Consider the following 142,950-nt stretch of genomic DNA (forward strand, 5'->3'; position numbering starts at 1 on the left):
GGAACCATCCTGCGTATCGTGTGTTCTAAGGAGCCAGCCGGCCACTCCCACCAACAGTCCCCCAAACACAAACAACGGCGCTTTTCCCTGGAAAACAAAACTCGCCTGACAACTTTTTGATGGCAGATTGCAGGAGCCACTTGGTACTATCAAACCAGCCCAACTTGGCACTGGTGCCACCATGGGTCTGGTAACCATCCTGCCTATCGTAGCTTTTCAGGAGCCAGGCGGTCACTCCCAGCCATAGGCCCCCAGACACAAACCTCGGCCCGTTTCCCTGGCAAACAAAAGTAAGCTGCCCCGCTTCTGCATGGCAGATTGCAGGTGCTATTTAGTACTATCAAACCAGCCCGACTTGGCACTGGTGCCACCTCTGGTCTGGGAACCATCCTGCCTATCGTGGATTTTCAGGCGCCAGACGGCCACTATCAGCCATATGCCCCCAAAAACAAACCACGGCCCTTTTCTCTGGTAAACAAAACTCAACTGCCCCTCTTCTGGATGGCAAATTTTAGGACGCACTTTGTACTACGAAAAACGCCCGACTTGGCACTGCTGCCACCTTGGGTCAGGGAACCATCCTGCCTATCGTAGCTTTTTAAGGAGCCAGCAGGCCACGCCCAGCCATATAGCCCCAAAAACAAACCACGGACCATTTCTCTTGGAAACAAAAATCCGCTGCCCCGCGTCAGGATGGCAGATTGCAGGAGCCACGTTGCACCATCAAACCACCCCGACTTGGCACTGGTGCCATCTTGGATCTGGGAACCATCCTGCCTATCGTAGCTTTTCAGGAGCCAGCCGGTTACTCCCAACCATAGGCCCCCAGACAGAAAGCTCTGCCCGTTTCCCTGGCAAACAAAAGTAAGCTACCCCGCTTCTGGATGGCAGATTGCAGGAGCCACTTGGTACTATCAAACCAGCCCAACTTGACACTGGTGCCACTTTGGGTCTGGGAACCATGCTGCGTAACGTAGATTCTAAGGCGCCAGGCGGCCACTCCCAGCCACAGGCCCCCAAATACAAACAACGGCGCTTTTCCCTGGAAAACAGAACTCGCCTGCCAGCTTTTTGATGGCAGATTGCAGGAGCCACTTGGCACTATCAAATCATCCCAACTAGGCACTGGTGCCACTATGGGTCTGGGGACCATCCTGCCAATTGTACCATTTCAGGAGCCAGCCGGTCACTCCCAGCCATAGGCCCCCATCACAAACCTCGGACCGTTTCCCTGGCAAACAAAATTAAGCTGCCCCGATTCTGGATGGCAGATTGCAGGAGCCACTTGGTAGTGTCAAAACAGCCCGACTTGGCACTGGTGCCACCTTGGGTCTGGGAACCATCCTGCGTATCGTGGATTCTAAGCAGCCACCCGGCCACTCCGTGCCACAGGCGCCCAAACACAAACAACGGCGCTTTTCCCTGGAAAACAAAACTCGCCTGCCAACATTTTGATGGCAGATTGCAGGAGCTACTTGGTACTATCAAACCAGCCCAACTTGGCACTAGTGCCACCATGGGTCTGGTCACCATCCTGCCTATCGTAGCTTTTCAGGAGCCAGCCGGTCCCTCCCAGCCATAAACCCTTAGACACAAACCTCGGCCCGATTCCCTGGAAAACAAAAGTAAGCACCCCCGATTCTGGATGGCAGATTGCAGGAGCCACTTGGTAGTATCAAATTAGCCCAACTTGGCACTGGTGCCACCTTGGCTCTGGGAACCATCCTGCGTAACGTAGATTCTAAGAGGACAGGCGGACACTCCCAGCCACAGGCCTCTAAACAAAAACAACGGCGCGTTACCCTGGAAAACAAAACTCGCCTGCCAACTTTTTGATGGCAGATTGCAGGAGCCACTTGGTACTATCAAACCAGCCCAACTTGGCGCTGGTGCCACCATGGGTCTGGTCACCATCCTGCCTATCGTAGCTTTTCAGGAGCCAGCCGGTCACTCCCAGCCATAGGCCCCCAGACAAATACCTCGGCCCGTTTCCCTGGCAAACAAAAGTAAGCTGCCCCGCTTCTGGATGGCAGATTGCAGGAGCCACATGGTACTATCAAACCAGGCCAACATGGCACTGGTGCCACCTTGGCTCTGGGAACCATCCTGCCTATCGTGGATTTTCAGGCGCCAGCCGGCCACTCTCAGCCATATGCCCCAAACACAAACCACGGCCCTTTTCTCTGGTAAACAAAACTCAACTGCCCCTCTTCTGGATGGCAAATTGCAGGAGCCACTTGGTACTACGAAAACAGCCCGACTTGGCAGTGATGCCACCTTGGGTCAGGGAACCATCCTGCGTATCGATGTTTTTAAGGAGTCAGCCGGCAACGTCCAGCCATATACCCCCAAAAAAAACCCACGGAACTTTTCTCCAGCAAGCAAAAATCCGCTGCCCCGCGTCTGGATGGCAGATTGCAGGAGCTATTTAGTATTATCAAACCAGCCCGACTTGGCACTGGTGCCACCATGGGTCTGGTCACCATCCTGCCTATCGTAGCTTTTCAGGAGCCAGCCGGTCACTCTCAGCCATAGGCCCCAAACACAAACCACGGCCCTTTTCTCTGGAAAACAAAATTCAACTGCCCCTCTTCTGGATGGCAGATTGCAGGAGCCACTGGGTACTATGAAACCAGCCCGACTTGGCACTGGTGCCACCTTGGGTCTGGGAACCATGCTGCGTATCATGGATTTTCAGGAGCCAGCCATCCACTGCCAGCCACAGGCCCCGAAACACAAACAACAGCCTTTTTCTCTGGCAAACAAAATTCAGCTGCCCCGCTTCTGGATGGCAGATTGCAGGAACCACTTGGTACTAACAAACCAGCCCGACTTGGCACTGGTGCCACCTTGGGTCTGGGAACCATCCTGCGTATCGTGGATTCTAAGGAGCCAGCTGGCCACTCCCACCCACAGGCCCCAAAACACACACAACGGCGCTTTTCCCTGGAAAACAAAACTCGCCTGCCAACATTTTGATGGCAGATTGCAGGAGCCACTTGGTACTATCAAACCAGCCCAACTTGGCACTGGTGCCACCATGGGTCTGGTCACCATCCTGCCTATCGTAGCTTTTCAGGAGCCAGCCGGTCACTCCCAGCCATAGGCCCCCAGACACAAAGCTCGGCCCGTTTCCCTGGCAAACAAAAGTAAGCTGCCCCGCTTCTGGATGGCAGATTGCAGGATCCACTTGTTATTATCAAACCAGCCCGACTTGGTACTGGTGCCACCTCTGGTCTGGGAACCATCCTGGGTATCGTAGATCCTAAGGAGCCAGCCGGCCACTCCCAGCCACAGGCCCCCAAACAAAAACAACGGCGATTTTCCCTGGAAAACAAAACTCGCCTGACAACTTTTTGATGGCAGATTGCAGGAACCACTTGGTACTATCAAACCAGCCCAACTTGGCACTGGTGCCACCTTGGGTCTGGGAACCATGCTGCGTATTGTGGATTCTAAGGAGCCAGCCGGCCACTCCAGCCACAGGCCCGCAGACACAAACAACGGCGCTTTTCCCTGGAAAACAAAACTCGCCTGCCGACTTTTTGATGGCAGATTGCAGGAGCCACTTGGTACTATGAAATCAGCCGAACATGGCACTGGTGCCACCATGGGTCTGGTCACCATCCTGCCTATCGTAGCTTTTCAGGAGCCAGCCGGTCACTCCCAGCCATAGGCCCCCAGACACAAAGCTCGGCCCGTTTCCCTGGCAAACAAAAGTAAGCTGCCCCGCTTCTGGATGGTAGATTGCAGGAACCATTTGCTACAATCAAACCAGCCCAACTTGGCACTGGTGCCACCTCAGGTCTGGGAACCATCCTGCGTATTTTGGATTCTAAGGAGCCAACCGGCCACTCCCAGCCACAGGCCCCCAAACAAAAACAACGGCGCTTTTCCCTGGAAAACAAGACTCGCCTGCCAACTTTTTGATGGCAGATTGCAGGAGCCACTTGGTACTATCAAACCAGCCCAACTTGGCACTGGTGCCACCATGGGTCTGGTCACCATCCTGCCTATCGTAGTTTTTCAGGAGCCAGCCGGTCACTCCCTGCCATAGGCCCCCAGACAAAACCTCGGCCCGTTTCCCTGGCAAACAAAAGTAAGCTGCCCCGCTTCTGGATGGCAGATTGCAGGACGCACTTGGTAGTATCAAACCAGCCCAACTTGGCACTGGTGCCACCTTGGCTCTGGGAACCATGCTGCGTATCGTGGATTCTAATTAGCCATCCGGCCACTCCCAGCCACAGGCCCCCAAACAAAAACAACGGCGCTTTTCCCTGGATAACAAACTCGCCTGCCAACTTTTGATGGCAGATTGCAGGAGCCACTTGGTACTATCAAACCAGCCCAACTTGGCACTGGTGCCACCATGGGTCTGGTCACCATCCTGCCTATCGTAGCCTTTCAGGAGCCAGCCGCTCACTCCCAGCCATAGGCCCCCAGACACAAACCTCGGCCCGTTTCCCTGGCAAACAAAAGTAAGCTGCCCCGCTTCTGGATGGCAGATTGCAGGAACCACTTGGTACTATCAAACCAGCCCAACTTGGGACTGGTGCCACCTTGGGTCTGGGAACCATCCTGCGTATCGTGGATTCTAAGGAGCCAGCCGGCCACTCCCAGCCACAGGCCCCCAAACACAAACAACGACGCTTTTCCCTGGAAAACAAAACTCGCCTGCCAACTTTTTGATGGCAGATTGCAGGAACCACTTGGTACTATCAAACCAGCCCGACTTGGCACTGGTGCCACCTTGGGTCTGGGAACCATGCTGCGTATCGTGGATTCTAAGGAGCCAGCCGGTCACTCCAGCCACAGGCCCGCAGACACAAACAACGGCGCTTTTCCCTGGAAAACAAAACTCGCCTGCCGACTTTTTGATGGCAGATTGCAGGAGCCACTTGGTACTATGAAATCAGCCGAACATGGCACTGGTGCCAGCATGGGTCTGGTCACCATCCTGCCTATCGTAGCTTTTCAGGAGCCAGCCGGTCACTCCCAGCCATAGGCCCCCTGACACAAAGCTCGGACCGTTTCCCTGGCAAACAAAAGTAAGCTGCCCCGCTTCTGGATGGCAGATTGCAGGAGCCACTTTGCACCATCATACTAGCCCGACTTGGCACTGGTGCCACCTTGGGTCTGGGAACCATCCTGCGTATCGTGGATTCTAAGGAGCCAGCCGGCCACTCCCAGCCACAGACCCCCAAACACAAACAACGGCGCTTTTCCCTGGAAATTAAAAACTCGCCTGCCAAATTTTGACGGCAGATTGCAGGAGCCACTTGGTACTATCAAATCAGCCCAACTTGGCACTGGTGCCACCATGGGTCTGGTCACCATCCTGCCTATCGTAGCTTTTCAGGAGCCAGCCGGTCACTCCCTGCCATAGGCCCCCAGACAAAAACCTCGGCCCGTTTCCCTGGCAAACAAAAGTAAGCTGCCCTGCTTCTGGATGGCAGATTGCAGGAACCACTTGGCACTATCAAACCAGCAAAACTTGGCACTGGTGCCACCTTGGGTCTGGATACCATGCTGCGTATCGTGGATTCTAAGGAGCCAGCCGGCCACTCCCAGCCACAGGCCCCCAAACACAAACAACGGCGCTTTTCCCTGGAAAACAAAACTCCCCTGCCAACTTTTTGATGGCAGATTGCAGGAGCCACTTGGTAGTATCAAATTAGCCCAACTTGGCACTGGTGCCATCATGGGTCTGGTAAACATCCTGCCTATCTTAGCTTTTCAGGAGCCGGCCGGTCACTCCCTGCCATAGGCCCCCAGAGAAATACCTCGGCCCGTTTCCCTGGCAAACAAAAGTAAGCTGCCCCTCTTCTGGATGGCAGATTGCAGGAACCACTTGCTACTATCAAACCAGCCCAACTTGGCACTGGTGCCACCTTGGCTCTGGGAACCATGCTGCGTAACGTAGATTCTAAGAGGACAGGCGGACACTCCCAGCCACAGGCCTCTAAACAAAAACAACGGCGCGTTACCCTGGAAAACAAAACTCGCCTGCCAACTTTTTGATGGCAGATTGCAGGAGCCACTTGGTACTATCAAACCAGCCCAACTTGGCGCTGGTGCCACCATGGGTCTGGTCACCATCCTGCCTATCGTAGCTTTTCAGGAGCCAGCCGGTCACTCCCAGCCATAGGCCCCCAGACACAAACCTCGGCCCGTTTCCCTGGCAAACAAAAGTAAGCTGCCCCGCTTCTGGATGGCAGATTGCAGGAGCCACATGGTACTATCAAACCAGGCCAACATGGCACTGGTGCCACCTTGGCTCTGGGAACCATCCTGCCTATCGTGGATTTTCAGGCGCCAGCCGGCCACTCTCGGCCATATGCCCCAAAACACAAACCACGGCCCTTTTCTCTGGTAAACAAAACTCAACTGCCCCTCTTCTGGATGGCAAATTGCAGGAGCCACTTGGTACTACGAAAACAGCCCGACTTGGCAGTGATGCCACCTTGGGTCAGGGAACCATCCTGCGTATCGATGTTTTTAAGGAGTCAGCCGGCAACGTCCAGCCATATACCCCCAAAAAAAACCCACGGAACTTTTCTCCAGCAAGCAAAAATCCGCTGCCCCGCGTCTGGATGGCAGATTGCAGGAGCTATTTAGTATTATCAAACCAGCCCGACTTGGCACTGGTGCCACCATCGGTCTGGTCACCATCCTGCCTATCGTAGCTTTTCAGGAGCCAGCCGGTCACTCTCAGCCATAGGCCCCAAACACAAACCACGGACCTTTTCTCTGGAAAACAAAATTCAACTGCCCCTCTTCTGGATGGCAGATTGCAGGAGCCACTGGGTACTATGAAACCAGCCCGACTTGGCACTGGTGCCACCTTGGGTCTGGGAACCATGCTGCGTATCATGGATTATCAGGAGCCAGCCATCCACTGCCAGCCACAGGCCCCGAAACACAAACAACAGCCTTTTTCTCTGGCAAACAAAATTCAGCTGCCCCGCTTCTGGATGGCAGATTGCAGGAACCACTTGGTACTAACAAACCAGCCCGACTTGGCACTGGTGCCACCTTGGGTCTGGGAACCATCCTGCGTATCGTGGATTCTAAGGAGCCAGCTGGCCACTCCCACCCACAGGCCCCAAAACACACACAACGGCGCTTTTCCCTGGAAAACAAAACTCGCCTGCCAACTTTTTGATGGCAGATTGCAGGAGCCACTTGGTACTATCAAACCAGCCCAACTTGGCACTGGTGCCACCATGGGTCTGGGAACCATCCTGCCTATCGTAGCTTTTCAGGAGCCAGCCGGTCACTCCCAGCCATAGGCCCCCAGACACAAAGCTCGGCCCGTTTCCCTGGCAAACAAAAGTAAGCTGCCCCGCTTCTGGATGGTAGATTGCAGGAACCATTTGCTACAATCAAACCAGCCCAACTTGGCACTGGTGCCACCTCAGGTCTGGGAAGCATCCTGCGTATTTTGGATTCTAAGGAGCCAGCCGGCCACTCCCAGCCACAGGCCCCCAAACAAAAACAACGGCGCTTTTCCCTGGATAACAAACTCGCCTGCCAACTTTTTGATGGCAGATTGCAGGAGCCACTTGGTACTATCAAACCAGCCCAATTAGGCACTGGTGCCACCATGGGTCTGGTCACCATCCTGCCTATCGTAGCTTTTCAGGAGCCAGCCGGTCACTCCCAGCCATAGGCCCCCAGACAAAAACCTCGGCCCTTTTCCCTGGCAAACAAAAGTAAGTTAACCCGCTTCTGGATGGCAGATTGCAGGAGCCACTTTTCACCATCAAACTAGCCCGACTTGGCACTGGTGTCACCTCTGGTCTGGGAACCATCCTGCCTGTCGTGGATTCTAATTAGCCAGCCGGCCACTCCCAGCCACAGGCCCCCAAACACAAACAACGGCGCTTTTCCCTGGGAAACAAAACTCGCCTGCCAAGTTTTTGATGGCAGATTGCAGGAGCCACTTGGTACTATCAAACCAGCCCAACTTGGCACTGGTGCCACCATGGGTCTGGTCACCATCCTGCCTATCGTAGCCTTTCAGGAGCCAGCCGGTCACTCCCAGCCATAGGCCCCCAGACTCAAACCTCGGCCCGTTTCCCTGGCAAACAAAAGTAAGCTGCCCCGCTTCTGGATGGCAGATTGCAGGAACCACTTGGTACTATCAAACCAGCCCAACTTGGCACTGGTGCCACCTTGGGTCTGGGAACCATCCTGCGTATCGTGGATTCTAAGGAGCCAGCCGGCCACTCCCAGCCACAGGCCCCCAAACACAAACAACGACGCTTTTCCCTGGAAAACAAAACTCGCCTGCCAACTTTTTGATGGCAGATTGCAGGAACCACTTGGTACTATCAAACCAGCCCGACTTGGCACTGGTGCCACCTTGGGTCTGGGAACCATGCTGCGTATCGTGGATTCTAAGGAGCCAGCCGGTCACTCCAGCCACAGGCCCGCAGACACAAACAACGGCGCTTTTCCCTGGAAAACAAAACTCGCCTGCCGACTTTTTGATGGCAGATTGCAGGAGCCACTTGGTACTATGAAATCAGCCGAACATGGCACTGGTGCCACCATGGGTCTGGTCACCATCCTGCCTATCGTAGCTTTTCAGGAGCCAGCCGGTCACTCCCAGCCATAGGCCCCCTGACACAAAGCTCGGCCCGTTTCCCTGGCAAACAAAAGTAAGCTGCCCCGCTTCTGGATGGCAGATTGCAGGACGCACTTGGTACTATAAAACCAGCCCGACTTGGCACTGGTGCCACCTCTGGTCTGGGAACCATCCTGCGTATCGTGGATTCTAAGGAGCCAGCCGGCCACTCCCAGCCACAGGCCCCCAAACACAAACAACGGCGCTTTTCCCTGGAAAACAAAACTCGCCTGCCGACATTTTGATGGCAGATTGCAGGAGCCACTTGGTACTATCAAACCATCCGAACATGGCACTGGTGCCACCATGGGTCTGGTCACCATCCTGCCTATCGTAGCTTTTCAGGAGCCAGCCGGTCACTCCCAGCCATAGGCCCCCAGACACAAAGCTCGGACCGTTTCCCTGGCAAACAAAAGTAAGCTGCCCCGCTTCTGGATGGCAGATTGCAGGAGCCACTTTGCACCATCATACTAGCCCGACTTGGCACTGGTGCCACCTTGGGTCTGGGAACCATCCTGCGTATCGTGGATTCTAAGGAGCCAGCCGGCCACTCCCAGCCACAGGCCCCCAAACACAAACAACGGCGCTTTTCCCTGGAAAACAAAACTCTCCTGCCAACTTTTTGATGGCAGATTGCAGGAGCCACTTGGTTTTATCAAATCAGCCCAACTTGGCACTGGTGCCACCATGGGTCTGGTCACCATCCTGCCTATCTTATCTTTTCAGGAGCCAGCCGGTCACTCCCCGCCATAGGCCCCCAGAGAAAAATCTCGGCCCGTTTCCCCGGCAAACAAAAGTAAGCTACCCCGCTTCTGGATGGCAGATTGCAGGAGCCACTTTGCACCATCAAACTAGCCCGTCTTGGCACTGGTGCCACCTCTGGTCTGGGAACCATCCTGCGTATCGTGGATTCTAATTAGCCAGCCGGCCACTCCCTACCACAGGCCCCCAAACACAAACAACGGCGCTTTTCCCTGGAAAACAAAACTCGCCTACCAACTATTTGATGGCAGATTACAGGAGCCACTTGGTACTATCAAACCAGCCCAACTTGGCACTGGTGCCACCATGGGTCTGGTCACCATCCTGCCTATCGTAACTTTTCAGGAGCCAGCCAGTCACTCCCAGCCATACGTCCCCAGTCACAAACCTCAGCCCGTTTCCCTGGCAAACAAAAGTAAGCTGCCCCGCTTCTGGATGGCAGATTGCAGGAGCCACTTGGTACTATCAAACCAGCCCGACTTGGCACTGGTGCCACCTCTGGTCTGGGACCCATCCTGCGTATCATGGATTCTAAGGAGCCAGTCGGCCACTCCCAGCCACAGGCCCCCAAACACAAACAACGGCCCGTTTCCGTGGCAAACAAAAGTAAGCTGCCCCGCTTCTGGATGGCAGATTGCAGGAACCACTTGGTAGTATCAAACCAGCACAACTTGGCACTGGTGGCACCTCTTGTCTGGTAACCATGCTGCGTATCGTGGTTTCTAAGGAGCCAGCCGGGCACTCCCAACCACAGGTCCCCAAACACAAACAATGGCGCTTTTCCCTGGAAAACAAAACTCGCCTGCCAAGTTTTTGATGGCAGATTGCAGGAGCCACTTGGTACTATCAAACCAGCCCAACTTGCCACTGGTGCCACCATGGGTCTGGTCACCATCCTGCCTATTGTAGCATTTCAGGAGCCAGCCGGTCACTCCCTGCCATAGGCCCCGAGACAGAAAGCCCGGCCCGTTTCCCTGGCAAACAAAAGTAAGCTGCCCCGCTTCTGGATGGCAGATTGCAGGAGCCACTTTGTACTATCAAACCAGCCCGACTTGGCACTGGTGCCAACTCTGGTCTGGGAACCATGCTGCGTATCGTGGATTTTAAGGAGCCAGTCGGCCACTCCCAGCCATACGCCTCCAAACACAAACAACGGTCCATTTCCCTGGCAAACAAAAGTAAGCTGCCCCGCTTCTGGATGTCAGATTGCAGGAACCACTTGTTGCCAAGTTGGGGTGGTTTGATAGTACCAAGTGGCTCCTGCAATCTGCCATCAAAAAGTTGGCAAGCGAGTTTTGTTTTCCAGGGAAAAGCGCCGTTGTTTGTGTTTGGGGGCCTGTGGCTGGGAGTGGCCAGCTGTCTCCTTAGAATCCACGATACGCAGGATGGGTCCCAGACCAGAGGTGGCACCAGTGCCAAGTCGGGCTGGTTTGATGGTGCAAAGTGACTCCTGCAATCTGCCATCCAGAAGCGGGGTAGCTTACTTTTGTTTGCCAGGGAAACGGGCCGAGGTTTGTGTCTGGGGACCTATGGCTGGGACTGACCGGCTGGCTCCTGAAAAGCTACGATAGGCAGGATGGTGACCAGACCCATGGTGGCACCAGTGCCAAGTTGGGCTGGTTTGATAGTACCAAGTGGCTCCTGCAATCTGCCATCAAAAAGTTGGCAGGTGAGTTTTGTTTTCCAGGGAAAAGCACCGTTGTTTGTGTTTGGGGGCCTGTGGCTGGGAGTGGCCAGCTGGCTCCTTAGAATCCACGATACGCAGGATGGTTCCCAGACCAGAGGAGGCACCAGTGCCATGTTGGCCTGGTTTGATAGTACCATGTGGCTCCTGCAATCTGCCATCCAGAAGCGGGGCTGCTTACTTTTGTTTGCCAGGGAAACCGGCCGAGCTTTGTGTCTGGGGGCCTATGGCTGGGAGTGAGCGGCTGGCTCCTGAAAAGCTACGATAGGCAGGATGGTGACCAGACCCATGGTGGCACCAGTGCCAAGTTGGGCTGGTTTGATAGTACCAAGTGGCTCCTGCATTCTGCCATCAAAAAGTTGTCAGGCGACTTTTGTTTTCCAGGGAAAAGCGCCGTTGTTCTTGTTTAGAGGCCTGTGGCTGGGAGTGGCCGGCTGCCTCCTTTGAACCCAGGATACGGAGGATGGTTCCCAGAGCCAAGGTGGCACCAGTGCCAAGTTGGGCTGGTTTGATAGTACCAAGTGGCTCCTGCAATCTGCCATCCAGAAGCGGGTCAGCTTACTTTTGTTTCCCAGGGAAACGGGCCGAGGTTTGTGTCTGGGGGCCTATGGCTGGGAGTGACCGGCTGGCTACTGAAAAGCTACGATAGGCAGGATGGTTACCAGACTCATGGTGGCACCAGTGCCAAGTCGGGCTTTTTTGATAATACTAAATAGCTCCTGAAATCTGCCATTCAGACGCGGGGCAGCGGATTTTTGTTTGCTGGAGAAAAGTTCCGTGGTTTTTTTTTGGGGGTATATGGCTGGACGTGGCCGGCTGGCTCCTTAAAAAGATCGATACGCAGGATTGTTCCCTGACCCAAGGTGGCATCACTGCCAAGTCGGGCTGTTTTCGTAGTACCAAGTGCGTCCTGCAATTTGCCATCCAGAAGAGGGGCAGTTGAGTTTTGTTTGCCAGAGCAAAGGGCCGTGGTATGTGTTTGGGGGCATATGGCTGAGAGTGGCCGGCTGGCCCCTGAAAATCCACGATAGGCAGGATGGTTCCCAGAGCCAAGGTGGCACCAGTGCCATGTTGGCCTGGTTTGATAGTACCATGTGGCTGCTGTAATCTGCCATCCAGAAGCGGGGCAGCTTACTTTTGTTTGCCAGGGAAACGGGCCGAGATATTTGTCTGGGGGCCTATGGCTGGGAGTGACCGGCTGGCTCCTGAAAAGCTACGATAGGCAGGATGGTTACCAGACCCATGGTGGCACCAGTACCAAGTTGGGCTGGTTTGATAGTACCAAGTGGCTCCTGCAATCTGCCATCAAAAAGTTGTCAGGCGAGTTTTGTTTTCCAGGGAAAAGCGCCGTTGTTTTTGTTTAGAGGCCTGTGGCTGGGAGTGGCCGCCTGTCCTCGTAGAATCTACGTTACGCAGCATGGTTCCCAGAGCCAAGGTGGCACGAGGGCCAAGTCGGGCAGGTTTGATAGTACCAAATGCATCCTGCAATCTGCCATCCAAAAGCGGGGCAGTTTACTTTTGTTTGCCAGAGAAACGGGCCGAGGTTTGTGTCTGGGGGCCTATGGCAGGGAGTAACCGGCTGGCTCCTGAAAAGCTACGATAGGCAGGATGTTTACCAGACCCATGGTGGCACCAGTGCCAAGTTGGGCTGATTTGATAGCACCAAGTGCCTCCTGCAATCTGCCATCCAGAATCGGGGCAGCTTATTTTTGTTTTCCAGGGAAACGGGCCGAGGTTTGTGTCTGGGGGTCTATGGCTGGGAGTGACCGGCTGGCTCCTGAAAAGCTACGATAGGCAGGATGGTGACCAGACCCATGGTGGCACCAGTGCCAAGTTGGGCTGGTTTGATAGTACCAAGTGGCTCCTGCAATCTGCCATCAAAATGTTGGCAGGCGAGTTTTGTTTTCCAGGGAAAAGCGCCGTTGTTTTTGTTTGGGCGCCTGTGGCTCAGAGTGGCCAGGTGGCTGCTTAGAATCCACGATACGCAGGATGGTTCCCAGACCCAAGGTGGCACCAGTGCCAAGTCGGGCTGGTTTGACACTACCAAGTGGCTCCTGCAATCTGCCATCCAGAATCGGGGCAGCCAAATTTTGTTTGCCAGGGAAACGGTCCGAGGTTTGTGTCTGGGGGACTATGGCTGGGAGTGACCGGCTGGCTCCTGAAATGCTACAATAGGCAGGATGGTTCCCAGACCCATAGTGGCACCAGTGCCAAGTTGGGATGATTTGATAGTACCAAGTGGCTCCTGCAATCTGCCATCAAAAAGCTGGCAGGCGAGTTTTGTTTTCCAGGGAAAAGCGCCGTTGTTTGTGTTTGGGGGCCTGTGGCTGGGAGTGGCCGGCTGGCTCCTTAGAATCCACGATATGCAGGATTGTTCCCAGACCCAAGGTGGCACCAGTGCCAAGTCGGGCTGGTTTGATGGTGCAAAGTGGCTCCTGCAATCTGCCATCCAGACGCGGGGCAGCGGATTTTTGTTTCCATGAGAAATGGTCCGTGGTTTGTTTTTGGGGGTATATGGCTGGGCGTGGCCGGCTGGCCCCTTAAAAAGCTCGATATGCAGGATGGTTCCCTGACACAAGGTGGCACCAGTGCCACGTTTGGCGGTTTTCGTAGTACAAAGTGCGTCCTAAAATTTGCCATCCAGAAGAGGGGCAGTTGAGTTTTGTTTGCCAGAGAAAAGGGCCGTGGTTTGTTTTTGGGGGCATATGGCTGAGAGTGGCCGGCTGGCCCCTGAAAATCCACGATAGGCAGGATGGTTCCCAGACCAGAGGTGTCACCAGTGCCAAGTCGGGCTGGTTTGATAGTACTAAATAGCTCCTGCAATCTGCCATGCAGAAGCGGGGCAGCTTACTTTTGTTTGCCAGGGAAACGGGCCGAGGTTTGTGTCTGGGGGCCTATGGCTGGGAGTGACCGACTGGCTCCTGAAAAGCTACGATAGGCAGGATGGTGACCAGACCCATGGTGGCACCAGTGCCAAGTTGGGCTGGTTTGATAGTACCAAGTGGCTCCTGCAATCTGCCATCAAATAGTTGGCAGGCGAGTTTTGTTTTCCAGGGAAAAGCGCTGTTGTTTGTGTTTGGGGGCCTGTGGCTGGGAGTGGCCAGCTGGCTCCTTAGAACCCACGATACGCAGGATGGTTCCCAGACCAGAGGTGGCACCAGTGCCAAGTTGGGCTGGTTTGATGGTGGAAAGTGGCTCCTGCAATCTGCCATCCAGAAGCGGGGTAGCTTACTTTTGTTTGCCAGGGAAACGGGCCGAAATATTTGTCTAGGGGCCTCTGGCTGGGGGTGGCTGGCTGGCACCTGAAAGGCTACGATAGGCAGGATGTTTACCAGACCCATGGTGGCACCAGTGCCAAGTTGGGCTGGTTTGATAGTACCAAGTGGCTCCTGCAATCTGCCATCAAATGTTTGGCAGGCGAGTTTTGTTTTCCAGGGAAAAGCACCGTTGTGTGTGTTTGGGGGCCTGTGGCTGGGAGTGGCCAGCTGGCTCCTTAGAATCCACGATACGCAGGATGGTTCCCAGACCCAAGGTGGCACCAGTGCCAAGTCGGGCTGGTTTGTTAGTACCAAGTGGTTCCTGCAATCTGCCATCCAGAAGCGGGGCAGCTGAATTTTGTTTGCCAGAGAAAAAGGCTGTTGTTTGTGTTTCGGGGCCTGTGGCTGGCAGTGGACGGCTGGCTCCTGAAAATCCATGATACGCAGCATGGTTCCCAGACCCAAGGTGGCACCAGTGCCAAGTCGGGCTGGTTTGATACTACCAAGTGCGTCCTGCAATCTGCCATCCAGAAGCGGGGCAGCTTAATTTTGTTTGCCAGGGAAACGGGCCGTGGGTTTTGTATGGGGGCCTATGGCTGAGAGTGGCCGGCTGGCTCCTGAAAATCCACGCTAGGCAGCATGGTTCCCAGATGCAAGGTGGCACCAGTGCCAAGTCGGGCTGGTTTGATGGTGCAAAGTGGCTCCTGCAATCTGCCATCCAGAAGCGGGGCAGCTGATTTTTGTTTGCCAGAGAAAAATTCCGTGGATTGTTTTTGGGGGCATATTGCTGGGAGTGGCCGGCTGGCTCCTTAAAATGCTCGATACGCATGATGGTTCCCAGGCCCAAGGTGTCACCACTACCAAGTCGGCCTGCGGTTTTAGTATCAAGTTCATCCTGCAATTTGCCATCCAGAAGAGGGGCAGTTGAGTTTTGTTTGCCAGAGAAACGGGCCGAGGTTTCTGTTTGGGGACATATGGCTGAGAGTGGCCGGCTGGCCCCTGAATATCCACGATACACAGCATGGTTCCCAGATCCAAGGTGGCACCAGTGCCAAGTTGGGCTGGTTTGATAGTCCCAAGTGTCTCCTGCAATCTGCCATCCAGAAGCGGGGCAGCTTACTTTTGTTTGCCAGGGAAACGGGCAGAGCTTTCTGTCTGGGGGCCTATGGTTGGGAGTAACCGGCTGGCTCCTTAGAATCCACGATACGCAGGATGTTTCCCAGACCCAAGGTGGCACCAGTGCCAAGTCGGGCTGGTTTGATAGTACCAAGTGGCTCCTGCAAACTCCATCAAAATGTTGGCAGACGTGTTTTGTTTTCCAGGGAACAGCGCCGTTGATTTTGTTTGGGGACCTGTGGCTGGGAGTGGCCGGCTGGCTCCTTAGAATCCACGATACGCAGGATGGTTCCCAGACCCAAGGTGGCACCAGTGCCAAGTCGGGCTGGTTTGATTACACCAAGTGGCTCCTGCAATCTGCCATCCAGAAGTGAGGCAGCTAAGTTTTGTTTGCCAGAAAAAAGGGCCGTGGTTTTTGTTGGGGCCTGTGGCTGGGAGTAGCCGGCTGGCTCCTTAAAATCCACGATAGGCTGGATGGTTCCCAGACCCAAGGTGGCACCAGTGCCAAGTCGGGCTGGTTTGATAGTACCAAGTGGCTCCTGCAATCTGCCATCCAGAAGCGGTGCAGTTGAGTTTTGTTTGCCAGAGAAAAGGGCCGTGGGTTGTGTTTGGGGGCATATGGCTGGGAGTGGCCGGCTGTCTCATTAAAAAGATCGATACGCAGGATGGTTCCCAGACCCAAGGTGGCACCAGTGCCAAGTCGGGCTGTTTTTATAGTACCAAGTGCGTCCTGCAATTTGCCATCCAGAAGAGGGGCAGTGGAGTTTTGTTTGCCAGAGAATAGCGCCGTTGTTTGTGTTTGGGGGCTTGTGGCTGGGAGTGGCCGACTGGCGCCTTAGAATCTGTGTTACGCAGCATGGTTCCCAGACCAGAGGTGGCACCAGTGCCAAGTTGGGCTGGTTTGATAGTACCAAGTGGCTCCTGCAATCTGCCATCCAGAAGCGGGGCAGCTTACTTTTGTTTGCCAGGGAAACGGGCCGAGGTATTTGTCTGGGGACCTATGGCTGGGAGTGACCGGCTGGCTCCTGAAAAGCTACGATAGGCAGGATGGTGACCAGACCCATGGTGGCACCAGTGCCAAGTTGGGCTGGTTTGATAGTACCAAGTGGCTCCTGCAATCTGCCATCCAGAAGCGGGGCAGCTTACTTTTGTTTGCCAGGGAAACGGGCCGAGGTATTTGTCTGGGGACCTATGGCTGGGAGTGACCGGCTGGCTCCTGAAAAGCTACGATAGGCAGGATGGTGACCAGACCCATGGTGGCACCAGTGCCAAGTTGGGCTGGTTTGATAGTACCAAGTGGCTCCTGCAATCTGCCATCAAAAAGTTGTCAGGCCAGTTTTGTTTTCCAGGGAAAAGCGCCGTTGTTTGTGTTTGGGGGACTGTTGGTGGGAGTGGCCGGCTGGCTCCTTAGAACACACGATACGCAGGATGGTTCCCAGACCCAAGGTGGCACCAGTGCCAAGTCGGGCTGGTTTGATGGTGCAAAGTGGCTCCTGCAATCTGCCATCCTGAAGCGGGGTAGCTTACATTTGTGTGCCAGGGAAACGGGCCGAGGTTTATGACTGGGGGCCTAGGGCTAGAAGTTACCGGCTGGCTCCTGAAAAGCAACAGTAGGCAGGATGGTTCCCAGACCCAAGGTGGCACCAGTGCCAAGTTGGGCTGGTTTGATGGTACCAACTGGCTCCTGCAATCTGCCATCTAAAAGTTGTCAGGCGAGTTTTGTTTTCCAGGGAAAAGCGCCGTTGATTTTGTTTGGAGGCCTGTGGCTGGCAGTGGCTGCCTGTCGTCTTAGAATCCGGGTTACGCAGCATGGTTCCCAGAGCCAAGGTGGCACCAGTGTCAAGTTGGGCTGGTTTGATAGTACCAAGTGGCTCCTGCAATCTGCCATCCAGAAGCGGGGCAGCTTACTTTTGTTTGCCAGGGAAACGGGCCGAGGTATTTGTCTGGGGACCTATGGCTGGGAGTGACCGGCTGGCTCCTGAAAAGCTACGATAGGCAGGATGGTTCCCTGACCCAAGGTGGCACCAGTGCCAAGTCGGGCGGTTTTCGTAGTACAAAGTGCGTCCTAAAATTTGCCATCCAGAAGAGGGGCAGTTGAGTTTTGTTTACCAGAGAAAAGCCCGTGGTTTGTTTTTGGGGGCATATGGCTGATAGTGGCCGTCTGGCCCCTGAAAATCCACGATAGGCAGGATGGTTCCCAGACCAGAGGTGGCACCAGTGCCAAGTCGGGCTGGTTTCATAGTACTAAATAGCACCTGCAATCTGCCATGCAGAAGCGGGGCAGCTTACTTTTGTTTGCCAGGGAAACGGGCCGAGGTTTGTGTCTGGGGGCCTATGGCTGGGAGTGACCGCCTGGCTCCTGAAAAGCTACGATAGGCAGGATGGTTACCAGACCCATGGTGGCACCAGTGCCAAGTTGGGCTGGTTTGATAGTACCAAGTGGCTCCTGCAATCTGCCATCAAAAAGTTGTCAGGCCAGTTTTGTTTTCCAGGGAAAAGCGCCGTTGTTTTTGTTTGGGGGACTGTGGCTGGGAGTGGCCGGCTGGCTCCTTAGAACACACGATACGCAGGATGGTTCCCAGACCCAAGGTGGCACCAGTGCCAAGTCGGGCTGGTTTGATGGTGAAAAGTGGCTCCTGCAATCTGCCATCCTGAAGCGGGGTAGCTTACATTTGTGTGCCAGGGAAACGGGCCGAGGTTTATGACTGGGGGCCTAGGGCTAGAAGTGACCGGCTGGCTCCTGAAAAGCAACAATAGGCAGGATGGTTCCCAGACCCAAGGTGGCACCAGTGCCAAGTTGGGCTGGTTTGATGGTACCAACTGGCTCCTGCAATCTGCCATCTAAAAGTTGTCAGGCGAGTTTTGTTTTCCAGGGAAAAGCGCCGTTGATTTTGTTTGGAGGCCTGTGGCTGGCAGTGGCTGCCTGTCGTCTTAGAATCCGGGTTACGCAGCATGGTTCCCAGAGCCAAGGTGGCACCAGTGTCAAGTTGGACTGGTTTGATTGTACCAAGTGGCTCCTGCAATCTGCCATCCAGAAGCGGGGCAGCTTACTTTTGTTTGCCAGGGAAACGGGCCGAGGTATTTGTCTGGGGGCCTATGGCTGGGAGTGACCGGCTGGCTCCTGAAAAGCTACGATAGGCAGGATGGTGACCAGACCCATGGTGGCACCAGTGCCAAGTTGGGCTGGTTTGATAGTACCAAGTGGCTCCTGCAATCTGCCATCAAAAAGTTGGCAGGTCAGTTTTGTTTTCCAGGGAAAAGCGCCGTTGTTTGTGTTTGGGGGACTGTGGCTGGGAGTGGCCGGCTGGCTCCTTAGAACACAGGATACGCAGGATGGTTCCCAGACCCAAGGTGGCACCAGTGCCAAGTCGGGCTGGTTTGATAGCACCAAGTGGCTCCTGCAATCTGCCATCCAGAAGCGGGGCAGCTTACTTTTGTTTGCCAGGGAAACGGACCGAGGTTTTTTTCTGGGGGCCTATGGCTGGGAGTGACCGGCTGGCTCCTGAAAAGCTACGATAGGCAGGATGGTGACCAGACCCATGGTGGCACCAGTGCCAAGTTGGGCTGGTTTGATAGTACCAAGTGGCTCCTGCAATCTGCCATCAAAAAGTTGGCAGGCGAGTTTTGTTTTCCAGGGAAAAGCGCCGTTGTGTGTATTTTGGGGCCTGTGGCTGGGAGTGGCCAGCTGGCTCCTTAGAATCCACGATACGCAGGATGGTTCCCAGACCCAAGGTGGCACCAGTGCCAAGTCGGGCTGGTTTGTTAGTACCAAGTGGTTCCTGCAATCTGCCATCCAGAAGCGGGGCAGCTGAATTTTGTTTGCCAGAGAAAAAGGCTGTTGTTTGTGTTTCGGGGCCTGTGGCTGGCAGTGGACGGCTGGCTCCTGAAAATCCATGATACGCAGCATGGTTCCCAGACCCAAGGTGGCACCAGTGCCAAGTAGGGCTAGTTTCATAGTACCCACTGGCTCCTGCAATCTGCCATCCAGAAGAGGGGCAGTTGAGTTTTGTTTTCCAGAGAAAAGGGCCGTGGTTTGTGTTTGGGGCCTATGGCTGAGAGTGACCGGCTGGCCCCTGAAAATCCACGATAGGCAGGATGGTTCCCAGATCCAAGGTGGCAGCAGTGCCATGTTGTGCTGGTGTGATAGTCCCAAGTGGCTCCTGCAATCTGCCATCCAGAAGTGGGGCAGCTGAATTTTGTTTGCCAGAGAAAAAGGCTATGGTTTTTGTTTGGGGGCCTATGGCTGGGAGTGGCCGGCTGGCTCCTGAAAATCCATGATACGCAGCATGGTTCCCAGACCCAAGGTGGCACCAGTGCCAAGTGGGGCTGGTTTCACAGTGTCAAGTGCCTCCTGCAATCTCCCATCCAGAAGCGGGGCAGCTGAGTTTTGTTTGCCTGTGAAACGGGCCGTTGTTTTTGATTGGGGTCTGTGGCCGAGAATGTTCAGCTGGCTCCTGACAATCCACAATACGCAGGATGGTTCCCAGACCCAAGGTGGCACCAGTGCCAAGTCTTGCTGGTTTGATAGTACCAAGTGGCTCCTGCAATCTGCCATCCAGAAGCGGTGCAGCTGAGTTTTGTTTGCCAGAGGAAAGGGCCGTGGGTTGTGTTTGGGGGCATATGGCTGGGAGTGGCCGGCTGTCTCATTAAAAAGATCGATACGCAGGATGGTTCCCAGACCCAAGGTGGCACCAGTGCCAAGTCGGGCTGTTTTTATAGTACCAAGTGCGTCCTGCAATTTGCCATCCAGAAGAGGGGCAGTTGAGTTTTGTTTGCCAGAGAAAAGCGCCGTTGTTTGTGTTTGGGGGCTTGTGGCTGGGAGTGGCCGACTGGCGCCTTAGAATCTGCGATACGCAGCATGGTTCCCAGACCCAAGGTGGCACCAGTTCCAAGTCGGGCTGGTTTGATAGTACCAAGTGGCTCCTGCAATCTGCCATCCAGAAGCGGGGCAGCTTACTTTTGTTTGCCAGGGAAACGGGCCGAGGTTTGTGTTTGGGGGCCTATGGCTGGGAGTGACCGGCTGGCTCCTGGAAAGCTACAATAGGCAGGATGGTGACCAGACCCATGGTGGCACCAGTGCCAAGTCTGGCTGGTTTGATAGTACCAAGTTGCTCCTGCAATCTGCCATCAAAATTTGGCAGGAGAGTTTTGTTTTCCAGGGAAAAGCGCCGTTGTTTGTGTTTGGGGGCCTGTGGCTGGGAGTGGCCGGCTGGCTCCTTAGAATCCACGATACGCAGGATGGTTCCCAGACCCAAGGTGGCACCAGTGCCAAGTCGGGCTGGTTTGATACTACCAAGTGGTTCCTGCAATCTGCCATCCAGAAGCAGGGCAGCTTACTTTTGTTTGCCAGGGAAACGGGCCGTGGGTTTTGTTTGGGGGCATATAGCTGAGAGTGGCCCGCTGGCCCCTGAAAATCCACGCTAGGCAGCATGGTTCCCAGATGCAAGGTGGCACCAGTGCCAAGTCGGGCTGGTTTGATGGTGCAAAGTGGCTCCTGCAATCTGCCATCCAGAAGCGGGGCAGCTGATTTTTGTTTGCCAGAGAAAAATTCCGTGGATTGTTTTTGGGGGCATATTGCTGGGAGTGGCCGGCTGGCTCCTTAAAATGCTCGATACGCATGATGGTTCCCAGGCCCAAGGTGTCACCACTACCAAGTCGGCCTGCGGTTTTAGTATCAAGTTCATCCTGCAATTTGCCATCCAGAAGAGGGGCAGTTGAGTTTTGTTTGCCAGAGAAACGGGCCGAGGTTTCTGTTTGGGGACATATGGCTGAGAGTGGCCGGCTGGCCCCTGAAAATCCACGATACACAACATGGTTCCCAGATCCAAGGTGGCACCAGTGCCAAGTTGGGCTGGTTTGATAGTCCCAAGTGTCTCCTGCAATCTGCCATCCAGAAGCGGGGCAGCTTACTTTTGTTTGACAGAGAAATAGGCCTAGGTTTTTGTTTGGGGGCCTGTGGCTAGGAGTGGCCTGCTGGCTCCTAAGAATCCACGATACGCAGGATGTTTACCAGACCCATGGTGGCACCAGTGCCAAGTTGGGCTGGTTTGATAGTACCAAGTGGCTCCTGCAATCTGCCGTCAAAATTTGGCAGGCGAGTTTTTATTTTCCAGGGAAAAGCGCCGTTGTTTGTGTTTGGGGGCCTGTGGCTGGGAGTGGCTGCCTGTCGTCTTAGAATCCGGGTTACGCAGCATGGTTCCCAGAGCCAAGGTGGCACCAGTGCCAAGTCGGGCTAGTTTGATGGTGCAAAGTGGCTCCTGCAATCTGCCATCCAGAAGCGGGGCAGCTTACTTTTGTTTGCCAGGGAAACGGTCCGGGCTTTCTGTCTCGGGGCCTATGGCTGGGAGTGACCGGCTGGCTCCTGAAAAGCTACGATAGGCAGGATGGTGACCAGACCCATGGTGGCACCAGTGCCAAGTTGGGCTGGTTTGATAGTACCAAGTGGCTCCTGCAATCTGCCATCAAAAAGTTGGCAGGCGAGTTTTGTTTTCCAGGGAAAAGCGCCATTGTTTGTGTTTGGGGACCTGTGGTTGGGAGTGCCCGGCTGGCTCCTTAGAAACCACGATACGCAGCATGGTTACCAGACAAGAGGTGCCACCAGTGCCAAGTTGTGCTGGTTTGATACTGCCAAGTGGTTCCTGCAATCTGCCATCCTGAAACGGGGCAGCTTACTTTTGTTTGCCACGGAAACGGGCCGTTGTTTGTGTTTGGGGGCCTGTGGCTGGGAGTGGCCGACTGGCTCCTTAGAATCCACGATACGCAGGATGGGTCCCAGACCAGAGGTGGCACCAGTGCCAAGTCGGGCTGGTTTGATAGTACCAAGTGGCTCCTGCAATCTGCCATCCAGAAGCGGGGCAGCTTACTTTTGTTTGCCAGGGAAACCGGCCGAGGTTTGTGACTGGGGACCTATGGCTGGGAGTGACCGGCTGGCTCCTGAAAAGTTACGATAGGCAGGATTGTGACCAGACCCATGGTGGCACAAGTGCCAAGTTGGGCTGGTTTGATAGTACCAAGTGGCTCCTGTAATCTGCCATCAAATAATTGGTAGGCGAGTTTTGTTTTCCAGGGAAAAGCGCCGTTGTTTGTGTTTGGGGGCCTGTGGTAGGGAGTGGCCGGCTGGCTAATTAGAATCCACGATACGCAGGATGGTTCCCAGACCAGAGGTGGCACCAGTGCCAAGACGGGCTAGTTTGATGGTGCAAAGTGGCTCCTGCAATCTGCCATCCAGAAGCGGGGTAGCTTACTTTTGTTTGCCAGGGAAACGGGCCGAGCTTTTTGTCTGGGGGCCTATGGCTGGGAGTGACCGGCTGGCTCCTGAAAAGCTAAGATAGGCAGGATGGTGACCAGACCCATGGTGGCACCAGTGCCAAGTTGGGCTGATTTGATAAAACCAAGTGGCTCCTGCAATCTGCCATCAAAAAGTTGGCAGGAGAGTTTTGTTTTCCAGGGAAAAGCGCCGTTGTTTGTGTTTGGGGGCCTGTGGCTGGGAGTGGCCGGCTGGCTCCTTAGAATCCACGATACGCAGCATGGTATCCAGACCCAAGGTGGCACCAGTGCCAAGTTTTGCTGGTTTGATAGTACCAAGTGGTTCCTGCAATCTGCCATCCAGAAGCAGGGCAGCTTACTTTTGTTTGCCAGGGAAACGGGCCGAGGTTTGTGTCTGGGGGCCTATGGCTGGGAGTGAGCGGCTGGCTCCTGAAAAGCTACGATAGGCAGGATGGTGACCAGACCCATGGTGGCACCAGTCCCAAGTTGGGCTGATTTGATAGTACCAAGTGGCTCCTGCAATCTGCCGTCAAAATTTGGCAGGCGAGTTTTTATTTTCCAGGGGAAAGCGCCGTTGTTTGTGTTTGGGGGCCTGTGGCTGGGAGTGGCCGGCTGGCTGCTTAGAATCCACGATACGCAGGATGGTTCCCAGACCCAAGGTGGCACCAATGCCAAGTCGGGCTAGTATGATGGTGCAAAGTGGCTCCTGCAATCTGCCATCCAGAAGCGGGGCAGCTTACTTTTGTTTGCCAGGGAAACGGGCCGAGCTTTGTGTCAGGGGGCCTATGGCTGGGAGTGACCGGCTGGCTCCTGAAAAGCTACGATAGGCAGGATGGTGACCAGACCCATGGTGGCACCAGTGCCATGTTCGGCTGATTTCATAGTACCAAGTGGCTCCTGCAATCTGCCATCAAAAAGTCGGCAGGCGAGTTTTGTTTTCCAGGGAAAAGCGCCGTTGTTTTTGTCTGCGGGCCTGTAGGTGGGAGTGGCCGGCTGGCTCCTTAGAATCCACGATACGCAGCATGGTTCCCAGACCCAAGGTGGCACCAGTGCCAAGTTGGGCTGGTTTGATAGTACCAAGTGGCTCCTGCAATCTGCCATCAAAAAGTTGGCAGGCGAGTTTTGTTTTCCAGGGAAAAGCGTCGTTTTTTGTGTTTGGGGGCCTGTGGCTGGGAGTGGCCGGCTGGCTCCTTAGAATCCACGATACGCAGGATGGTTCCCAGACCCAAGGTGGCACCAGTCCCAAGTTGGGCTGATTTGATAGTACCAAGTGGCTCCTGCAATCTGCCGTCAAAATTTGGCAGGCGAGTTTTTATTTTCCAGGGAAAAGCGCCGTTGTTTGTGTTTGGGGGCCTGTGGCTGGGAGTGGCCGGCTGGCTGCTTAGAATCCACGATACGCAGGATGGTTCCCAGACCCAAGGTGGCACCAATGCCAAGTCGGGCTAGTATGATGGTGCAAAGTGGCTCCTGCAATCTGCCATCAAAATGTCGGCAGGCGAGTTTTGTTTTCCAGGGAAAAGCGCCGTTGTTTGTGTTTGGGGGCCTGTGGCTGGGAGTGGCCGGCTGGCTCCTTAGAATCCCCGATACGCAGGATGGTTCCCAGACCTGAGGTGGCACCAGTGCCAAGTCGGGCTGGTTTTATAGTACCAAGTGCGTCCTGCAATCTGCCATCCAGAAGCGGGGCAGCTTACTTTTGTTTGCCAGGGAAACGGGCCGAGCTTTGTGTCAGGGGGCCTATGGCTGGGAGTGACCGGCTGGCTCCTGAAAAGCTACGATAGGCAGGATGGTGACCAGACCCATGGTGGCACCAGTGCCATGTTCGGCTGATTTCATAGTACCAAGTGGCTCCTGCAATCTGCCATCAAAAAGTCGGCAGGCGAGTTTTGTTTTCCAGGGAAAAGCGCCGTTGTTTTTGTCTGCGGGCCTGTGGCTGGAGTGGCCGGCTGGCTCCTTAGAATCCACGATACGCAGCATGGTTCCCAGACCCAAGGTGGCACCAGTGCCAAGTTGGGCTGGTTTGATAGTACCAAGTGGTTCCTGCAATCTGCCATCAAAAAGTTGGCAGGCGAGTTTTGTTTTCCAGGGAAAAGCGTCGTTGTTTGTGTTTGGGGGCCTGTGGCTGGGAGTGGCCGGCTGGCTCCTTAGAATCCACGATACGCAGGATGGTTCCCAGACCCAAGGTGGCACCAGTCCCAAGTTGGGCTGGTTTGGTAGTACCAAGTGTTTCCTGCAATCTGCCATCCAGAAGCGTGGCAGCTTACTTTTGTTTGCCAGGGAAACGGGCCGAGGTTTTTGTCTGGGGGCCTATGGCTGGGAGTGACCGGCTGGCTCCTGAAAGGCTACGATAGGCAGGATTGTGACCAGACCCATGGTGGCACCAGTGCCAAGTTGGGCTGGTTTGATAGTACCAAGTGGCTCCTGCAATCTGCCATCAAAAAGTTGGCAGGCGAGTTTTGTTTCCCAGGGAAAAGCGCCGTTGTTTGTGTTTGGGGGCCTGTGGCTGGGAGTGGCCGGCTGGCTAATTAGAATCCACGACAGGCAGGATGGTTCCCAGACCAGAGGTGACACCAGTGCCAAGTCGGGCTAGTTTGATGGTGAAAAGTGGCTCCTGCAATCTGCCATCCAGAAGCGGGTTAACTTACTTTTGTTTGCCAGGGAAAAGGGCCGAGGTTTTTGTCTGGGGGCCTATGGCTGGGAGTGACCGGCTGTCTCCTGAAAAGCTACGATAGGCAGGATGGTGACCAGACCCATGGTGGCACCAGTGCCATGTTCGGCTGATTTCATAGTACCAAGTGGCTCCTGCAATCTGCCATCAAAAAGTTGGCAGGCGAGTTTGTTATCCAGGGAAAAGCGCCGTTGTTTTTGTTTGGGGGCCTGTGGCTGGGAGTGGCCGGATGGCTAATTAGAATCCACGATACGCAGCATGGTTCCCAGACCTGAGGTGGCACCAGTGCCAAGTTGGGCTGGTTTGATACTACCAAGTGCGTCCTGCAATCTGCCATCCAGAAGCGGGGCAGCTTACTTTTGTTTGCCAGGGAAACGGGCCGAGGTTTTGTCTGGGGGCCTATGGCAGGGAGTGACCGGCTGGCTCCTGAGAAACTACGATAGGCAGGATGGTGACCAGACCCATGGTGGCACCAGTGCCAAGTTGGGCTGGTTTGATAGTACCAAGTGGCTCCTGCAATCTGCCATCAAAATGTTGGCAGGCGAGTTTTGTTTTCCAGGGAAAAGCGCCGTTGTTTGTGTTTGGGGGCCTGTGGCTGGGAGTGGCCGGCTGGCTCCTTAGAACACACGATACGCAGGATGGTACCCAGACCTGAGGTGGCACCAGTGCCAAGTTGGGCTGGTTTGATTGTAGCAAATGGTTCCTGCAATCTACCATCCAGAAGCGGGGCAGCTTACTTTTGTTTGCCAGGGAAACGGGCCGAGCTTTGTGTCTCGGGGCCTATGGCAGGGAGTGACCGGCTGGCTCCTGAAAAGCTACGATAGGCAGGATGGTGACCAGACCCATGGTGGCACCAGTGCCATGTTCGGCTGATTTCATAGTACCAAGTGGCTCCTGCAATCTGCCATCAAAAAGTTGGCAGGCGAGTTTTGTTTTCCAGGGAAAAGCGCCGTTGTTTGTGTCTGCGGGCCTGTGGCTGGAGTGGCCGGCTGGCTCCTTAGAATCCACAATACGCAGCATGGTTCCCAGACCCAAGGTGGCACCAGTGCCAAGTTGGGCTGGTTTGATAGTACCAAGTGGTTCCTGCAATCTGCCATCAAAAAGTTGTCAGGCGAGTTTTGTTTTCCAGGGAAAATCGCCGTTGTTTTTGTTTGGGGGCCTGTGGCTGGGAGTGGCCGGCTGGCTCCTTAGGATCCACGATACCCAGGATGGTACCCAGACCAGAGGTGGCACCAGTACCAAGTCGGGCTGGTTTGATAATAACAAGTGGATCCTGCAATCTGCCATCCAGAAGCGGGGCAGCTTACTTTTGTTTGCCAGGGAAACGGTCCGAGCTTTGTGTCTGGGGGCCTATGGCTGGGAGTGACCGGCTGGCTCCTGAAAAGCTACGATAGGCAGGATGGTGACCAGACCCATGGTGGCACCAGTGCCAAGTTGGGCTGGTTTGATAGTACCAAGTGGCTCCTGCAATCTGCCATCAAAAAGTTGGCAGGCGAGTTTTGTTTTCCAGTGAAAAGCGCCGTTGTGTGTGTTTTGGGGCCTGTGGCTGGGAGTGGCCAGCTGGCTCCTTAGAATCCACGATACGCAGGATGGTTCCCAGACCCAAGGTGGCACCAGTGCCAAGTCGGGCTGGTTTGTTAGTACCAAGTGCGTCCTGCAATCTGCCATCCAGAAGCGGGGCAGCTGAATTTTGTTTGCCAGAGAAAAAGGCTGTTGTTTGTGTTTCGGGGCCTGTGGCTGGCAGTGGACGGCTGGCTCCTGAAAATCCATGATACGCAGCATGGTTCCCAGACCCAAGGTGGCACCAGTGCCAAGTCGGGCTGGTTTCATAGTACCCAGTGGCTCCTGCAATCTGCCATCCAGAAGAGGGGCAGTTGAATTTTGTTTTCCAGAGAAAAGGGCCGTGGTTTGTGTTTGGGGCCTATGGCTGAGAGTGACCGGCTGGCTCCTGAAAAGCTACGATAGGCAGGATGGTGACCAGACCGATGGTGGCACCAGTGCCAAGTCGGGCTGGTTTGATAATACTAAATAGCTCCTGCAATCTGCCATCCAGACCCGGGGCAGCGGATTTTTGCTTGCTGGAGAAAAGTTCCGTGGGTTTTTTTTGGGGGTATATGGCTGGACGTTGCCGGCTGACTCCTTAAAAACATCGATACGCAGGATGGTTCCCTGACCCAAGGTGGCATCACTGCCAAGTCGGGCTGTTTTCGTAGTACCATGTGGCTCCTGCAATCTGCCATCCAGAAGCTGGGCAGCTTACATTTGTTTGCCAGGGAAACGGGCCGAGGTATTTGTCTGGGGGCCTATGGCTGGGAGTGACCGGCTGGCTCCTGAAAATCTACGATAGGCAGGATGGTGACCAGACCCATGGTGGCACCAGTGCCAAGTTGGGCTGGTTTGATAGTACCAAGTGGCTCCTGCAATCTGCCATCAAAAAGTTGGCAGGCGAGTTTTGTTTTCCAGGGTAATGCGCCGTTGTTTTTGTTTAGAGGCCTGTGGCTGGGAGTGTCTGCCTGTCCTCTTAGAATCTACGTTACGCAGCATGGTTCCCAGAGCCAAGGTGGCACCAGTGCCAAGTTGGGCTGGTTTGATAGTACCAACTGGCTCCTGCAATCTGCCATCCAGAAGAGGGGCAGCTTACTTTTGTTTGCCAGGGAAACAGGCCGAGGTATTTCTCTGGGGGCCTATGGCAGGGAGTGACCGGCCGGCTCCTGAAAAGCTAAGATAGGCAGGATGTTTACCAGACCCATGATGGCACCAGTGCCAAGTTGGGCTAATTTGATACTACCAAGTGGCTCCTGCAATCTGCCATCCAGAATCGGGGGTGCTTACTTTTGTTTTCCAGGGCAACGGGCCGAGGTTTGTGTCTGGGGGTTTATGGCTGGGAGTGACCGGCTGGCTCCTGAAAAGCTACGATAGGCAGGATGGTGACCAGACCCATGGTGGCACCAGTGCCAAGTTGGGCTGGTTTGATAGTACCAAGTGGCTCCTGCAATCTGCCATCAAAATGTTGGCAGGCGAGTTTTGTTTTCCAGGGAAAAGCGCCGTTGTTTGTGTTTGGGCGCCTGTGGCACGGAGTGGCCGGGTGGCTGCTTAGAATCCACGATACGCAGGATGGTTCCCAGACCCAAAGTGGCACCAGTGTCAAGTTGGGCTGGTTTGATAGTACCAAGTGGCTCCTGCAATCTGCCATCCAGAAGCGGGGTAGCTTACTTTTGTTTGCCAGGGAAATGGGCAGAGCTTTCTGTCTGGGGGCCTATGGCTGGGAGTAACCGGCTGGCTCCTGAAAAGCTACGATAGGCAGGATGGTTCCCAGATCCAAGATGGCACCAGTGCCAAGTCGGGGTGGTTTGATGGTGCAACGTGGCTCCTGCAATCTGCCATCCTGACGCGGGGCAGCGGATTTTTGTTTCCAACAGAAATGGTCCGTGGTTTGTTTTTGGGGCTATATGGCTGGGCGTGGCCTGCTGGCTCCTTAAAAAGCTACGATAGGCAGGATGGTTCCCTGACACAAGGTGGCACCAGTGCCAAGTCGGGCGGTTTTCGTAGTACAAAATGCGTCCTGCAATTTGCCATCCAGAAGAGGGGCAGTTGAGTTTTGTTTACCAGAGAAAAGGGCCGTGGTTTGTTTTTGGGGGCATATGGCTGATAGTGGCCGTCTGGCGCCTGAAAATCCACGATAGGCAGGATGGTTCCCAGACCAGAGGTGGCACCAGTGCCAAGTCGGGCTGGTTTGATAGTACTAAATAGCACCTGCAATCTGCCATGCAGAAGCGGGGCAGCTTACTTTTGTTTGCCAGGGAAACGGGCCGAGGTTTGTGTCTGGGGGCCTATGGCTGGGAGTGACCGCCTGGCTCCTGAAAAGCTACGATAGGCAGGATGGTGACCAGACCCATGGTGGCACCAGTGCCAAGTTGGGCTGGTTTGATAGTACCAAGTGGCTCCTGCAATCTGCCATCAAAAAGTTGTCAGGCGAGTTTTGTTTTCCAGGGAAAAGCGCCGTTGTTTGTGTTTGGGGGACTGTTGGTGGGAGTGGCCGGCTGGCTCCTTAGAACACACGATACGCAGGATGGTTCCCAGACCCAAGGTGGCACCAGTGCCACGTCGGGCTGGTTTGATGGTGAAAAGTGGCTCCTGCAATCTGCCATCCTGAAGCGGGGCAGCTTACTTTTGTGTGCCAGGGAAACGGGCCGAGGTTTATGACTGGGGGCCTAGGGCTAGGAGTGACCGGCTGGCTCCTGAAAAGCAACAATAGGCAGGATGGTTCCCAGACCCAAGGTGGCACCAGTGCCAAGTTGGGCTGGTTTGATAGTACCAACTGGCTCCTGCAATCTGCCATCTAAAAGTTGTCAGGCGAGTTTTGTTTTCCAGGGAAAAGCGCCGTTGATTTTGTTTGGAGGCCTGTGGCTGGCAGTGGCTGCCTGTCGTCTTAGAATCCGGGTTACGCAGCATGGTTCCCAGAGCCAAGGTGACACCAGTGCCAAGTTGGGCTGGTTTGATGGTGCAAAGTGGCTCCTGCAATCTGCCATCCAGAAGTGCGGTAGCTTACTTTTGTGTGCCAGGGAAACAGGCCGAGGTTTGTGTCTGGGGGCCTATGGCTGGGAGTGACCGGCTGGCTCCTGAAAAGCTACGATAGGCAGGATGGTGACCAGACCCATGGTGGCACCAGTGCCAAGTTGGGCTGGTTTGATAGTACCAAGTGGCTCCTGCAATCTGCCATCAAAAAGTTGGCAGGCGAGTTTTGTTTTCCAGGGAAAAGCGCCGTTGTGTGTGTTTTGGGGCCTGTGGCTGGGAGTGGCCAGCTGGCTCCTTAGAATCCACGATACGCAGGATGGTTCCCAGACCCAAGGTGGCACCAGTGCCAAGTCGGGCTGGATTGTTAGTACCAAGTGGTTCCTGCAATCTGCCATCCAGAAGAGGGGCAGCTGAATTTTGTTTGCCAGAGAAAAAGGCCGTGGTTTGTGTTTGGGGCCTATGGCTGAGAGTGACCGGCTGGCTCCTGAAAAGCTACGATAGGCAGGATGGTTCCCAGACCCAAGGTGGCACCAGTGCCAAGTTGGGCTGGTTTGATGGTACCAACTGGCTCCTGCAATCTGCCATCTAAAAGTTGTCAGGCGAGTTTTGTTTTCCAGGGAAAAGCGCCGTTGATTTTGTTTGGAGGCCTGTGGCTGGCAGTGGCTGCCTGTCGTCTTAGAATCCGGGTTACGCAGCATGGTTCCCAGAGCCAAGGTGGCACCAGTGTCAAGTTGGGCTGGTTTGATAGTACCAAGTGGCTCCTGCAATCTGCCATCCAGAAGCGGGGCAGCTTACTTTTGTTTGCCAGGGAAACGGGCCGAGGTATTTGTCTGGGGACCTATGGCTGGGAGTGACCGGCTGGCTCCTGAAAAGCTACGATAGGCAGGATGGTTCCCTGACCCAAGGTGGCACCAGTGCCAAGTCGGGCGGTTTTCGTAGTACAAAGTGCGTCCTAAAATTTGCCATCCAGAAGAGGGGCAGTTGAGTTTTGTTTACCAGAGAAAAGGGCCGTGGTTTGTTTTTGGGGGCATATGGCTGATAGTGGCCGTCTGGCCCCTGAAAATCCACGATAGGCAGGATGGTTCCCAGACCAGAGGTGGCACCAGTGCCAAGTCGGGCTGGTTTGATAGTACTAAATAGCACCTGCAATCTGCCATGCAGAAGCGGGGCAGCTTACTTTTGTTTGCCAGGGAAACGGGCCGAGGTTTGTGTCTGGGGGCCTATGGCTGGGAGTGACCGCCTGGCTCCTGAAAAGCTACGATAGGCAGGATGGTGACCAGACCCATGGTGGCACCAGTGCCAAGTTGGGCTGGTTTGATAGTACCAAGTGGCTCCTGCAATCTGCCATCAAAAAGTTGGCAGGCCAGTTTTGTTTTCCAGGGAAAAGCGCCGTTGTTTGTGTTTGGGGGACTGTGGCTGGGAGTGGCCGGCTGGCTCCTGAAAAGCTACGATAGGCAGGATGGTGACCAGACCCATGGTGGCACCAGTGCCAAGTTGGGCTTGTTTGATAGTACCAAGTGGCTCCTGCAATCTGCCATCAAAAAGTTGGCAGGCCAGTTTTGTTTTCCAGGGAAAAGCGCCGTTGTTTGTGTTTGGGGGACTGTGGCTGGGAGTGGCCGGCTGGCTCCTGAAAAGCTACGATAGGCAGGATGGTGACCAGACCCATGGTGGCACCAGTGCCATGTTCGGCTGATTTCATAGTACCAAGTGGCTCCTGCAATCTGCCATCAAAATGTTGGCAGGCGAGTTTTGTTTTCCAGGGAAAAGCGCCGTTGTTTGTGTCTGCGGGCCTGTGGCTGGAGTGGCCGGCTGGCTCCTTAGAATCCACAATACGCAGCATGGTTCCCAGACCCAAGGTGGCACCAGTGCCAAGTTGGGCTGGTTTGATAGTACCAAGTGGTTCCTGCAATCTGCCATCAAAAAGTTGTCAGGCGAGTTTTGTTTTCCAGGGAAAATCGCCGTTGTTTTTGTTTGGGGGCCTGTGGCTGGGAGTGGCCGGCTGGCTCCTTAGGATCCACGATACCCAGGATGGTACCCAGACCAGAGGTGGCACCAGTACCAAGTCGGGCTGGTTTGATAATAACAAGTGGATCCTGCAATCTGCCATCCAGAAGCGGGGCAGCTTACTTTTGTTTGCCAGGGAAACGGTCCGAGCTTTGTGTCTGGGGGCCTATGGCTGGGAGTGACCGGCTGGCTCCTGAAAAGCTACAATAGGCAGGATGGTGACCAGACCCATGGTGGCACCAGTGCCAAGTTGGGCTGGTTTGATAGTACCAAGTGGCTCCTGCAATCTGCCATCAAAAAGTTGGCAGGCGAGTTTTGTTTTCCAGTGAAAAGCGCCGTTGTGTGTGTTTTGGGGCCTGTGGCTGGGAGTGGCCAGCTGGCTCCTTAGAATCCACGATACGCAGGATGGTTCCCAGACCCAAGGTGGCACCAGTGCCAAGTCGGGCTGGTTTGTTAGTACCAAGTGGTTCCTGCAATCTGCCATCCAGAAGCGGGGCAGCTGAATTTTGTTTGCCAGAGAAAAAGGCTGTTGTTTGTGTTTCGGGGCCTGTGGCTGGCAGTGGACGGCTGGCTCCTGAAAATCCATGATACGCAGCATGGTTCCCAGACCCAAGGTGGCACCAGTGCCAAGTCGGGCTGGTTTCATAGTACCCAGTGGCTCCTGCAATCTGCCATCCAGAAGAGGGGCAGTTGAATTTTGTTTTCCAGAGAAAAGGGCCGTGGTTTGTGTTTGGGGCCTATGGCTGAGAGTGACCGGCTGGCTCCTGAAAAGCTACGATAGGCAGGATGGTGACCAGACCGATGGTGGCACCAGTGCCAAGTCGGGCTGGTTTGATAATACTAAATAGCTCCTGCAATCTGCCATCCAGACGCGGGGCAGCGGATTTTTGCTTGCTGGAGAAAAGTTCCGTGGGTTTTTTTTGGGGGTATATGGCTGGACGTTGCCGGCTGACTCCTTAAAAACATCGATACGCAGGATGGTTCCCTGACCCAAGGTGGCATCACTGCCAAGTCGGGCTGTTTTCGTAGTACCATGTGGCTCCTGCAATCTGCCATCCAGAAGCGGGGCAGCTTACATTTGTTTGCCAGGGAAAAGGGCCGAGGTATTTGTCTGGGGGCCTATGGCTGGGAGTGACCGGCTGGCTCCTGAAAAGCTACGATAGGCAGGATGGTGACCAGACCCATGGTGGCACCAGTGCCAAGTTGGGCTGGTTTGATAGTACCAAGTGGCTCCTGCAATCTGCCATCAAAAAGTTGGCAGGCGAGTTTTGTTTTCCAGGGTAACGCGCCGTTGTTTTTGTTTAGAGGCCTGTGGCTGGGAGTGTCCGCCTGTCCTCTTAGAATCTACGTTACGCAGCATGGTTCCCAGAGCCAAGGTGGCACCAGTCCCAAGTTGGGCTGGTTTGATAGTAGCAAGTGGTTCCTGCAATCTGCCATCCAGAAGAGGGGCAGCTTACTTTTGTTTGCCAGGGAAACGGGCCGAGGTATTTCTCTGGGGGCCTATGGCAGGGAGTGACCGGCCGGCTCCTGAAAAGCTAAGATAGGCAGGATGTTTACCAGACCCATGATGGCACCAGTGCCAAGTTGGGCTAATTTGATACTACCAAGTGGCTCCTGCAATCTGCCATCCAGAATCGGGGGTGCTTACTTTTGTTTTCCAGGGCAACGGGCCGAGGTTTGTGTCTGGGGGTTTATGGCTGGGAGTGACCGGCTGGCTCCTGAAAAGCTACGATAGGCAGGATGGTGACCAGACCCATGGTGGCACCAGTGCCAAGTTGGGCTGGTTTGATAGTACCAAGTGGCTCCTGCAATCTGCCATCAAAATGTTGGCAGGCGAGTTTTGTTTTCCAGGGAAAAGCGCCGTTGTTTGTGTTTGGGCGCCTGTGGCACGGAGTGGCCGGGTGGCTGCTTAGAATCCACGATACGCAGGATGGTTCCCAGACCCAAGGTGGCACCAGTGCCAAGTCGGGCTGTTTTGACACTACCAAGTGGCTCCTGCAATCTGCCATCCAGAATCGGGGCAGCTTAATTTTGTTTGCCAGGGAAACGGGCCGAGGTTTGTGATGGGGGCCTATGGCTGGGAGTGACCGGCTGGCTCCTGAAATGGTACAATTGGCAGGATGGTTCCCAGACCCATAGTGGCACCAGTGCCAAGTTGGGATGATTTGATAGTACCAAGTGGCTCCTGCAATCTGCCATCAAAAAGCTGGCAGGCGAGTTTTGTTTTCCAGGGAAAAGCGCCGTTGTTTGTATTTGGGGGCCTGTGGCTGGGAGTGGCCGCCTGGCGCCTTAGAATCTACGTTACGCAGCATGGTTCCCAGACCCAAAGTGGCACCAGTGTCAAGTTGGGCTGGTTTGATAGTACCAAGTGGCTCCTGCAATCTGCCATCCAGAAGCGGGGTAGCTTACTTTTGTTTGCCAGGGAAACGGGCAGAGCTTTCTGTCTGGGGGCCTATGGCTGGGAGTAACCGGCTGGCTCCTGAAAAGCTACGATAGGCAGGATGGTTCCCAGATCCAAGATGGCACCAGTGCCAAGTCGGGGTGGTTTGATGGTGCAACGTGGCTCCTGCAATCTGCCATCCTGACGCGGGGCAGCGGATTTTTGTTTCCAAGAGAAATGGTCCGTGGTTTGTTTTTGGGGCTATATGGCTGGGCGTGGCCTGCTGGCTCCTTAAAAAGCTACGATAGGCAGGATGGTTCCCTGACCCAAGGTGGCACCAGTGCCAAGTCGGGCGGTTTTCGTAGTACAAAGTGCGTCCTAAAATTTGCCATCCAGAAGAGGGGCAGTTGAGTTTTGTTTACCAGAGAAAAGGGCCGTGGTTTGTTTTTGGGGGCATATGGCTGATAGTGGCCGTCTGGCGCCTGAAAATCCACGATAGGCAGGATGGTTCCCAGACCAGAGGTGGCACCAGTGCCACGTCGGGCTGGTTTGATGGTGAAAAGTGGCTCCTGCAATCTGCCATCCTGAAGCGGGGCAGCTTACTTTTGTGTGCCAGGGAAACGGGCCGAGGTTTATGACTGGGGGCCTAGGGCTAGGAGTGACCGGCTGGCTCCTGAAAAGCAACAATAGGCAGGATGGTTCCCAGACCCAAGGTGGCACCAGTGCCAAGTTGGGCTGGTTTGATAGTACCAACTGGCTCCTGCAATCTGCCATCTAAAAGTTGTCAGGCGAGTTTTGTTTTCCAGGGAAAAGCGCCGTTGATTTTGTTTGGAGGCCTGTGGCTGGCAGTGGCTGCCTGTCGTCTTAGAATCCGGGTTACGCAGCATGGTTCCCAGAGCCAAGGTGACACCAGTGCCAAGTTGGGCTGGTTTGATGGTGCAAAGTGGCTCCTGCAATCTGCCATCCAGAAGTGCGGTAGCTTACTTTTGTGTGCCAGGGAAACAGGCCGAGGTTTGTGTCTGGGGGCCTATGGCTGGGAGTGACCGGCTGGCTCCTGAAAAGCTACGATAGGCAGGATGGTGACCAGACCCATGGTGGCACCAGTGCCAAGTTGGGCTGGTTTGATAGTACCAAGTGGCTCCTGCAATCTGCCATCAAAAAGTTGGCAGGCGAGTTTTGTTTTCCAGGGAAAAGCGCCGTTGTGTGTGTTTTGGGGCCTGTGGCTGGGAGTGGCCAGCTGGCTCCTTAGAATCCACGATACGCAGGATGGTTCCCAGACCCAAGGTGGCACCAGTGCCAAGTCGGGCTGGATTGTTAGTACCAAGTGGTTCCTGCAATCTGCCATCCAGAAGCGGGGCAGCTGAATTTTGTTTGCCAGAGAAAAAGGCCGTGGTTTGTGTTTGGGGCCTATGGCTGAGAGTGACCGGCTGGCTCCTGAAAAGCTACGATAGGCAGGATGGTTCCCAGACCCAAGGTGGCACCAGTGCCAAGTTGGGCTGGTTTGATGGTACCAACTGGCTCCTGCAATCTGCCATCTAAAAGTTGTCAGGCGAGTTTTGTTTTCCAGGGAAAAGCGCCGTTGATTTTGTTTGGAGGCCTGTGGCTGGCAGTGGCTGCCTGTCGTCTTAGAATCCGGGTTACGCAGCATGGTTCCCAGAGCCAAGGTGGCACCAGTGTCAAGTTGGGCTGGTTTGATAGTACCAAGTGGCTCCTGCAATCTGCCATCCAGAAGCGGGGCAGCTTACTTTTGTTTGCCAGGGAAACGGGCCGAGGTATTTGTCTGGGGACCTATGGCTGGGAGTGACCGGCTGGCTCCTGAAAAGCTACGATAGGCAGGATGGTTCCCTGACCCAAGGTGGCACCAGTGCCAAGTCGGGCGGTTTTCGTAGTACAAAGTGCGTCCTAAAATTTGCCATCCAGAAGAGGGGCAGTTGAGTTTTGTTTACCAGAGAAAAGGGCCGTGGTTTGTTTTTGGGGGCATATGGCTGATAGTGGCCGTCTGGCCCCTGAAAATCCACGATAGGCAGGATGGTTCCCAGACCAGAGGTGGCACCAGTGCCAAGTCGGGCTGGTTTGATAGTACTAAATAGCACCTGCAATCTGCCATGCAGAAGCGGGGCAGCTTACTTTTGTTTGCCAGGGAAACGGGCCGAGGTTTGTGTCTGGGGGCCTATGGCTGGGAGTGACCGCCTGGCTCCTGAAAAGCTACGATAGGCAGGATGGTGACCAGACCCATGGTGGCACCAGTGCCAAGTTGGGCTGGTTTGATAGTACCAAGTGGCTCCTGCAATCTGCCATCAAAAAGTTGGCAGGCCAGTTTTGTTTTCCAGGGAAAAGCGCCGTTGTTTGTGTTTGGGGGACTGTGGCTGGGAGTGGCCGGCTGGCTCCTGAAAAGCTACGATAGGCAGGATGGTGACCAGACCCATGGTGGCACCAGTGCCAAGTTGGGCTTGTTTGATAGTACCAAGTGGCTCCTGCAATCTGCCATCAAAAAGTTGGCAGGCCAGTTTTGTTTTCCAGGGAAAAGCGCCGTTGTTTGTGTTTGGGGGACTGTGGCTGGGAGTGGCCGGCTGGCTCCTGAAAAGCTACGATAGGCAGGATGGTGACCAGACCCATGGTGGCACCAGTGCCATGTTCGGCTGATTTCATAGTACCAAGTGGCTCCTGCAATCTGCCATCAAAATGTTGGCAGGCGAGTTTTGTTTTCCAGGGAAAAGCGCCGTTGTTTGTGTCTGCGGGCCTGTGGCTGGAGTGGCCGGCTGGCTCCTTAGAATCCACAATACGCAGCATGGTTCCCAGACCCAAGGTGGCACCAGTGCCAAGTTGGGCTGGTTTGATAGTACCAAGTGGTTCCTGCAATCTGCCATCAAAAAGTTGTCAGGCGAGTTTTGTTTTCCAGGGAAAATCGCCGTTGTTTTTGTTTGGGGGCCTGTGGCTGGGAGTGGCCGGCTGGCTCCTTAGGATCCACGATACCCAGGATGGTACCCAGACCAGAGGTGGCACCAGTACCAAGTCGGGCTGGTTTGATAATAACAAGTGGATCCTGCAATCTGCCATCCAGAAGCGGGGCAGCTTACTTTTGTTTGCCAGGGAAACGGTCCGAGCTTTGTGTCTGGGGGCCTATGGCTGGGAGTGACCGGCTGGCTCCTGAAAAGCTACGATAGGCAGGATGGTGACCAGACCCATGGTGGCACCAGTGCCAAGTTGGGCTGGTTTGATAGTACCAAGTGGCTCCTGCAATCTGCCATCAAAAAGTTGGCAGGCGAGTTTTGTTTTCCAGTGAAAAGCGCCGTTGTGTGTGTTTTGGGGCCTGTGGCTGGGAGTGGCCAGCTGGCTCCTTAGAATCCACGATACGCAGGATGGTTCCCAGACCCAAGGTGGCACCAGTGCCAAGTCGGGCTGGTTTGTTAGTACCAAGTGGTTCCTGCAATCTGCCATCCAGAAGCGGGGCAGCTGAATTTTGTTTGCCAGAGAAAAAGGCTGTTGTTTGTGTTTCGGGGCCTGTGGCTGGCAGTGGACGGCTGGCTCCTGAAAATCCATGATACGCAGCATGGTTCCCAGACCCAAGGTGGCACCAGTGCCAAGTCGGGCTGGTTTCATAGTACCCAGTGGCTCCTGCAATCTGCCATCCAGAAGAGGGGCAGTTGAATTTTGTTTTCCAGAGAAAAGGGCCGTGGTTTGTGTTTGGGGCCTATGGCTGAGAGTGACCGGCTGGCTCCTGAAAAGCTACGATAGGCAGGATGGTGACCAGACCGATGGTGGCACCAGTGCCAAGTCGGGCTGGTTTGATAATACTAAATAGCTCCTGCAATCTGCCATCCAGACGCGGGGCAGCGGATTTTTGCTTGCTGGAGAAAAGTTCCGTGGGTTTTTTTTGGGGGTATATGGCTGGACGTTGCCGGCTGACTCCTTAAAAACATCGATACGCAGGATGGTTCCCTGACCCAAGGTGGCATCACTGCCAAGTCGGGCTGTTTTCGTAGTACCATGTGGCTCCTGCAATCTGCCATCCAGAAGCGGGGCAGCTTACATTTGTTTGCCAGGGAAAAGGGCCGAGGTATTTGTCTGGGGGCCTATGGCTGGGAGTGACCGGCTGGCTCCTGAAAAGCTACGATAGGCAGGATGGTGACCAGACCCATGGTGGCACCAGTGCCAAGTTGGGCTGGTTTGATAGTACCAAGTGGCTCCTGCAATCTGCCATCAAAAAGTTGGCAGGCGAGTTTTGTTTTCCAGGGTAACGCGCCGTTGTTTTTGTTTAGAGGCCTGTGGCTGGGAGTGTCCGCCTGTCCTCTTAGAATCTACGTTACGCAGCATGGTTCCCAGAGCCAAGGTGGCACCAGTCCCAAGTTGGGCTGGTTTGATAGTAGCAAGTGGTTCCTGCAATCTGCCATCCAGAAGAGGGGCAGCTTACTTTTGTTTGCCAGGGAAACGGGCCGAGGTATTTCTCTGGGGGCCTATGGCAGGGAGTGACCGGCCGGCTCCTGAAAAGCTAAGATAGGCAGGATGTTTACCAGACCCATGATGGCACCAGTGCCAAGTTGGGCTAATTTGATACTACCAAGTGGCTCCTGCAATCTGCCATCCAGAATCGGGGGTGCTTACTTTTGTTTTCCAGGGCAACGGGCCGAGGTTTGTGTCTGGGGGTTTATGGCTGGGAGTGACCGGCTGGCTCCTGAAAAGCTACGATAGGCAGGATGGTGACCAGACCCATGGTGGCACCAGTGCCAAGTTGGGCTGGTTTGATAGTACCAAGTGGCTCCTGCAATCTGCCATCAAAATGTTGGCAGGCGAGTTTTGTTTTCCAGGGAAAAGCGCCGTTGTTTGTGTTTGGGCGCCTGTGGCACGGAGTGGCCGGGTGGCTGCTTAGAATCCACGATACGCAGGATGGTTCCCAGACCCAAGGTGGCACCAGTGCCAAGTCGGGCTGTTTTGACACTACCAAGTGGCTCCTGCAATCTGCCATCCAGAATCGGGGCAGCTTAATTTTGTTTGCCAGGGAAACCGGCCGAGGTTTGTGATGGGGGCCTATGGCTGGGAGTGACCGGCTGGCTCCTGAAATGGTACAATTGGCAGGATGGTTCCCAGACCCATAGTGGCACCAGTGCCAAGTTGGGATGATTTGATAGTACCAAGTGGCTCCTGCAATCTGCCATCAAAAAGCTGGCAGGCGAGTTTTGTTTTCCAGGGAAAAGCGCCGTTGTTTGTATTTGGGGGCCTGTGGCTGGGAGTGGCCGCCTGGCGCCTTAGAATCTACGTTACGCAGCATGGTTCCCAGACCCAAAGTGGCACCAGTGTCAAGTTGGGCTGGTTTGATAGTACCAAGTGGCTCCTGCAATCTGCCATCCAGAAGCGGGGTAGCTTACTTTTGTTTGCCAGGGAAACGGGCAGAGCTTTCTGTCTGGGGGCCTATGGCTGGGAGTAACCGGCTGGCTCCTGAAAAGCTACGATAGGCAGGATGGTTCCCAGATCCAAGATGGCACCAGTGCCAAGTCGGGGTGGTTTGATGGTGCAACGTGGCTCCTGCAATCTGCCATCCTGACGCGGGGCAGCGGATTTTTGTTTCCAAGAGAAATGGTCCGTGGTTTGTTTTTGGGGCTATATGGCTGGGCGTGGCCTGCTGGCTCCTTAAAAAGCTACGATAGGCAGGATGGTTCCCTGACCCAAGGTGGCACCAGTGCCAAGTCGGGCGGTTTTCGTAGTACAAAGTGCGTCCTAAAATTTGCCATCCAGAAGAGGGGCAGTTGAGTTTTGTTTACCAGAGAAAAGGGCCGTGGTTTGTTTTTGGGGGCATATGGCTGATAGTGGCCGTCTGGCGCCTGAAAATCCACGATAGGCAGGATGGTTCCCAGACCAGAGGTGGCACCAGTGCCACGTCGGGCTGGTTTGATGGTGAAAAGTGGCTCCTGCAATCTGCCATCCTGAAGCGGGGTAGCTTACATTTGTGTGCCAGGGAAACGGGCCGAGGTTTATGACTGGGGGCCTAGGGCTAGAAGTGACCGGCTGGCTCCTGAAAAGCAACAATAGGCAGGATGGTTCCCAGACCCAAGGTGGCACCAGTGCCAAGTTGGGCTGGTTTCATGGTACCAACTGGCTCCTGCAATCTGCCATCTAAAAGTTGTCAGGCGAGTTTTGTTTTCCAGGAAAAGCGCCGTTGATTTTGTTTGGAGGCCTGTGGCTGGCAGTGGCTGCCTGTCGTCTTAGAATCCGGGTTACGCAGCATGGTTCCCAGAGCCAAGGTGGCACCAGTGTCAAGTTGGGCTGGTTTGATTGTACCAAGTGGCTCCTGCAATCTGCCATCCAGAAGCGGGGCAGCTTACTTTTGTTTGCCAGGGAAACGGGCCGAGGTATTTGTCTGGGGACCTATGGCTGGGAGTGACCGGCTGGCTCCTGAAAAGCTACGATAGGCAGGATGGTGACCAGACCCATGGTGGCACCAGTGCCAAGTTGGGCTGGTTTGATAGTACCAAGTGGCTCCTGCAATCTGCCATCAAAAAGTTGGCAGGTCAGTTTTGTTTTCCAGGGAAAAGCGCCGTTGTTTCTGTTTGGGGGACTGTGGCTGGGAGTGGCCGGCTGGCTCCTTAGAACACAGGATACACAGGATGGTTCCCAGACCCAAGGTGGCACCAGTGCCAAGTCGGGCTGGTTTGATAGCACCAAGTGGCTCCTGCAATCTGCCATCCAGAAGCGGGGCAGCTTACTTTTGTTTGCCAGGGAAACGGACCGAGGTTTTTTTCTGGGGGCCTATGGCTGGGAGTGCCTGGCTGGCTCCTGAAAAGCTACGATAGGCAGGATGGTGACCAGGCCCATGGTGGCACCAGTGCCAAGTTGGGCTGGTTTGATAGTACCAAGTGGCTCCTGCAATCTGCCATCAAAAAGTTGGCAGGCGAGTTTTGTTTTCCAGGGAAAAGCGCCGTTGTGTGTATTTTGGGGCCTGTGGCTGGGAGTGGCCAGCTGGCTCCTTAGAATCCACGATACGCAGGATGGTTCCCAGACCCAAGGTGGCACCAGTGCCAAGTCGGGCTGGTTTGTTAGTACCAAGTGGTTCCTGCAATCTGCCATCCAGAAGCGGGGCAGCTGAATTTTGTTTGCCAGAGAAAAAGGCTGTTGTTTGTGTTTCGGGGCCTGTGGCTGGCAGTGGACGGCTGGCTCCTGAAAATCCACGTTAGGAAGGATGGTTCCCAGATCCAAGGTGGCAGCAGTGCCATGTTGTGCTGGTGTGATACTCCCAAGTGGCTCCTGCAATCTGCCATCCAGAAGTGGGGCAGCTGAATTTTGTTTGCCAGAGAAAAAGGCTGTGGTTTTTGTTTGGGGGCCTATGGCTGGGAGTGGCCGGCTGGCTCCTGAAAATCCATGATACGCAGCATGGTTCCCAGACCCAAGGTGGCACCAGTGCCAAGTGGGGCTGGTTTCACAGTGTCAAGTGCCTCCTGCAATCTCCCATCCAGAAGCGGGGCAGCTGAGTTTTGTTTGCCTGTGAAACGGGCCGTTGTTTTTGATTGGGGTCTGTGGCCGAGAATGTTCAGCTGGCTCCTGACAATCCACAATATGCAGGATGGTTCCCAGACCCAAGGTGGCACCAGTGCTAAGTCGGGCTGTTTTTATAGTACCAAGTGCGTCCTGCAATTTGCCATCCAGAAGAGGGGCAGTTGAGTTTTGTTTGCCAGAGAAAAGCGCCGTTGTTTGTGTTTGGGGGCTTGTGGCTGGGAGTGGCCGACTGGCGCCTTAGAATCTGCGATACGCAGCATGGTTCCCAGACCCAAGGTGGCACCAGTTCCAAGTTGGGCTGGTTTGATAGTACCAAGTGGCTCCTGCAATCTGCCATCCAGAAGCGGGGCAGCTTACTTTTGTTTGCCAGGGAAACGGGCCGAGGGTTGTGTTTGGGGGCCTATGGCTGGGAGTGACCGGCTGGTCCTGGAAAGCTACAATAGGCAGGATGGTGACCAGACCCATGGTGGCACCAGTGCCAAGTCGGGCTGGTTTGATAGTACCAAGTTGCTCCTGCAATCTGCCATCAAAAAGTTGGCAGGCGAGTTTTGTTTTCCAGGGAAAAGCGCCGTTGTTTGTGTTTGGGGGCCTGTGGCTGGGAGTGGCCGGCTGGCTCCTTAGAATCCACGATACGCAGGATGGTTCCCAGACCCAAGGTGGCACCAGTGCCAAGTCGGGCTGGTTTGATACTACCAAGTGGTTCCTGCAATCTGCCATCCAGAAGCAGGGCAGCTTACTTTTGTTTGCCAGGGAAACGGGCCGTGGGTTTTGTTTGGGGGCATATAGCTGAGAGTGGCCCGCTGGCCCCTGAAAATCCACGCTAGGCAGCATGGTTCCCAGATGCAAGGTGGCACCAGTGCCAAGTCGGGCTGGTTTGATGGTGCAAAGTGGCTCCTGCAATCTGCCATCCAGAAGCGGGGCAGCTGATTTTTGTTTGCCAGAGAAAAATTCCGTGGATTGTTTTTGGGGGCATATTGCTGGGAGTGGCCGGCTGGCTCCTTAAAATGCTCGATACGCATGATGGTTCCCAGGCCCAAGGTGTCACCACTACCAAGTCGGCCTGCGGTTTTAGTATCAAGTTCATCCTGCAATTTGCCATCCAGAAGAGGGGCAGTTGAGTTTTGTTTGCCAGAGAAACGGGCCGAGGTTTCTGTTTGGGGACATATGGCTGAGAGTGGCCGGCTGGCCTCTGAAAATCCACGATACACAACATGGTTCCCAGATCCAAGGTGGCACCAGTGCCAAGTTGGGCTGGTTTGATAGTCCCAAGTGTCTCCTGCAATCTGCCATCCAGAAGCGGGGCAGCTTACTTTTGTTTGCCAGAGAAATAGGCCTAGGTTTTTGTCTGGGGCCCTGTGGCTAGGAGTGGCCTGCTGGCTCCTAAGAATCCACGATACGCAGGATGTTTACCAGACCCATGGTGGCACCAGTGCCAAGTTGGGCTGGTTTGATAGTACCAAGTGGCTCCTGCAAACTCCATCAAAAAGTTGGCAGGCGTGTTTTGTTTTCCAGGGAACAGCGCCGTTGATTTTGTTTGGGGGCCTGTGGCTGGGAGTGGCCGGCTGGCTCCTTAGAATCCACGATACGCAGGATGGTTCCCAGACCCAAGGTGACACCAGTGCCAAGTCGGGCTGGTTTGATTACACCAAGTGGCTCCTGCAATCTGCCATCCATAAGTGAGGCAGCTAAGTTTTGTTTGCCAGAAAAAAGGGCCGTGGTTTTTGTTGGGGGCCTGTGGCGGGGAGTAGCCGGCTGGCTCCTTAAAATCCACGATAGGCAGGATGGTTCCCAGACCCAAGGTGGTACCAGTGCCAAGTCGGGCTGGTTTGATAGTACCAAGTGGCTCCTGCAATCTGCCATCCAGAAGCGGGGCAGCTTACTTTTGTTTGCCAGGGAAACGGGCCGAGCTTTGTGTCTCGGGGCCTATGGCAGGGAGTGACCGGCTGGCTCCTGAAAAGCTACGATAGGCAGGATGGTGACCAGACCCATGGTGGCACCAGTGGCAAGTTGGGCTGGTTTGATAGTACCAAGTGGCTCCTGCAATCTGCCATCAAAAAGTTGGCAGGCGAGTTTTGTTTTCCAGGGAAAAGCGCCGTTGTGTGTGTTTTGGGGCCTGTGGCTGGGAGTGGCCAGCTGGCTCCTTAGAATCCACGACACGCAGGATGGTTCCCAGACCCAAGGTGGCACCAGTGCCAAGTCGGGCTGGTTTGTTAGTACCAAGTGGTTCCTGCAATCTGCCATCCAGAAGCGGGGCAGCTGAATTTTGTTTGCCAGAGAAAAAGGCTGTTGTTTGTGTTTCGGGGCCTGTGGCTGGCAGTGGACGGCTGGCTCCTGAAAATCCATGATACGCAGCATGGTTCCCAGACCCAAGGTGGCACCAGTGCCAAGTAGGGCTGGTTTCATAGTACCCAGTGGCTCCTGCAATCTGCCATCCAGAAGAGGGGCAGTTGAGTTTTGTTTTCCAGAGAAAAGGGCCGTGGTTTGTGTTTGGGGCCTATGGCTGAGAGTGACCGGCTGGCCCCTGAAAATCCACGATAGGAAGGATGATTCCCAGATCCAAGGTGGCAGCAGTGCCATGTTGTGCTGGTGTGATAGTCCCAAGTGGCTCCTGCAATCTGCCATCCAGAAGCGGGGCAGCTGAATTTTGTTTGCCAGAGAAAAAGGCTGTGGTTTTTGTTTGGGGGCCTATGGCTGGGAGTGGCCGGCTGGCTCCTGAAAATCCATGATACGCAGCATGGTTCCCAGACCCAAGGTGGCACCAGTGCCAAGTGGGGCTGGTTTCACAGTGTCAAGTGCCTCCTGCAATCTCCCATCCAGAAGCGGGGCAGCTGAGTTTTGTTTGCCTGTGAAACGGGCCATTGTTTTTGATTGGGTTCTGTGGCCGAGAGTGTCCAGCTGGCTCCTGACAATCCACAATACGCAGGATGGTTCCCAGACCCAAGGTGGCACCAGTGCCAAGTCGTGCTGGTTTGATAGTACCAAGTGCGTCCTGCAATTTGCCATCCAGAAGAGGGGCAGTTGAGTTTTGTTTGCCAGAGAAAAGCGCCGTTGTTTGTGTTTGGGGTCTTGTGGCTGGGAGTGGCCGACTGGCGCCTTAGAATCTGCGATACGCAGCATGGTTCCCAGACCCAAGGTGGCACCAGTGCCAAGTCGGGCTGGTTTGATAGTACCAAGTGGCTCCTGCAATCTGCCATCCAGAAGCGGGGCAGCTTACTTTTGTTTGCCAGGGAAACGGGCCGAGGTTTGTGACTGGGGGCCTATGGCTGGGAGTGACCGGCTGGCTCCTGGAAAGCTACAATAGGCAGGATGGTTACCAGACCCATGGTGGCACCAGTGCCAAGTTGGGCTGGTTTGATAGTACCAAGTTGCTCCTGCAATCTGCCATCAAAAAGTCGGCAGGCGAGTTTTGTTTTCCAGGGAAAAGCGCCGTTGTTTGTATTTGGGTGCCTGTGGCTGGGAGTGGCCGGCTGGCTCCTTAGAATCCACGATACGCAGGATGGTTCCCAGACCCAAGGTGGCACCAGTGCCAAGTCGGGCTGGTTTGATACTACCAAGTGGTTCCTGCAATCTGCCATCCAGAAGCGGGGCAGCTTACTTTTGTTTGCCAGGGAAACGGGCCGTGGGTTTTGTTTGGGGGCATATAGCTGAGAGTGGCCGGCTGGCCCCTGAAAATCCACGCTAGGCAGCATGGTTCCAGGATGCAAGGTGGCACCAGTGCCAAGTCGGGCTGGTTTGATGGGTCAAAGTGGCTCCTGCAATCTGCCATCCAGAAGCGGGGCAGCTGATTTTTGTTTGCCAGAGAAAAATTCCGTGGATTGTTTTTGGGGGCATATTGCTGGGAGTGGCCGGCTGGCTCCTTAAAATGCTCGATACGCATGATGGTTCCCAGGCCCAAGGTGTCACCACTACCAAGTCGGCCTGCGGTTTTAGTATCAAGTTCATCTTGCAATTTGCCATCCAGAAGAGGGGCAGTTGAGTTTTGTTTGCCAGAGAAACGGGCCGAGGTTTCTGTTTGGGGGCATATGGCTGAGAGTGGCCGGCTGGCCCCTGAAAATCCACGATACACAGCATGGTTCCCAGATCCAAGGTGGCACCAGTGCCAAGTTGGGCTGGTTTGATAGTCCCAAGTGTCTCCTGCAATCTGCCATCCAGAAGCGGGGCAGCTTACTTTTGTTTGCCAGAGAAATAGGCCTAGGTTTTTGTTTGGGGGCCTGTGGCTAGGAGTGGCCGGCTGGCTCCTAAGAATCCACGATACGCAGGATGTTTACCAGACCCATGGTGGCACCAGTGCCAAGTTGGGCTGGTTTGATTACACCAAGTGGCTCCTGCAAACTCCATCAAAAAGTTGGCAGGCGTGTTTTGTTTTCCAGGGAACAGCGCCGTTGATTTTGTTTGGGGGCCTGTGGCTGGGAGTGGCTGGCTGGCTCCTTAGAATCCACGATACGCAGGATGGTTCCCAGACCCAAGGTGGCACCAGTGCCAAGTCGGGCTGGTTTGATTACACCAAGTGACTCCTGCAATCTGCCATCCAGAAGTGAGGCAGCTAAGTTTTGTTTGCGAGAAAAAAGGGCCGTGGTTTTTGTTGGGGGCCTGTGGCTGGGAGTAGCCGGCTGGCTCCTTAAAATCCACGATAGGCAGGATGGTTCCCAGACCCAAGGTGGCACCAGTGCCAAGTCGGGCTGGTTTGATAGTACCAAGTGGCTCCTGCAATCTGCCATCCAGAAGCGGGGCAGCTGAGTTTTTATTGCCACAGAAAAAGGCTGTGGTTTTTGTTTGGGGGCCTGTGGCTGGCAGTGGCCGGCTGGCTCCTGAAAATCCACGATACGCAGCATGGTTCCCAGACCCAAGGTGGCACCAGTACAAAGTGGGGCTCGTTTGACAGTGTCAAGTGCCTCCTGCAATCTCCCATCCAGAACCGGGACAGCTGAGTTTTTTTTGCCAGGGAAACGGACCTTTGTTTTTGATTGGGGTCTGTGGCCGAGAGTGGTCGGCTGTCTCCTGACAATCCACAATACGCAGGATGGTTCCCAGACCAAAGGTGGCACCAGTGCCAAGTCGGGCTGGTTTGATAGTACCAAGTGTCTCCTGCAATCTGCCATCCAGAAGCGGGGCAGCTGAGTTTTGTTTGCCAGAGAAAAGGGCCGTGGGTTGTGTTTGGGGGCATATGGCTGGGAGTGGCCACCTGGCTCCTTAAAATGCACGATACGCCGCATGGTAACCAGACGCAAGGTGGCACCAGTGCCAAGTCGGGCTGTTTTTGTAGTACCCAGTGGCTCCTGCAATTTGCCATCCAGAAGCGGGGCAGCTAAATTTTGTTTGCTAGAGAAAAGGGCTGTGGTTTGTGTTTGGGGGCCTATGGCCGAGAGTGGTAGGCTGGCCCCTGAAAATCAACGATAGGCAGGATGGTTCCCAGATACAAGGTGGCACCAGTGCCAAGTAAGGCTGGTTGTATGGTTCAAAGTGACTCCTGCAATCTGCCATCCAGAAGCGGGACAGCTGAGTTTTTTTTGCCAGAGAAAAGGTCCGTGGTTTCTTTTTGGGGCATACGGCTGGGAATTGCCGGCTGGCTCCTTAAAATGCTCGATACGCAGGATGGTTCCCAGAGCCAAGGTGGCACCACTGCCAAGTCGGGCTCTTTTTGTAGTACCAAGTGCGTCCTGCAATTTGCCATCCAGAAGAGGGGCAGTTGAGTTTTGTTTGCCAGAGAAAAGGGCCGAGGTTTGTGTTTGGGAGCATATGGCTGGGAATGACCGGCTGGCCCCTGAAAATCCACGATACGCCGGATGGTTCCCAGATCCAAGATGGTACCATTACCAAGTCGGGCTGCTTTGATAGTCCCAAGTGGCTCCTGCAAACTGCCACACCAGAAGCGGGGCAGCTGAGTTTTGTTTGCCAGGGAAATGGGCCGTTGTTTGTGTTTGGGGGCCTGTGGCTGGGAGTGTTCGGCTGGTTCCTGAATATGTACGATACGCAGGATTGTTCCCAGATCCAAGGTGGCAGCAGTGCCATGTTGTGCTGGTGTGATAGTCCCAAGTGGCTCCTGCAATCTGCCATCCAGAAGTGGGGCAGCTGATTTTTGTTTGCCAGAGAAAAGGTCCGTGGTTTGTGTTTGGGGGCATATGGCTGAGAGTGGCCGGCTGGCCCCTGAAAATCCACGATACACAGGATGGTTCCCAGATCCAAGGTGGCACCTGTGCCAAGTCGGGCTGATTTGATAGTACTAAGTAGCTCCTGCAATCTGCCATCCAGAAGCGGGGCAGCTTACTTTTGTTTGCCAGGGAAACGGGCCGAGGTTTCTGTTTGGGGGCCTATGGCTGGGAGTGACCGGCTGGCTCCTGAAAAGCTACAATAGGCAGGATGGTTCCCAGAGCCAAGGTGGCACCAGTGCCAAGTTGGGCTGGTTTGATAGTACCAAGTGGCTCCTGCAATCTGTCATCCAGAAGCGGGGCAGCTTACTTTTGTTTGCCAGAGAAATAGGCCTAGGTTTTTGTCTGGGGGCCTGTGGCTAGGAGTGGCCGGCTGGCTCCTAAGAATCCACGATACGCAGGATGTTTCCCAGACCCAAGGTGACACCAGTGCCAAGTCGGGCTGGTTTGATAGTACCAAGTGGCTCCTGCAAACTCCATCAAAAAGTTGGCAGGCGTGTTTTGTTTTCCAGGGAACAGCGCCGTTGATTTTGTTTGGGGGCCTGTGGCTGGGAGTGGCCGGCTGGCTCCTTAGAATCCACGATACGCAGGATGGTTCCCAGACCCAAGGTGGCACCAGTGCCAAGTCGGGCTGGTTTGATTACACCAAGTGGCTCCTGCAATCTGCCATCCAGAAGTGAGGCAGCTAAGTTTTGTTTGCCAGAAAAAAGGGCCGTGGTTTTTGTTGGGGGCCTGTGGCTGGGAGTGGCCGGCTGGCTCCTTAGAATCCACCATACGCAGGATGGTTCCCAGACCCAAGGTGGCACCAGTGCCAAGTCGGGCTGGTTTGATAGTCCCAAGTGGCTCCTGCAATCTGCCATCCAGAAGCGGGGCAGCTGAGTTTTGTTTGCCAGGGAAAAGCGCCGTTGTTTGTGTTTGGGGGCCTGTGGCTGGGAGTGTTCGGCTGGTTCCTGAATATGTACGATACGCAGGATTGTTCCCAGACCCAAGGTGGCACCAGTGCCAAGTCGGGCTGGTTTGATGGTGCAAAGTGGCTCCTGCAATCTGCCATCCAGACGCGGGGCAGCGGATTTTTGTTTCCATGAGAAATGGTCCGTGGTTTGTTTTTGGGGGTATATGGCTGGGCCTGGCCGGCTGGCTCCTTAAAAAGCTCGATATGCAGGATGGTTCCCTGACACAAGGTGGCACCAGTGCCACGTCGGGCGGTTTTCGTAGTACAAAGTGCGTCCTAAAATTTGCCATCCAGAAGAGGGGCAGTTGAGTTTTGTTTGCCAGAGAAAAGGTCCGTGGTTTGTTTTTGGGGGCATATGGCTGAGAGTGGCTGGCTGGCCCCTGAAAATCCACGATACACAGGATGGTTCCCAGATCAAAGGTGGCACCTGTGCCAAGTCGGGCTGATTTGATAGTACTAAGTAGCTCCTGCAATCTGCCATCCAGAAGCGGGGCAGCTTACTTTTGTTTGCCAGGGAAACGGGCCGAGGTTTGTGTTTGGGGGCCTATGGCTGAGAGTGACCGGCTGGCTCCTGAAAAGCTACAATAGGCAGGATGGTGACCAGACCCATGGTGGCACCAGTGCCAAGTTGGGCTGGTTTGATAGTACCAAGTGGCTCCTGCAATCTTCCATGATCACGTGGAGAAATACTTTCTGGTTTCAGCCTCATGCTCTTTCTTCTCTCCCTCAACTTCTCTATCACCTCTCATCTGGTTCACATGCGCTGTCTTCAAGGTCCACAGGCTACTTTTCACAGAATCTTCTGGCCTGATGAAGTAAGAATGATGAATAGAACAGAGCTGGGATCTATTTTCCAGTTTGGATAAAATGCATTCTGCACACAAATCCAAGGAGAACGGGCTGCCCCGATGCCCAGAAAATCTTTCACTCCTGCTAGTGTTCTACGTCAACCGCAACTTAGTCTGAAAGAAAAGCTTTTTCTCTGAGAGCATCTGAGAGGTTTGCATGAAGCACTGATATCTGACATATGCAATTTTGAATAGGAGAGGAAAAAGAAAATGGCAAGGAGTTTTTAATTTTAGTGGTTTCAATTTTAATTTCCGTGCACTTTTTCAAAACTTGTCAGCTCAAATGCCCATCAACATCTTTTAGTCATCTGTAAGTCAGTATTCATATAAAATGTGCTTCAAATCCAAAGAATTTCAAATTTGCACTCCAAGCTTCTATGCCTAGATTTATGATTTCCTACACATATTAGATGAAAGGAAGGCCTTTTTTACTGTGGGAGTGCTGGAACACTGGAACAGGTTGCCCAGAGAAGTTGTGGGTGTCCCATCCCTGAAAGTATTCAAGGTCACCTTGGACGGGGCTTGGAGCAGCAACAAAGGAGAAGCTTGATGGTAGAGAAACAAAGTTGGACTATAGAAGAAACTCGGATTGAAGTATAGGATCAAGTTTTCTCTCAGCTCTTGGGGTAAATTCAAAGTTGTACAAAATGACATTTATCTGTGCTATTCACTACTGTAACAGAAAGTTTCATGAAAACTGTACAGAAGATAGTAAATTTTAAAAGAGATAAGAATTACAGCATAAAATCCATGGGATAGGTTACAACATGAGACACTCTCTAAGAGAAAATCTCTTTGTTTCAGCACTTCATCGGGGTAAGATTTCATGAAGTGCCAAAGAAGGCGGCAAAATATCATTCGGGACATTATTTACTGGAATTCAGCCTGGCCATTAGTAGGAACTGCCTTTGAACATATCATGTAGATATACCACACACACTTTCCCTTCACTGAAAAATTACTGTTTACAACAAATAAGCAATTGACGATCAAAATTGATTGAAAGCATCTTAAACATGTCAAGTATTTCATTGTAGATGATCTGTGATCCAAATGCTTCTTCCACCTTCGAGAGGGACAGAAGAATTCTTCCATATCATGATGGTTTAAAATTGTATCAACCAATGTTTTCTGCTGAAAAGATATCATCTATTTTTTTCTATTTTTGGAAGAAAATATTCCTAGACATACAACAGGTGAGAACTAAGTAATTTTAAAGAAACAAATGAAATGAAAATATTCTGTAAATAGAATGAAATGAAAAGCTGTGTTTTAAATAGGAGCTAAATATTAAACAGAATTTTTGTACCAGGCATTTGAATTACTGCACCAGCTCTTTTGCCCATCAAGAGAGGCATTTAGCATTTCAGTCTTTTCCAAGGTGTTCATGATCTGCTATGCTGATCTCTGTGTGTGCCTAGGTGTGTGTGGAGGGGGGGGCATATGAAGGGGAGTGTGTATGTTTGCTTTACAATTGTTGTGGCAGATTCATGCCTCAGCTCCACATTTTGTTTTAAAAAGGTCACACCGAGTGGATATGAAGTTTACTATCAACAAGAGATCGATTCCCAAATCATCCATTTGACTCTCCCTTATAAATCATGTGCTTTGTTGCATATTTTATCAAATATACTTTCAAGCCAGATGGAGGAAGGAGGATGTGGGAATCCCTCCACCATCTTGCAACTTTTATGTAAGTAGGTTTTCAAGAAAATCATCATTTCTCTTTTAAATATGTCTGGAACAGGCATGATGGTAGTGTCAACCTGTTGGAGTTTTTGTTGCTGGAAGAAGTTGTACAAAAGGATTGGTTTTTACATTGACCAGTTACTGAATCAAGCGCAGGAATACATTGGAAATTTAGCTGGGGGTTCCTTTTCCCAGCAGACTACTTCTAGAACGAGCTTGTACACTGAAGCTGACTCTTTTGCTCTCTTTTTGTTTCTTTCCTATTTTCTTGGCTTCTTTGCCACTATCTAGACAATTTTGGAACTTTGTTCCCAACTAAAATGGTTTCAATAGTCTGATTGTGATCATACATTTTTACAAGGAATTTTTAAAATCTTTCCTCGAGTCCAGAAAGTCAAGGACTTAGATCTTTTTCTTCCCTTATCAATATTGCCATGAAATTGATAAATAAAGACCAACTCTTTATTTTTGTTTTTAACCCACGTAGATAATTCCCATCCATTAATCCATTTTGTGGACCAATAGCTGCCATTCTGATGGAAGCTGTCACTTCTTAACAATAGGCATTCTGTGACTATGTTGACTGCACTTTGGGTGAAGATCCTAACTGGTCTTAGATATACATAGGGAGAAATTTGCTCAGCCAGTGTCAGTCTTAAGCATGCGTATCAGAAGATCTTTCTAGAGCTGGGAATTTTCCCATGAAAGGGATTCAGTTAGGGAAGAGACACTTGTGCCAGAGTTTTACATTCTTCTTGAACACTGCTTAAGGAACTTAGATGCCATGTCCATTTGGATCTCTGTCTGCACAGAACTTTGTCATGCCAGCGCTTTGAAATGCATCTTGAAGAGAATTCACTAGCACAGAATGAAAGAGAGTGGAAGGGGTTGGTGGGGCTAACCAGGCCCAACCCCCCTGCCTAAACCAGGATACCTAGAGCCTCTTGCCCAGGATTCTATCTGGGTGTACTTTTAATGTCTTCAAAGATCCAGGCTCCACAATCTTTCTGGGCAGTCTGTGCCGTGGTTCAGTCACCCTGACAGTAAAGAAACATTTACTGATGTTCAAAGGCAATCTCCTGTATTTCAGTGTGTGCCCACTGCCTCTTGTCTTTTCCCTCAGCATCACTGAAAAGACACTGATTCCCTCCCCTTTGCACTATTGCTTCCATATGTATGTGTGATGCCATGTAGAGGTATGTCAAAAACCTCCCTGAAGCCCAGGCAGATAATATTCCCTTCATCTACCAGTCAAGTTGATTCATCAGAGGAGTTTAAAGTGATGTTCAGCATGAAATTCCCCTGAAAAATCATGCTAACTACATTATTTGGTCATCTGTCATGTGCCTGGCAAGGATTTCCAGGAAGAGCTGCTTCATCAACTTCCTGGGGATAAAAAAGAGGCTGGCTGGTTTGTACTATGGCGAGTCCTCTTAATTGCCTTTTTTGAAGATGGGTGTCATTTGCTAACATCCACTCTTTAGCCTCTGTTGTCGTCTACATCTTAGCAAAACGCTTTTCCACTATGTCTGGCTAGGAAAAACTGTGCCAGCACAGAAAACATCTCCCATCGTGTTCTAGAAGTTGCACGGATGTCTGCCAAGTGTTTGGCAGGAAGAAAAGAAAAGTTGTCCAAAACAGCTTCCAATCGAATGTTCCTGTGATTGGAAAAGTCAGGAGAGTGCAAAGGTACTGTTTTCTATCAGTTGGCAAGGTGCGCACACAATCCCAGTGTTGTACAGCTTGCTTCTTCACCTTCCCGAAGCTGCTAAGGAGAGCACTGTGAGCGGCACAATCGTCTTTGCGCGAAGAAGCCGCTTCTTCGGTTCCGGGAGCCGGCGAGAGCGGCAGCTTCGGGAAGGTGAAGAAGCAAGCTGTACAACACTGGGATTGTGTGCGCACCTTGCCAACTGATAGAAAACAGTACCTTTGCACTCTCCTGACTTTTCCAATCACAGGAACATTCGATTGGAAGCTGTTTTGGACAACTTTTCTTTTCTTCCTGCCAAACACTTGGCAGACATCCGTGCAACTTCTAGAACACGATGGGAGATGTTTTCTGTGCTGGCACAGTTTTTCCTAGCCAGACATAGTGGAAAAGCTTTTTGCCGAGGTGTAGATGAGAAGAGGAGCTAAAGAGTGGATGTTAGCAAATGACACCCATCTTCAAAAAAGGCAATTAAGAGGACTCGCCATAGTACAAACCAGCCAGCCTCTTTTTTATCCCCAGGAAGTTGATGAAGCAGCTCTTCCTGGAAATCCTTGCCAGGCACATGACAGATGACCAAATAATGTAGTTAGCATGATTTTTCAGGGGAATTTCATGCTGAACATCACTTTAAACTCCTCTGATGAATCAACTTGACTGGTAGATGAAGGGAATATTATCTGCCTGGGCTTCAGGGAGGTTTTTGACATACCTCTACATGGCATCACACATACATATGGAAGCAATAGTGCAAAGGGGAGGGAATCAGTGTCTTTTCAGTGATGCTGAGGGAAAAGACAAGAGGCAGTGGGCACACACTGAAATACAGGAGATTGCCTTTGAACATCAGTAAATGTTTCTTTACTGTCAGGGTGACTGAACCACGGCACAGACTGCCCAGAAAGATTGTGGAGCCTGGATCTTCGAAGACATTAAAAGTACACCCAGATAGAATCCTGGGCAAGAGGCTCTAGGTATCCTGGTTTAGGCAGGGGGGTTGGGCCTGGTTAGCCCCACCAACCCCTTCCACTCTCTTTCATTCTGTGCTAGTGAATTCTCTTCAAGATGCATTTCAAAGCGCTGGCATGACAAAGTTCTGTGCAGACAGATATTCAAATGGACATGGCATCTAAGTTCCTTAAGCAGTGTTCAAGAAGAATGTAAAACTCTGGCACAAGTGTCTCTTCCCTAACTGAATCCCTTTCATGGGAAAATTCCCAGCTCTAGAAAGATCTTCTGATACGCATGCTTAAGACTGACACTGGCTGAGCAAATTTCTCCCTATGTATATCTAAGACCAGTTAGGATCTTCACCCAAAGTGCAGTCAACATAGTCACAGAATGCCTATTGTTAAGAAGTGACAGCTTCCATCAGAATGGCAGCTATTGGTCCACAAAATGGATTAATGGATGGGAATTATCTACGTGGGTTAAAAACAAAAATAAAGAGTTGGTCTTTATTTATCAATTTCATGGCAATATTGATAAGGGAAGAAAAAGATCTAAGTCCTTGACTTTCTGGACTCGAGGAAAGATTTTAAAAATTCCTTGTAAAAATGTATGATCACAATCAGACTATTGAAACCATTTTAGTTGGGAACAAAGTTCCAAAATTGTCTAGATAGTGGCAAAGAAGCCAAGAAAATAGGAAAGAAACAAAAAGAGAGCAAAAGAGTCAGCTTCAGTGTACAAGCTCGTTCTAGAAGTAGTCTGCTGGGAAAAGGAACCCCCAGCTAAATTTCCAATGTATTCCTGCGCTTGATTCAGTAACTGGTCAATGTAAAAACCAATCCTTTTGTACAACTTCTTCCAGCAACAAAAACTCCAACAGGTTGACACTACCATCATGCCTGTTCCAGACATATTTAAAAGAGAAATGATGATTTTCTTGAAAACCTACTTACATAAAAGTTGCAAGATGGTGGAGGGATTCCCACATCCTCCTTCCTCCATCTGGCTTGAAAGTATATTTGATAAAATATGCAACAAAGCACATGATTTATAAGGGAGAGTCAAATGGATGATTTGGGAATCGATCTCTTGTTGATAGTAAACTTCATATCCACTCGGTGTGACCTTTTTAAAACAAAATGTGGAGCTGAGGCATGAATCTGCCACAACAATTGTAAAGCAAACATACACACTCCCCTTCATATGCCCCCCCCTCCACACACACCTAGGCACACACAGAGATCAGCATAGCAGATCATGAACACCTTGGAAAAGACTGAAATGCTAAATGCCTCTCTTGATGGGCAAAAGAGCTGGTGCAGTAATTCAAATGCCTGGTACAAAAATTCTGTTTAATATTTAGCTCCTATTTAAAACACAGCTTTTCATTTCATTCTATTTACAGAATATTTTCATTTCATTTGTTTCTTTAAAATTACTTAGTTCTCACCTGTTGTATGTCTAGGAATATTTTCTTCCAAAAATAGAAAAAAATAGATGATATCTTTTCAGCAGAAAACATTGGTTGATACAATTTTAAACCATCATGATATGGAAGAATTCTTCTGTCCCTCTCGAAGGTGGAAGAAGCATTTGGATCACAGATCATCTACAATGAAATACTTGACATGTTTAAGATGCTTTCAATCAATTTTGATCGTCAATTGCTTATTTGTTGTAAACAGTAATTTTTCAGTGAAGGGAAAGTGTGTGTGGTATATCTACATGATATGTTCAAAGGCAGTTCCTACTAATGGCCAGGCTGAATTCCAGTAAATAATGTCCCGAATGATATTTTGCCGCCTTCTTTGGCACTTCATGAAATCTTACCCCGATGAAGTGCTGAAACAAAGAGATTTTCTCTTAGAGAGTGTCTCATGTTGTAACCTATCCCATGGATTTTATGCTGTAATTCTTATCTCTTTTAAAATTTACTATCTTCTGTACAGTTTTCATGAAACTTTCTGTTACAGTAGTGAATAGCACAGATAAATGTCATTTTGTACAACTTTGAATTTACCCCAAGAGCTGAGAGAAAACTTGATCCTATACTTCAATCCGAGTTTCTTCTATAGTCCAACTTTGTTTCTCTACCATCAAGCTTCTCCTTTGTTGCTGCTCCAAGCCCCGTCCAAGGTGACCTTGAATACTTTCAGGGATGGGACACCCACAACTTCTCTGGGCAACCTGTTCCAGTGTTCCAGCACTCCCACAGTAAAAAAGGCCTTCCTTTCATCTAATATGTGTAGGAAATCATAAATCTAGGCATAGAAGCTTGGAGTGCAAATTTGAAATTCTTTGGATTTGAAGCACATTTTATATGAATACTGACTTACAGATGACTAAAAGATGTTGATGGGCATTTGAGCTGACAAGTTTTGAAAAAGTGCACGGAAATTAAAATTGAAACCACTAAAATTAAAAACTCCTTGCCATTTTCTTTTTCCTCTCCTATTCAAAATTGCATATGTCAGATATCAGTGCTTCATGCAAACCTCTCAGATGCTCTCAGAGAAAAAGCTTTTCTTTCAGACTAAGTTGCGGTTGACGTAGAACACTAGCAGGAGTGAAAGATTTTCTGGGCATCGGGGCAGCCCGTTCTCCTTGGATTTGTGTGCAGAATGCATTTTATCCAAACTGGAAAATAGATCCCAGCTCTGTTCTATTCATCATTCTTACTTCATCAGGCCAGAAGATTCTGTGAAAAGTAGCCTGTGGACCTTGAAGACAGCGCATGTGAACCAGATGAGAGGTGATAGAGAAGTTGAGGGAGAGAAGAAAGAGCATGAGGCTGAAACCAGAAAGTATTTCTCCACGTGATCATGGAAGATTGCAGGAGCCACTTGGTACTATCAAACCAGCCCAACTTGGCACTGGTGCCACCTTGGGTCTGGGAGCCATGTGGCATATCGTGCATTTTAAGGAGCCAGCTGGCCACACCCAGCCATATGCCCCCAAACACAAACCAAGGCCCTTTTCTCTGGCAAACAAAACTCAGCTGCCCTGCTTCTGGATGGCAGATTGCAGGAACCACTTGGTACTATCAAACCAGCCCAACTTGGCACTGGTGCCACCATGGGTCTGGTCACCATCCTGCCTATTGTAGCTTTTCAGGAGCCAGCCGGTCACTCTCAGCCATAGGCCCCCAAACACAAACCTCGGCCCGTTTCCCTGGCAAACAAAAGTAAGCTGCCCCGCTTCTGGATGGCAGATTGCAGGAGCTACTTAGTACTATCAAATCAGCCCGACTTGGCACAGGTGCCACCTTGGATCTGGGAACCATCCTGTGTATCGTGGATTTTCAGGGGCCACCCAGCCACTCTCAGCCATATGCCCCCAAAAACAAACCACGGACATTTTCTCTGGCAAACAAAACTCAACTGCCCCTCTTCTGGATGGCAAATTTTAGGACGCACTTTGTACTACGAAAACCGCCCGACGTGGCACTGGTGCCACCTTGTGTCAGGGAACCATCCTGCATATCGAGCTTTTTAAGGAGCCAGCCGGCCAGGCCCAGCCATATACCCCCAAAAACAAACCACGGACCATTTCTCATGGAAACAAAAATCCGCTGCCCCGCGTCTGGATGGCAGATTGCAGGAGCCACTTTGCACCATCAAACCAGCCCGACTTGGCACTGGTGCCACCTTGGGTCTGGGAACAATCCTGCGTATCGTACATATTCAGGAACCAGCCGAACACTCCCAGCCACAGGCCCCCAAACACAAACAACGGCCCATTTCCCTGGCAAACAAAACTCAGCTGCCCCGCTTCTGGATGGCAGTTTGCAGGAGCCACTTGGGACTATCAAACCAGCCCGACTTGGCACTGGTGCCACCTTGGGTCTGGGAACCATCCTGCGTATGGTGGATTCTAAGGAGCCAGCCGGCCACTCCCAGCCACAGGCCCCCAACAAAAACCACGCTCCTTTTTTCTGGCAAACAAAACTTAGCTGCCTCACTTATGGATGGCAGATTGCAGGAGCCACTTGGTGTAATCAAACCAGCCCGACTTGGCACTGGTGCCACCTTGGGTCTGGGAACCATCCTGCGTATCGTGGATTCTAAGGAGCCAGCCGGCCACTCCCAGCCACAGGCCCCCAAACAAAATCAACGGCGCTGTTCCCTGGAAAACAAAACACGCCTGCCAACTTTTTGATGGAGTTTGCAGGAGCCACTTGGTACTATCAAACCAGCCCGACTTGGCACTGGTGCCACCTTGGGTCTGGGAAACATCCTGCGTATCGTGGATTCTTAGGAGCCAGCCGGCCACTCCTAGCCACAGGCCCCCAGACAAAAACCTAGGCCTATTTCTCTGGCAAACAAAAGTAAGCTGCCCCGCTTCTGGATGGCAGATTGCAGGAGACACTTGGTACTATCAAACCAGCCCAACTTGGCACTGGTGCCACCTTGGATCTGGGAACCATGCTGTGTATCGTGGATATTCAGGGGCCAGCCGGCCACTCTCAGCCATATGTCCCCAAACAGAAACCTCGGCCCGTTTCTCTGGCAAACAAAACTCAACTGCCCCTCTTCTGGATGGCAAATTGCAGGATGAACTTGATACTAAAACCGCAGGCCGACTTGGTAGTGGTGACACCTTGGGCCTGGGAACCATCATGCGTATCGAGCATTTTAAGGAGCCAGCCGGCCACTCCCAGCAATATGCCCCCAAAAACATTCCACGGAATTTTTCTCTGGCAAACAAAAATCAGCTGCCCCGCTTCTGGATGGCAGATTGCAGGAGCCACTTTGCACCATCAAACCAGCCCGACTTGGCACTGGTGCCACCTTGCATCTGGGAACCATGCTGCCTAGCGTGGATTTTCAGGAGCCAGCCGGCCACTCTCAGCCATAGGCCCCCAAACAAAACCCACGGCCCGTTTCCCTGGCAAACAAAATTAAGCTGCCCCGCTTCTGGATGGCAGATTGCAGGACGAACTTGGTAGTATCAAACCAGCCCGACTTGGCACTGGTGCCACCTTGGGTCTGGGAACCATCCTGCGTATTGTGGGTTCAAAGGAGCCAGCCGTCCACTGCCAGCCACAGCCCCCAAATACAAACAACGGCGCTTTTCCCTGGAAAACAAAACTCGCCTGACAACTTTTTGATGGCAGATTGCAGGAGCCACTTGGTACTATGAAATCAGCCCAACTTGGCACTGGTGCCACCATGGGTCTGGTCACCATCCTGCCTATCGTAGCTTTTCAGGAGCCAGCCGGTCACTCTCAGCCATAGGCCCCCAAACACAAACCTCGGCCCGTTTCCCTGGCAAACAAAAGTAAGCTGCCCCGCTTCTGGATGGCAGATTGCAGGAGCTACTTAGTACTATCAAATCAGCCCGACTTGGCACAGGTGCCACCTTGGATCTGGGAACCATCCTGTGTATCGTGGATTTTCAGGGGTCACCCAGCCACTCTCAGCCATATGCCCCCAAAAACAAACCACGGCCCTTTTCTCTGGCAAACAAAACTCAACTGCCCCTCTTCTGGATGGCAAATTTTAGGACGCACTTTGTACTACGAAAACCGCCCGACGTGGCACTGGTGCCACCTTGTGTCAGGGAACCATCCTGCATATCGAGCTTTTTAAGGAGCCAGCCGGCCAGGCCCAGCCATATACCCCCAAAAACAAACCACGGACCATTTCTCATGGAAACAAAAATCCGCTGCCCCGCGTCTGGATGGCAGATTGCAGGAGCCACTTTGCACCATCAAACCAGCCCGACTTGGCACTGGTGCCACCTTGGGTCTGGGAACAATCCTGCGTATCGTACATATTCAGGAACCAGCCGAACACTCCCAGCCACAGGCCCCCAAACACAAACAACGGCCCATTTCCCTGGCAAACAAAACTCAGCTGCCCCGCTTCTGGATGGCAGTTTGCAGGAGCCACTTGGGACTATCAAACCAGCCCGACTTGGCACTGGTGCCACCTTGGGTCTGGGAACCATCCTGCGTATGGTGGATTCTAAGGAGCCAGCCGGCCACTCCCAGCCACAGGCCCCCAACAAAAACCACGGCCCTTTTTTCTGGCAAACAAAACTTAGCTGCCTCACTTCTGGATGGCAGATTGCAGGAGCCACTTGGTGTAATCAAACCAGCCCGACTTGGCACTGGTGCCACCTTGGGTCTGGGAACCATCCTGCGTATCGTGGATTCTAAGGAGCCAGCCGGCCACTCCCAGCCACAGGCCCCCAAACAAAATCAACGGCGCTGTTCCCTGGAAAACAAAACACGCCTGCCAACTTTTTGATGGAGTTTGCAGGAGCCACTTGGTACTATCAAACCAGCCCGACTTGGCACTGGTGCCACCTTGGGTCTGGGAAACATCCTGCGTATCGTGGATTCTTAGGAGCCAGCCGGCCACTCCTAGCCACAGGCCCCCAGACAAAAACCTAGGCCTATTTCTCTGGCAAACAAAAGTAAGCTGCCCCGCTTCTGGATGGCAGATTGCAGGAGACACTTGGTACTATCAAACCAGCCCAACTTGGCACTGGTGCCACCTTGGATCTGGGAACCATGCTGTGTATCGTGGATATTCAGGGGCCAGCCGGCCACTCTCAGCCATATGTCCCCAAACAGAAACCTCGGCCCGTTTCTCTGGCAAACAAAACTCAACTGCCCCTCTTCTGGATGGCAAATTGCAGGATGAACTTGATACTAAAACCGCAGGCCGACTTGGTAGTGGTGACACCTTGGGCCTGGGAACCATCATGCGTATCGAGCATTTTAAGGAGCCAGCCGGCCACTCCCAGCAATATGCCCCCAAAAACAATCCACGGAATTTTTCTCTGGCAAACAAAAGTAAGCTGCCCCGCTTCTGGATGGCAGATTGCAGGAGCCACTTTGCACCATCAAACCAGCCCGACTTGGCACTGGTGCCACCTTGCATCTGGGAACCATGCTGCCTAGCGTGGATTTTCAGGAGCCAGCCGGCCACTCTCAGCCATAGGCCCCCAAACAAAACCCACGGCCCGTTTCCCTGGCAAACAAAATTAAGCTGCCCCGCTTCTGGATGGCAGATTGCAGGACGCACTTGGTAGTATCAAACCAGCCCGACTTGGCACTGGTGCCACCTTGGGTCTGGGAACCATCCTGCGTATCGTGGATTCTAAGGAGCCAGCCGGCCACTCCCAGCCACAGGCCCCCAAATACAAACAACGGCGCTTTTCCCTGGAAAACAAAACTCGCCTGACAACTTTTTGATGGCAGATTGCAGGAGCCACTTGGTACTATCAAATCAGCCCAACTTGGCACTGGTGCCACCATGGGTCTGGTCACCATCCTGCCTATCGTAGCTTTTCAGGAGCCAGCCGGTCACTCCCAGCCATAGGTCCCCAGTCACAAACCTCGGCCCTTTTCCCTGGCAAACAAAAGTAAGCTGCCCCGCTTCTGGATGGCAGATTGCAGGAGCCACTTGGTACTATCAAACCAGCCCAACTTGGCACTGGTGCCACCTCTGGTCTGGGAACCATGCTGCGTAACACAGATTCTAAGGCGCCAGTCGGCCACTCCCAGCCACAAGCCCCCAAACACAAACAACGGCGCTATTCTCTGGCAAACAAAACTCCACTGCCCCTCTTCTGGATGGCAAATTGCAGGATGCACTTGGTACTATAAAAACAGCCCGACTTGGCACTGGTGCCACCTTGGGTCTGGGAACCATCCTGCGTATCGATCTTTTTAATGAGACAGCCGGCCACTCCCAGCCATATGCCCCCAAACACAACCCACGGCCCTTTTCTCTGGCAAACAAAACTCAACTGCACCGCTTCTGGATGGCAGATTGCAGGAGCCACTTGGTACTATCAAACCAGCCCGACTTGGCACTGGTGCCACCTTGGGTCTGGGAACCATCCTGCGTATCGTGTGTTCTAAGGAGCCAGCCGGCCACTCCCAGCCACAGGCCCCCAAACAAAATCAACGGCGCTGTTCCCTGGAAAACAAAACACGCCTGCCAACTTTTTGATGGAGTTTGCAGGAGCCACTTGGTACTATCAAACCAGCCCGACTTGGCACTGGTGCCACCTTGGGTCTGGGAAACATCCTGCGTATCGTGGATTCTTAGGAGCCAGCCGGCCACTCCTAGCCACAGGCCCCCAGACAAAAACCTAGGCCTATTTCTATGGCAAACAAAAGTAAGCTGCCCCGCTTCTGGATGGCAGATTGCAGGAGACACTTGGTACTATCAAACCAGCCCAACTTGGCACTGGTGCCACCATGGGTCTGGTCACCATCCTGCCTATCGTAGCTTTTCAGGAGCCAGCCGGTCACTCCCAGCCATAGGTCCCCAGTCACAAACCTCGGCCCGTTTCCCTGGCAAACAAAAGTAAGCTGCCCCGCTTCTGGATGGCAGATTGCAGGAGCCACTTGGTACTATCAAACCAGCCCAACTTGGCACTGGTGCCACCTCTGGTCTGGGAACCATGCTGCGTAACACAGATTCCAAGGCGCCAGTCGGCCACTCCCAGCCACAAGCCCCCAAACACAAACAACGGCGCTATTCTCTGGCAAACAAAACTCCACTGCCCCTCTTCTGGATGGCAAATTGCAGGACGCACTTGGTACTATAAAAACAGCCCGACTTGGCACTGGTGCCACCTTGGGTCTGGGAACCATCCAGCCTATCGTGGATTTTAAGGAGCCAGCCGGCTACTCCCAGCCACAGGCCCCCAACAAAAACCACGGCCCTTTTTTCTGGCAAACAAAACTTAGCTGCCTCACTTCTGGATGGCAGATTGCAGGAGCCACTTGGTGTAATCAAACCAGCCCGACTTGGCACTGGTGCCACCTTGGGTCTGGGAACCATCCTGCGTATCGTGGATTCTAAGGAGCCAGCCGGCCACTCCCAGCCACAGGTCCCCAAACAAAATCAACGGCGCTGTTCCCTGGAAAACAAAACACGTCTGCCAACATTTTGATGGAGTTTGCAGGAACCACTTGGTACTATCAAACCAGCCCGACTTGGCACTGGTGCCACCTTGGGTCTGGGAAACATCCTGCGTATCGTGGATTCTAAGGAGCCAGCCGGCCACTCCTAGCCACAGGCCCCCAGACAAAAACCTAGGCCTATTTCTCTGGCAAACAAAAGTAAGCTGCCCCGCTTCTGGATGGCAGATTGCAGGAGACACTTGGGACTATCAAACCAGCCCAACTTGGCACTGGTGCCACCTTGGATCTGGGAACCATGCTGTGTATCGTGGATATTCAGGGGCCAGCCGGCCACTCTCAGCCATATGTCCCCAAACAGAAACCTCGGCCCGTTTCTCTGGCAAACAAAACTCAACTGCCCCTCTTCTGGATGGCAAATTGCAGGATGAACTTGATACTAAAACCGCAGGCCGACTTGGTAGTGGTGACACCTTGGGCCTGGGAACCATCATGCGTATCGAGCATTTTAAGGAGCCAGCCGGCCACTCCCAGCAATATGCCCCCAAAAACAATCCACGGAATTTTTCTCTGGCAAACAAAAATCAGCTGCCCCGCTTCTGGATGGCAGATTGCAGGAGCCACTTTGCACCATCAAACCAGCCCGACTTGGCACTGGTGCCACCTTGCATCTGGGAACCATGCTGCCTAGCGTGGATTTTCAGGAGCCAGCCGGCCACTCTCAGACATAGGCCCCCATACAAAACCCACGGCCCGTTTCCCTGGCAAACAAAATTAAGCTGCCCCGCTTCTGGATGGCAGATTGCAGGACGCACTTGGTAGTATCAAACCAGCCCGACTTGGCACTGGTGCCACCTTGGGTCTGGGAACCATGCTGCGTATCATGGATTTTCAGGAGCCAGCCGTCCACTGCCAGCCACAGGCCCCGAAACACAAACAACAGCCTTTTTCTCTGGCAAACAAAATTCAGCTGCCCCGCTTCTGGATGGCAGATTGCAGGAACCACTTGGTACTAACAAACCAGCCCGACTTGGCACTGGTGCCACCTTGGGTCTGGGAACCATCCTGCGTATCGTGGATTCTAAGGAGCCAGCTGGCCACTCCCAGCCACAGGCCCCCAAACACACACAACGGTGCTTTTCCCTGGAAAACAAAACTCGCCTGCCAAACATTTGATGGCAGATTGCAGGAGCCACTTTGCACCATCAAACCAGCCCAACTTGGCACTGGTGCCACCTCTGGTCTGGGACCCATCCTGCGTATCGTGGATTCTAAGGAGACAGCTGGCCACTCCCAGCCACAGGCCGCCAAACACAAACAACGGCGCTTTTCCCTGGAAAACAAAACTCGCTTGCCAACTTTTTGATGGCAGATTGCAGGAGCCACTTGGTACTATCAAACCACCCCAACTTGGCAACAAGTGGTTCCTGCAATCTGACATCCAGAAGCGGGGTAGCTTACTTTTGTTTGCCAGGGAAATGGACCGTTGTTTGTGTTTGGAGGCGTATGGCTGGGAGTGGCCGACTGGCTCCTTAAAATCCACGATACGCAGCATGGTTCCCAGACCAGAGGTGGCACCAGTGCCAAGTCGGGCTGGTTTGATAGTACAAAGTGGCTCCTGCAATCTGCCATCCAGAAGCGGGGCAGCTTACTTTTGTTTGCCAGGGAAACGGGCCGAGGTTTGTGTCTGGGGGCCTATGGCTGGGAGTGACCGGCTGGCTCCTGAAAGGCTACGATAGGCAGGATGGTGACCAGACCCATGGTGGCACCAGTGCCAAGTTGGGCTGGTTTGATAGTACCAAGTGGCTCCTGCAATCTGCCATCAAAAAGTTAGCAGGCGAGTTTTGTTTTCCAGGGAAAAGCGCCGTTGTTTGTGTTTGGGGACCTGTGGTTGGGAGTGCCCGGCTGGCTCCTTAGAAACCACGATACGCAGCATGGTTACCAGACAAGAGGTGCCACCAGTGCCAAGTTGTGCTGGTTTGATACTACCAAGTGGTTCCTGCAATCTGCCATCCAGAAGCGGGGCAGCTTACTTTTGTTTGCCACGGAAACGGGCCGTTGTTTGTGTTTGGGGGCCTGTGGCTGGCAGTGGCCGACTGGCTCCTTAGAATCCATGATACGCAGGATGGGTCCCAGACCAGAGGTGGCACCAGTGCAAAGTCGGGCTGGTTTGATAGTACCAAGTGGCTCCTGCAATCTGCCATCCAGAAGCGGGGCAGCTTACTTTTGTTTGCGAGGGAAACGGGCCGAGGTTTGTGACTGGGGACCTATGGCTGGGAGTGACCGGCTGGCTCCTGAAAAGTTACGATAGGCAGGATGGTGACCAGACCCATGGTGGCACCAGTGCCAAGTTGGGCTGGTTTGATAGTACCAAGTGGCTCCTGTAATCTGCCATCAAATAGTTGGTAGGCGAGTTTTGTTTTCCAGGGAAAAGCGCCGTTGTTTGTGTTTGGGGGCCTGTGGTAGGGAGTGGCCGGCTGGCTAATTAGAATCCACGATACGCAGGATGGTTCCCAGACCAGAGGTGGCACCAGTGCCAAGACGGGCTAGTTTGATGGTGCAAAGTGGCTCCTGCAATCTGCCATCCAGAAGCGGGGTAGCTTACTTTTGTTTGCCAGGGAAACGGGCCGAGCTTTTTGTCTGGGGGCCTATGGCGGGGAGTGACCGGCTGGCTCCTGAAAAGATAAGATAGGCAGGATGGTGACCAGACCCATGGTGGCACCAGTGCCAAGTTGGGCTGATTTGATAAAACCAAGTGGCTCCTGCAATCTGCCATCAAAAAGTTGGAAGGAGAGTTTTGTTTCCCAGGGAAAAGCGCCGTTGTTTGTGTTTGGGGGCCTGTGGCTGGGAGTGGCCGGCTGGCTCCTTAGAATCCACGATACGCAGCATGGTATCCAGACCCAAGGTGGCACCAGTGCCAAGTTTTGCTGGTTTGATAGTACCAAGTGGTTCCTGCAATCTGCCATCCAGAAGCAGGGCAGCTTACTTTTGTTTGCCAGGGAAACGGGCCGAGGTTTTTGTCTGGGGGCCTATGGCTCGGAGTGACCGGCTAGCTCCTGAAAAGCTACGATAGGCAGGATGGTGACCAGACCCATGGTGGCACCAGTCCCAAGTTGGGCTGATTTGATAGTACCAAGTGGCTCCTGCAATCTGCCGTCAAAATTTGGCAGGCGAGTTTTTATTTTCCAGGGAAAAGCGCCGTTGTTTGTGTTTGGGGGCCTGTGGCTGGGAGTGGCCGGCTGGCTGCTTAGAATCCACGATACGCAGGATGGTTCCCAGACCAGAGGTGGCACCAGTGCCAAGTCGGGCTAGTATGATGGTGCAAAGTGGCTCCTGCAATCTGCCATCCAGAAGCGGGGCAGCTTACTTTTGTTTGCCAGGGAAACGGTCCGAGCTTTGTGTCTCGGGGCCTATGGCTGGGAGTGACCGGCTGGCTCCTGAAAAGCTACGATAGGCAGGATGGTGACCAGACCCATGGTGGCACCAGTGCCAAGTTGGGCTGGTTTGATAGTACCAAGTGGCTCCTGCAATCTGCCATCAAAATGTCGGCAGGCGAGTTTTGTTTTCCAGGGAAAAGCGCCGTTGTTTGTGTTTGGGGGCCTGTGGCTGGGAGTGGCCGGCTGGCTCCTTAGAATCCACGATACGCAGGATGGTTCCCAGACCTGAGGTGGCACCAGTGCCAAGTCGGGCTGGTTTGATAGTACCAAGTGCGTCCTGCAATCTGCCATCCAGAAGCGGGGCAGCTTACTTTTGTTTGCCAGGGAAACGGGCCGAGCTTTGTGTCAGGGGGCCTATGGCTGGGAGTGACCGGCTGGCTCCTGAAAAGCTACGATAGGCAGGATGGTGACCAGACCCATGGTGGCACCAGTGCCATGTTCGGCTGATTTCATAGTACCAAGTGGCTCCTGCAATCTGCCATCAAAAAGTCGGCAGGCGAGTTTTGTTTTCCAGGGAAAAGCGCCGTTGTTTGTGTCTTCGGGCCTGTGGCTGGAGTGACCGGCTGGCTCCTTAGAATCCACGATACGCAGCATGGTTCCCAGACCCAAGGTGGCACCAGTGCCAAGTCAGGCTGGTTTGATAGTACCAAGGGGTTCCTGCAATCTGCCATCAAAAAGTTGGCAGGCGAGTTTTGTTTTCCAGGGAAAAGCGTCGTTGTTTGTGTTTGGGGGCCTGTGGCTGGGAGTGGCCGGCTGGCTCCTTAGAATCCACGATACGCAGCATGGTTCCCAGACCCAAGCTGGCACCAGTCCCAAGTTGGGCTGGTTTGATAGTACCAAGTGGTTCCTGCAATCTGCCATCCAGAAGCGGGGCAGCTTACTTTTGTTTGCCAGGGAAACGGGCCGAGGTTTGTGTCTGGGGGCCTATGGCTGGGAGTGACCGGCTGGCTCCTGAAAGGCTACGATAGGCAGGATGGTGACCAGACCCATGGTGGCACCAGTGCCAAGTTGGGCTGGTTTGATACTACCAAGTGGCTCCTGCAATCTGCCATCAAAAACTTGGCAGGCGAGTTTTGTTTCCCAGGGAAAAGCGCCGTTGTTTGTGTTTGGGGGCCTGTGGCTGGGAGTGGCCGGCTGGCTAATTAGAATCCACGACAGGCAGGATGGTTCCCAGACCAGAGGTGACACCAGTGCCAAGTCGGGCTAGTTTGATGGTGAAAAGTGGCTCCTGCAATCTGCCATCCAGAAGCGGGTTAACTTACTTTTGTTTGCCAGGGAAAAGGGCCGAGGTTTTTGTCTGGGGGCCTATGGCTGGGAGTGACCGGCTGTCTCCTGAAAAGCTACGATAGGCAGGATGGTGACCAGACCCATGGTGGCACCAGTGCCAAGTTGGGCTGGTTTGATAGTACCAAGTGGCTCCTGCAATCTGCCATCAAAAAGTTGGCAGGCGAGTTTGTTATCCAGGGAAAAGCGCCGTTTTTTTTGTTTGGGGGCCTGTGGCTGGGAGTGGCCGGATGGCTAATTAGAATCCACGATACGCAGCATGGTTCCCAGACCTGAGGTGGCACCAGTGCCAAGTTGGGCTGGTTTGATACTACCAAGTGCGTCCTGCAATCTGCCATCCAGAAGCGGGGCAGCTTACTTTTGTTTGCCAGGGAAACGGGCCGAGGTTTTGTCTGGGGGCCTATGGCAGGGAGTGACCGGCTGGCTCCTGAAAAACTACGATAGGCAGGATGGTGACCAGACCCATGGTGGCACCAGTGCCAAGTTGGGCTGGTTTGATAGTACCAAGTGGCTCCTGCAATCTGCCATCAAAAAGTTGGCAGGCGAGTTTTGTTTTCCAGGGAAAAGCGCCGTTGTTTGTGTTTGGGGGCCTGTGGCTGGGAGTGGCCGGCTGGCTCCTTAGAATCCAAAATACGCAGGATGGTTCCCAGACCTGAGGTGGCACCAGTGCCAAGTTGGGCTGGTTTGATTGTAGCAAATGGTTCCTGCAATCTACCATCCAGAAGCGGGGCAGCTTACTTTTGTTTGCCAGGGAAACGGGCCGAGCTTTGTGTCTGGGGGCCTATGGCTGGGAGTGACCGGCTGGCTCCTGAAAAGCTACGATAGGCAGGATGGTGACCAGACCCATGGTGGCACCAGTGCCATGTTCGGCTGATTTCATAGTACCAAGTGGCTCCTGCAATCTGCCATCAAAATGTTGGCAGGCGAGTTTTGTTTTCCAGGGAAAAGCGCCATTGTTTGTGTCTGCGGACCTGTGGCTGGAGTGGCCGGCTGGCTCCTTAGAATCCACAATACGCAGCATGGTTCCCAGACCCAAGGTGGCACCAGTGCCAAGTTGGGCTGGTTTGATAGTACCAAGTGGTTCCTGCAATCTGCCATCAAAAAGTTGTCAGGCGAGTTTTGTTTTCCAGGGAAAATCGCCGTTGTTTTTGTTTGGGGGCCTGTGGCTGGGAGTGGCCGGCTGGCTCCTTAGGATCCACGATACCCAGGATGGTTCCCAGACCAGAGGTGGCACCAGTACCAAGTCGGGCTGGTTTGATAATAACAAGTGGATCCTGCAATCTGCCATCCAGAATCGGGGCAGCTTACTTTTGTTTGCCAGGGAAACGGGCCGAGGTATTTGTCTGGGGGCCTATGGCTGGGAGTGACCGGCTGGCTCCTGAAAAGCTACGATAGGCAGGATGGTGACCAGACCCATGGTGGCACCAGTGCCAAGTTGGGCTGGTTTGATAGTACCAAGTTGCTCCTGCAATCTGCCATCAAAAAGTTGGCAGGCGAGTTTTGTTTTCCAGGGTAACGCGCCGTTGTTTTTGTTTAGAGGCCTGTGGCTGGGAGTGTCCGCCTGTTCTCTTAGAATCTACGTTACGCAGCATGGTTCCCAGACCCAAGGTGGCACCAGTGCCAAGTTGGGCTGGTTTGATAGTACCAAGTGGTTCCTGCAATCTGCCATCCAGAAGAGGGGCAGCTTACTTTTGTTTGCCAGGGAAACGGGCCGAGGTATTTCTCTGGGGGCCTATGGCAGGGAGTGACCGGCCGGCTCCTGAAAAGCTAAGATAGGCAGGATGTTTACCAGACCCATGATGGCACCAGTGCCAAGTTGGGCTAATTTGATACTACCAATTGGCTCCTGCAATCTGCCATCCAGAATCGGGGGTGCTTACTTTTGTTTTCCAGGGAAACGGGCCGAGGTTTGTGTCTGGGGGTTTATGGCTGGGAGTGACCGGCTGGCTCCTGAAAAGCTACGATAGGCAGGATGGTGACCAGACCCATGGTGGCACCAGTGCCAAGTTGGGCTGGTTTGATAGTACCAAGTGGCTCCTGCAATCTGCTATCAAAATGTTGGCAGGCGAGTTTTGTTTTCCAGGGAAAAGCGCCGTTGTTTGTGTTTGGGCGCCTGTGGCACGGAGTGGCCGGGTGGCTGCTTAGAATCCACGATACGCAGGATGGTTCCCAGACCCATGGTGGCACCAGTGCCAAGTTGGGCTGGTTTGACACTACCAAGTGGCTCCTGCAATCTGCCATCCAGAATCGGGGCAGCTTACTTTTGTTTGCCAGGGAAACGGTCCGAGGTTTGTGATGGGGGCCTATGGCTGGGAGTGACCGGCTGGCTCCTGAAATGGTACAATTGGCAGGATGGTTCCCAGACCCATAGTGGCACCAGTGCCAAGTTGGGATGATTTGATAGTACCAAGTGGCTCCTGCAATCTGCCATCAAAAAGCTGGCAGGCGAGTTTTGTTTTCCAGGGAAAAGCGCCGTTGTTTTTATTTGGGGGCCTGTGGCTGGGAGTGGCCGCCTGGCGCCTTAGAATCTACGTTACGCAGCATGGTTCCCAGACCCAAAGTGGCACCAGTGTCAAGTTGGGCTGGTTTGATAGTACCAAGTGGCTCCTGCAATCTGCCATCCAGAAGCGGGGTAGCTTACTTTTGTTTGCCAGGGAAACGGGCAGAGCTTTCTGTCTGGGGGCCTATGGTTGGGAGTAACCGGCTGGCTCCTGAAAAGCTACGATAGGCAGGATGGTTCCCAGATCCAAGATGGCACCAGTGCCAAGTCGGGGTGGTTTGATGGTGCAACGTGGCTCCTGCAATCTGCCATCCTGACGCGGGGCAGCGGATTTTTGTTTCCAAGAGAAATGGTCCGTGGTTTGTTTTTGGGGCTATATGGCTGGGCGTGGCCTGCTGGCTCCTTAAAAAGCTACGATAGGCAGGATGGTTCCCTGACCCAAGGTGGCACCAGTGCCAAGTCGGGCGGTTTTCGTAGTACAAAGTGCGTCCTAAAATTTGCCACCCAGAAGAGGGGCAGTTGAGTTTTGTTTACCAGAGAAAAGGGCCGTGGTTTGTTTTTGGGGGCATATGGCTGATAGTGGCCGTCTGGCGCCTGAAAATCCACGATAGGCAGGATGGTTCCCAGACCAGAGGTGGCACCAGTGCCAAGTCGGGCTGGTTTGATAGTACTAAATAGCACCTGCAATCTGCCATGCAGAAGCGGGGCAGCTTACTTTTGTTTGCCAGGGAAACGGGCCGAGGTTTGTGTCTGGGGGCCTATGGCTGGGAGTGACCGCCTGGCTCCTGAAAAGCTACGATAGGCAGGATGGTTACCAGACCCATGGTGGCACCAGTGCCAAGTTGGGCTGGTTTGATAGTACCAAGTGGCTCCTGCAATCTGCCATCAAAAAGTTGGCAGGCCAGTTTTGTTTTCCAGGGAAAAGCGCCGTTGTTTGTGTTTGGGGGACTGTTGGTGGGAGTGGCCGGCTGGCTCCTTAGAACACACGATACGCAGGATGGTCCCAGACCCAAGGTGGCACCAGTGCCACGTCGGGCTGGTTTGATGGTGAAAAATGGCTCCTGCAATCTGCCATCCTGAAGCGGGGTAGCTTACTTTTGTGTGCCAGGGAAACGGGCCGAGGTTTATGACTGGGGGCCTAGGGCTAGGAGTGACCGGCTGGCTCCTGAAAAGCAACAATAGGCAGGATGGTTCCCAGACCCAAGGTGGCACCAGTGCCAAGTTGGGCTGGTTTGATGGTACCAACTGGCTCCTGCAATCTGCCATCTAAAAGTTGTCAGGCGAGTTTTGTTTTCCAGGGAAAAGCGCCGTTGATTTTGTTTGGAGGCCTGTGGCTGGCAGTGGCTGCCTGTCGTCTTAGAATCCGGGTTACGCAGCATGGTTCCCAGAGCCAAGGTGGCACCAGTGCCAAGTTGGGCTGGTTTGATGGTGCAAAGTGGCTCCTGCAATCTGCCATCCAGAAGTGCGGTAGCTTACTTTTGTGTGCCAGGGAAACAGGCCGAGCTTTGTGTCTGGGGGCCTATGGCTGGGAGTGACCGGCTGGCTCCTGAAAAGCTACGATAGGCAGGATGGTGACCAGACCCATGGTGGCACCAGTGCCAAGTTGGGCTGGTTTGATAGTACCAAGTGGCTCCTGCAATCTGCCATCAAAAAGTTGGCAGGCGAGTTTTGTTTTCCAGGGAAAAGCGCCGTTGTGTGTGTTTTGGGGCCTGTGGCTGGGAGTGGCCAGCTGGCTCCTTAGAATCCACGATACGCAGGATGGTTCCCAGACCCAAGGTGGCACCAGTGCCAAGTCGGGCTGGTTTGTTAGTACCAAGTGGTTCCTGCAATCTGCCATCCAGAAGCGGGGCAGCTGAATTTTGTTTGCCAGAGAAAAAGGCCGTTGTTTGTGTTTCGGGGCCTGTGGCTGGCAGTGGACGGCTGGCTCCTGAAAATCCATGATACGCAGCATGGTTCCCAGACCCAAGGTGGCACCAGTGCCAAGTAGGGCTGGTTTCATAGTACCCAGTGGCTCCTGCAATCAGCCATCCAGAAGAGGGGCAGTTGAGTTTTGTTTTCCAGAGAAAAGGGCCGTGGTTTGTGTTTGGGGCCTATGGCTGAGAGTGACCGGCTGGCTCCTGAAAAGCTACGATAGGCAGGATGGTGACCAGACCCATGGTGGCACCAGTGCCAAGTCGGGCTGGTTTGATAATACTAAATAGCTCCTGCAATCTGCCATCCAGACGCGGGGCAGCGGATTTTTGCTTGCTGGAGAAAAGTTCCGTGGGTTTTTTTTGGGGGTATATGGCTGGACGTTGCCGGCTGACTCCTTAAAAACATCGATACGCAGGATGGTTCCCTGACCCAAGGTGGCATCACTGCCAAGTCGGGCTGTTTTCGTAGTACCAAGTGCGTCCTGCAATTTGCCATCCAGAAGAGGGGCAGTTGAGTTTTGTTTACCAGAGAAAAGGGCCGTGGTTTGTGTTTGGGGGCATATGGCTGAGAGTGGCCGGCTGGCGCCTGAAAATCCACGATAGGCAGGATGGTTCCCAGAGCCAAGGTGGCACCAGTGCCATGTTGGCCTGGTTTGATAGTACCATGTGGCTCCTGCAATCTGCCATCCAGAAGCGGGGCAGCTTACATTTGTTTGCCAGGGAAACGGGCCGAGGTATTTGTCTGGGGGCCTATGGCTGGGAGTGACCGCCTGGCTCCTGAAAAGCTACGATAGGCAGGATGGTGACCAGACCCATGGTGGCACCAGTGCCAAGTTGGGCTGGTTTGATAGTACCAAGTGGCTCCTGCAATCTGCCATCCAGAAGCGGGGTAGCTTACTTTTGTTTGCCAGGGAAACGGGCAGAGCTTTCTGTCTGGGGGCCTATGGTTGGGAGTAACCGGCTGGCTCCTGAAAAGCTACGATAGGCAGGATGGTTCCCAGATCCAAGATGGCACCAGTGCCAAGTCGGGGTGGTTTGATGGTGCAAAGTGGCTCCTGCAATCTGCCATCCTGACGCGGGGCAGCTTACTTTTGTTTGCCAGGGAAACGGGCCGAGGTTTGTGTCTGGGGGCCTATGGCTGGGAGTGACCGGCTGGCTCCTGAAAAGCTACGATAGGCAGGATGGTTACCAGACCCATGGTGGCACCAGTGCCAAGTTGGGCTGGTTTGATAGTACCAAGTGGCTCCTGCAATCTGCCATCAAAAACTTGGCAGGCCAGTTTTGTTTTCCAGGGAAAAGCGCCGTTGTTTGTGTTTGGGGGACTGTGGGTGGGAGTGGCCGGCTGGCTCCTTAGAACACACGATACGCAGGATGGTTCCCAGACCCAAGGTGGCACCAGTGCCACGTCGGGCTGGTTTGATGGTGAAAAGTGGCTCCTGCAATCTGCCATCCTGAAGCGGGGTAGCTTACATTTGTGTGCCAGGGAAACGGGCCGAGGTTTATGACTGGGGGCCTAGGGCTAGAAGTGACCGGCTGGCTCCTGAAAAGCAACAATAGGCAGGATGGTTCCCAGACCCAAGGTGGCACCAGTGCCAAGTTGGGCTGGTTTGATGGTACCAACTGGCTCCTGCAATCTGCCATCTAAAAGTTGTCAGGCGAGTTTTGTTTTCCAGGGAAAAGCGCCGTTGATTTTGTTTGGAGGCCTGTGGCTGGCAGTGGCTGCCTGTCGTCTTAGAATCCGGGTTACGCAGCATGGTTCCCAGAGCCAAGGTGGCACCAGTGTCAAGTTGGGCTGGTTTGATAGTACCAAGTGGCTCCTGCAATCTGCCATCCAGAAGCGGGGCAGCTTACTTTTGTTTGCCAGGGAAACGGGCCGAGGTATTTGTCTGGGGACCTATGGCTGGGAGTGACCGGCTGGCTCCTGAAAAGCTACGATAGGCAGGATGGTTCCCTGACCCAAGGTGGCACCAGTGCCAAGTCGGGCGGTTTTCGTAGTACAAAGTGCGTCCTAAAATTTGCCATCCAGAAGAGGGGCAGTTGAGTTTTGTTTACCAGAGAAAAGCCCGTGGTTTGTTTTTGGGGGCATATGGCGGATAGTGGCCGTCTGGCCCCTGAAAATCCACGATAGGCAGGATGGTTCCCAGACCAGAGGCGGCACCAGTGCCAAGTCGGGCTGGTTTGATAGTACTAAATAGCACCTGCAATCTGCCATCAAAAAGTTGGCAGGTCAGTTTTGTTTTCCAGGGAAAAGCGCCGTTGTTTGTGTTTGGGGGACTGTGGCTGGGAGTGGCCGGCTGGCTCCTTAGAACACAGGATACGCAGGATGGTTCCCAGACCCAAGGTGGCACCAGTGCCAAGTCGGGCTGGTTTGATAGCACCAAGTGGCTCCTGCAATCTGCCATCCAGAAGCGGGGCAGCTTACTTTTGTTTTCTAGGGAAACGGACCGAGGTTTTTTTCTGGGGGCCTATGGCTGGGAGTGACCGGCTGGCTCCTGAAAAGCTACGATAGGCAGGATGGTGACCAGACCCATGGTGGCACCAGTGCCAAGTTGGGCTGGTTTGATAGTACCAAGTGGCTCCTGCAATCTGCCATCAAAAAGTTGGCAGGCGAGTTTTGTTTTCCAGGGAAAAGCGCCGTTGTGTGTGTTTTGGGGCCTGTGGCTGGGAGTGGCCAGCTGGCTCCTTAGAATCCACGATACGCAGGATGGTTCCCAGACCCAAGGTGGCACCAGTGCCAAGTCGGGCTGGTTTGTTAGTACCAAGTGGTTCCTGCAATCTGCCATCCAGAAGCGGGGCAGCTGAATTTTGTTTGCCAGAGAAAAAGGCTGTTGTTTGTGTTTCGGGGCCTGTGGCTGGCAGTGGACGGCTGGCTCCTGAAAATCCATGATACGCAGCATGGTTCCCAGACCCAAGGTGGCACCAGTGCCAAGTCGGGCTAGTTTCATAGTACCCAGTGGCTCCTGCAATCTGCCATCCAGAAGAGGGGCAGTTGAGTTTTGTTTTCCAGAGAAAAGGGCCGTGGTTTGTGTTTGGGGCCTATGGCCGAGAGTGACCGGCTGGCCCCTGAAAATCCACGATAGGAAGGATGGTTCCCAGATCCAAGGTGGCAGCAGTGCCATGTTGTGCTGGTGTGATAGTCCCAAGTGGCTCCTGCAATCTGCCATCAAAAAGTTGACAGGCGAGTTTTGTTTTCCAGGGAAAAGCGCCGTTGTTTGTATTTGGGGGCCTGTGGCTGGGAGTGGCCGGCTGGCTCCTTAGAATCCACGATACGCAGGATGGTTCCCAGACCCAAGGTGGCACCAGTGCCAAGTCGGGCTGGTTTGATACTACCAAGTGGTTCCTGCAATCTGCCATCCAGAAGCGGGGCAGCTTACTTTTGTTTGCCAGGGAAACGGGCCGTGGGTTTTGTTTGGGGGCATATAGCTGAGAGTGGCCGGCTGGCCCCTGAAAATCCACGCTAGGCAGCATGGTTCCAGGATGCAAGGTGGCACCAGTGCCAAGTCGGGCTGGTTTGATGGGTCAAAGTGGCTCCTGCAATCTGCCATCCAGAAGCGGGGCAGCTGATTTTTGTTTGCCAGAGAAAAATTCCGTGGATTGTTTTTGGGGGCATATTGCTGGGAGTGGCCGGCTGGCTCCTTAAAATGCTCGATACGCATGATGGTTCCCAGGCCCAAGGTGTCACCACTACCAAGTCGGCCTGCGGTTTTAGTATCAAGTTCATCTTGCAATTTGCCATCCAGAAGAGGGGCAGTTGAGTTTTGTTTGCCAGAGAAACGGGCCGAGGTTTCTGTTTGGGGGCATATGGCTGAGAGTGGCCGGCTGGCCCCTGAAAATCCACGATACACAGCATGGTTCCCAGATCCAAGGTGGCACCAGTGCCAAGTTGGGCTGGTTTGATAGTCCCAAGTGTCTCCTGCAATCTGCCATCCAGAAGCGGGGCAGCTTACTTTTGTTTGCCAGAGAAATAGGCCTAGGTTTTTGTTTGGGGGCCTGTGGCTAGGAGTGGCCGGCTGGCTCCTAAGAATCCACGATTCGCAGGATGTTTACCAGACCCATGGTGGCACCAGTGCCAAGTTGGGCTGGTTTGATAGTACCAAGTGGCTCCGGCAAACTCCATCAAAAAGTTGGCAGGCGTGTTTTGTTTTCCAGGGAACAGCGCCGTTGATTTTGTTTGGGGGCCTGTGGCTGGGAGTGGCCGGCTGGCTCCTTAGAATCCACGATACGCAGGATGGTTCCCAGACCCAAGGTGGCACCAGTGCCAAGTCGGGCTGGTTTGATTACACCAAGTGACTCCTGCAATCTGCCATCCAGAAGTGAGGCAGCTAAGTTTTGTTTGCGAGAAAAAAGGGCCGTGGTTTTTGTTGGGGGCCTGTGGCTGGGAGTAGCCGGCTGGCTCCTTAAAATCCACGATAGGCAGGATGGTTCCCAGACCCAAGGTGGCACCAGTGCCAAGTCGGGCTGGTTTGATAGTACCAAGTGGCTCCTGCAATCTCCCATCCAGAAGCAGGGCAGCTGAGTTTTGTTTGCCAGAGAAAAAGGCTGTGGTTTTTGTTTGGGGGCCTGTGGCTGGCAGTGGCCGGCTGGCTCCTGAAAATCCACGATACGCAGCATGGTTCCCAGACCCAAGGTGGCACCAGTACAAAGTGGGGCTCTTTTGACAGTGTCAAGTGCCTCCTGCAATCTCCCATCCAGAAGCGGGGCAGCTGAGTTTTTTTTGCCAGGGAAACGGACCTTTGTTTTTGATTGGGGTCTGTGGCCGAGAGTGGTCGGCTGTCTCCTGACAATCCACAATACGCAGGATGGTTCCCAGACCAAAGGTGGCACCAGTGCCAAGTCGGGCTGGTTTGATAGTACCAAGTGTCTCCTGCACTCTGCCATCCAGAAGCGGGGCAGCTGAGTTTTGTTTGCCAGAGAAAAGGGCCGTGGGTTGTGTTTGGGGGCATATGGCTGGGAGTGGCCACCTGGCTCCTTAAAATGCACGATACGCCGCATGGTAACCAGACGCAAGGTGGCACCAGTGCCAAGTCGGGCTGTTTTTGTAGTACCCAGTGGCTCCTGCAATTTGCCATCCAGAAGCGGGGCAGCTAAATTTTGTTTGCTAGAGAAAAGGGCTGTGGTTTGTGTTTGGGAGCATATGGCTGGGAATGACCGGCTGGCCCCTGAAAATCCACGATACGCCGGATGGTTCCCAGATCCAAGATGGTACCATTACCAAGTCGGGCTGCTTTGATAGTCCCAAGTGGCTCCTGCAAACTGCCATCCAGAAGCGGGGCAGCTGAGTTTTGTTTGCCAGGGAAATGGGCCGTTGTTTGTGTTTGGGGGCCTGTGGCTGGGAGTGTTCGGCTGGTTCCTGAATATGTACGATACGCAGGATTGTTCCCAGATCCAAGGTGGCAGCAGTGCCATGTTGTGCTGGTGTGATAGTCCCAAGTGGCTCCTGCAATCTGCCATCCAGAAGTGGGGCAGCTGATTTTTGTTTGCCAGAGAAAAGGTCCGTGGTTTGTGTTTGGGGGCATATGGCTGAGAGTGGCCGGCTGGCCCCTGAAAATCCACGATACACAGGATGGTTCCCAGATCCAAGGTGGCACCTGTGCCAAGTCGGGCTGATTTGATAGTACTAAGTAGCTCCTGCAATCTGCCATCCAGAAGCGGGGCAGCTTACTTTTGTTTGCCAGGGAAACGGGCCGAGGTTTCTGTTTGGGGGCCTATGGCTGGGAGTGACCGGCTGGCTCCTGAAAAGCTACAATAGGCAGGATGGTTCCCAGAGCCAAGGTGGCACCAGTGCCAAGTTGGGCTGGTTTGATAGTACCAAGTGGCTCCTGCAATCTGCCATCCAGAAGCAGGGCAGCTGAGTTTTGTTTGCCAGAGAAAAGGGCTTGGTTTGTGTTTGGGGGCATATGGCTGTGTGTGGCCAGCTGGCTCCTTAAAATGCACGATATGCAACATGGCTCCCAGACCCATAGTGGCACCAGTGCCAAGTCGGGCTGGTTTGATAGTACCAAGTGGCTCCTGCAATCTTCCATGATCACGTGGAGAAATACTTTCTGGTTTCAGCCTCATGCTCTTTCTTCTCTCCCTCAACTTCTCTATCACCTCTCATCTGGTTCACATGCGCTGTCTTCAAGGTCCACAGGCTACTTTTCACAGAATCTTCTGGCCTGATGAAGTAAGAATGATGAATAGAACAGAGCTGGGATCTATTTTCCAGTTTGGATAAAATGCATTCTGCACACAAATCCAAGGAGAACGTGCTGCCCCGATGCCCAGAAAATCTTTCACTCCTGCTAGTGTTCTACGTCAACCGCAACTTAGTCTGAAAGAAAAGCTTTTTCTCTGAGAGCATCTGAGAGGTTTGCATGAAGCACTGATATCTGACATATGCAATTTTGAATAGGAGAGGAAAAAGAAAATGGCAAGGAGTTTTTAATTTTAGTGGTTTCAATTTTAATTTCCGTGCACTTTTTCAAAACTTGTCAGCTCAAATGCCCATCAACATCTTTTAGTCATCTGTAAGTCAGTATTCATATAAAATGTGCTTCAAATCCAAAGAATTTCAAATTTGCACTCCAAGCTTCTATGCCTAGATTTATGATTTCCTACACATATTAGATGAAAGGAAGGCCTTTTTTACTGTGGGAGTGCTGGAACACTGGAACAGGTTGCCCAGAGAAGTTGTGGGTGTCCCATCCCTGAAAGTATTCAAGGTCACCTTGGACGGGGCTTGGAGCAGCAACAAAGGAGAAGCTTGATGGTAGAGAAACAAAGTTGGACTATAGAAGAAACTCGGATTGAAGTATAGGATCAAGTTTTCTCTCAGCTCTTGGGGTAAATTCAAAGTTGTACAAAATGACATTTATCTGTGCTATTCACTACTGTAACAGAAAGTTTCATGAAAACTGTACAGAAGATAGTAAATTTTAAAAGAGATAAGAATTACAGCATAAAATCCATGGGATAGGTTACAACATGAGACACTCTCTAAGAGAAAATCTCTTTGTTTCAGCACTTCATCGGGGTAAGATTTCATGAAGTGCCAAAGAAGGCGGCAAAATATCATTCGGGACATTATTTACTGGAATTCAGCCTGGCCATTAGTAGGAACTGCCTTTGAACATATCATGTAGATATACCACACACACTTTCCCTTCACTGAAAAATTACTGTTTACAACAAATAAGCAATTGACGATCAAAATTGATTGAAAGCATCTTAAACATGTCAAGTATTTCATTGTAGATGATCTGTGATCCAAATGCTTCTTCCACCTTCGAGAGGGACAGAAGAATTCTTCCATATCATGATGGTTTAAAATTGTATCAACCAATGTTTTCTGCTGAAAAGATATCATCTATTTTTTTCTATTTTTGGAAGAAAATATTCCTAGACATACAACAGGTGAGAACTAAGTAATTTTAAAGAAACAAATGAAATGAAAATATTCTGTAAATAGAATGAAATGAAAAGCTGTGTTTTAAATAGGAGCTAAATATTAAACAGAATTTTTGTACCAGGCATTTGAATTACTGCACCAGCTCTTTTGCCCATCAAGAGAGGCATTTAGCATTTCAGTCTTTTCCAAGGTGTTCATGATCTGCTATGCTGATCTCTGTGTGTGCCTAGGTGTGTGTGGAGGGGGGGGCATATGAAGGGGAGTGTGTATGTTTGCTTTACAATTGTTGTGGCAGATTCATGCCTCAGCTCCACATTTTGTTTTAAAAAGGTCACACCGAGTGGATATGAAGTTTACTATCAACAAGAGATCGATTCCCAAATCATCCATTTGACTCTCCCTTATAAATCATGTGCTTTGTTGCATATTTTATCAAATATACTTTCAAGCCAGATGGAGGAAGGAGGATGTGGGAATCCCTCCACCATCTTGCAACTTTTATGTAAGTAGGTTTTCAAGAAAATCATCATTTCTCTTTTAAATATGTCTGGAACAGGCATGATGGTAGTGTCAACCTGTTGGAGTTTTTGTTGCTGGAAGAAGTTGTACAAAAGGATTGGTTTTTACATTGACCAGTTACTGAATCAAGCGCAGGAATACATTGGAAATTTAGCTGGGGGTTCCTTTTCCCAGCAGACTACTTCTAGAACGAGCTTGTACACTGAAGCTGACTCTTTTGCTCTCTTTTTGTTTCTTTCCTATTTTCTTGGCTTCTTTGCCACTATCTAGACAATTTTGGAACTTTGTTCCCAACTAAAATGGTTTCAATAGTCTGATTGTGATCATACATTTTTACAAGGAATTTTTAAAATCTTTCCTCGAGTCCAGAAAGTCAAGGACTTAGATCTTTTTCTTCCCTTATCAATATTGCCATGAAATTGATAAATAAAGACCAACTCTTTATTTTTGTTTTTAACCCACGTAGATAATTCCCATCCATTAATCCATTTTGTGGACCAATAGCTGCCATTCTGATGGAAGCTGTCACTTCTTAACAATAGGCATTCTGTGACTATGTTGACTGCACTTTGGGTGAAGATCCTAACTGGTCTTAGATATACATAGGGAGAAATTTGCTCAGCCAGTGTCAGTCTTAAGCATGCGTATCAGAAGATCTTTCTAGAGCTGGGAATTTTCCCATGAAAGGGATTCAGTTAGGGAAGAGACACTTGTGCCAGAGTTTTACATTCTTCTTGAACACTGCTTAAGGAACTTAGATGCCATGTCCATTTGGATCTCTGCACAGAACTTTGTCATGCCAGCGCTTTGAAATGCATCTTGAAGAGAATTCACTAGCACAGAATGAAAGAGAGTGGAAGGGGTTGGTGGGGCTAACCAGGCCCAACCCCCCTGCCTAAACCAGGATACCTAGAGCCTCTTGCCCAGGATTCTATCTGGGTGTACTTTTAATGTCTTCGAAGATCCAGGCTCCACAATCTTTCTGGGCAGTCTGTGCCGTGGTTCAGTCACCCTGACAGTAAAGAAACATTTACTGATGTTCAAAGGCAATCTCCTGTATTTCAGTGTGTGCCCACTGCCTCTTGTCTTTTCCCTCAGCATCACTGAAAAGACACTGATTCCCTCCCCTTTGCACTATTGCTTCCATATGTATGTGTGATGCCATGTAGAGGTATGTCAAAAACCTCCCTGAAGCCCAGGCAGATAATATTCCCTTCATCTACCAGTCAAGTTGATTCATCAGAGGAGTTTAAAGTGATGTTCAGCATGAAATTCCCCTGAAAAATCATGCTAACTACATTATTTGGTCATCTGTCATGTGCCTGGCAAGGATTTCCAGGAAGAGCTGCTTCATCAACTTCCTGGGGATAAAAAAGAGGCTGGCTGGTTTGTACTATGGCGAGTCCTCTTAATTGCCTTTTTTGAAGATGGGTGTCATTTGCTAACATCCACTCTTTAGCTCCTCTTCTCATCTACACCTCGGCAAAAAGCTTTTCCACTATGTCTGGCTAGGAAAAACTGTGCCAGCACAGAAAACATCTCCCATCGTGTTCTAGAAGTTGCACGGATGTCTGCCAAGTGTTTGGCAGGAAGAAAAGAAAAGTTGTCCAAAACAGCTTCCAATCGAATGTTCCTGTGATTGGAAAAGTCAGGAGAGTGCAAAGGTACTGTTTTCTATCAGTTGGCAAGGTGCGCACACAATCCCAGTGTTGTACAGCTTGCTTCTTCACCTTCCCGAAGCTGCCGCTCTCGCCGGCTGCCGGAGCCCAAGAAGCGGCTTCTTCGCGCAAAGACGATTGTGCCGCTCACAGGGCTCTCCTTAGCGCGGCTTCTGCCGAAAGACGCCCGGCAGCGGCTCTTACCTCCGGAGAGCATCCTACCTTCGTCTTTAGCTCCTCTTCTCATCTACACCTCGGCAAAACGCTTTTCCACTATGTCTGGCTAGGAAAAACTGTGCCAGCACAGAAAACATCTCCCATCGTGTTCTAGAAGTTGCACGGATGTCTGCCAAGTGTTTGGCAGGAAGAAAAGAAAAGTTGTCCAAAACAGCTTCCAATCGAATGTTCCTGTGATTGGAAAAGTCAGGAGAGTGCAAAGGTACTGTTTTCTATCAGTTGGCAAGGTGCGCACACAATCCCAGTGTTGTACAGCTTGCTTCTTCACCTTCCCGAAGCTGCCGCTCTCGCCGGCTCCCGGAACCGAAGAAGCGGCTTCTTCGCGCAAAGACGATTGTGCCGCTCACAGTGCTCTCCTTAGCGCGGCTTCTGCCGAAAGACGCCCGGCAGCGGCTCTTACCTCCGGAGAGCATCCTACCTTCGTCTTTCGCGTCTTATGTAGTCTACACCTCGGCAAAACGGTTTTCCACTATGTCTGGCTAGGAAAAACTGTGCCAGCACAGAAAACATCTCCCATCGTGTTCTAGAAGTTGCACGGATGTCTGCCAAGTGTTTGGCAGGAAGAAAAGAAAAGTTGTCCAAAACAGCTTCCAATCGAATGTTCCTGTGATTGGAAAAGTCAGGAGAGTGCAAAGGTACTGTTTTCTATCAGTTGGCAAGGTGCGCACACAATCCCAGTGTTGTACAGCTTGCTTCTTCACCTTCCCGAAGCTGCCGCTCTCGCCGGCTGCCGGAGCCCAAGAAGCGGCTTCTTCGCGCAAAGACGATTGTGCCGCTCACAGTGCTCTCCTTAGCGCGGCTTCTGCCGAAAGACGCCCGGCAGCGGCTCTTACCTCCGGAGAGCATCCTACCTTCGTCTTTCGCGTCTTTTGTAGTCTACATCTTAGCAAAACGCTTTTCCACTATGTCTGGCTAGGAAAAACTGTGCCAGCACAGAAAACATCTCCCATCGTGTTCTAGAAGTTGCACGGATGTCTGCCAAGTGTTTGGCAGGAAGAAAAGAAAAGTTGTCCAAAACAGCTTCCAATCGAATGTTCCTGTGATTGGAAAAGTCAGGAGAGTGCAAAGGTACTGTTTTCTATCAGTTGGCAAGGTGCGCACACAATCCCAGTGTTGTACAGCTTGCTTCTTCACCTTCCCGAAGCTGCCGCTCTCGCCGGCTGCCGGAGCCCAAGAAGCGGCTTCTTCGCGCAAAGACGATTGTGCCGCTCACAGTGCTCTCCTTAGCGCGGCTTCTGCCGAAAGACGCCCGGCAGCGGCTCTTACCTCCGGAGAGCATCCTACCTTCGTCTTTAGCTCCTCTTCTCACCTACACCTCGGCAAAAAGCTTTTCCACTATGTCTGGCTAGGAAAAACTGTGCCAGCACAGAAAACATCTCCCATCGTGTTCTAGAAGTTGCACGGATGTCTGCCAAGTGTTTGGCAGGAAGAAAAGAAAAGTTGTCCAAAACAGCTTCCAATCGAATGTTCCTGTGATTGGAAAAGTCAGGAGAGTGCAAAGGTACTGTTTTCTATCAGTTGGCAAGGTGCGCACACAATCCCAGTGTTGTACAGCTTGCTTCTTCACCTTCCCGAAGCTGCCGCTCTCGCCGGCTGCCGGAGCCCAAGAAGCGGCTTCTTCGCGCAAAGACGATTGTGCCGCTCACAGGGCTCTCCTTAGCGCGGCTTCTGCCGAAAGACGCCCGGCAGCGGCTCTTACCTCCTGAGAGTGGCAGCTTCGGGAAGGTGAAGAAGCAAGCTGTACAACACTGGGATTGTGTGCGCACCTTGCCAACTGATAGAAAACAGTACCTTTGCACTCTCCTGACTTTTCCAATCACAGGAACATTCGATTGGAAGCTGTTTTGGACAACTTTTCTTTTCTTCCTGCCAAACACTTGGCAGACATATCTGCAACTTCTAGAAAACGATGGGAGATGTTTTCTGGGCTGGCACGGTTTTTCCTAGCCAGACATAGTGGAAAAGCGTTTTGCTAAGATGTAGACTACATAAGACGCGAAAGACGAAGGTAGGATGCTCTCCGGAGTTAAGAGCCGCTGCCGGGCGTCTTTCGGCAGAAGCCGCGCTAAGGAGAGCCCTGTGAGCGGCACAATCGTCTTTGCGCGAACAAGCCGATTCTTCGGTTCCGGGAGCCGGCGAGAGCGGCAGCTTCGGGAAGGTGAAGAAGCAAGCTGTACAACACTGGGATTGTGTGCGCAGTTTTCCAACTGATAGAAAACAGTACCTTTGCACTCTCCTGACTTTTCCAATCACAGGAACATTCGATTGGAAGCTGTTTTGGACAACTTTTCTTTTCTTCCTGCCAAACACTTGGCAGACATCCGTGCAACTTCTAGAACACGATGGGAGATGTTTTCTGTGCTGGCACAGTTTTTCCTAGCCAGACATAGTGGAAAAGCGTTTTGCTAAGATGTAGACTACAAAAGACGCGAAAGACGAAGGTAGGATGCTCTCCGGAGGTAAGAGCCGCTGCCGGGCGTCTTTCGGCAGAAGCCGCGCTAAGGAGAGCACTGTGAGCGGCACAATCGTCTTTGAGCGAAGAAGCCGCTTCTTGGGCTCCGGCAGCCGGCGAGAGCGGCAGCTTCGGGAAGGTGAAGAAGCAAGCTGTACAACACTGGGATTGTGTGCGCACCTTGCCAACTGATAGAAAACAGTACCTTTGCACTCTCCTGACTTTTCCAATCACATGAACATTCGATTGGAAGCTGTTTTGAACAACTTTTCTTTTCTTCCTGCCAAACACTTGGCAGACATCCGTGCAACTTCTAGAACACGATGGGAGATGTTTTCTGTGCTGGCACAGTTTTTCCTAGCCAGACATAGTGGAAAAGCGTTTTGCCGAGGTGTAGACTACAAAAGACGCGAAAGACGAAGGTAGGATGCTCTCCGGAGGTAAGAGCCGCTGCCGGGCGTCTTTCGGCAGAAGCCGCGCTAAGGAGAGCCCTGTGAGCGGCACAATCGTCTTTGCGCGAAGAAGCCGCTTCTTGGGCTCCGGCAGCCGGCGAGAGCGGCAGCTTCGGGAAGGTGAAGAAGCAAGCTGTACAACACTGGGATTGTGTGCGCACCTTGCCAACTGATAGAAAACAGTACCTTTGCACTCTCCTGACTTTTCCAATCACAGGAACATTCGATTGGAAGCTGTTTTGGACAACTTTTCTTTTCTTCCTGCCAAACACTTGGCAGACATCCGTGCAACTTCTAGAACACGATGGGAGATGTTTTCTGTGCTGGCACAGTTTTTCCTAGCCAGACATAGTGGAAAAGCGTTTTGCTAAGATGTAGACTACAAAAGACGCGAAAGACGAAGGTAGGATGCTCTCCGGAGGTAAGAGCCGCTGCCGGGCGTCTTTCGGCAGAAGCCGCGCTAAGGAGAGCACTGTGAGCGGCACAATCGTCTTTGCGCGAAGAAGCCGCTTCTTGGGCTCCGGCAGCCGGCGAGAGCGGCAGCTTCGGGAAGGTGAAGAAGCAAGCTGTACAACACTGGGATTGTGTGCGCACCTTGCCAACTGATAGAAAACAGTACCTTTGCACTCTCCTGACTTTTCCAATCACAGGAACATTCGATTGGAAGCTGTTTTGGACAACTTTTCTTTTCTTCCTGCCAAACACTTGGCAGACATCCGTGCAACTTCTAGAACACGATGGGAGATGTTTTCTGTGCTGGCACAGTTTTTCCTAGCCAGACATAGTGGAAAAGCGTTTTGCTAAGATGTAGACTACAAAAGACGCGAAAGACGAAGGTAGGATGCTCTCCGGAGGTAAGAGCCGCTGCCGGGCGTCTTTCGGCAGAAGCCGCGCTAAGGAGAGCACTGTGAGCGGCACAATCGTCTTTGCGCGAAGAAGCCGCTTCTTGGGCTCCGGCAGCCGGCGAGAGCGGCAGCTTCGGGAAGGTGAAGAAGCAAGCTGTACAACACTGGGATTGTGTGCGCACCTTGCCAACTGATAGAAAACAGTACCTTTGCACTCTCCTGACTTTTCCAATCACAGGAACATTCGATTGGAAGCTGTTTTGGACAACTTTTCTTTTCTTCCTGCCAAACACTTGGCAGACATCCGTGCAACTTCTAGAACACGATGGGAGATGTTTTCTGTGCTGGCACAGTTTTTCCTAGCCAGACATAGTGGAAAAGCGTTTTGCCGAGGTGTAGATGAGAAGAGGAGCTAAAGACGAAGGTAGGATGCTCTCCGGAGGTAAGAGCCGCTGCCGGGCGTCTTTCGGCAGAAGCCGCGCTAAGGAGAGCCCTGTGAGCGGCACAATCGTCTTTGCGCGAAGAAGCCGCTTCTTGGGCTCCGGCAGCCGGCGAGAGCGGCAGCTTCGGGAAGGTGAAGAAGCAAGCTGTACAACACTGGGATTGTGTGCGCACCTTGCCAACTGATAGAAAACAGTACCTTTGCACTCTCCTGACTTTTCCAATCACAGGAACATTCGATTGGAAGCTGTTTTGGACAACTTTTCTTTTCTTCCTGCCAAACACTTGGCAGACATCCGTGCAACTTCTAGAACACGATGGGAGATGTTTTCTGTGCTGGCACAGTTTTTCCTAGCCAGACATAGTGGAAAAGCGTTTTGCTAAGATGTAGACTACAAAAGACGCGAAAGACGAAGGTAGGATGCTCTCCGGAGGTAAGAGCCGCTGCCGGGCGTCTTTCGGCAGAAGCCGCGCTAAGGAGAGCACTGTGAGCGGCACAATCGTCTTTGCGCGAAGAAGCCGCTTCTTCGGTTCCGGGAGCCGGCGAGAGCGGCAGCTTCGGGAAGGTGAAGAAGCAAGCTGTACAACACTGGGATTGTGTGCGCACCTTGCCAACTGATAGAAAACAGTACCTTTGCACTCTCCTGACTTTTCCAATCACAGGAACATTCGATTGGAAGCTGTTTTGGACAACTTTTCTTTTCTTCCTGCCAAACACTTGGCAGACATCCGTGCAACTTCTAGAACACGATGGGAGATGTTTTCTGTGCTGGCACAGTTTTTCCTAGCCAGACATAGTGGAAAAGCGTTTTGCCGAGGTGTAGATGAGAAGAGGAGCTAAAGACGAAGGTAGGATGCTCTCCGGAGGTAAGAGCCGCTGCCGGGCGTCTTTCGGCAGAAGCCGCGCTAAGGAGAGCCCTGTGAGCGGCACAATCGTCTTTGCGCGAAGAAGCCGCTTCTTGGGCTCCGGCAGCCGGCGAGAGCGGCAGCTTCGGGAAGGTGAAGAAGCAAGCTGTACAACACTGGGATTGTGTGCGCACCTTGCCAACTGATAGAAAACAGTACCTTTGCACTCTCCTGACTTTTCCAATCACAGGAACATTCGATTGGAAGCTGTTTTGGACAACTTTTCTTTTCTTCCTGCCAAACACTTGGCAGACATCCGTGCAACTTCTAGAACACGATGGGAGATGTTTTCTGTGCTGGCACAGTTTTTCCTAGCCAGACATAGTGGAAAACCGTTTTGCCGAGGTGTAGACTACATAAGACGCGAAAGACGAAGGTAGGATGCTCTCCGGAGGTAAGAGCCGCTGCCGGGCGTCTTTCGGCAGAAGCCGCGCTAAGGAGAGCACTGTGAGCGGCACAATCGTCTTTGCGCGAAGAAGCCGCTTCTTCGGTTCCGGGAGCCGGCGAGAGCGGCAGCTTCGGGAAGGTGAAGAAGCAAGCTGTACAACACTGGGATTGTGTGCGCACCTTGCCAACTGATAGAAAACAGTACCTTTGCACTCTCCTGACTTTTCCAATCACAGGAACATTCGATTGGAAGCTGTTTTGGACAACTTTTCTTTTCTTCCTGCCAAACACTTGGCAGACATCCGTGCAACTTCTAGAACACGATGGGAGATGTTTTCTGTGCTGGCACAGTTTTTCCTAGCCAGACATAGTGGAAAAGCGTTTTGCCGAGGTGTAGATGAGAAGAGGAGCTAAAGACGAAGGTAGGATGCTCTCCGGAGGTAAGAGCCGCTGCCGGGCGTCTTTCGGCAGAAGCCGCGCTAAGGAGAGCCCTGTGAGCGGCACAATCGTCTTTGCGCGAAGAAGCCGCTTCTTGGGCTCCGGCAGCCGGCGAGAGCGGCAGCTTCGGGAAGGTGAAGAAGCAAGCTGTACAACACTGGGATTGTGTGCGCACCTTGCCAACTGATAGAAAACAGTACCTTTGCACTCTCCTGACTTTTCCAATCACAGGAACATTCGATTGGAAGCTGTTTTGGACAACTTTTCTTTTCTTCCTGCCAAACACTTGGCAGACATCCGTGCAACTTCTAGAACACGATGGGAGATGTTTTCTGTGCTGGCACAGTTTTTCCTAGCCAGACATAGTGGAAAAGCGTTTTGCTAAGATGTAGACGACAACAGAGGCTAAAGAGTGGATGTTAGCAAATGACACCCATCTTCAAAAAAGGCAATTAAGAGGACTCGCCATAGTACAAACCAGCCAGCCTCTTTTTTATCCCCAGGAAGTTGATGAAGCAGCTCTTCCTGGAAATCCTTGCCAGGCACATGACAGATGACCAAATAATGTAGTTAGCATGATTTTTCAGGGGAATTTCATGCTGAACATCACTTTAAACTCCTCTGATGAATCAACTTGACTGGTAGATGAAGGGAATATTATCTGCCTGGGCTTCAGGGAGGTTTTTGACATACCTCTACATGGCATCACACATACATATGGAAGCAATAGTGCAAAGGGGAGGGAATCAGTGTCTTTTCAGTGATGCTGAGGGAAAAGACAAGAGGCAGTGGGCACACACTGAAATACAGGAGATTGCCTTTGAACATCAGTAAATGTTTCTTTACTGTCAGGGTGACTGAACCACGGCACAGACTGCCCAGAAAGATTGTGGAGCCTGGATCTTCGAAGACATTAAAAGTACACCCAGATAGAATCCTGGGCAAGAGGCTCTAGGTATCCTGGTTTAGGCAGGGGGGTTGGGCCTGGTTAGCCCCACCAACCCCTTCCACTCTCTTTCATTCTGTGCTAGTGAATTCTCTTCAAGATGCATTTCAAAGCGCTGGCATGACAAAGTTCTGTGCAGACAGAGATCCAAATGGACATGGCATCTAAGTTCCTTAAGCAGTGTTCAAGAAGAATGTAAAACTCTGGCACAAGTGTCTCTTCCCTAACTGAATCCCTTTCATGGGAAAATTCCCAGCTCTAGAAAGATCTTCTGATACGCATGCTTAAGACTGACACTGGCTGAGCAAATTTCTCCCTATGTATATCTAAGACCAGTTAGGATCTTCACCCAAAGTGCAGTCAACATAGTCACAGAATGCCTATTGTTAAGAAGTGACAGCTTCCATCAGAATGGCAGCTATTGGTCCACAAAATGGATTAATGGATGGGAATTATCTACGTGGGTTAAAAACAAAAATAAAGAGTTGGTCTTTATTTATCAATTTCATGGCAATATTGATAAGGGAAGAAAAAGATCTAAGTCCTTGACTTTCTGGACTCGAGGAAAGATTTTAAAAATTCCTTGTAAAAATGTATGATCACAATCAGACTATTGAAACCATTTTAGTTGGGAACAAAGTTCCAAAATTGTCTAGATAGTGGCAAAGAAGCCAAGAAAATAGGAAAGAAACAAAAAGAGAGCAAAAGAGTCAGCTTCAGTGTACAAGCTCGTGTTGTATTTATATTGCTGTATAATTATATTTCCTGAGTCTCATAGCTTCTCTTGATGGTCTTCTCACGGCAGATCTTCACAGCAGTGGTGTTATTGCTTCTCGGTCAGGGCTCCTCTCCCAGGCTCCTCTCCCCGACCACCCCGCCCCCTTTTATCTCGGTTACCTGCATGGGCTACAGCTGCTGCCCAATCAAGGACATCACAGCTGCAGCCCATTTACAATGACTAGAACCAGGGCGGGGTCACTAATACAATAGAGAGATCTTTAACTGCCATACTTACAATACATAAGTTAACTCAGGCCCCCAGATACACATTCACTTAGCCCCCTACATTTCCCCCTTTACTTTTACTTACTTTACAATTACAATATGTATATCTGTCCCAGCTCCCAGGCTGCTACAGCTCGCAGCTGTCTTTTCTTCTGTTCCAGCTCTCAGGCTGCCAGCTCTCAGCTGTCCTATCTTCTGTTCCAGCTCTCAGGCTGCCACAGCTCGCAGCTGTCTAGTCCCAGCTCTCTGGCTGCTACAGCTCATACATAGAATATATACATATCCTCCTTTTTTTTTCCTTTTTTTTTTTCTTTTTTTCTTTTTTTTTTTTTTTTTTTTTTTTTTTTCTTTTTTTTTACTTTTTTTTTTTTTTTTTCTTTTTTTTTTTTCTTTTTACTTCTAGCAACTTTATAACTACAATACACATATTTATTTTAGCTCTCAAGCTGCTACAGCTCGCAGCTGTCTTTAAACACACACACAAATCCCTAGATGTTCTATATTTTAGAGTCCCAGCTCTCAGCTGTCCTGAATACATACTTTACAGTCCCAGCTCTCGGCTGTCCTTTCTTCTGGAGTCTCAGCTCTCGGCTGTCCTTTCTTCTGTCCCAGCTCTCTGGCTGCCACCGCTTGCAGCTGTCCGGGGGATTCCATACCTTCTTTCCTTGGCTGCATGTTCGAATCACGTCGGGGTCACCAGAATGTTGCATTTACATTGCTGTACAATTATATTTCCTGAGTCTCATAGCTTCTTGGTGGTTTTCTCATGGCAGATCTTCACAGCAGTGATGTTGTTGCTTCTCGGTCAGGGCTCCTCTCCCCGGCTCTCCCTGACCACCCCGCCCCCTTTTATCTCGGTTACCTGCATGGGCTACAGCTGCTGCCCAATCAAGGACATCACAGCTGCAGCCCATTTACAATGACTAGAACCAGGGCGGGGTCACTAATACAATAGAGAGATCTTCAACTGCCATACATACAATACATAAGTTAACTCAGGCCCCCAGATACACATTCACTCAGCCCCCTACATTTCCCCCTTTACTTTTACTTACTTTACAATTACAATATGTATATCTGTCCCAGCTCCCAGGCTGCCACAGCTCGCAGCTGTCTTTTCTTCTGTTCCAGCTCTCAGGCTGCCAGCTCTCAGCTGTCCTATCTTCTGTTCCAGCTCTCAGGCTGCCACAGCTCGCAGCTGTCTAGTCCCAGCTCTCTGGCTGCTACAGCTCATACATAGAATATATACATATCCTCCTTTTTTTTTCCTTTTTTTTTTTCTTTTTTTCTTTTTTTTTTTTTTTTTTTTTTTTTCTTTTTTTTTACTTTTTTTTTTTTTTTTTCTTTTTTTTTTTTCTTTTTACTTCTAGCAACTTTATAACTACAATACACATATTTATTTTAGCTCTCAAGCTGCTACAGCTCGCAGCTGTCTTTAAACACACACACAAATCCCTAGATGTTCTATATTTTAGAGTCCCAGCTCTCAGCTGTCCTGAATACATACTTTACAGTCCCAGCTCTCGGCTGTCCTTTCTTCTGGAGTCTCAGCTCTCGGCTGTCCTTTCTTCTGTCCCAGCTCTCTGGCTGCCACCGCTTGCAGCTGTCCGGGGGATTCCATACCTTCTTTCCTTGGCTGCATGTTCGAATCACGTCGGGGTCACCAGAATGTTGCATTTACATTGCTGTACAATTATATTTCCTGAGCCTCGTACCTTCTCTCGATGGTTTTCCCATGGCAGATCTTCACAGCAGTGGTGTTGTTGCTTCTCGGCCAGGGCTCCTCTCCCCGGCTCTCCCTGACCACCCCGCCCCCTTTTATCTCAGCTACCTGCATGGGCTACAGCTGCTGCCCAATCAAGGACATCACAGCTGCAGCCCATTTACAATAACTAGAACCAGGGCGGGGTCACTAATACAATAGAGAGATCTTCAACTGCCATACATATACTTACAATACATAAGTTAACTCAGGCCCCCAGATACACATTCACTCAGCCCCCTACAAGCTCGTTCTAGAAGTAGTCTGCTGGGAAAAGGAACCCCCAGCTAAATTTCCAATGTATTCCTGCGCTTGATTCAGTAACTGGTCAATGTAAAAACCAATCCTTTTGTACAACTTCTTCCAGCAACAAAAACTCCAACAGGTTGACACTACCATCATGCCTGTTCCAGACATATTTAAAAGAGAAATGATGATTTTCTTGAAAACCTACTTACATAAAAGTTGCAAGATGGTGGAGGGATTCCCACATCCTCCTTCCTCCATCTGGCTTGAAAGTATATTTGATAAAATATGCAACAAAGCACATGATTTATAAGGGAGAGTCAAATGGATGATTTGGGAATCGATCTCTTGTTGATAGTAAACTTCATATCCACTCGGTGTGACCTTTTTAAAACAAAATGTGGAGCTGAGGCATGAATCTGCCACAACAATTGTAAAGCAAACATACACACTCCCCTTCATATGCCCCCCCTCCACACACACCTAGGCACACACAGAGATCAGCATAGCAGATCATGAACACCTTGGAAAAGACTGAAATGCTAAATGCCTCTCTTGATGGGCAAAAGAGCTGGTGCAGTAATTCAAATGCCTGGTACAAAAATTCTGTTTAATATTTAGCTCCTATTTAAAACACAGCTTTTCATTTCATTCTATTTACAGAATATTTTCATTTCATTTGTTTCTTTAAAATTACTTAGTTCTCACCTGTTGTATGTCTAGGAATATTTTCTTCCAAAAATAGAAAAAAATAGATGATATCTTTTCAGCAGAAAACATTGGTTGATACAATTTTAAACCATCATGATATGGAAGAATTCTTCTGTCCCTCTCGAAGGTGGAAGAAGCATTTGGATCACAGATCATCTACAATGAAATACTTGACATGTTTAAGATGCTTTCAATCAATTTTGATCGTCAATTGCTTATTTGTTGTAAACAGTAATTTTTCAGTGAAGGGAAAGTGTGTGTGGTATATCTACATGATATGTTCAAAGGCAGTTCCTACTAATGGCCAGGCTGAATTCCAGTAAATAATGTCCCGAATGATATTTTGCCGCCTTCTTTGGCACTTCATGAAATCTTACCCCGATGAAGTGCTGAAACAAAGAGATTTTCTCTTAGAGAGTGTCTCATGTTGTAACCTATCCCATGGATTTTATGCTGTAATTCTTATCTCTTTTAAAATTTACTATCTTCTGTACAGTTTTCATGAAACTTTCTGTTACAGTAGTGAATAGCACAGATAAATGTCATTTTGTACAACTTTGAATTTACCCCAAGAGCTGAGAGAAAACTTGATCCTATACTTCAATCCGAGTTTCTTCTATAGTCCGACTTTGTTTCTCTACCATCAAGCTTCTCCTTTGTTGCTGCTCCAAGCCCCGTCCAAGGTGACCTTGAATACTTTCAGGGATGGGACACCCACAACTTCTCTGGGCAACCTGTTCCAGTGTTCCAGCACTCCCACAGTAAAAAAGGCCTTCCTTTCATCTAATATGTGTAGGAAATCATAAATCTAGGCATAGAAGCTTGGAGTGCAAATTTGAAATTCTTTGGATTTGAAGCACATTTTATATGAATACTGACTTACAGATGACTAAAAGATGTTGATGGGCATTTGAGCTGACAAGTTTTGAAAAAGTGCACGGAAATTAAAATTGAAACCACTAAAATTAAAAACTCCTTGCCATTTTCTTTTTCCTCTCCTATTCAAAATTGCATATGTCAGATATCAGTGCTTCATGCAAACCTCTCAGATGCTCTCAGAGAAAAAGCTTTTCTTTCAGACTAAGTTGCGGTTGACGTAGAACACTAGCAGGAGTGAAAGATTTTCTGGGCATCGGGGCAGCCCGTTCTCCTTGGATTTGTGTGCAGAATGCATTTTATCCAAACTGGAAAATAGATCCCAGCTCTGTTCTATTCATCATTCTTACTTCATCAGGCCAGAAGATTCTGTGAAAAGTAGCCTGTGGACCTTGAAGACAGCGCATGTGAACCAGATGAGAGGTGATAGAGAAGTTGAGGGAGAGAAGAAAGAGCATGAGGCTGAAACCAGAAAGTATTTCTCCACGTGATCATGGAAGATTGCAGGAGCCACTTGGTACTATCAAACCAGCCCAACTTGGCACTGGTGCCACCTTGGGTCTGGGAGCCATGTTGCATATCGTGCATTTTAAGGAGCCAGCTGGCCACACCCAGCCATATGCCCCCAAACACAAACCAAGGCCCTTTTCTCTGGCAAACAAAACTCAGCTGCCCTGCTTCTGGATGGCAGATTGCAGGAACCACTTGGTACTATCAAACCAGCCCAACTTGGCACTGGTGCCACCATGGGTCTGGTCACCATCCTGCCTATTGTAGCTTTTCAGGAGCCAGCCGGTCACTCTCAGCCATAGGCCCCCAAACACAAACCTCGGCCCGTTTCCCTGGCAAACAAAAGTAAGCTGCCCCGCTTCTGGATGGCACATTGCAGGAGCTACTTAGTACTATCAAATCAGCCCGACTTGGCACAGGTGCCACCTTGGATCTGGGAACCATCCTGTGTATCGTGGATTTTCAGGGGCCAGCCAGCCACTCTCAGCCATATGCCCCCAAAAACAAACCACGGACCTTTTCTCTGGCAAACAAAACTCAACTGCCCCTCTTCTGGATGGCAAATTTTAGGACGCACTTTGTACTACGAAAACCGCCCGACGTGGCACTGGTGCCACCTTGTGTCAGGGAACCATCCTGCATATCGAGCTTTTTAAGGAGCCAGCCGGCCAGGCCCAGCCATATACCCCCAAAAACAAACCACGGACCATTTCTCATGGAAACAAAAATCCGCTGCCCCGCGTCTGGATGGCAGATTGCAGGAGCCACTTTGCACCATCAAACCAGCCTGACTTGGCACTGGTGCCACCTTGGGTCTGGGAACAATCCTGCGTATCGTACATATTCAGGAACCAGCCGAACACTCCCAGCCACAGGCCCCCAAACACAAACAACGGCCCATTTCCCTGGCAAACAAAACTCAGCTGCCCCGCTTCTGGATGGCAGTTTGCAGGAGCCACTTGGGACTATCAAACCAGCCCGACTTGGCACTGGTGCCACCTTGGGTCTGGGAACCATCCTGCGTATGGTGGATTCTAAGGAGCCAGCCGGCCACTCCCAGCCACAGGCCCCCAACAAAAACCACGGCCCTTTTTTCTGGCAAACAAAACTTAGCTGCCTCACTTCTGGATGGCAGATTGCAGGAGCCACTTGGTGTAATCAAACCAGCCCGACTTGGCACTGGTGCCACCTTGGGTCTGGGAACCATCCTGCGTATCGTGGATTCTAAGGAGCCAGCCGGCCACTCCCAGCCACAGGCCCCCAAACAAAATCAACGGCGCTGTTCCCTGGAAAACAAAACACGCCTGCCAACTTTTTGATGGAGTTTGCAGGAGCCACTTGGTACTATCAAACCAGCCCGACTTGGCACTGGTGTCACCTTGGGTCTGGGAAACATCCTGCGTATCGTGGATTCTTAGGAGCCAGCCGGCCACTCCTAGCCACAGGCCCCCAGACAAAAACCTAGGCCTATTTCTCTGGCAAACAAAAGTAAGCTGCCCCGCTTCTGGATGGCAGATTGCAGGAGCCACTTGGTACTATCAAACCAGCCCAACTTGGCACTGGTGCCACCTTGGCTCTGGGAACCATCCTGCCTATTGTAGCTTTTCAGGAGCCAGCCGGTCACTCCCAGCCATAGGCCCCCAAACAGAAACCTCGGCCCGTTTCCCTGGCAAACAAAAGTAAGCTGCCCCGCTTCTGGATGGCAGATTGCAGGAGCTACTTAGTACTATCAAATCAGCCCGACTTGGCACAGGTGCCACCTTGGATCTGGGAACCATCCTGTGTATCGTGGATTTTCAGGGGCCAGCCGGCCACTCTCAGCCATATGCCCCCAAACACAAACCACGGACCTTTTCTCTGGCAAACAAAAATCAGCTGCCCCACTTCTGGATGGCAGATTGCAGGAGCCACTTGGGACTATCACACCAGCACAACATGGCACTGCTGCCACCTTGGATCTGGGAACAATCCTGCGTATCGTACATATTCAGGAACCAGCCGAACACTCCCAGCCACAGGCCCCCAAACACAAACAACGGCCCATTTCCCTGGCAAACAAAACTCAGCTGCCCCGCTTCTGGTGTGGCAGTTTGCAGGAGCCACTTGGGACTATCAAAGCAGCCCGACTTGGTAATGGTACCATCTTGGATCTGGGAACCATCCGGCGTATCGTGGATTTTCAGGGGCCAGCCGGTCATTCCCAGCCATATGCTCCCAAACACAAACCTCGGCCCTTTTCTCTGGCAAACAAAACTCAACTGCCCCTCTTCTGGATGGCAAATTGCAGGACGCACTTGGTACTACAAAAAGAGCCCGACTTGGCAGTGGTGCCACCTTGGCTCTGGGAACCATCCTGCGTATCGAACATTTTAAGGAGCCAGCCGGCAATTCCCAGCCGTATGCCCCAAAAAGAAACCACGGACCTTTTCTCTGGCAAAAAAAACTCAGCTGTCCCGCTTCTGGATGGCAGATTGCAGGAGTCACTTTGAACCATACAACCAGCCTTACTTGGCACTGGTGCCACCTTGTATCTGGGAACCATCCTGCCTATCGTTGATTTTCAGGGGCCAGCCTACCACTCTCGGCCATAGGCCCCCAAACACAAACCACAGCCCTTTTCTCTAGCAAACAAAATTTAGCTGCCCCGCTTCTGGATGGCAAATTGCAGGAGCCACTGGGTACTACAAAAACAGCCCGACTTGGCACTGGTGCCACCTTGCGTCTGGTTACCATGCGGCGTATAGTGCATTTTAAGGAGCCAGGTGGCCACTCCCAGCCATATGCCCCCAAACAAAACCCACGGCCCTTTTCTCTGGCAAACAAAACTCAGCTGCCCCGCTTCTGGATGGCAGAGTGCAGGAGACACTTGGTACTATCAAACCAGCCCGACTTGGCACTGGTGCCACCTTTGGTCTGGGAACCATCCTGCGTATTGTGGATTGTCAGGAGACAGCCGACCACTCTCGGCCACAGACCCCAATCAAAAACAAAGGTCCGTTTCCCTGGCAAAAAAAACTCAGCTGCCCCGCTTCTGGATGGGAGATTGCAGGAGGCACTTGACACTGTCAAACGAGCCCCACTTTGTACTGGTGCCACCTTGGGTCTGGGAACCATGCTGCGTATCGTGGATTTTCAGGAGCCAGCCGGCCACTGCCAGCCACAGGCCCCCAAACAAAAACCACAGCCTTTTTCTCTGGCAATAAAAACTCAGCTGCCCCGCTTCTGGATGGCAGATTGCAGGAGCCACTTGGTACTATCAAACCAGCCCGACTTGGCACTGGTGCCACCTTGGGTCTGGGAACCATCCTGCCTATCGTGGATTTTAAGGAGCCAGCCGGCTACTCCCAGCCACAGGCCCCCAACAAAAACCACGGCCCTTTTGTCTCGCAAACAAAACTTAGCTGCCTCACTTCTGGATGGCAGATTGCAGGAGTCACTTGGTGTAATCAAACCAGCCCGACTTGGCACTGGTGCCACCTTGGGTCTGGGAACCATCCTGCGTATCGTGGATTCTAAGGAGCCAGCCGGCCACTCCCAGCCACAGGCCCCCAAACAAAATCAACGGCGCTGTTCCCTGGAAAACAAAACACGCCTGCCAACTTTTTGATGGAGTTTGCAGGAGCCACTTGGTACTATCAAACCAGCCCAACTTGGCACTGGTGCCACCATGGGTCTGGTAAACATCCTGCGTATCGTGGATTCTTAGGAGCCAGCCGGCCACTCCTAGCCACAGGCCCCCAAACAAAAACCTAGGCCTATTTCTCTGGCAAACAAAAGTAAGCTGCCCCGCTTCTGGATGGCAGATTGCAGGAGACACTTGGGACTATCAAACCAGCCCAACTTGGCACTGGTGCCACCTTGGATCTGGGAACCATGCTGTGTATCGTGGATTTTCCGGGGCCAGCCGGCCACTCTCAGCCATATGCCCCCAAACAGAAACCTCGGCCCGTTTCTCTGGCAAACAAAACTCAACTGCCCCTCTTCTGGATGGCAAATTGCAAGATGAACTTGATACTAAAACCGCAGGCCGACTTGGTAGTGGTGACACCTTGGGCCTGGGAACCATCATGCGTATCGAGCATTTTAAGGAGCCAGCCGGCCACTCCCAGCAATATGCCCCCAAAAACAATCCACGGAATTTTTCTCTGGCAAACAAAAATCAGCTGCCCCGCTTCTGGATGGCAGATTGCAGGAGCCACTTTGACCCATCAAACCAGCCCGACTTGGCACTGGTGCCACCTTGCATCCTGGAACCATGCTGCCTAGCGTGGATTTTCAGGGGCCAGCCGGCCACTCTCAGCTATATGCCCCCAAACAAAACACACGGCCCGTTTCCCTGGCAAACAAAAGTAAGCTGCCCCGCTTCTGGATGGCAGATTGCAGGAACCACTTGGTAGTATCAAACCAGCCCGACTTGGCACTGGTGCCACCTTGGGTCTGGGAACCATCCTGCGTATCGTGGATTCTAAGGAGCCAGCCGGCCACTCCCAGCCACAGGCCCCCAAATACAAACAACGGCGCTTTTCCCTGGAAAACAAAACTCGCCTGCCAACTTTTTGATGGCAGATTGCAGGAGCAACTTGGTACTATCAAACCAGCCCAACTTGGCACTGGTGCCACCATGGGTCTGGTAACCATCCTGCCTATTGTAGCTTTTCAGGAGCCAGCCGGTCACTCCCAGCCATAGGCCCCCAGTCACAAACCTCGGCCCGTTTCCCTGGCAAACAAAAGTAAGCTGCCCCGCTTCTGGATGGCAGATTGCAGGAGCCACTTGGTACTATCAAACCAGCCCGACTTGGCACTGGTACCACCTTGGGTCTGGGAACCATGCTGCGTATCGCAGATTCTAAGGCGCCAGTCGGCCACTCCCAGCCACAAGACCACAAACACAAACAACGGCGCTTTTCTCTGGCAAACAAAACTCAACTGCCCCTCTTCTGGATGGCAAATTGCAGGACGCACTTGGTACTATCAAACCAGCACGACTTGGCACTGGTACCACCTTGGGTCTGGGAACCATCTTGCGTATTGTGGATTGTCAGGAGCCAGCTGGACACTCTCGGCCACAGACCCCAATCAAAAACAACGGCCCGTTTCACAGGCAAACAAAACTCAGCTGCCCCGCTTCTGGATGGGAGATTGCAGGAGGCACTTGACACTGTGAAACCAGCCCCACTTGGCACTGGTGCCACCTTGGGTCTGGGAACCATGCTGCGTATCATGGATTTTCAGGAGCCAGCCGGCCACTCCCAGCCATAGGCCCCCAAACAAAAACCACAGCCTTTTTCTCTGGCAAACAAAATTCAGCTGCCCCGCTTCTGGATGGCAGATTGCAGGAGCCACTTGGGACTATCACACCAGCACAACATGGCACTGGTGCCACCTTGGATCTGGGAATCATCCTTCCTATCGTGGATTTTCAGGGGCCAGCCGGTCACTCTCAGCCATAGGCCCCAAACACAAACCACGGCCCTTTCCTCTGGAAAACAAAACTCAACTGCCCCTCTTCTGGATGGCAGATTGCAGGAGCCACTGGGTACTATGAAACTAGCCCGACTTGGCACTGGTGCCACCTTGGGTCTGGGAACCATGCTGCGTATCATGGATTTTCAGGAGCCAGCCGTCCACTGCCAGCCACAGGCCCCGAAACACAAACAACAGCCTTTTTCTCTGGCAAACAAAATTCAGCTGCCCCGCTTCTGGATGGCAGATTGCAGGAACCACTTGGTACTAACAAACCAGCCCGACTTGGCACTGGTGCCACCTTGGGTCTGGGAACCATCCTGCGTATCGTGGATTCTAAGGAGCCAGCTGGCCACTCCCAGCCACAGGCCCCAAAACACACACAACGGCGCTTTTCCCTGGAAAACAAAACTCGCCTGCCAACTTTTTGATGGCAGATTGCAGGAGCCACTTGGTACTATCAAACCAGCCCAACTTGCCACTGGTGCCACCATGGGTCTGGTCACCATCCTGCCTATCGTAGCTTTTCAGGAGCCAGCCGGTCACTCCCTGCCATAGGCCCCGAGACACAAAGCTCGGCCCGTTTCCCTGGCAAACAAAAGTAAGCTGCCCCGCTTCTGGATGGCAGATTGCAGGAGCCACTTGGTACTATCAAACCAGCCCGACTTGGCACTGGTACCACCTTGGGTCTGGGAACCATCCTGCCTATCGTGGATTTTAAGGAGCCAGCCGGCAACTCCCAGCCACAGGCCCCCAACAAAAACCACGGCCCTTTTTTCTGGCAAACAAAACTTAGCTGCCTCACTTATGGATGGCAGATTGCAGGAGCCACTTGGTGTAATCAAACCAGCCCGACTTGGCACTGGTGTCACCTTGGGTCTGGGAACCATCCTGCGTATCGTGGATTCTAAGGAGCCAGCCGGCCACTCCCAGCCACAGGCCCCCAAACAAAATCAACGGCGCTGTTCCCTGGAAAACAAAACACGCCTGCCAACTTTTTGATGGAGTTTGCAGGAGCCACTTGGTACTATCAAACCAGCCCAACTTGGCACTGGTGCCACCATGGGTCTGGTAAACATCCTGCGTATCGTGGATTCTTAGGCGCCAGCAGGCCACTCCTAGCCACAGGCCCCCAAACAAAAACCTAGGCCTATTTCTCTGGCAAACAAAAGTAAGCTGCCCCGCTTCTGGATGGCAGATTGCAGGAGACACTTGGGACTATCAAACCAGCCCAACTTGGCACTGGTGCCACCTTGGATCTGGGAACCATGTTGTGTATCGTGGATTTTCAGGGTCCAGCCGGCCACTCTCAGCCATATGTCCCCAAACAGAAACCTCGGCCCGTTTCTCTGGTAAACAAAACTCAACTGCCCCTCTTCTGGATGGCAAATTGCAGGATGAACTTGATACTAAAACCGCAGGCCGACTTGGTAGTGGTGACACCTTGGGCCTGGGAACCATCATGCGTATCGAGCATTTTAAGGAGCCAGCCGGCCACTCCCAGCAATATGCCCCCAAAAACAATCCACGGAATTTTTCTCTGGCAAACAAAAATCAGCTGCCCCGCTTCTGGATGGCAGATTGCAGGAGCCACTTTGCACCATCAAACCAGCCCGACTTGGCACTGGTGCCACCTTGCATCTGGGAACCATGCTGCCTAGCGTGGATTTTCAGGGGCCAGCGGGCCACTCTCAGCTATATGCCCCCAAACAAAACCCACGGCCCGTTTCCCTGGCAAACAAAAGTAAGCTGCCCTGCTTCTGGATGGCAGATTGCAGGAACCACTTGGTAGTATCAAACCAGCCCGACTTGGCACTGGTGCCACCTTGGGTCTGGGAACCATCCTGCGTATCGTGGATTCTAAGGAGCCAGCCGGCCACTCCCAGCCACAGGCCCCCAAACACAAACAACGGCGCTTTTCCCTGGAAAACAAAACTCGCCTGCCAACTTTTTGATGGCAGATTGCAGGAGCAACTTGGTACTATCAAACCAGCCCAACTTGGCACTGGTGCCACCATGGGTCTGGTCACCATCCTGCCTATTGTAGCTTTCCAGGAGCCAGCCGGTCACTCCCAGCCATAGGCCCCTAAACACAAACCTCGGCCCGTTTCCCTGGCAAACAAAAGTAAGCTGCCCCGCTTCTGGATGGCAGATTGCAGGAGCCACTTGGTACTATCAAACCAGCCCAACTTGGAAATGGTGCCACCTTGGGTCTGGGAACCATGCTGCGTATCGCAGATTCTAAGGCGCCAGTCGGCCACTCACAGCCACAAGCCCCCAAACAAAAACAACGGCGCTTTCTCTGGCAAACAAAACTCAACTGCCCCTCTTCTGGATGGCAAATTGCAGGACGCACTTGGTACTATAAAAACAGCCCGACTTGGCACTGGTGCCACCTTGGGTCTGGGAACCATCCTGCGTATCGATCTTTTTAATGAGACAGCCGGCCACTCCCAGCCATATGCCCCCAAACACAACCCACGGCCCTTTCCTCTGGCAAACAAAACTCAGCTGCACCACTTCTGGATGGCAGATTGCAGGACGCACTTGGTACTATCAAACCAGCAAGACTTGGCACTGGTGCCACCTTGGGTCTGGGAACCATCCTGCATATTGTGGATTGTCAGGAGCCAGCTGAACATTCTCGGCCACAGACCCCAATCAAAAACAACGGCCCGTTTCACAGGCAAACAAAACTCAGCTGCCCCGCTTCTGGATGGGAGATTGCAGGAGGCACTTGACACTGTGAAACCAGCCCCACTTGGCACTGGTGCCACCTTGGGTCTGGGAACCATGCTGCGTATCATGGATTTTCAGGAGCCAGCCGGCCACTCCCAGCCATAGGCCCCCAAACAAAAACCACAGCCTTTTTCTCTGGCAAACAAAATTCAGCTGCCCCACTTCTGGATGGCAGATTGCAGGAGCCACTTGGGACTATCACACCAGCACAACTTGGCACTGCTGCCACCTTGGATCTGGGAACCATCCTTCCTATCGTGGATTTTCAGGGGCCAGCAGGTCACTCTCAGCCATAGGCCCCAAACACAAACCACGGCCCTTTTCTCTGGAAAACAAAACTCAACTGCCCCTCTTCTGGATGGCAGATTGCAGGAGCCACTGGGTACTATGAAACTAGCCCTACTTGGCACTGGTGCCACCTTGGGTCTGGGAACCATGCTGCGTATCATGGATTTTCAGGAGCCAGCCGTCCACTGCCAGCCACAGGCCCCGAAACACAAACAACAGCCTTTTTCTCTGGCAAACAAAATTCAGCTGCCCCGCTTCTGGATGGCAGATTGCAGGAACCACTTAGTACTAACAAACCAGCCCGACTTGGCACTGGTGCCACCTTGGGTCTGGGAACCATCCTGCGTATCGTGGATTCTAAGGAGCCAGCTGGCCACTCCCAGCCACAGGCCCCAAAATACACACAACGGCGCTTTTCCCTGGAAAACAAAACTCGCCTGCCAACTTTTTGATGGCAGATTGCAGGAGCCACTTGGTACTATCAAACCAGCCCAACTTGGCACTGGTGCCACCATGGGTCTGGTCACCATCCTGCCTATCGTAGCTTTTCAGGAGCCAGCCGGTCACTCCCAGCCATAGGCCCCCAGAAAAAAACCTCGGTCCGTTTCCCTGGAAAACAAAAGTAAGCTGCCCCGCTTCTGGATGGCAGATTGCAGGAGCCACTTGGTGCTATCAAACCAGCCCGACTTGGCACTGGTGCCACCTTGGGTCTGGGAACCATCCTGCGTATCCTGTGTTCTAAGGAGCCAGCCGGCCACTCCCAGCCACAAGCCCCCAAACAGAAACAACGGCGCTTTTCCCTGGAAAACAAAACTGACCTGCCAACTTTTTGATGGCAGATTGCAGGAGCCACTTGGTACTATCAAACCAGCCCAACTTGGCACTGGTGCCACCATGGGTCTGGTCACCATCCTGCCTATCGTAGCTTTTCAGGAGCCAGCCGGTCATTCCCAGCCATAGGTCCCCAGAAAAATACCTCGGCCCGTTACCCTGGCAAACAAAATAAGCTGCCCCGCTTCTGCATGGCAGATTGCAGGTGCTATTTAGTACTATCAAACCAGCCCGACTTGGCACTGGTCCCACCTCTGGTCTGGGAACCATCCTGCCTATCGTGGATTTTCAGGGGCCAGACGGCCACTATCAGCCATATGCCCCCAAAAACAAACCACGGCCCTTTTCTCTGGTAAACAAAACTCAACTGCCCCTCTTCTGGATGGCAAATTTTAGGACGCACTTTGTACTACGAAAAGCGCCCGACTTGGCACTGGTGCCACCTTGGGTCAGGGAACCATCCTGCCTATCGTAGCTTTTCAGGAGCCAGCCGGTCACTCCCAGCCATAGGTCCCCAGACAAATACCTCGGCCCGTTTCCTGGCAAACAAAAGTAAGCTGCCCCGCTTCTGGATGGCAGATTGCAGGAGCCACTTGGTACTATCAAACCAGCCCAACTTGACACTGGTGCCACCTTGGCTCTGGGAACCATGCTGCGTAACCCGGATTCTAAGACGACAGGCAGCCACTGCCAGCCACAGGCCTCCAAACAAAATCAACGGCGCTTTTCCCTGGAAAACAAAACTCGCCTGACAACTTTTAGATGGCAGATTGCAGGAGCCAGTTGGTACCATCAAACCAGCCCAACTTGGCACTGGTGCCACCTTGGGTCTGGGAACCATCCTGCCTATTGTTGCTCTTCAGGAGCCAGCCGGTCACTTCTAGCCCTAGGCCCCCAGTCATAAACCTCGGCCCGTTTCCCTGGCACACAAATGTAAGCTACCCCGCTTCAGGATGGCAGATTGCAGGAGCCACTTTTCACCATCAAACCAGCCCGACGTGGCACTGGTGCCACCTTGGGTCTGGGAACCATCCTGCGTATCGTGTGTTCTAAGGAGCCAGCCGTCCACTGCCAGCCACAGTCCCCCAAACACAAACAACGGCGCTTTTCCCTGGAAAACAAAACTGGCCTGCCAACTTTTTGATGGCAGATTGCAGGAGCCACTTGGTACTATCAAACCAGCCCAACTTGGCACTGGTGCCACCATGGGTCTGGTAACCATCCTGCCTATCGTAGCTTTTCAGGAGCCAGGCGGTCACTCCCAGCCATAGGCCCCCAGACACAAACCTCGGCCCGTTTCCCTGGCAAACAAAAGTAAGCTGCCCCGCTTCTGCATGGCAGATTGCAGGTGCTATTTAGTACTATCAAACCAGCCCGACTTGGCACTGGTGCCACCTCTGGTCTGGGAACCATCCTGCCTATCGTGGATTTTCAGGCGCCAGACGGCCACTATCAGCCATATGCCCCCAAAAACAAACCACGGCCCTTTTCTCTGGTAAACAAAACTCAACTGCCCCTCTTCTGGATGGCAAATTTTAGGACGCACTTTGTACTACGAATACCGCCCGACTTGGCACTGGTGCCACCTTGGGTCAGGGAACCATCCTGCCTATCGTAGCTTTTTAAGGAGCCAGCAGGCCACGCCCAGCCATATAGCCCCAAAAACAAACCTCGGACCATTTCTCTTGGAAACAAAAATCCGCTGCCCCGCGTCAGGATGGCAGATTGCAGGAGCCACTTTGCACCATCAAACCACCCCGACTTGGCACTGGTGCCATCTTGGATCTGGGAACCATCCTGCCTATCGTAGCTTTTCAGGAGCCAGCCGGTTACTCCCAACCATAGGCCCCCAGACAGAAAGCTCTGCCCGTTTCCCTGGCAAACAAAAGTAAGCTACCCCGCTTCTGGATGGCAGATTGCAGGAGCCACTTGGTACTATCAAACCAGCCCAACTTGGCACTGGTGCCACCATGGGTCTGGTCACCATCCTGCCTATCGTAGCTTTTCAGGAGCCAGGCGGTCACTCCCAGCCATAGGCCCCCAGACAAATACCTCGGCCCGTTTCCCTGGCAAACAAAAGTAAGCTGCCCCGCTTCTGGATGGCAGATTGCAGGAGCCACATGGTACTATCAAACCAGGCCAACATGGCACTGGTGCCACCTTGGCTCTGGGAACCATCCTGCCTATCGTGGATTTTCAGGCGCCAGACGGCCACTCTCAGCCATATGCCCCCAAACACAAACCACGGCCCTTTTCTGTGGTAAACAAAACTCAACTGCCCCTCTTCTGGATGGCAAATTGCAGGACGCACTTGGTACTACGAAAACAGCCCGACTTGGCAGTGATGCCACCTTGGGTCAGGGAACCATCCTGCGTATCGATGTTTTTAAGGAGTCAGCCGGCAACGTCCAGCCATATACCCCCAAAAAAAACCCACGGAACTTTTCTCCAGCAAGCAAAAATCCGCTGCCCCGCGTCTGGATGGCAGATTGCAGGAGCTATTTAGTATTATCAAACCAGCCCGACTTGGCACTGGTGCCACCATGGGTCTGGTCACCATCCTGCCTATCGTAGCTTTTCAGGAGCCAGCCGGTCACTCTCAGCCATAGGCCCCAAACACAAACCACGGCCCTTTTCTCTGGAAAACAAAACTCAACTGCCCCTCTTCTGGATGGCAGATTGCAGGAGCCACTGGGTACTATGAAACCAGCCCTACTTGGCACTGGTGCCACCTTGGGTCTGGGAACCATGCTGCGTATCATGGATTTTCAGGAGCCAGCCGTCCACTGCCAGCCACAGGCCCCGAAACACAAACAACAGCCTTTTTCTCTGGCAAACAAAATTCAGCTGCCCCGCTTCTGGATGGCAGATTGCAGGAACCACTTGGTACTAACAAACCAGCCCGACTTGGCACTGGTGCCACCTTGGGTCTGGGAACCATCCTGCGTATCGTGGATTCTAAGGAGCCAGCTGGCCACTCCCAGCCACAGGCCCCAAAACACACACAACGGCGCTTTTCCCTGGAAAACAAAACTCGCCTGCCAACTTTTTGATGGCAGATTGCAGGAGCCACTTGGTACTATCAAACCAGCCCAACTTGGCACTGGTGCCACCATGGGTCTGGTCACCATCCTGCCTATCGTAGCTTTTCAGGAGCCAGCCGGTCACTCCCAGCCATAGGCCCCCAGACACAAACCTCGGCCTGTTTCCCTGGCACACAAAAGTAAGCTACCGCACTTCTGGATGGCAGATTGCAGGAGCCACTTTGCACCATCAAACCAGCCCAACTTGGCACTGGTGCCACCTTGGCTCTGGGAACCATGCTGCGTAACCCGGATTCTAAGACGACAGGCAGCCACTGCCAGCCACAGGCCTCCAAACAAAATCAACGGCGCTTTTCCCTGGAAAACAAAACTCGCCTGACAACTTTTAGATGGCAGATTGCAGGAGCCAGTTGGTACCATCAAACCAGCCCAACTTGGCACTGGTGCCACCTTGGGTCTGGGAACCATCCTGCCTATTGTTGCTTTTCAGGAGCCAGCCGGTCACTCCTAGCCCTAGGCCCCCAGTCATAAACCTCGGCCCGTTTCCCTGGCACACAAAAGTAAGCTACCCCGCTTCAGGATGGCAGATTGCAGGAGCCACTTTTCACCATCAAACCAGCCCGACGTGGCACTGGTGCCACCTTGGGTCTGGGAACCATCCTGCGTATCGTGTGTTCTAAGGAGCCAGCCGGCCACTCCCACCAACAGTCCCCCAAACAAAAACAACGGCGCTTTTCCCTGGAAAACAAAACTCGCCTGACAACTTTTTGATGGCAGATTGCAGGAGCCACTTGGTACTATCAAACCAGCCCAACTTGGCACTGGTGCCACCATGGGTCTGGTAACCATCCTGCCTATCGTAGCTTTTCAGGAGCCAGCCGGTCACTCCCAGCCATAGGCCCCCAGACACAAACCTCGGCCCGTTTCCCTGGCAAACAAAAGTAAGCTGCCCCGCTTCTGCATGGCAGATTGCAGGTGCTATTTAGTACTATCAAACCAGCCCGACTTGGCACTGGTGCCACCTCTGGTCTGGGAACCATCCTGCCTATCGTGGATTTTCAGGCGCCAGACGGCCACTATCAGCCATATGCCCCCAAAAACAAACCACGGCCCTTTTCTCTGGTAAACAAAACTCAACTGCCCCTCTTCTGGATGGCAAATTTTAGGACGCACTTTGTACTACGAAAACCGCCCGACTTGGCACTGGTGCCACCTTGGGTCAGGGAACCATCCTGCCTATCGTAGCTTTTTAAGGAGCCAGCAGGCCACGCCCAGCCATATAGCCCCAAAAACAAACCACGGACCATTTCTCTTGGAAACAAAAATCCGCTGCCCCGCGTCAGGATGGCAGATTGCAGGAGCCACGTTGCACCATCAAACCACCCCGACTTGGCACTGGTGCCATCTTGGATCTGGGAACCATCCTGCCTATCGTAGCTTTTCAGGAGCCAGCCGGTTACTCCCAGCCATAGGCCCCCAGACAGAAAGCTCTGCCCGTTTCCCTGGCAAACAAAAGTAAACTACCCCGCTTCTGGATGGCAGATTGCAGGAGCCACTTGGTACTATCAAACCAGCCCAACTTGACACTGGTGCCACTTTGGGTCTGGGAACCATGCTGCGTAACGTAGATTCTAAGGCGCCAGGCGGCCACTCCCAGCCACAGGCCCCCAAATACAAACAACGGCGCTTTTCCCTGGAAAACAAAACTCGCCTGCCAGCTTTTTGATGGCAGATTGCAGGAGCCACTTGGTACTATCAAATCATCCCAACTTGGCACTGGTGCCACTATGGGTCTGGGAACCATCCTGCCAAATGTACCATTTCAGGAGCCAGCCGGTCACTCCCAGCCATAGGCCCCCATCACAAACCTCGGCCCGTTTCCCTGGCAAACAAAATTAAGCTGCCCCGCTTCTGGATGGCAGATTGCAGGAGCCACTTGGTAGTGTCAAAACAGCCCGACTTGGCACTGGTGCCACCTTGGGTCTGGGAACCATCCTGCGTATCGTGGATTCTAAGCAGCCACCCGGCCACTCCGTGCCACAGGCGCCCAAACACAAACAACGGCGCTTTTCCCTGGAAAACAAAACTCGCCTGCCAACATTTTGATGGCAGATTGCAGGAGCCACTTGGTACTATCAAACCAGCCCAACTTGGCACTGGTGCCACCATGGGTCTGGTCACCATCCTGCCTATCGTAGCTTTTCAGGAGCCAGCCGGTCACTCCCAGCCATAAACCCCCAGTCACAAACCTCGGCCCGTTTCCCTGGAAAACAAAAGAAAGCACCCCCGATTCTGGATGGCAGATTGCAGGAGCCACTTGGTAGAATCAAATTAGCCCAACTTGGCACTGGTGCCATCATGGGTCTGGTAAACATCCTGCCTATCTTAGCTTTTCAGGAGCCGGCCGGTCACTCCCTGCCATAGGCCCCCAGAGAAATACCTCGGCCCGTTTCCCTGGCAAACAAAAGTAAGCTGCCCCTCTTCTGGATGGCAGATTGCAGGAACCACTTGCTACTATCAAACCAGCCCAACTTGGCACTTGTGCCACCTTGGCTCTGGGAACCATGCTGCGTAACGTAGATTCTAAGAGGACAGGCGGACACTCCCAGCCACAGGCCTCTAAACAAAAACAACGGCGCGTTACCCTGGAAAACAAAACTCGCCTGCCAACATTTTGATGGCAGATTGCAGGAGCCACTTGGTACTATCAAACCAGCCCAACTTGGCACTGGTGCCACCATGGGTCTGGTCACCATCCTGCCTATCGTAGCTTTTCAGGAGCCAGCCGGTCACTCCCAGCCATAGGCCCCCAGACAAATACCTCGGCCCGTTTCCCTGGCAAACAAAAGTAAGCTGCCCCGCTTCTGGATGGCAGATTGCAGGAGCCACATGGTACTATCAAACCAGGCCAACATGGCACTGGTGCCACCTTGGCTCTGGGAACCATCCTGCCTATCGTGGATTTTCAGGCGCCAGCCGGCCACTCTCAGCCATATGCCCCCAAACACAAACCACGGCCCTTTTCTCTGGTAAACAAAACTCAACTGCCCCTCTTCTGGATGGCAAATTGCAGGACGCACTTGGTACTACGAAAACAGCCCGACTTGGCAGTGATGCCACCTTGGGTCAGGGAACCATCCTGCGTATCGATGTTTTTAAGGAGTCAGCCGGCAACGTCCAGCCATATACCCCCAAAAAAAACCCACGGAACTTTTCTCCAGCAAGCAAAAATCCGCTGCCCCGCGTCTGGATGGCAGATTGCAGGAGCTATTTAGTATTATCAAACCAGCCCGACTTGGCACTGGTGCCACCATCGGTCTGGTCACCATCCTGCCTATCGTAGCTTTTCAGGAGCCAGCCGGTCACTCTCAGCCATAGGCCCCAAACACAAACCACGGCCCTTTTCTCTGGAAAACAAAATTCAACTGCCCCTCTTCTGGATGGCAGATTGCAGGAGCCACTGGGTACTATGAAACCAGCCCGACTTGGCACTGGTGCCACCTTGGGTCTGGGAACCATGCTGCGTATCATGGATTTTCAGGAGCCAGCCGTCCACTGCCAGCCACAGGCCCCGAAACACAAACAACAGCCTTTTTCTCTGGCAAACAAAATTCAGCTGCCCCGCTTCTGGATGGCAGATTGCAGGAACCACTTGGTACTAACAAACCAGCCCGACTTGGCACTGGTGCCACCTTGGGTCTGGGAACCATCCTGTGTATCGTGGATTCTAAGGAGCCAGCTGGCCACTCCCAGCCACAGGCCCCAAAACACACACAACGGCGCTTTTCACTGAAAAACAAAACTCGCCTGCCAACTTTTTGATGGCAGATTGCAGGAGCCACTTGGTACTATCAAACCAGCCCAACTTGGCACTGGTGCCACCATGGGTCTGGTCACCATCCTGCCTATCGTAGCTTTTCAGGAGCCAGCCGGTCACTCCCAGCCATAGGCCCCCAGACACAAAGCTCGGACCGTTTCCCTGGCAAACAAAAGTAAGCTGCCCCGCTTCTGGATGGCAGATTGCAGGATCCACTTGTTATTATCAAACCAGCCCGACTTGGTACTGGTGCCACCTCTGGTCTGGGTACCATCCTGGGTATCGTGGATCCTAAGGAGCCAGCCGGCCACTCCCAGCCACAGGCCCCCAAACAAAAACAACGGGGATTTTCCCTGGAAAACAAAACTCGCCTGACAACTTTTTGATGGCAGATTGCAGGAACCACTTGGTACTATCAAGCCAGCCCAACTTGGCACTGGTGCCACCTTGGGTCTGGGAACCATGCTGCGTATTGTGGATTCTAAGGAGCCAGCCGGCCACTCCAGCCACAGGCCCGCAGACACAAACAACGGCGCTTTTCCCTGGAAAACAAAACTCGCCTGCCAACTTTTTGATGGCAGATTGCAGGAGCCACTTGGTACTATGAAATCAGCCGAACATGGCACTGGTGCCACCATGGGTCTGGTCACCATCCTGCCTATCGTAGCTTTTCAGGAGCCAGCCGGTCACTCCCAGCCATAGGCCCCCAGACACAAAGCTCGGCCCGTTTCCCTGGCAAACAATAGTAAGCTGCCCCGCTTCTGGATGGTAGATTGCAGGAACCATTTGCTACAATCAAACCAGCCCAACTTGGCACTGGTGCCACCTCTGGTCTGGGAACCATCCTGCGTATTTTGGATTCTAAGGAGCCAGCCGGCCACTCCCAGCCACAGGCCCCCAAACACAAACAACGGCGCTTTTCCCTGGAAAACAAAACTCGCCTGCCAACATTTTGATGGCAGATTGCAGGAGCCACTTGGTACTATCAAACCAGCCCAACTTGGCACTGGTGCCACCATGGGTCTGGTCACCATCCTGCCTATCGTAGTTTCTCAGGAGCCAGCCGGTCACTCCCTGCCATAGGCCCCCAGACAAAACCTCGGCCCGTTTCCCTGGCAAACAAAAGTAAGCTGCCCCGCTTCTGGATGGCAGATTGCAGGACGCACTTGGTAGTATCAAACCAGCCCAACTTGGCACTGGTGCCACCTCAGGTCTGGGAACCATGCTGCGTATCGTGGATTCTAATTAGCCATCCGGCCACTCCCAGCCACAGGCCCCCAAACAAAAACAACGGCGCTTTTCCCTGGATAACAAACTCGCCTGCCAACATTTTGATGGCAGATTGCAGGAGCCACTTGGTACTATCAAACCAGCCCAACTTGGCACTGGTGCCACCATGGGTCTGGTCACCATCCTGCCTATCGTAGCTTTTCAGGAGACAGCCGGTCACTCCCAGCCATAGGCCCCGAGACAAAAACCTCGGCCCTTTTCCCTGGCAAACAAAATTCAGCTGCCCCGCTTCTGGATGGCAGATTGAAGGAGCCACCTTTCACCATCAAACTAGCCCGACTTGGCACTGGTGTCACCTCTGGTCTGGGAACCATCCTGCCTGTCGTGGATTCTAATTAGCCAGCCGGCCACTCCCAGCCACAGGCCCCCAAACACAAACAACGGCGCTTTTCCCTGGGAAACAAAACTCGCCTGCCAAGTTTTTGATGGCAGATTGCAGGAGCCACTTGGTACTATCAAACCAGCCCAACTTGGCACTGGTGCCACCATGGGTCTGGTCACAATCCTGCCTATCGTAGCCTTTCAGGAGCCAGCCGGTCACTCCCAGCCATAGGCCCCCAGACAAATACCTCGGCCCGTTTCCCTGGCAAACAAAAGTAAGCTGCCCCGCTTCTGGATGGCAGATTGCAGGAAACACTTGGTACTATCAAACCAGCCCAACTTGGGACTGGTGCCACCTTGGGTCTGGGAACCATCCTGCGTATCGTGGATTCTAAGGAGCCAGCCGGCCACTCCCAGCCACAGGCCCCCAAACACAAACAACGACGCTTTTACCTGGAAAACAAAACTCGCCTGCCAACTTTTTGATGGCAGATTGCAGGAACCACTTGGTACTATCAAACCAGCCCAACTTGGCGCTGGTGCCACCTCTGGTCTGGGAACCATCCTGCGTATCGTGGATTCCAATTAGCCAGCCGGCCACTCCCTACCACAGGCCCCCAAACACAAACAACGGCGCTTTTCCCTGGAAAACAAAACTCGCCTACCAACTATTTGATGGCAGATTACAGGAGCCACTTGGTACTATCAAACCAGCCCAACTTGGCACTGGTGCCACCATGGGTCTGGTCACAATCCTGCCTATCGTAACTTTTCAGGAGCCAGCCGGTCACTCCCAGCCATATGTCCCCAGTCACAAACCTCGGCCCGTTTCCCTGGCAAACAAAAGTAAGCTGCCCCGCTTCTGGATGGCAGATTGCAGGAGCCACTTGGTACTATCAAACCAGCCCGACTTGGCACTGGTGCCACCTCTGGTCTGGGACCCATCCTGCGTATCGTGGATTCTAAGGAGCCAGTCGGCCACTCCCAGCCACAGGCCCCCAAACACAAACAACGGCCCGTTTCCGTGGCAAACAAAAGTAAGCTGCCCCGTTTCTGGATGGCAGATTGCAGGAACCACTTGGCAGTATCAAACCAGCACAACTTGGCACTGGTGGCACCTCTTGTCTGGTAACCATGCTGCGTATCGTGGTTTCTAAGGAGCCAGCCGGGCACTCCCAACCACAGGTCCCCAAACACAAACAATGGCGCTTTTCCCTGGAAAACAAAACTCGCCTGCCAACTTTTTGATGGCAGATTGCAGGAGCCACTTGGTACTATCAAACCAGCCCAACTTGGCACTGGTGCCACCATGGGTCTGGTCACCATCCTGCCTATCGTAGCTTTTCAGGAGCCAGCCGGTCACTCCCAGCCATAGGCCCCGAGACAGAAAGCCCGGCCCGTTTCCCTGGCAAACAAAAGTAAGCTGCCCCACTTCTGGATGGCAGATTGCAGGAGCCACTTTGTACTATCAAACCAGCCCGACTTGGCACTGGTGCCACCTCTGGTCTGGGAACCATGCTGCGTATCGTGGATTTTAAGGAGCCAGTCGGCCACTCCCAGCCATACGCCTCCAAACACAAACAACGGTCCATTTCCCTGGCAAACAAAAGTAAGCTGCCCCGCTTCTGGATGTCAGATTGCAGGAACCACTTGTTGCCAAGTTGGGGTGGTTTGATAGTACCAAGTGGCTCCTGCAATCTGCCATCAAAAAGTTGGCAGGTGAGTTTTGTTTTCCAGGGAAAAGCACCGTTGTTTGTGTTTGGGGGCCTGTGGCTGGGAGTGGCCAGCTGTCTCCTTAGAATCCACGATACGCAGGATGGGTCCCAGACCAGAGGTGGCACCAGTGCCATGTTGGCCTGGTTTGATAGTACCATGTGGCTCCTGCAATCTGCCATCCAGAAGCGGGGCTGCTTACTTTTGTTTGCCAGGGAAACGGGCCGAGATATTTGTCTGGGGGCCTATGGCTGGGAGTGAGCGGCTGGCTCCTGAAAAGCTACGATAGGCAGGATGGTGACCAGACCCATGGTGGCACCAGTGCCAAGTTGGGCTGGTTTGATAGTACCAAGTGGCTCCTGCAATCTGCCATCAAAAAGTTGTCAGGCGACTTTTGTTTTCCAGGGAAAAGCGCCGTTGTTCTTGTTTAGAGGCATGTGGCTGGGAGTGGCCGGCTGCCTACTTTGAACCCAGGATACGCAGGATGGTTCCCAGAGCCAAGGTGGCACCAGTGCCAAGTTGGGCTGGTTTGATAGTACCAAGTGGCTCCTGCAATCTGCCATCCAGAAGCGGGTCAGCTTACTTTTGTTTCCCAGGGAAACGGGCCGAGGTTTGTGTCTGGGGGCCTATGGCTGGGAGTGACCGGCTGGCTACTGAAAAGCTACGATAGGCAGGATGGTTACCAGACTCATGGTGGCACCAGTGCCAAGTCGGGCTGGTTTGATAATACTAAATAGCTCCTGAAATCTGCCATTCAGACGCGGGGCAGCGGATTTTTGTTTGCTGGAGAAAAGTTCCGTGGTTTTTTTTTGGGGGTATATGGCTGGACGTGGCCGGCTGGCTCCTTAAAAAGATCGATACGCAGGATTGTTCCCTGACCCAAGGTGGCATCACTGCCAAGTCGGGCTGTTTTCGTAGTACCAAGTGCGTCCTGCAATTTGCCATCCAGAAGAGGGGCAGTTGAGTTTTGTTTGCCAGAGCAAAGGGCCGTGGTATGTGTTTGGGGGCATATGGCTGAGAGTGGCCGGCTGGCCCCTGAAAATCCACGATAGGCAGGATGGTTCCCAGAGCCAAGGTGGCACCAGTGCCATGTTGGCCTGGTTTGACACTACCAAGTGGTTCCTGCAATCTGCCATCCAGAATTGGGGCAGCTTAATTTTGTTTGCCAGGGAAACGGTCCGAGGTTTGTGTCTGGGGGCCTATGGCTGGGAGTGACCGGCTGGCTCCTGAAATGCTACAATAGGCAGGATGGTTCCCAGACCCATGGTGGCACCAGTGCCAAGTTGGGATGATTTGATAGTACCAAGTGGCTCCTGCAATCTGCCATCAAAAAGCTGGCAGGCGAGTTTTGTTTTCCAGGGAAAAGCGCCGTTGTTTGTGTTTGGGGGCCTGTGGCTGGGAGTGGCCGGCTGGCTCCTTAGAATCCACGATATGCAGGATTGTTCCCAGACCCAAGGTGGCACCAGTGCCAAGTCGGGCCGGTTTGATGGTGCAAAGTGGCTCCTGCAATCTGCCATCCAGACGCGGGGCAGCGGATTTTTGTTTCCATGAGAAATGGTCCGTGGTTTGTTTTTGGGGGTATATGGCTGGGCGTGGCCGGCTGACTCCTTAAAAACATCGATACGCAGGATGGTTCCCTGACACAAGGTGGCACCAGTGCCACGTCGGGCGGTTTTCGTAGTACAAAGTGCGTCCTAAAATTTGCCATCCAGAAGAGGGGCAGTTGAGTTTTGTTTGCCAGAGAAAAGGGCCGTGGTTTGTTTTTGGGGGCATATGGCTGAGAGTGGCCGGCTGGCCCCTGAAAATCCACGATAGGCAGGATGGTTCCCAGACCAGAGGTGTCACCAGTGCCAAGTCGGGCTGGTTTGATAGTACTAAATAGCTCCTGCAATCTGCCATCCAGAAGCGGGGCAGCTTACTTTTGTTTGCCAGGGAAACGGGCCGAGCTTTGTGTCTGGGGGCCTATGGCTGGGAGTGACCGGCTGGCTCCTGAAAAGCTACGATAGGCAGGATGGTGACCAGACCCATGGTGGCACCAGTGCCAAGTTGGGCTGGTTTGATAGTACCAAGTGGCTCCTGCAATCTGCCATCAAAAAGTTGGCAGGCGAGTTTTGTTTTCCAGGGAAAAGCGCCGTTGTTTGTGTTTGGGGGCCTGTGGCTGGGAGTGGCCAGCTGGCTCCTTAGAACCCATGATACGCAGGATGGTTCCCAGACCAGAGGTGGCACCAGTGCCAAGTTGGGCTGGTTTGATGGTGCAAAGTAGCTCCTGCAATCTGCCATCCAGAAGCGGGGTAGCTTACTTTTGTTTGCCAGGGAAACGGGCCGAAATATTTGTCTAGGGGCCTCTGGCTGGGGGTGGCTGGCTGGCGCCTGAAAAGCTACGATAGGCAGGATGGTGACCAGACCCATGGTGGCACCAGTGCCAACTTGGGCTGGTTTGATAGTACCAAGTGGCTCCTGCAATCTGCCATCAAATGTTTGGCAGGCGAGTTTTGTTTTCCAGGGAAAAGCACCGTTGTGTGTGTTTTGGGGCCTGTGGCTGGGAGTGGCCAGCTGGCTCCTTAGAATCCACGATACGCAGGATGGTTCCCAGACCCAAGGTGGCACCAGTGCCAAGTCGGGCTGGTTTGTTAGTACCAAGTGGTTCCTGCAATCTGCCATCCAGAAGCGGGGCAGCTGAATTTTGTTTGCCAGAGAAAAAGGCTGTTGTTTGTGTTTCGGGGCCTGTGGCTGGCAGTGGACGGCTGGCTCCTGAAAATCCATGATACGCAGCATGGTTCCCAGACCCAAGGTGGCACCAGTGCCAAGTCGGGCTGGTTTGATACTACCAAGTGCGTCCTGCAATCTGCCATCCAGAAGCGGGGCAGCTTAATTTTGTTTGCCAGGGAAACGGGCCGTGGGTTTTGTATGGGGGCCTATGGCTGAGAGTGGCCGGCTGGCTCCTGAAAATCCACGCTAGGCAGCATGGTTCCCAGATGCAAGGTGGCACCAGTGCCAAGTCGGGCTGGTTTGATGGTGCAAAGTGGCTCCTGCAATCTGCCATCCAGAAGCGGGGCAGCTGATTTTTGTTTGCCAGAGAAAAATTCCGTGGATTGTTTTTGGGGGCATATTGCTGGGAGTGGCCGGCTGGCTCCTTAAAATGCTCGATACGCATGATGGTTCCCAGGCCCAAGGTGTCACCACTACCAAGTCGGCCTGCGGTTTTAGTATCAAGTTCATCCTGCAATTTGCCATCCAGAAGAGGGGCAGTTGAGTTTTGTTTGCCAGAGAAACGGGCCGAGGTTTCTGTTTGGGGACATATGGCTGAGAGTGGCCGGCTGGCCCCTGAATATCCACGATACACAGCATGGTTCCCAGATCCAAGGTGGCACCAGTGCCAAGTTGGGCTGGTTTGATAGTCCCAAGTGTCTCCTGCAATCTGCCATCCAGAAGCGGGGCAGCTTACTTTTGTTTGCCAGAGAAATAGGCCTAGGTTTTTGTCTGGGGGCCTGTGGCTAGGAGTGGCCGGCTGGCTCCTTAGAATCCACGATACGCAGGATGTTTCCCAGACCCAAGGTGGCACCAGTGCCAAGTCGGGCTGGTTTGATAGTACCAAGTGGCTCCTGCAAACTCCATCAAAATGTTGGCAGACGTGTTTTGTTTTCCAGGGAACAGCGCCGTTGATTTTGTTTGGGGACCTGTGGCTTGGAGTGGCCGGCTGGCTCCTTAGAATCCACGATACGCAGGATGGTTCCCAGACCCAAGGTGGCACCAGTGCCAAGTCGGGCTGGTTTGATTACACCAAGTGGCTCCTGCAATCTGCCATCCAGAAGTGAGGCAGCTAAGTTTTGTTTGCCAGAAAAAAGGGCCGTGGTTTTTGTTGGGGGCCTGTGGCTGGGAGTAGCCGGCTGGCTCCTTAAAATCCACGATAGGCTGGATGGTTCCCAGACCCAAGGTGGCACCAGTGCCAAGTCGGGCTGGTTTGATAGCACCAAGTGGCTCCTGCAATCTGCCATCCAGAAGCGGTGCAGTTGAGTTTTGTTTGCCAGAGAAAAGGGCCGTGGGTTGTGTTTGGGGGCATATGGCTGGGAGTGGCCGGCTGTCTCATTAAAAAGATCGATACGCAGGATGGTTCCCAGACCCAAGGTGGCACCAGTGCCAAGTCGGGCTGTTTTTATAGTACCAAGTGCGTCCTGCAATTTGCCATCCAGAAGAGGGGCAGTGGAGTTTTGTTTGCCAGAGAATAGCGCCGTTGTTTCTGTTTGGGGGCTTGTGGCTGGGAGTGGCCGACTGGCGCCTTAGAATCTGTGTTACGCAGCATGGTTCCCAGACCAGAGGTGGCACCAGTGCCAAGTTGGGCTGGTTTGATAGTACCAAGTGGCTCCTGCAATCTGCCATCAAAAAGTTGGCAGGCGAGTTTTGTTTTCCAGGGAAAAGCGCCGTTGTTTGTATTTGGGGGCCTGTGGCTGGGAGTGGTCGGCTGGCTCCTTTGTACCCACGATACGCAGGATGGTTCCCAGACCCAAGGTGGCACCAGTGCCAAGTCGGGCTGGTTTGATACTACCAAGTGCGTCCTGCAATCTGCCATCCAGAAGCGGGGCAGCTTAATTTTGTTTGCCAGGGAAACGGGCCGTGGGTTTTGTTTGGGGGCCTATGGCTGAGAGTGGCCGGCTGGCTCCTGAAAATCCACGCTAGGCAGCATGGTTCCCAGATGCAAGGTGGCACCAGTGCCAAGTCGGGCTGGTTTGATGGTGCAAAGTGGCTCCTGCAATCTGCCATCCAGAAGCGGGGCAGCTGATTTTTGTTTGCCAGAGAAAAATTCCGTGGATTGTTTTTGGGGGCATATTGCTGGGAGTGGCCGGCTGGCTCCTTAAAATGCTCGATACGCATGATGGTTCCCAGGTCCAAGGTGTCACCACTACCAAGTCGGCCTGCGGTTTTAGTATCAAGTTCATCCTGCAATTTGCCATCCAGAAGAGGGGCAGTTGAGTTTTGTTTGCCAGAGAAACGGGCCGAGGTTTCTGTTTGGGGACATATGGCTGAGAGTGGCCGGCTGGCCCCTGAATATCCACGATACACAGCATGGTTCCCAGATCCAAGGTGGCACCAGTGCCAAGTTGGGCTGGTTTGATAGTACCAAGTGTCTCCTGCAATCTGCCATCCAGAAGCGGGGCAGCTTACTTTTGTTTGCCAGAGAAATAGGCCTAGGTTTTTGTCTGGGGGCCTGTGGCTAGGAGTGGCCGGCTGGCTCCTAAGAATCCACGATACGCAGGATGTTTCCCAGACCCAAGGTGGCACCAGTGCCAAGTCGGGCTGGTTTGATAGTACCAAGTGGCTCCTGCAAACTCCATCAAAAAGTTGGCAGGCGTGTTTTGTTTTCCAGGGAACAGCGCCGTTGATTTTGTTTGGGGGCCTGTGGCTGGGAGTGGCCGGCTGGCTCCTTAGAATCCACGATACGCAGGATGGTTCCCAGACCCAAGGTGGCACCAGTGCCAAGTCGGGCTGGTTTGATTACACCAAGTGGCTCCTGCAATCTGCCATCCAGAAGTGAGGCAGCTAAGTTTTGTTTGCCAGAAAAAAGGGCCGTGGTTTTTGTTGGGGGCCTGTGGCTGGGAGTGGCCGGCTGGCTCCTTAGAATCCACCATACGCAGGATGGTTCCCAGACCCAAGGTGGCACCAGTGCCAAGTCGGGCTGGTTTGATAGTACCAAGTGGCTCCTGCAATCTGCCATCCAGAAGCGGTGCAGTTGAGTTTTGTTTGCCAGAGGAAAGGGCCGTGGGTTGTGTTTGGGGGCATATGGCTGGGAGTGGCCGGCTGTCTCATTAAAAAGATCGATACGCAGGATGGTTCCCAGACCCAAGGTGGCACCAGTGCCAAGTCGGGCTGTTTTTATAGTACCAAGTGCGTCCTGCAATTTGCCATCCAGAAGAGGGGCAGTGGAGTTTTGTTTGCCAGAGAATAGCGCCGTTGTTTGTGTTTGGGAGCTTGTGGCTGGGAGTGGCCGACTGGCGCCGTAGAATCTGTGTTACGCAGCATGGTTCCCAGACCAGAGGTGGCACCAGTGCCAAGTTGGGCTGGTTTGATAGTACCAAGTGGCTCCTGCAATCTGCCATCCAGAAGCGGGGCAGCTTACTTTTGTTTGCCAGGGAAACGGGCCGAGGTTTGTGACTGGGGACCTATGGCTGGGAGTGACCGGCTGGCTCCTGAAAAGCTACGATAGGCAGGATGGTGACCAGACCCATGGTGGCACCAGTGCCAAGTTGGGCTGGTTTGATAGTACCAAGTGGCTCCTGCAATCTGCCATCAAAAAGTTGGCAGGCGAGTTTTGTTTTCCAGGGAAAAGCGCCGTTGTTTGTATTTGGGGGCCTGTGGCTGGGAGTGGCCGGCTGGCTCCTTTGAACCCACAATACGCAGGATGGTTCCCAGACCCAAGGTGGCACCAGTGCCAAGTCGGGCTGGTTTGATACTACCAAGTGGTTCCTGCAATCTGCCATCCAGAAGCGAGGCAGCTTAATTTTGTTTGCCAGGGAAACGGGCCGTGGGTTTTGTTTGGGGGCCTATGGCTGAGAGTGGCCGGCTGGCTCCTGAAAATCCATGCTAGGCAGCATGGTTCCCAGATGCAAGGTGGCACCAGTGCCAAGTCGGGCTGGTTTGTTGGTGCAAAGTGGCTCCTGCAATCTTCCATCCAGAAGCGGGGCAGCTGATTTTTGTTTGCCAGAGAAAAATTCCGTGGATTGTTTTTGGGGGCATATTGCTGGGAGTGGCCGGCTGGCTCCTTAAAATGCTCGATACGCATGATGGTTCCCAGGTCCAAGGTGTCACCACTACCAAGTCGGCCTGCGGTTTTAGTATCAAGTTCATCCTGCAATTTGCCATCCAGAAGAGGGGCAGTTGAGTTTTGTTTGCCAGAGAAACGGGCCGAGGTTTCTGTTTGGGGACATATGGCTGAGAGTGGCCGGCTGGCCCCTGAATATCCACGATACACAGCATGGTTCCCAGATCCAAGGTGGCACCAGTGCCAAGTTGGGCTGGTTTGATAGTCCCAAGTGTCTCCTGCAATCTGCCATCCAGAAGCGGGGCAGCTTACTTTTGTTTGCCAGAGAAATAGGCCTAGGTTTTTGTCTGGGGGCCTGTGGCTAGGAGTGGCCGGCTGGCTCCTAAGAATCCACGATACGCAGGATGTTTCCCAGACCCAAGGTGGCACCAGTGCCAAGTCGGGCTGGTTTGATAGTACCAAGTGGCTCCTGCAAACTCCATCAAAATGTTGGCAGGCGTGTTTTGTTTTCCAGGGAACAGCGCCGTTGATTTTGTTTGGGGGCCTGTGGCTGGGAGTGGCCGGCTGGCTCCTTAGAATCCACGATACGCAGGATGGTTCCCAGACCCAAGGTGGCACCAGTGCCAAGTCGGGCTGGTTTGATTACACCAAGTGGCTCCTGCAATCTGCCATCCAGAAGTGAGGCAGCTAAGTTTTGTTTGCCAGAAAAAAGGGCTGTGGTTTTTGTTGGGGGCCTGTGGCTGGGAGTGGCCGGCTGGCTCCTTAGAATCCACCATACGCAGGATGGTTCCCAGACCCAAGGTGGCACCAGTGCCAAGTCGGGCTGGTTTGATAGTCCCAAGTGGCTCCTGCAATCTGCCATCCAGAAGCGGGGCAGCCGAGTTTTGTTTGCCAGGGAAATGGGCCGTTGTTTGTGTTTGGGGGCCTGTGGCTGGGAGTGTTCGGCTGGTTCCTGAATATGTACGATACGCAGGATTGTTCCCAGACCCAAGGTGGCACCAGTGCCAAGTCGGGCTGGTTTGATGGTGCAAAGTGGCTCCTGCAATCTGCCATCCAGACGCGGGGCAGCGGATTTTTGTTTCCATGAGAAATGGTCCGTGGTTTGTTTTTGGGGGTATATGGCTGGGCCTGGCCGGCTGGCTCCTTAAAAAGCTCGATATGCAGGATGGTTCCCTGACACAAGGTGGCACCAGTGCCACGTCGGGCGGTTTTCGTAGTACAAAGTGCGTCCTAAAATTTGCCATCCAGAAGAGGGGCAGTTGAGTTTTGTTTGCCAGAGAAAAGGTCCGTGGTTTGTTTTTGGGGGCATATGGCTGAGAGTGGCTGGCTGGCCCCTGAAAATCCACGATACACAGGATGGTTCCCAGATCCAAGGTGGCACCTGTGCCAAGTCGGGCTGATTTGATAGTACTAAGTAGCTCCTGCAATCTGCCATCCAGAAGCGGGGCAGCTTACTTTTGTTTGCCAGGGAAACGGGCCGAGGTTTGTGTTTGGGGGCCTATGGCTGAGAGTGACCGGCTGGCTCCTGAAAAGCTACAATAGGCAGGATGGTGACCAGACCCATGGTGGCACCAGTGCCAAGTTGGGCTGGTTTGATAGTACCAAGTGGTTCCTGCAATCTGCCATCCAGAAGCAGGGCAGCTGAGTTTTGTTTGCCAGAGAAAAGGGCCTTGGTTTGTGTTTGGGGGCATATGGCTGGGTGTGGCCAGCTGGCTCCTTAAAATGCACGATATGCAACATGGCTCCCAGACCCAAGGTGGCACCAGTGCCAAGTTGGGCTGGTTTGATAGTACCAAGTGGCTCCTGCAATCTTCCATGATCACGTGGAGAAATACTTTCTGGTTTCAGCCTCATGCTCTTTCTTCTCTCCCTCAACTTCTCTATCACCTCTCGTCTGGTTCACATGCGCTGTCTTCAAGGTCCACAGGCTACTTTTCACAGAATCTTCTGGCCTGATGAAGTAAGAATGATGAATAGAACAGAGCTGGGATCTATTTTCCAGTTTGGATAAAATGCATTCTGCACACAAATCCAAGGAGAACGTGCTGCCCCGATGCCCAGAAAATCTTTCACTCCTGCTAGTGTTCTACGTCAACCGCAACTTAGTCTGAAAGAAAAGCTTTTTCTCTGAGAGCATCTGAGAGGTTTGCATGAAGCACTGATATCTGACATATGCAATTTTGAATAGGAGAGGAAAAAGAAAATGGCAAGGAGTTTTTAATTTTAGTGGTTTCAATTTTAATTTCCGTGCACTTTTTCAAAACTTGTCAGCTCAAATGCCCATCAACATCTTTTAGTCATCTGTAAGTCAGTATTCATATAAAATGTGCTTCAAATCCAAAGAATTTCAAATTTGCACTCCAAGCTTCTATGCCTAGATTTATGATTTCCTACACATATTAGATGAAAGGAAGGCCTTTTTTACTGTGGGAGTGCTGGAACACTGGAACAGGTTGCCCAGAGAAGTTGTGGGTGTCCCATCCCTGAAAGTATTCAAGGTCACCTTGGACGGGGCTTGGAGCAGCAACAAAGGAGAAGCTTGATGGTAGAGAAACAAAGTCGGACTATAGAAGAAACTCGGATTGAAGTATAGGATCAAGTTTTCTCTCAGCTCTTGGGGTAAATTCAAAGTTGTACAAAATGACATTTATCTGTGCTATTCACTACTGTAACAGAAAGTTTCATGAAAACTGTACAGAAGATAGTAAATTTTAAAAGAGATAAGAATTACAGCATAAAATCCATGGGATAGGTTACAACATGAGACACTCTCTAAGAGAAAATCTCTTTGTTTCAGCACTTCATCGGGGTAAGATTTCATGAAGTGCCAAAGAAGGCGGCAAAATATCATTCGGGACATTATTTACTGGAATTCAGCCTGGCCATTAGTAGGAACTGCCTTTGAACATATCATGTAGATATACCACACACACTTTCCCTTCACTGAAAAATTACTGTTTACAACAAATAAGCAATTGACGATCAAAATTGATTGAAAGCATCTTAAACATGTCAAGTATTTCATTGTAGATGATCTGTGATCCAAATGCTTCTTCCACCTTCGAGAGGGACAGAAGAATTCTTCCATATCATGATGGTTTAAAATTGTATCAACCAATGTTTTCTGCTGAAAAGATATCATCTATTTTTTTCTATTTTTGGAAGAAAATATTCCTAGACATACAACAGGTGAGAACTAAGTAATTTTAAAGAAACAAATGAAATGAAAATATTCTGTAAATAGAATGAAATGAAAAGCTGTGTTTTAAATAGGAGCTAAATATTAAACAGAATTTTTGTACCAGGCATTTGAATTACTGCACCAGCTCTTTTGCCCATCAAGAGAGGCATTTAGCATTTCAGTCTTTTCCAAGGTGTTCATGATCTGCTATGCTGATCTCTGTGTGTGCCTAGGTGTGTGTGGAGGGGGGGGCATATGAAGGGGAGTGTGTATGTTTGCTTTACAATTGTTGTGGCAGATTCATGCCTCAGCTCCACATTTTGTTTTAAAAAGGTCACACCGAGTGGATATGAAGTTTACTATCAACAAGAGATCGATTCCCAAATCATCCATTTGACTCTCCCTTATAAATCATGTGCTTTGTTGCATATTTTATCAAATATACTTTCAAGCCAGATGGAGGAAGGAGGATGTGGGAATCCCTCCACCATCTTGCAACTTTTATGTAAGTAGGTTTTCAAGAAAATCATCATTTCTCTTTTAAATATGTCTGGAACAGGCATGATGGTAGTGTCAACCTGTTGGAGTTTTTGTTGCTGGAAGAAGTTGTACAAAAGGATTGGTTTTTACATTGACCAGTTACTGAATCAAGCGCAGGAATACATTGGAAATTTAGCTGGGGGTTCCTTTTCCCAGCAGACTACTTCTAGAACGAGCTTGTACACTGAAGCTGACTCTTTTGCTCTCTTTTTGTTTCTTTCCTATTTTCTTGGCTTCTTTGCCACTATCTAGACAATTTTGGAACTTTGTTCCCAACTAAAATGGTTTCAATAGTCTGATTGTGATCATACATTTTTACAAGGAATTTTTAAAATCTTTCCTCGAGTCCAGAAAGTCAAGGACTTAGATCTTTTTCTTCCCTTATCAATATTGCCATGAAATTGATAAATAAAGACCAACTCTTTATTTTTGTTTTTAACCCACGTAGATAATTCCCATCCATTAATCCATTTTGTGGACCAATAGCTGCCATTCTGATGGAAGCTGTCACTTCTTAACAATAGGCATTCTGTGACTATGTTGACTGCACTTTGGGTGAAGATCCTAACTGGTCTTAGATATACATAGGGAGAAATTTGCTCAGCCAGTGTCAGTCTTAAGCATGCGTATCAGAAGATCTTTCTAGAGCTGGGAATTTTCCCATGAAAGGGATTCAGTTAGGGAAGAGACACTTGTGCCAGAGTTTTACATTCTTCTTGAACACTGCTTAAGGAACTTAGATGCCATGTCCATTTGGATCTCTGTCTGCACAGAACTTTGTCATGCCAGCGCTTTGAAATGCATCTTGAAGAGAATTCACTAGCACAGAATGAAAGAGAGTGGAAGGGGTTGGTGGGGCTAACCAGGCCCAACCCCCCTGCCTAAACCAGGATACCTAGAGCCTCTTGCCCAGGATTCTATCTGGGTGTACTTTTAATGTCTTCAAAGATCCAGGCTCCACAATCTTTCTGGGCAGTCTGTGCCGTGGTTCAGTCACCCTGACAGTAAAGAAACATTTACTGATGTTCAAAGGCAATCTCCTGTATTTCAGTGTGTGCCCACTGCCTCTTGTCTTTTCCCTCAGCATCACTGAAAAGACACTGATTCCCTCCCCTTTGCACTATTGCTTCCATATGTATGTGTGATGCCATGTAGAGGTATGTCAAAAACCTCCCTGAAGCCCAGGCAGATAATATTCCCTTCATCTACCAGTCAAGTTGATTCATCAGAGGAGTTTAAAGTGATGTTCAGCATGAAATTCCCCTGAAAAATCATGCTAACTACATTATTTGGTCATCTGTCATGTGCCTGGCAAGGATTTCCAGGAAGAGCTGCTTCATCAACTTCCTGGGGATAAAAAAGAGGCTGGCTGGTTTGTACTATGGCGAGTCCTCTTAATTGCCTTTTTTGAAGATGGGTGTCATTTGCCAACATCCACTCTTTAGCTCCTCTTCTAATCTACACCTCGGCAAAAAGCTTTTCCACTATGTCTGGCTAGGAAAAACTGTGCCAGCACAGAAAACATCTCCCATCGTGTTCTAGAAGTTGCACGGATGTCTGCCAAGTGTTTGGCAGGAAGAAAAGAAAAGTTGTCCAAAACAGCTTCCAATCGAATGTTCATGTGATTGGAAAAGTCAGGAGAGTGCAAAGGTACTGTTTTCTATCAGTTGGCAAAGTGCGCACACAATCCCAGTGTTGTACAGCTTGCTTCTTCACCTTCCCGAAGCTGCCGCTCTCGCCGGCTGCCGGAGCCCAAGAAGCGGCTTCTTCGCGCAAAGACGATTGTGCCGCTCACAGGGCTCTCCTTAGCGCGGCTTCTGCCGAAAGACGCCCGGCAGCGGCTCTTACCTCCGGAGAGCATCCTACCTTCGTCTTTCGCGTCTTTTGTAGTCTACATCTTAGCAAAACGCTTTTCCACTATGTCTGGCTAGGAAAAACTGTGCCAGCACAGAAAACATCTCCCATCGTGTTCTAGAAGTTGCACGGATGTCTGCCAAGTGTTTGGCAGGAAGAAAAGAAAAGTTGTCCAAAACAGCTTCCAATCGAATGTTCCTGTGATTGGAAAAGTCAGGAGAGTGCAAAGGTACTGTTTTCTATCAGTTGGCAAGGTGCGCACACAATCCCAGTGTTGTACAGCTTGCTTCTTCACCTTCCCGAAGCTGCCGCTCTCGCCGGCTCCCGGAACCGAAGAAGCGGCTTCTTCGCGCAAAGACGATTGTGCCGCTCACAGGGCTCTCCTTAGCGCGGCTTCTGCCGAAAGACGCCCGGCAGCGGCTCTTACCTCCGGAGAGCATCCTACCTTCGTCTTTCGCGTCTTTTGTAGTCTACATCTTAGCAAAACGCTTTTCCACTATGTCTGGCTAGGAAAAACTGTGCCAGCACAGAAAACATCTCCCATCGTGTTCTAGAAGTTGCACGGATGTCTGCCAAGTGTTTGGCAGGAAGAAAAGAAAAGTTGTCCAAAACAGCTTCCAATCGAATGTTCCTGTGATTGGAAAAGTCAGGAGAGTGCAAAGGTACTGTTTTCTATCAGTTGGCAAGGTGCGCACACAATCCCAGTGTTGTACAGCTTGCTTCTTCACCTTCCCGAAGCTGCCGCTCTCGCCGGCTCCCGGAGCCCAAGAAGCGGCTTCTTCGCGCAAAGACGATTGTGCCGCTCACAGTGCTCTCCTTAGCGCGGCTTCTGCCGAAAGACGCCCGGCAGCGGCTCTTACCTCCGGAGAGCATCCTACCTTCGTCTTTCGCGTCTTTTGTAGTCTACATCTTAGCAAAACGCTTTTCCACTATGTCTGGCTAGGAAAAACTGTGCCAGCACAGAAAACATCTCCCATCGTGTTCTAGAAGTTGCACGGATGTCTGCCAAGTGTTTGGCAGGAAGAAAAGAAAAGTTGTCCAAAACAGCTTCCAATCGAATGTTCCTGTGATTGGAAAAGTCAGGAGAGTGCAAAGGTACTGTTTTCTATCAGTTGGCAAGGTGCGCACACAATCCCAGTGTTGTACAGCTTGCTTCTTCACCTTCCCGAAGCTGCCGCTCTCGCCGGCTGCCGGAGCCCAAGAAGCGGCTTCTTCGCGCAAAGACGATTGTGCCGCTCACAGGGCTCTCCTTAGCGCGGCTTCTGCCGAAAGACGCCCGGCAGCGGCTCTTACCTCCGGAGAGCATCCTACCTTCGTCTTTCGCGTCTTTTGTAGTCTACATCTTAGCAAAACGCTTTTCCACTATGTCTGGCTAGGAAAAACTGTGCCAGCACAGAAAACATCTCCCATCGTGTTCTAGAAGTTGCACGGATGTCTGCCAAGTGTTTGGCAGGAAGAAAAGAAAAGTTGTCCAAAACAGCTTCCAATCGAATGTTCCTGTGATTGGAAAAGTCAGGAGAGTGCAAAGGTACTGTTTTCTATCAGTTGGCAAGGTGCGCACACAATCCCAGTGTTGTACAGCTTGCTTCTTCACCTTCCCGAAGCTGCCGCTCTCGCCGGCTCCCGGAACCGAAGAATCGGCTTCTTCGCGCAAAGACGATTGTGCCGCTCACAGGGCCCTCCTTAGCGCGGCTTCTGCCGAAAGACGCCCGGCAGCGGCTCTTAACTCCGGAGAGCATCCTACCTTCGTCTTTCGCGTCTTATGTAGTCTACATCTTAGCAAAACGCTTTTCCACTATGTCTGGCTAGGAAAAACCGTGCCAGCCCAGAAAATATCTCCCATCGTTTTCTAGAAGTTGCAGATATGTCTGCCAAGTGTTTGGGAGGAAGAAAAGAAAAGTTGTCCAAAACAGCTTCCAATCGAATGTTCCTGTGATTGGAAGAGTCAGGAGAGTGCAAAGGTACTGTTTTCTATCAGTTGGCAAGGTGCGCACACAATCCCAGTGTTGTACAGCTTGCTTCTTCACCTTCCCGAAGCTGCCACTCTCAGGAGGTAAGAGCCGCTGCCGGGCGTCTTTCGGCAGAAGCCGCGCTAAGGAGAGCACTGTGAGCGGCACAATCGTCTTTGCGCGAAGAAGCCGCTTCTTGGGCTCCGGCAGCCGGCGAGAGCGGCAGCTTCGGGAAGGTGAAGAAGCAAGCTGTACAACACTGGGATTGTGTGCGCACCTTGCCAACTGATAGAAAACAGTACCTTTGCACTCTCCTGACTTTTCCAATCACAGGAACATTCGATTGGAAGCTGTTTTGGACAACTTTTCTTTTCTTCCTGCCAAACACTTGGCAGACATCCGTGCAACTTCTAGAACACGATGGGAGATGTTTTCTGTGCTGGCACAGTTTTTCCTAGCCAGACATAGTGGAAAAGCGTTTTGCTGAGGTGTAGACTACAAAAGACGCGAAAGACGAAGGTAGGATGCTCTCCGGAGGTAAGAGCCGCTGCCGGGCGTCTTTCGGCAGAAGCCGCGCTAAGGAGAGCCCTGTGAGCGGCACAATCGTCTTTGCGCGAAGAAGCCGCTTCTTGGGCTCCGGCAGCCGGCGAGAGCGGCAGCTTCGGGAAGGTGAAGAAGCAAGCTGTACAACACTGGGATTGTGTGCGCACCTTGCCAACTGATAGAAAACAGTACCTTTGCACTCTCCTGACTTTTCCAATCACAGGAACATTCGATTGGAAGCTGTTTTGGACAACTTTTCTTTTCTTCCTGCCAAACACTTGGCAGACATCCGTGCAACTTCTAGAACACGATGGGAGATGTTTTCTGTGCTGGCACAGTTTTTCCTAGCCAGACATAGTGGAAAAGCGTTTTGCTAAGATGTAGACTACAAAAGACGCGAAAGACGAAGGTAGGATGCTCTCCGGAGGTAAGAGCCGCTGCCGGGCGTCTTTCGGCAGAAGCCACGCTAAGGAGAGCACTGTGAGCGGCACAATCGTCTTTGCGCGAAGAAGCCGCTTCTTGGGCTCCGGCAGCCGGCGAGAGCGGCAGCTTCGGGAAGGTGAAGAAGCAAGCTGTACAACACTGGGATTGTGTGCGCACCTTGCCAACTGATAGAAAACAGTACCTTTGCACTCTCCTGACTTTTCCAATCACAGGAACATTCGATTGGAAGCTGTTTTGGACAACTTTTCTTTTCTTCCTGCCAAACACTTGGCAGACATCCGTGCAACTTCTAGAACACGATGGGAGATGTTTTCTGTGCTGGCACAGTTTTTCCTAGCCAGACATAGTGGAAAAGCTTTTTGCCGAGGTGTAGACTACATAAGACGCGAAAGACGAAGGTAGGATGCTCTCCGGAGGTAAGAGCCGCTGCCGGGCGTCTTTTGGCAGAAGCCGCGCTAAGGAGAGCACTGTGAGCGGCACAATCGTCTTTGCGCGAAGAAGCCGCTTCTTGGGCTCCGGGAGCCGGCGAGAGCGGCAGCTTCGGGAAGGTGAAGAAGCAAGCTGTACAACACTGGGATTGTGTGCGCACCTTGCCAACTGATAGAAAACAGTACCTTTGCACTCTCCTGACTTTTCCAATCACAGGAACATTCGATTGGAAGCTGTTTTGGACAACTTTTCTTTTCTTCCTGCCAAACACTTGGCAGACATCCGTGCAACTTCTAGAACACGATGGGAGATGTTTTCTGTGCTGGCACAGTTTTTCCTAGCCAGACATAGTGGAAAAGCGTTTTGCTAAGATGTAGACTACAAAAGACGCGAAAGACGAAGGTAGGATGCTCTCCCGAGGTAAGAGCCGCTGCCGGGCGTCTTTCGGCAGAAGCCGCGCTAAGGAGAGCCCTGTGAGCGGCACAATCGTCTTTGCGCGAAGAAGCCGCTTCTTGGGCTCCGGCAGCCGGCGAGAGCGGCAGCTTCGGGAAGGTGAAGAAGCAAGCTGTACAACACTGGGATTGTGTGCGCACTTTGCCAACTGATAGAAAACAGTACCTTTGCACTCTCCTGACTTTTCCAATCACATGAACATTCGATTGGAAGCTGTTTTGGACAACTTTTCTTTTCTTCCTGCCAAACACTTGGCAGACATCCGTGCAACTTCGAGAACACGATGGGAGATGTTTTCTGTGCTGGCACAGTTTTTCCTAGCCAGACATAGTGGAAAAGCGTTTTGCCGAGGTGTAGATGAGAAGAGGAGCTAAAGACGAAGGTAGGATGCTCTCCGGAGGTAAGAGCCGCTGCCGGGCGTCTTTCGGCAGAAGCCGCGCTAAGGAGAGCCCTGTGAGCGGCACAATCGTCTTTGCGCGAAGAAGCCGCTTCTTGGGCTCCGGCAGCCGGCGAGAGCGGCAGCTTCGGGAAGGTGAAGAAGCAAGCTGTACAACACTGGGATTGTGTGCGCACCTTGCCAACTGATAGAAAACAGTACCTTTGCACTCTCCTGACTTTTCCAATCACAGGAACATTCGATTGGAAGCTGTTTTGGACAACTTTTCTTTTCTTCCTGCCAAACACTTGGCAGACATCCGTGCAACTTCTAGAACACGATGGGAGATGTTTTCTGTGCTGGCACAGTTTTTCCTAGCCAGACATAGTGGAAAAGCGTTTTGCCGAGGTGTAGATGAGAAGAGGAGCTAAAGAGTGGATGTTAGCAAATGACACCCATCTTCAAAAAAGGCAATTAAGAGGACTCGCCATAGTACAAACCAGCCAGCCTCTTTTTTATCCCCAGGAAGTTGATGAAGCAGCTCTTCCTGGAAATCCTTGCCAGGCACATGACAGATGACCAAATAATGTAGTTAGCATGATTTTTCAGGGGAATTTCATGCTGAACATCACTTTAAACTCCTCTGATGAATCAACTTGACTGGTAGATGAAGGGAATATTATCTGCCTGGGCTTCAGGGAGGTTTTTGACATACCTCTACATGGCATCACACATACATATGGAAGCAATAGTGCAAAGGGGAGGGAATCAGTGTCTTTTCAGTGATGCTGAGGGAAAAGACAAGAGGCAGTGGGCACACACTGAAATACAGGAGATTGCCTTTGAACATCAGTAAATGTTTCTTTACTGTCAGGGTGACTGAACCACGGCACAGACTGCCCAGAAAGATTGTGGAGCCTGGATCTTTGAAGACATTAAAAGTACACCCAGATAGAATCCTGGGCAAGAGGCTCTAGGTATCCTGGTTTAGGCAGGGGGGTTGGGCCTGGTTAGCCCCACCAACCCCTTCCACTCTCTTTCATTCTGTGCTAGTGAATTCTCTTCAAGATGCATTTCAAAGCGCTGGCATGACAAAGTTCTGTGCAGACAGAGATCCAAATGGACATGGCATCTAAGTTCCTTAAGCAGTGTTCAAGAAGAATGTAAAACTCTGGCACAAGTGTCTCTTCCCTAACTGAATCCCTTTCATGGGAAAATTCCCAGCTCTAGAAAGATCTTCTGATACGCATGCTTAAGACTGACACTGGCTGAGCAAATTTCTCCCTATGTATATCTAAGACCAGTTAGGATCTTCACCCAAAGTGCAGTCAACATAGTCACAGAATGCCTATTGTTAAGAAGTGACAGCTTCCATCAGAATGGCAGCTATTGGTCCACAAAATGGATTAATGGATGGGAATTATCTACGTGGGTTAAAAACAAAAATAAAGAGTTGGTCTTTATTTATCAATTTCATGGCAATATTGATAAGGGAAGAAAAAGATCTAAGTCCTTGACTTTCTGGACTCGAGGAAAGATTTTAAAAATTCCTTGTAAAAATGTATGATCACAATCAGACTATTGAAACCATTTTAGTTGGGAACAAAGTTCCAAAATTGTCTAGATAGTGGCAAAGAAGCCAAGAAAATAGGAAAGAAACAAAAAGAGAGCAAAAGAGTCAGCTTCAGTGTACAAGCTCGTTCTAGAAGTAGTCTGCTGGGAAAAGGAACCCCCAGCTAAATTTCCAATGTATTCCTGCGCTTGATTCAGTAACTGGTCAATGTAAAAACCAATCCTTTTGTACAACTTCTTCCAGCAACAAAAACTCCAACAGGTTGACACTACCATCATGCCTGTTCCAGACATATTTAAAAGAGAAATGATGATTTTCTTGAAAACCTACTTACATAAAAGTTGCAAGATGGTGGAGGGATTCCCACATCCTCCTTCCTCCATCTGGCTTGAAAGTATATTTGATAAAATATGCAACAAAGCACATGATTTATAAGGGAGAGTCAAATGGATGATTTGGGAATCGATCTCTTGTTGATAGTAAACTTCATATCCACTCGGTGTGACCTTTTTAAAACAAAATGTGGAGCTGAGGCATGAATCTGCCACAACAATTGTAAAGCAAACATACACACTCCCCTTCATATGCCCCCCCCTCCACACACACCTAGGCACACACAGAGATCAGCATAGCAGATCATGAACACCTTGGAAAAGACTGAAATGCTAAATGCCTCTCTTGATGGGCAAAAGAGCTGGTGCAGTAATTCAAATGCCTGGTACAAAAATTCTGTTTAATATTTAGCTCCTATTTAAAACACAGCTTTTCATTTCATTCTATTTACAGAATATTTTCATTTCATTTGTTTCTTTAAAATTACTTAGTTCTCACCTGTTGTATGTCTAGGAATATTTTCTTCCAAAAATAGAAAAAAATAGATGATATCTTTTCAGCAGAAAACATTGGTTGATACAATTTTAAACCATCATGATATGGAAGAATTCTTCTGTCCCTCTCGAAGGTGGAAGAAGCATTTGGATCACAGATCATCTACAATGAAATACTTGACATGTTTAAGATGCTTTCAATCAATTTTGATCGTCAATTGCTTATTTGTTGTAAACAGTAATTTTTCAGTGAAGGGAAAGTGTGTGTGGTATATCTACATGATATGTTCAAAGGCAGTTCCTACTAATGGCCAGGCTGAATTCCAGTAAATAATGTCCCGAATGATATTTTGCCGCCTTCTTTGGCACTTCATGAAATCTTACCCCGATGAAGTGCTGAAACAAAGAGATTTTCTCTTAGAGAGTGTCTCATGTTGTAACCTATCCCATGGATTTTATGCTGTAATTCTTATCTCTTTTAAAATTTACTATCTTCTGTACAGTTTTCATGAAACTTTCTGTTACAGTAGTGAATAGCACAGATAAATGTCATTTTGTACAACTTTGAATTTACCCCAAGAGCTGAGAGAAAACTTGATCCTATACTTCAATCCGAGTTTCTTCTATAGTCCGACTTTGTTTCTCTACCATCAAGCTTCTCCTTTGTTGCTGCTCCAAGCCCCGTCCAAGGTGACCTTGAATACTTTCAGGGATGGGACACCCACAACTTCTCTGGGCAACCTGTTCCAGTGTTCCAGCACTCCCACAGTAAAAAAGGCCTTCCTTTCATCTAATATGTGTAGGAAATCATAAATCTAGGCATAGAAGCTTGGAGTGCAAATTTGAAATTCTTTGGATTTGAAGCACATTTTATATGAATACTGACTTACAGATGACTAAAAGATGTTGATGGGCATTTGAGCTGACAAGTTTTGAAAAAGTGCACGGAAATTAAAATTGAAACCACTAAAATTAAAAACTCCTTGCCATTTTCTTTTTCCTCTCCTATTCAAAATTGCATATGTCAGATATCAGTGCTTCATGCAAACCTCTCAGATGCTCTCAGAGAAAAAGCTTTTCTTTCAGACTAAGTTGCGGTTGACGTAGAACACTAGCAGGAGTGAAAGATTTTCTGGGCATCGGGGCAGCCCGTTCTCCTTGGATTTGTGTGCAGAATGCATTTTATCCAAACTGGAAAATAGATCCCAGCTCTGTTCTATTCATCATTCTTACTTCATCAGGCCAGAAGATTCTGTGAAAAGTAGCCTGTGGACCTTGAAGACAGCGCATGTGAACCAGATGAGAGGTGATAGAGAAGTTGAGGGAGAGAAGAAAGAGCATGAGGCTGAAACCAGAAAGTATTTCTCCACGTGATCATGGAAGATTGCAGGAGCCACTTGGTACTATCAAACCAGCCCAACTTGGCACTGGTGCCACCTTGGGTCTGGGAGCCATGTTGCATATCGTGCATTTTAAGGAGCCAGCTGGCCACACCCAGCCATATGCCCCCAAACACAAACCAAGGCCCTTTTCTCTGGCAAACAAAACTCAGCTGCCCTGCTTCTGGATGGCAGATTGCAGGAACCACTTGGTACTATCAAACCAGCCCAACTTGGCACTGGTGCCACCATGGGTCTGGTCACCATCCTGCCTATTGTAGCTTTTCAGGAGCCAGCCGGTCACTCTCAGCCATAGGCCCCCAAACACAAACCTCGGCCCGTTTCCCTGGCAAACAAAAGTAAGCTGCCCCGCTTCTGGATGGCAGATTGCAGGAGCTACTTAGTACTATCAAATCAGCCCGACTTGGCACAGGTGCCACCTTGGATCTGGGAACCATCCTGTGTATCGTGGATTTTCAGGGGCCAGCCAGCCACTCTCAGCCATATGCCCCCAAAAACAAACCACGGACCTTTTCTCTGGCAAACAAAACTCAACTGCCCCTCTTCTGGATGGCAAATTTTAGGACGCACTTTGTACTACGAAAACCGCCCGACTTGGCACTGGTGCCACCTTGTGTCAGGGAACCATCCTGCATATCGAGCTTTTTAAGGAGCCAGCCGGCCAGGCCCAGCCATATACCCCCAAAAACAAACCACGGACCATTTCTCATGGAAACAAAAATCCGCTGCCCCGCGTCTGGATGGCAGATTGCAGGAGCCACTTTGCACCATCAAACCAGCCCGACTTGGCACTGGTGCCACCTTGGGTCTGGGAACAATCCTGCGTATCGTACATATTCAGGAACCAGCCGAACACTCCCAGCCACAGGCCCCCAAACACAAACAACGGCCCATTTCCCTGGCAAACAAAACTCGGCTGCCCCGCTTCTGGATGGCAGTTTGCAGGAGCCACTTGGGACTATCAAACCAGCCCGACTTGGCACTGGTGCCACCTTGGGTCTGGGAACCATCCTGCGTATGGTGGATTCTAAGGAGCCAGCCGGCCACTCCCAGCCACAGGCCCCCAACAAAAACCACGGCCCTTTTTTCTGGCAAACAAAACTTAGCTGCCTCACTTATGGATGGCAGATTGCAGGAGCCACTTGGTGTAATCAAACCAGCCCGACTTGGCACTGGTGCCACCTTGGGTCTGGGAACCATCCTGCGTATCGTGGATTCTAAGGAGCCAGCCGGCCACTCCCAGCCACAGGCCCCCAAACAAAATCAACGGCGCTGTTCCCTGGAAAACAAAACACGCCTGCCAACTTTTTGATGGAGTTTGCAGGAGCCACTTGGTACTATCAAACCAGCCCGACTTGGCACTGGTGCCACCTTGGGTCTGGGAAACATCCTGCGTATCGTGGATTCTTAGGAGCCAGCCGGCCACTCCTAGCCACAGGCCCCCAGACAAAAACCTAGGCCTATTTCTCTGGCAAACAAAAGTAAGCTGCCCCGCTTCTGGATGGCAGATTGCAGGAGACACTTGGTACTATCAAACCAGCCCAACTTGGCACTGGTGCCACCTTGGATCTGGGAACCATGCTGTGTATCGTGGATATTCAGGGGCCAGCCGGCCACTCTCAGCCATATGTCCCCAAACAGAAACCTCGGCCCGTTTCTCTGGCAAACAAAACTCAACTGCCCCTCTTCTGGATGGCAAATTGCAGGATGAACTTGATACTAAAACCGCAGGCCGACTTGGTAGTGGTGACACCTTGGACCTGGGAACCATCATGCGTATCGAGCATTTTAAGGAGCCAGCCGGCCACTCCCAGCAATATGCCCCCAAAAACAATCCACGGAATTTTTCTCTGGCAAACAAAAATCAGCTGCCCCGCTTCTGGATGGCAGATTGCAGGAGCCACTTTGCACCATCAAACCAGCCCGACTTGGCACTGGTGCCACCTTGCATCTGGGAACCATGCTGCCTAGCGTGGATTTTCAGGAGCCAGCCGGCCACTCTCAGCCATAGGCCCCCAAACAAAACCCACGGCCCGTTTCCCTGGCAAACAAAATTAAGCTGCCCCACTTCTGGATGGCAGATTGCAGGACGCACTTGGTAGTATCAAACCAGCCCGACTTGGCACTGGTGCCACCTTGGGTCTGGGAACCATCGTGCGTATTGTGGGTTCAAAGGAGCCAGCCGGCCACTCCCAGCCACAGGCCCCCAAATACAAACAACGGCGCTTTTCCCTGGAAAACAAAACTCGCCTGACAACATTTTGATGGCAGATTGCAGGAGCCACTTGGTACTATCAAACCAGCCCTATTTGGCACTGGTGCCACCATGGGTCTGGTCACCATCCTGCCTATCGTAGCTTTTCAGGAGCCAGCCGGTCACTCCCAGCCATAGGTCCCCAGTCACAAACCTCGGCCCGTTTCCCTGGCAAACAAAAGTAAGCTGCCCCGCTTCTGGATGGCAGATTGCAGGAGCCACTTGGTACTATCAAACCAGCCCAACTTGGCACTGGTGCCACCTCTGGTCTGGGAACCATGCTGCGTAACACAGATTCTACGGCGCCAGTCGGCCACTCCCAGCCACAAGCTCCCAAACACAAACAACGGCGCTATTCTCTGGCAAACAAAACTCCACTGCCCCTCTTCTGGATGGCAAATTGCAGGACGCACTTGGTACTATAAAAACAGCCCGACTTGGCACTGGTGCCACCTTGGGTCTGGGAACCATCCTGCGTATCGATCTTTTTAATGAGACAGCCGGCCACTCCCAGCCATATGCCCCCAAACACAACCCACGGCCCTTTTCTCTGGCAAACAAAACTCAACTGCACCGCTTCTGGATGGCAGATTGCAGGAGCCACTTGGTACTATCAAACCAGCCCGACTTGGCACTGGTGCCACCTTGGGTCTGGGAACCATCCTGCGTATGGTGGATTCTAAGGAGCCAGCCGGCCACTCCCAGCCACAGGCCCCCAACAAAAACCACGGCCCTTTTTTCTGGCAAACAAAACTTAGCTGCCTCACTTCTGGATGGCAGATTGCAGGAGCCACTTGGTGTAATCAAACCAGCCCGACTTGGCACTGGTGCCACCTTGGGTCTGGGAACCATCCTGCGTATCGTGGATTCTAAGGAGCCAGCCGGCCACTCCCAGCCACAGGCCCCCAAACAAAATCAACGGCGCTGTTCCCTGGAAAACAAAACACGCCTGCCAACTTTTTGATGGAGTTTGCAGGAGCCACTTGGTACTATCAAACCAGCCCGACTTGGCACTGGTGCCACCTTGGGTCTGGGAAACATCCTGCGTATCGTGGATTCTTAGGAGCCAGCCGGCCACTCCTAGCCACAGGCCCCCAGACAAAAACCTAGGCCTATTTCTCTGGCAAACAAAAGTAAGCTGCCCCGCTTCTGGATGGCAGATTGCAGGAGACACTTGGTACTATCAAACCAGCCCAACTTGGCACTGGTGCCACCTTGGATCTGGGAACCATGCTGTGTATCGTGGATATTCAGGGGCCAGCCGGCCACTCTCAGCCATATGTCCCCAAACAGAAACCTCGGCCCGTTTCTCTGGCAAACAAAACTCAACTGCCCCTCTTCTGGATGGCAAATTGCAGGATGAACTTGATACTAAAACCGCAGGCCGACTTGGTAGTGGTGACACCTTGGACCTGGGAACCATCATGCGTATCGAGCATTTTAAGGAGCCAGCCGGCCACTCCCAGCAATATGCCCCCAAAAACAATCCACGGAATTTTTCTCTGGCAAACAAAAATCAGCTGCCCCGCTTCTGGATGGCAGATTGCAGGAGCCACTTTGCACCATCAAACCAGCCCGACTTGGCACTGGTGCCACCTTGCTTCTGGGAACCATGCTGCCTAGCGTGGATTTTCAGGAGCCAGCCGGCCACTCTCAGCCATAGGCCCCCAAACAAAACCCACGGCCCGTTTCCCTGGCAAACAAAATTAAGCTGCCCCGCTTCTGGATGGCAGATTGCAGGACGCACTTGGTAGTATCAAACCAGCCCGACTTGGCACTGGTGCCACCTTGGGTCTGGGAACCAGCCTGCGTATTGTGGGTTCAAAGGAGCCAGCCGGCCACTCCCAGCCACAGGCCCCCAAATACAAACAACGGCGCTTTTCCCTGGAAAACAAAACTCGCCTGACAACTTTTTGATGGCAGATTGCAGGAGCCACTTGGTACTATCAAACCAGCCCAACTTGGCACTGGTGCCACCATGGGTCTGGTCACCATCCTGCCTATCTTATCTTTTCAGGAGCCAGCCGGTCACTCCCAGCCATAGGTCCCCAGTCACAAACCTCGGCCCGTTTCCCTGGCAAACAAAAGTAAGCTGCCCCACTTCTGGATGGCAGATTGCAGGAGACACTTGGGACTATCAAACCAGCCCAACTTGGCACTGGTGCCACCTCTGGTCTGGGAACCATGCTGCGTAACACAGATTCTAAGGCGCCAGTCGGCCACTCCCAGCCACAAGCCCCCAAACACAAACAACGGCGCTATTCTCTGGCAAACAAAACTCCACTGCCCCTCTTCTGGATGGCAAATTGCAGGACGCACTTGGTACTATAAAAACAGCCCGACTTGGCACTGGTGCCACCTTCGGTCTGGTCACCATCCTGCGTATCGATCTTTTTAATGAGACAGCCGGCCACTCCCAGCCATATGCCCCCAAACACAACCCACGGCCCTTTTCTCTGGCAAACAAAACTCAACTGCACCGCTTCTGGATGGCAGATTGCAGGAGCCACTTGGTACTATCAAACCAGCCCGACTTGGCACTGGTGCCACCTTGGGTCTGGGAACCATCCAGCCTATCGTGGATTTTAAGGAGCCAGCCGGCTACTCCCAGCCACAGGCCCCCAACAAAAACCACGGCCCTTTTTTCTGGCAAACAAAACTTAGCTGCCTCACTTCTGGATGGCAGATTGCAGGAGCCACTTGGTGTAATCAAACCAGCCCGACTTGGCACTGGTGCCACCTTGGGTCTGGGAACCATCCTGCGTATCGTGGATTCTAAGGAGCCAGCCGGCCACTCCCAGCCACAGGTCCCCAAACAAAATCAACGGCGCTGTTCCCTGGAAAACAAAACACGTCTGCCAACATTTTGATGGAGTTTGCAGGAGCCACTTGGTACTATCAAACCAGCCCGACTTGGCACTGGTGCCACCTTGGGTCTGGGAAACATCCTGCGTATCGTGGATTCTAAGGAGCCAGCCGGCCACTCCTAGCCACAGGCCCCCAGACAAAAACCTAGGCCTATTTCTCTGGCAAACAAAAGTAAGCTGCCCCGCTTCTGGATGGCAGATTGCAGGAGACACTTGGCACTATCAAACCAGCCCAACTTGGCACTGGTGCCACCTTGGATCTGGGAACCATGCTGTGTATCGTGGATATTCAGGGGCCAGCCGGCCACTCTCAGCCATATGTCCCCAAACAGAAACCTCGGCCCGTTTCTCTGGCAAACAAAACTCAACTGCCCCTCTTCTGGATGGCCAATTGCAGGATGAACTTGATACTAAAACCGCAGGCCGACTTGGTAGTGGTGACACCTTGGGCCTGGGAACCATCATGCGTATCGAGCATTTTAAGGAGCCAGCCGGCCACTCCCAGCAATATGCCCCCAAAAACAATCCACGGAATTTTTCTCTGGCAAACAAAAATCAGCTGCCCCGCTTCTGGATGGCAGATTGCAGGAGCCACTTTGCACCATCAAACCAGCCCGACTTGGCACTGGTGCCACCTTGCATCTGGGAACCATGCTGCCTAGCGTGGATTTTCAGGAGCCAGCCGGCCACTCTCAGCCATAGGCCCCCATACAAAACCCACGGCCCGTTTCCCTGGCAAACAAAATTAAGCTGCCCCGCTTCTGGATGGCAGATTGCAGGACGCACTTGGTAGTATCAAACCAGCCCGACTTGGCACTGGTGCCACCTTGGGTCTGGGAACCATGCTGCGTATCATGGATTTTCAGGAGCCAGCCGTCCACTGCCAGCCACAGGCCCCGAAACACAAACAACAGCCTTTTTCTCTGGCAAACAAAATTCAGCTGCCCCGCTTCTGGATGGCAGATTGCAGGAACCACTTGGTACTAACAAACCAGCCCGACTTGGCACTGGTGCCACCTTGGGTCTGGGAACCATCCTGCGTATCGTGGATTCTAAGGAGCCAGCTGGCCACTCCCAGCCACAGGCCCCCAAACACAAACAACGGTGCTTTTCCCTGGAAAACAAAACTCGCCTGCCAAACATTTGATGGCAGATTGCAGGAGCCACTTGGTACTATCAAACCAGCCCAAGTTGGCACTGGTGCCACCATGGGTCTGGTCACCATCCTGCCTATCGTAGCTTTTCAGGTGCCAGCCAGCCACCCCCAGCCAGAGGCCCCTAGACAAATATTTCGGCCCGTTTCCCTGGCAAACAAAAGTAAGCTACCCCGCTTCTGGATGGCAGATTGCAGGAGCTACTTTGCACCATCAAACCAGCCCAACTTGGCACTGGTGCCACCTCTGGTCTGGGAACCATCCTGCGTATCGTGGGTTCTAAGGAGCCAGCTGGCCACTCCCAGCCACAGGCCCCCAAACACAAACAACGGCGCTTTTCCCTGGAAAACAAAACTCGCCTGCCAACTTTTTGATGGCAGATTGCCGGAGCCACTTGGTACTATCAAACCAGCCCAACTTGGCACTGGTGCCACCATGGGTCTGGTCACCATCCTGCCTATCGTAGCTTTTCAGGAGCCAGTCGGTCACTCCCAGCCATAGGCCCCCAGACACAAACCTCGGCCCGTTTCCCTGGCAAACAAAAGTAAGCTGCCCCGCTTCTGCATGGCAGATTGAAGGAGCTATTTAGTACTATCAAACCAGCCCGACTTGGCACTGGTGACACCTCTGGTCTGGGAACCATCCTGCCTATCGTGGATTTTCAGGGGCCAGCCGGCCACTCTCAGCCATATGCCCCCAAAAACAAACCACGGACCTTTTCTCTGGCAAACAAAACTCAACTGCCCCTCTTCTGGATGGCAAATTGCAGGACGCACTTGGTACTACGAAAACAGCCCGACTTGGCAGTGATGCCACCTTGGGTCAGGGAACAATCCTGCGTATCGATCTTTTTAAGGAGCCAGCCGGCCACGTCCAGCCATATACCCCCAAAAACAAACCACGGAACTTTTCTCCAGCAAACAAAAATCCGCTGCCCCGCGTCTGAATGGCAGATTTCAGGAGCTATTTAGTATTATCAAACCAGCCCGACTTGGCACTGGTGCCACCATGAGTCTGGTAACCATCCTGCCTATCGTAGCTTTTCAGTAGCCAGCCGGTCACTCCCAGCCATAGGCCCCCAGACACAAACCTCGGCCCGTTTCCCTGGGAAACAAAAGTAAGCTGACCCGCTTCTGGATGGCAGATTGCAGGAGCCACTTGGTACTATCATACCAGCCCAACTTGGCACTGGTGCCACCTTGGCTCTGGGAACCATCCTGCGTATCCTGGGTTCAAAGGAGGCAGCCGGCCACTCCCAGCCACAGGCCTCTAAACAAGAACAACGGCGCTTTTCCCTGGAAAACAAAAGTCGCCTGACAACATTTTGATGGCAGATTGCAGGAGCCACTTGGTACTATCAAACCAGCCCAACTTGGCACTGGTGCCACCATGGGTCTGGTCACCATCCTGCCTATCGTAGCTTTTCAGGAGCCAGCCGGTCACTCCCAGCCATAGGCCCCCAGACACAAAGCTCTACCCGTTTCCCTGGCAAACAAAAGTAAGCTACCCCGCTTCTGGATGGCAGATTGCAGGAGTCACTTTGCACCATCAAACCAGCCCGACTTGGCACTGGTGGCACCTCTGGTCTGGGACCCATCCTGCGTATCGTGGATTCTAAGGAGACAGCTGGCCACTCCCAGCCACAGGCCCCCAAACACAAACAACGGCGCTTTTCCCTGGAAAACAAAACTCGCTTGCCAACTTTTTGATGGCAGATTGCAGGAGCCACTTGGTACTATCAAACCACCCCAACTTGGCAACAAGTGGTTCCTGCAATCTCACATCCAGAAGCGGGGCAGCTTACTTTTGTTTGCCAGGGAAATGGACCGTTGTTTGTGTTTGGAGGCGTATGGCTGGGAGTGGCCGACTGGCTCCTTAAAATCCACGATACGCAGCATGGTTCCCAGACCAGAGGTGGCACCAGTACCAAGTCGGGCTGGTTTGATAGTACAAAGTGGCTCCTGCAATCTGCCATCCAGAAGCGGGGCAGCTTACTTTTGTTTGCCAGGGAAACGGGCCGGGCTTTCTGTCTCGGGGCCTATGGCAGGGAGTGACCGGCTGGCTCCTGAAAAGCTACGATAGGCAGGATGGTGACCAGACCCATGGTGGCACCAGTGCCAAGTTGGGCTGGTTTGATAGTACCAAGTGGCTCCTGCAATCTGCCATCCAAAAGTTGGCAGGCGAGTTTTGTTTTCCAGGGAAAAGCGCCATTGTTTGTGTTTGGGGACCTGTGGTTGGGAGTGCCCGGCTGGCTCCTTAGAAACCACGATACGCAGCATGGTTACCAGACAAGAGGTGCCACCAGTGCCAAGTTGTGCTGGTTTGATACTACCAAGTGGTTCCTGCAATCTGCCATCCAGAAGCGGGGCAGCTTACTTTTGTTTGCCACGGAAACGGGCCGTTGTTTGTGTTTGGGGGCCTGTGGCTGGGAGTGGCCGACTGGCTCCTTAGAATCCATGATACGCGGGATGGGTCCCAGACCAGAGCTGGCACCAGTGCCAAGTCGGGCTGGTTTGATAGTACCAAGTGGCTCCTGCAATCTGCCATCCAGAAGCGGGGCAGCTTACTTTTGTTTGCCAGGGAAACGGGCCGAGGTTTGTGACTGGGGACCTATGGCTGGGCCTGGCCGGCTGGCTCCTGAAAAGTTACGATAGGCAGGATTGTGACCAGACCCATGGTGGCACCAGTGCCAAGTTGGGCTGGTTTGATAGTACCAAGTGGCTCCTGTAATCTGCCATCAAATAGTTGGTAGGCGAGTTTTGTTTTCCAGGGAAAAGCGCCGTTGTTTGTGTTTGGGGGCCTGTGGTAGGGAGTGGCCGGCTGGCTAATTAGAATCCACGATACGCAGGATGGTTCCCAGACCAGAGCTGGCACCAGTGCCAAGACGGGCTAGTTTGATGGTGCAAAGTGGCTCCTGCAATCTGCCATCCAGAAGCGGGGTAGCTTACTTTTGTTTGCCAGGGAAACGGGCCGAGGTTTTT

This window comes from Melospiza melodia, chromosome 4 (genome assembly GCF_035770615.1).
Source record: "Melospiza melodia melodia isolate bMelMel2 chromosome 4, bMelMel2.pri, whole genome shotgun sequence".
Taxonomy (NCBI): domain Eukaryota; kingdom Metazoa; phylum Chordata; class Aves; order Passeriformes; family Passerellidae; genus Melospiza; species Melospiza melodia.